The sequence below is a fragment of the Jaculus jaculus genome, chromosome 8 (genome assembly GCF_020740685.1).
Source record: "Jaculus jaculus isolate mJacJac1 chromosome 8, mJacJac1.mat.Y.cur, whole genome shotgun sequence".
NCBI classification, from domain to species: Eukaryota; Metazoa; Chordata; class Mammalia; order Rodentia; family Dipodidae; genus Jaculus; species Jaculus jaculus.
Genome location: NC_059109.1, coordinates 11,022,014 through 11,125,650, shown reverse-complemented (window position 1 = coordinate 11,125,650; position 103,637 = coordinate 11,022,014). Strand labels below are relative to the sequence as shown.

The window sequence follows — 103,637 nt, the reverse complement described above, 5'->3', positions numbered from 1 at the left end:
TAGGGGACAAGCCACACCAAGGACTCTTTTCCAGTTAGTACTGGTCTCCTACAAGCTCCAAATTGCTTCATTCTACACCCAGAGCCTCACTGGGGTACATAAACGCAGGGTCTGAAAATGTAATGGCAATGCTGTTGTTTTTTTTTTTAATGTTGTTGTTCCACAACCTCCATACACACACACAGTACCACAACCATCACACTCCACCACACTCATAAATGTTGTCGTCTTCTTTTTTTCAGGCAGGGTCTCACTCTAGCTCAGGCTGACCTGGAATTCACTATGTAGTCTCAGGCGGGCCTCGAACTCATGGCGAACTTCCTACCTCTGCCTCCCGAGTGCTGGGATTAAAGGCGTGCGCCACCACGCCTGGCTACATAGAATTTCAATGATGGTGCAAGAGAATTTTGAGGTGGGGATTATTTTTCCTTACCTGGAAGAGGCACCTCCCCTTCTTGTTTGTGAAGTAGGGTCTCACTCTAGCCCAGGCTGACCTGAAAGTCACTCTGTAATTCCAGGCTGGCCTCGAACTCATGATGATCCTTCTACCTCTGCCTCCCTAGTGCTCAGAGTAAAGGCATGTGCTACCACACCTGGCTAAGAGGCCCTTTTTTTTTTTTTTTTTTAAATCTTTATTTGTTTATTTGACGGAGAGGTAGAGGGAGAGGCCTCCAGCCACTGCGGACAAACTCCAGATGCTTGCGACACCTTGTGAATCTGGCTAACGTGCGTCCTGGGGAATCGAACCTGGGTCCTTTGGCTTTGCAGGCAAACGCCTTAACCGCTAAGCCATCCCTCCAGCCCCTTTTTTTTTGTTTTATGTCACACTCCTGTACCCTCAGTCATTTGTTCCAGCGTGAACCACGGCTGTTAGCATATCCCAGCAACCCCTCCATCCAAACAGTCCCTGGTAAGCCATTGCCCACGGCTTGAGAGAGCCCCCACTTGAGTGAGACTCCTGCAGAAGAGGAGTGACAACCAGACAAAAGCCCACCACTCACGGACCAGGCCTCACCTCCCAGTGGGCCTGGGGACATCAGCTCAGGTGGCCACGACAGTCCCAATGGACAGCACTATCTAGACCGGGCGAGGAGTCCTCTGGGAGCGTCGTCCTGTTTCTGCCCGACAGGCTGCAAAGCTCCATTTCGAGATGCTTCTGCATCCAAGAAGGTTCTTTTGAGACCCATCTTTCTGTGCCAGCACCCGTGGGAGACGTTTCCACTTTCTTTAGCAAACAGAAAGGCAAGCATCAAGCAGAAGCCCAGGTGGATGAGGCGTGGGGTGCCGCAGGGCTCGGCATAGTCAGCTAGCATTTCAGAGAGAACTATGTTCTGTTGGCTGGAGACCAAAGCAGGTGGTAGTCAGAGTAGACCGCGTGTAACTTACTTGTGCTTGAAGCAAGTGGTATTTAGGAATAGACTTGACTGTTTGGGCTTCCTGATATCCTTAAAACAAACAAACAAACAAAAAAAAAACAGCCGGGCGTGGTGGCGCACGCCTTTAGTCCCAGCACTCGGGAGGCAGAGGTAGGAGGATCACTGTGAGTTCAATGCTACCCCGAGACTCCATAGTGAATTCCAGGTCAGCCTGGGCTAGAGTGAGACCCTACCTCAAAAAACAAAACAAACAAACAAAAAAGACTGGTGCTGCCTGGGGTGTGTGTTTTGTGGATGGAATTCTCTTAGGCAGACGGATCAGAGGTGGTTTCAACACCCCAGCCAGCCGTCTGCTCCCCCAGCTGCCCGTCATCGGAGGGCCGAGAACCATCGTGAGAGCTATTGTAGGCCACGTGTAACTATGCTGTTAGCAGCTGTATATTAAAAACGACACTGTATGAAATCACTTGCTACATGACTATGTAATGTTAGTCCACTCAGCACATACGGAACGCCTTTAATCCCAGCACTTGGGTGGCAGAGGCAGGAGGATCGCCATGAGTTCAAGGTCACCGTGTGACTCCACAGTGAGTTCCAGGTTACCTTGGGCTAGAGTGAAACTGTACCTTGAAAAACCAAAAACAACAACAAAAAATCTGTCAGTTTAGTTCAGCTTTGGGGTGGGGTAACTGGCAAATTGACAAAACTGACAGGGCTTCAAGATTTTTTTCTTTCTTTCTTTTTTTTTTTTTTACATATTTGGGCTGGAGGTATGGCTTAGTGGTTAAGGCATTTGTCTGCCAAGCCAAAGGACCTCGGTTCCATTCCCCGGGACCCACGCTAGCCAGATGCACAAGGTGGCACATGTGTCTGGAGTTCATTTGCAGCAGCTGGAAGCCCTGGTGTGCCCATTCTCTCTCCTCTTTTCTCTGTCAAATAAATAAAATACTAAATTTTTTAAAAAATAAATATTAAAAAGGAGGCAGAGACAGAAAGAATGAATGGGTACACCAGCCACTGCAAACGAATTCCAGACACATGCACCACCTTGTACAATTGGCTTCATGTGGGTTACTAGGGAATCAAACCTGGGACCTTAGGTGTTGCAGGCAAGCCCCTTAACCGCTTTTACGGAGATGGGGATTGAACACAAGGTCTTGTGCACACTAGGTACGTGCTCTACCACTGAGTTATATCTTTGGCCAACTTTATTTTGTTTTCGAGGCAAGGTTTCATTCTAGCCCAGGCTGGCCTCAAACTCACAGTGATCCTCCTACCTCTGTCTCCTGAGTGCTGGGATTATAGTGAAGTACTTGGTGAATATTCTCAGCCAAAGAACCTTACAACTTCCTCCAACATGCTTCAGGTGCAAGGCTGAGCTACCAGTGGATAAGTACCGGGTAGCCTCAATATCAGTTAGTAAGATTAGCCGTCTGCTTCGCACGCTCCTGGCCCCCTCCTGGTCTGGGCACCTGTCATGCTTGACTAGCATGTCTGCAGCTTAGCTGGGACAGCGGTAGACCACGGCCATCAGGGCTTTCACGCCCACTGCTCGGTGGAAGAATGGCTCCCAGGGGAGTGTTGGCGACAGGATTTTGTCCGTGGAATGCTATGACATCCCTGGAGGTGGCATAGATGCTGTCCCAGTTCTTAGTCAGTCCACAGTAATGACTGGCAGGGAGGCGACATTAGTCTTTAATAAGTACCACATGCAGGCTGGGGTGTGGTGGCAGAGGTAGGAGGATCGCTGTGAGTTCAAACCCACCCTGAGACTACAGAGTGAATTCCAGGTCAGCCTGGGCCAGAGTGAGACCTGACCTCGAAAAACCAAAAAAAAAAAAAAAGTACCACATGCTAATCATAACCAATTGCATCATTGTAGCTCCATGGGTCTCTTCTTTCTTTATTATTTTTTTGAGGTAGGGTCTCACTCTAGCCCAGGCTGACCTGGAATTCACTATGGAGTCTCAGGGTGGCCTCGAACTGCAATCCTCCTCCCTCTGCCACCACCCCTGGCTATAAAATTTATTTAAAAAGAAAGAAAAGGCTGAGTGTGGTGGCGCATGCCTTTAATCCAGGCACTCGGGAGGCAGAGGGAGGAGGATTGCAGTTCGAGGCCACCCTGAGACTCCATAGTGAATTCCAGGTCAGCCTGGGCTAGAGTGAGATCCTACCTCAAAAAACCAAAAAAAAAAAAAAAAAAAAAAAAAAAAAAAAAAAAAGCAAGGAAGAGGCAGACAGAATGGGCACACCAGGGCCTCTAGCCACTGCAAACAAACTCCAGATGCATGCATCACCTTGCGCATCTGACTTACATGAATCCTGGGAAATTGAACCTGGGTCCTTAGGCTTTTTAGGGAAGTGCCTTAACTGCTAAGCCATATCTCCAGTCTATCTGTCTTTCTCTTTCCTCCCTTCCTTTTATTTATTTATTTCACAGAGAGAAAGAGAATGGGCACGCCAGGGCCTCCAGCCCCTAATCACACTCCAGATTCATGCGCCCCCTTGTACATCTGGCTAATGTGGGTCCTTTGGCTTTGCAGGCAAAATGCCTTAACCACTAAAATAACCTGGAACTCACTTTATAATCTCAGAAATCCTCCTACTTTTGCCTCCTGAGTGCTGGGATTAAAGACGTGTGCCACCGTGCTTGGCCAGTCTTTTAATTTCTGGTGACATTTTTATCCAGTTTTCCTCAAGATGAGCATTCACAGCAATCATGAGAACTCTGCTCTAAGGACTATGCAGACTGGGGAAAACATGAGAATAGACAATCCTAGCTATTTCCTCAAGGACAATGACACTGTAGGTCCGCGCACTGTCCCATATTTGAATGCCTGCAATGGCCATCACAAATGAATCCCCGATTGCACAAACAGCCACACAGCGGATCTGCCAAAGGAGTAATGTGGGGAAGGTTTGGTTTTTGAGGTAGGGTCTCACTGTAGCTCAGGCTGACTTGGAATTCACTCTGTAGTCTCAGGCTGTCTGGTTTTGAACTCATAGTAATCCTACTTCAGCCTCCCGAGTCCTGGGACTAAAGGCATGCCCCACACCAGGCTGTTTGACTGATTTAGTCTCACGTATCCCAGGTCTCATATGCAGCCAAGGATGACCTTGGACTCCTGTTCCTCCTGCCTCCGCCACTTTGAGGGCTGGGATCGCAGGTGGGCACCACCACACCGTTTTCTCAGCAATGCGGGGGATGGGAGTCAGGAACTTTGTGCGAGCGGACAAGCGCGCTACCAACTAAGTTACAACCTGTCCTTAAATGCGAGAAGGCAAGCCGGAAGGCAGGCACCCAGCGTGACTCCATGTGTAGTAGGCACAAAGGGAGCCAGGGTCTGGGGCGGGGAAAAGAAGCTGTTGCAGAGGGGCACGAGGGAACTTTGTGGGGTAAAGGAATTAGCCCTCCCCCACCGCCCCCAAGGAAGGATCTCTAGCCCAGATGGACCTGGAATTCACTATGGAGTCTCAGGGTGGCTTCGAACTCTCAGCAACCCTCCCACCTCTGCCTCCCAAGTGCTGGGATTAAAGGCATGTGTCATCACATCTGGCTTTCTTTCTTTAACCCCCTCCAGCCTCCTCAGTGCTGGGATTAAGGATGTGCACTACCATGCCTAACTTCGTTCTATCCCTCAATTGGGAAGATGTGAAAAAAAAAAAAAAAGACAACTATACTAAAAAGGGAAGGACAAGAGAAATCCTAATGTTTTTGAAGGCGTTCCCTTTCAGAGCATGCAGAACTCACATGGAGATGGACTCTACTATAAAATTGCTTCTTTCCTATCCATGTCTGTGAATCAGGGCATTGACTCATAGATAACCAGGGGAGGGTAATCAAGAAGAGTTGAGACCTGGGGACAGGTCTCCTAGAGCCTTGTTTCCCAGGGAGACGAAGTCTGGGATGGCCCAGAGAAGTTAGGAGCCCTCAGAGACACCGAATATGGAACTTAATCAGCTGAAATAATGACTAAGCTTTTCTGGGAAGGTCAACATGGCTTGGTTAGTGGCTATAATCGACACTAATAATTTAAGGCTCTTAAATTTCAAGCTAATGCTGATGGCCCACTTTCCCAGCAAGGTGACACGTGGAGCAATGCTGTGGCATTTACGTGGCGAAATGAGCAAAGAACACACAGGCCAGGCAGAGGAACATCAACACCTACAGCATTTATTTGGATATCTTTTAAACTTTTTACATATGATACATTCCAAATTTTACAAGGTGTCCACAGATATTAAAGTTATAGCTAATTTATTAAACATGTGACTTTCCCTGATACGGGAAGCATATGTCTTATATAAACATTTCTACAATGAACAGAGAACATGCAAAACAGGTACTCATGAAGGTAAGATGCTTTGTTAGGTAGGGAAGACCACCTTCCCTCAGGAAGTGGAGAGGGCGGTAGGTGCATGTAAATTGATCTCCCAGATTCTGACATTCTTAGGAAGACGACTGAAGACAGGGTCACCCCTGCTAACTCCAGTCAGGCCTGAAAGCAAAGCTGAAGTATTGCCATGATCGGTGACCAAGTTCATAATCCACTGAAGAGGGAGAAGTCTGCTCATGATTTTGATTTCTTTTTGGAGACAGGGTCACTTGTAGCCTGGGCTGGCATCAACTATGTAGCTGAGGAGGACTTTGAATTTGTGACCCTCCTGCCTCCACCTCCTAGGTGCTGGGGTCACAGGCACAGATCAGCATGCCCTGGTTTTTCATGATGTGTGCTGTGTGTAGTACCGCTGACAGAACCCAGGGCTTGATGCGTGTTCGGCAAGTGTTCTGCTGAGCCCCCAGCCCTGCTCTCATGATTTTAAATTTATGCATTGTGAACACAGAGGGAAAAGCACCCACAAAAAGCTCAACTTAAAAACTGAAGAAACTGCATGTGTCAGCTGGGTGTGGTGGCGCACGCCTTTAATCCCAGCACTCGGGAGGCAGAGGTAGGAGGATCGCCGTGAGTTCAAGGCCAGCCTGAGACTACACAGTGAATTCCAGGTCAGCCTGGGCTGAAGACAGACCCTCCCTCAAAAAACCAACCCCCCCCCAAAAAAAACCCAAGGCTTCATGTGTCAAAGCCGAAATAAACATTGGTGATGTTGTCCAGAGCCTCAACAGTTAGATGCAAGAGAAAGGACAGGAGAAAGGAGAGCCTGGTGCATTCTAACTTGGGCCTCCTCCCTGTGGGACATCCTCTTGGCTGCATGAACTGTCCCGAGAAAGGTTAGGTTTGTCCTTCCAGGAGGCTGCGGCTCCTGCACATAGGATTCCGGAGCGCTGCGGCTTGCGCACCACCACTGGCAGCCTCTGCTCTGGATTTCTGACCCTCCTCCTGGGGGGCTGGAGAGCGTGCAACTGAGTGGAGAGACTTTGTACACACAAACAAGACAGCTGAGTAAATGGGTCAGTGGCAGTGATCAGAAACTGCAAGAGCCCACCGATCATTTGCTCTCAGCCCCCTTTAGAAACGCAGGCAGGAGTCCTCCCTCTCCTGAATCTGCTCTCACTCTACACGTATCCAAGCTCTCGGCACAGCCTAGCAAACTTGAGAGCGGCTGTGCAGCTGTCAGGGCCTCGAGCCATTGCTCTGGGAAGGCACCTCTCAGTGAGAACCCGTCTAGAAAAGCCTGGCACGCAGGCGTCCGAGGAATGTGCTCAGTGAGCAGCAGAAAACCGAGCCCAGGCGACGCTGAACCCGATGGGCTCTCACTTTCATGTGTTTGAGTCGTGGAGTCATGTTGCCCAAGTTTAACTTGTCATACATACAAAGCTGGCCAGGACTCCTGATCCTCCTGCCTCAGCCTCTCAAAGTGCAGGCTTACAGGTGTGCATCACCATGCACAGCGGAGTTCTCAGGATGTTTGCTAGATCCAGGAGCAGCACATATACTTGTTTAGCCTCAGGAAAATCAGTGATGTCACTGTCTTAAAAATCAGGAGATCCATTAAGTTTTCAAAAAGCCCTTTTAAGTGAGTTTCTCTCTCTCTCAAAGCCCAATGACTTGACAAAAATAGAACAAATAACAAAAGTCAACCCTCTAGAGCAGTGTGAAGCCAGCCAGCTCCTCCCTAGGCGCTCCTTCCTGCCTCTCCGTGCGTGGGCAGAGGGGCTCCAGTCTTCAGTGGCTCTGCTCTAAGAGGTAGTGTGCGGGCAGCGGAGGTGAGCTGCCGCCAGCCTCAGTGCCAAAGCACTGAGGAGCAGGAAGAACAAGAGCGTTCCTGCCGGCCACGGCCTTGCTTCCTGCCTCGCGGAATCAGCGCCAGCCCCAAGGTCACTGGAACCAGCGCTGTGAAATGGCGCAGGCTGCTGGCAGTCAATGCTGGCAGATCCCAGGAGGGGCTAAGCTCCAGTCCAGCAAGGGAAGCCCCTCCCTGGATCTTGAGCCCAGATGACATGTGAGGGATACAGAATGGTACGAGAAAATCTGCTGATGGAAAATGATTTTCATCAGTCCTGGAGCCAGAGCTATAAAAATAAAACGGGAAAAACTTAAATAAACAGTTTATTTCAGAACAAATTCTGCCGAACTTCTTTCCTATTGGCTTTCTGGAAAAGCCAACTGGATTACAAAACTCTAAGTTCATGATGCTGGTAGCTGAGTGGTTATAAATGCTGCCAGTCAATGCCGACCAACGTCTGGTTGGCTTCTTGCGCATGCCCGATTTCTTCCGTGACGCTGTGCTGCTGCCAGAGCTTCTGGATCTTCTTGAACCGCTCTCTGCACAGGTGCAGGGGGTTCCCCCGCCTGCGAAGACACGGTGCTCAGGGCGCTGGGCTCACCATGGCCCCACAGCCCTGCCTGCCTTCCTGCGCTTAGACTGCAGCGTGCCTCCGTAGGGGACCGTGGCTGTTAACACAGGAGCTCTGCAGGTTAGCTAAGAGGAGATGGCAGGGACTAAGAGCAGAAGAGAACTCAACTCCACAAACCCAAGTGAGGTCAGGGAAGAGGGGCGTGGGAGCAGGAAGTCTGGGCATTGAGTTAGTCAAATACCCAGTGTCCATTTTGTGGGTAACATGTAAGAAGAACAGCAGGGTAGAGGAGAGGGCAAAAGAATTACAGGGTGAGGGAGGTGTGGCGGTGCAGTGCACACCTTTAATCCCAGCACTTGGGAGGCTGTGGTAGGGTCACTGATTTTGAGGCCAGCATGTGCTACAGAGTAAGTTCCAAGTCAGCCTGAGCTAGAGTGAGACTCTGCTTGGAAAAAAACCACACACACACACACACACACACACACACACACACACACACACACACGATCAAAACAACAACAAGAACTCTAGGACTAAAACTGTTCTTCAGAGCTGGGCATGGTGGCACACACCCTTAATCCCAGCACTAGGGAGGCATTAGGAGGAGGATTGCTGTGAGTTTGAGGCCATCCTGAGACTCCACAGTGAATTCCAGGTCAGCCTGAGCTAGAATGAGTGAGACCCTACCTTGAAAAACCATAAAGAGTTGGGTGTGGTGGCACATGCCTTTAATTTCAGCACTAAGGAGGCAGAGGTAGGAGTATCTCTGTGAGCTCAAGGCCACCCTGAGACTACACAGTGAATTCCAGGTCAGCCTGGGCTGGAGTGAGACCCTATCTCCAAAAACCAAACAAGTTCTTCAGAGTACTGTCTTGCAGCCTGGAGTCTGAGCACAGTAGCAAATGTGAATGACTGCTAGGTCTCATTTAACCCTGAGCAAAAGCTTTGGTGGGTCCTAGGTGGCCCCAGGGCCCTGAGCCAGGCCTGCTTCTCATGCAGAATGCGCCACTCCTCTCCCTGTGCACCTGCAGCCTTCATGCTAGGACTCACTCCTCAGGGCAGTGGGAGAAGTGGTCACCAGGTGGCACTGGTGCCTGTAGCAATGCCACCACTTACCTTACCCGGCTTCCCAGACCCTCACCCTTGGCAGTTCAAGCATTTCTGTTAGCATTATATCCTTTGGACAAAAGAGATGGTCTGAAAACAAAGTAACCGCACTCGGGCAAGTGCTAAGCACAGGCGACCGAGCCTCAAGTGCCGCCGCTGTGCCTCAGTGCTCCCCCTGTAGTAACAGGACACCGCTTAGCTCTCAGCTTCGCTGGCTCCTTACACGACCTGGGCAGAAAAGGGTTCTCCCCGCTACACAGCCACATAAGCCAGGGTGGGATGCTCCTGGGTGCTGATCTGGGCATGCCATGTGACAACTCAAGAGGCTCTCTGAGGATAAACGCAACTAGCTTGCAGTCTGTGCTGCTCTTCCCTTATCTATCCTGGTGTCCTCATGGCATTCTCAAGGCTGGCAAAGGAGCATGAAAGCAGGAGCCCCCTTTGAAAAGAGCACACAAGCAATGCAGCCACCTTCAGGCCGCACAGCCACCCTGCTCAGCACGCTCGGAAGGGAGAGGCAGCCGGTTCCCTGGCTCTTACCTGAGTCCCTGGTCAGTCTCTCCGTAGTCATCAAGGTAAGGAGGAGAATAGAAACAGCCTTTAGTTTTGCCGGCTAAAAACAGCACCTGACACTCCCGCACTCTGTAGAGAGACACCCACACGTTAGGCGCGCCCGCGGGACAGCGGAGGGGACTCTGCTCGGAGGGAGTGAGGTCTCACCGCCAGCACACCTGCACGGATGGCCGCGCACTGTGAGCACACGCAGGAGAGCCGTGGGTCCACGTGGCTCCCTCCGCGTGCTGCAGCTCCCGTCAGCCCTTCCCAGAGGCACACGCCGAGGCTGACAGGCGACCTGCCGGTCCTCACCTCAGGAAGATGCCGGCCCCAGAGCCGCAGGAGTAGGTGTGGGCCGTGCAGGCCCCGACGTCCTCCCCTTCCAGCTCGGTCTGGCAGCAGTAGCTCTGAGAGCACAGTAGACTTCCACACACAAGGCACAGAGTTGGGGCTCTGCTCTTATCACCACCTGACTTGGGGCACCTCCATGGACAAAAATAACATGTCATTGCTCTAAAAATCTTTAGCTAGAGCTGAGTGTGGGAGCACAGGCCTTTAATCCCAGCACCGGGGAGGCTGGGGGAGGGCGGCCATGGTGACTTCTAGACCGGCCTGAGCTAGAGTGACTCTACCTTGATGAAGCGCAACGGTACGCCTACAGAGCCGACGGGGGACAACAGCTGTGCAGTGTCAAGGCCCCATGTTAGGAAGCTCACAGACGACACCACACGGGAGCAACACTCAGGGCAGCACCACGGGAGCAGAGCTGGGAGAGGACGCGGGCGGAGTACAAGCGCGCTCCGGGGCAGCACTGCCGATCTCCACAGCGCAGCGACGCAGAAGCGACGCTCGGCACCGCCCCCCACGTGTGGCACCCAGAAATGCAGACGCACAACATATGCTGCCTATGCGACTACAGAAGGCCAACGCCCCACGTAGAGTAGTCTGAGGGGCGAGGAGACTCACAGAGAAGAGATGCCCAGGAAACAACAGCCCAGTAAATACCCAATTACTTCTTATGATAGATTTTTTTTTTTTTCAAGGTAGGGTCTCTTTCTAGCCCAGGCCGACCTGGAATTCACTGTAGTTTCAGGGTGGCCTCGAACTGACGGTGATCCTCCTACCTCTGCCTCCCGAGTACTGGGATTAAAGGTGTGTGCCACCACGCCCAGCTATTTGCATTTGTTTTATAGTGCTTGTATATCAAATACTTAGTAACAAATCTAAAAACTGCTAAGGGAACTTTTTATTTATTTGAAAGCAGAGAGACAGAGAAAGAATAGGTGCATTAGAGCCTCTAGCCACTAAAAATGAACTCTAGACACATGTGCCATTTTGTGTACCTGGCTATACATGGGTACTGGGGAACTGAACCTGAGTTGTTAGGCTTTGCAAGCAGGTGCCTTAGCTACTGAGCCATCCATCAAACTTGCCCTCTCCCACAATTCCCTGTCTTATCTGAAACATGGTAGGTAACGATGCTTGTACAAATTAGTCTTAATTTTTCTTATATAAACAAAACAAAAACCACCACCAATCCCTCACATCCTTAACATGAAGGTGACTATGTCAGTCAGTTGCAGGGCACACTCAAGGCTCTAGGATCAGAACTTACGAGAAATTGGATGCTTGATTAATGAGGCTGCTGTAATCTTCTGGAAGGTCTATTAACTTGTTAGCTCCTCTTGGATAGCTACAAATACAAACATCCAAAGAACTCAGTTAACATGAGTCACTGTCTAATGACAGGTTAACTCTTAGCTTAGTCACAATAAATCAAGGAAGACGAAAACTGAGGGATCCCACGCAACTACAACTGTCTAAACTGGAGTAAGACTCAAAGACCCGTTCACTGACGACACAGGTAGGTGCTACAGCAGGTTTGAATGCCATCACACAGGGACCCCCTCCTTGACGACCAGCAGGGTCTAGAACCAGCAAGTAAAACTGCAGGACTCTGATTACTGACCAAAGAACAGGAGGAGAGACTCTCTGACCCTGGGTGGAGGCACAGCATCCCAAGCTGAATGGTAGACCTGACAGACAGCTACCTAAGCCTCACAAGATTCTACCCTGTCCACCACTGAACCAGAGACCTTCTGGTAAAGAGCAAGGGCATTGCTTTATTTGGTTTTTCGAGGTAGGTCTCACTCTGGCCCAGGATGAGCTGGAATTCACTATGTAGTCTCAGGGTGGCCTCGAACTCAAGGCGATCCTTCTACCTGTACCTCCCAAGTGCTGGGATTAAAGGTGTGTGGGAAGATGCCCGGCTCCAGCAAGGGCATTTTATTGTTTCTTTTTCCCCAACTAATTCCAATGGGCCTGTCAATTACCTAGGCAGGAAAAGGACTTCGTAGGAAGCTGCTGTGGACTGTAAAACAGTACAGAGCCTGCATAAAATGCGGGTGAGCACAATGACCACTTTGATCACTGTCCACCTGCACCACTCCCTCTTACTCTGTAGTAAGTCCACCTCCCATGTTATGGTCTACTATGAATTTTATTTTATTTTTTTGGTTTTTCAGGGTAGGGTTTCACTCTAGCCCAGGCTGGCCTGAAATTCACTATGGAGTCCTATTAATTCTTTTGATGGAGATCACAGGACTGGAGAGCAGAGGGGAGTCTAGAGCAAGATCCTGGTGACACAGTTTCTTCAGGTGTGAGCACACACTTGTGTACATATATACTTGCACACACATTTAAACTGCTTAGTACCAGAGTGTATGAATAAGGTCAGAGAACCTCCAAGTGGCTGTGTCCCTCTTCCTCTCTCCAGCCCCTCTTCTTTTGTAGCTGTGTGTGGTGGCCAGAGGTTGACACTGAGTGTCTTCCTTGACCCCTCTCCATATCACTGACCAAGGCAGGGTTCTCACTGAACCCAGAGCTCGCTGATCCAGCTAGGAGTCAGCCAGCATGTCTCAGGGATGCTCTGTCTGCTTCCCGAGTGCTGAGATCTCTGGTGGGTCACCACATCCACCCAGCATTTATGTGAGTTCTGGGGATCCGAATTCTGTTCCTCATGTTTGTACAGAAAGCATTTAATCCATTGAGACATGCCCTCTCCAGACCCTAAAACTCGAGTTTCCTAAGGCTCAACAGAATAAAATTAGGGTGTTACCACTTCCATATTGTAAAAGCAAACCCATGATGTCCTCTAGTCTTCTGATTGTTAAAAAAAAATTTAAGAATATTTTATTAATTAATTTGTTTGCAAGTAGAGGGAGTCAGAGAGAAAAGAGGCAGTGGGGGAGGGGAGGGAGAATATGGGTGTGCCAGGGCCTCTGGCTGTTGTGAATGAACTCTAAATGCATGCACAGCCTTGTACATCTGGTGTTACATCGGTATTGGGAAATGGAACCAGAGTGGTTAGGCTTTGTAGCCAAGCACCCTAACCTGAGCAGTCTCTCCAAGATCACACTAGCAGATGAATCATACCTGATAGAACTAGAATGAGGAAAATGAAGAAAAATAAATTATTTAAAAAAATAACAGTCACGATTTGATGGTTTGTGAAGGTCAGCGCTGGCCTGACCTAAGCAGGGGAGCAGATTGCTGTATGGAGTCCTTGGGACCCACACGCCCACCGATGAAGGAACAAAGCACAGTGGTAGGGTAGGTCTGCGGTTGTGATAATAAGGCTGTGTTGACATTCCCTCAGAGTTCGAGAAGCAGGAGGGTCAGCAGACTGCCACGTCACTGGCCACCACTCCTTTCTGGCCCTGGTCTGCATGTGGGTTGGTTGGTGGGTGCCAGAGTACACAGGGGAGAGGGAGGGGAGAGAAGGGTGATGGGGGTGACACATCTCTCCTGAGCCCTCACCCGGTTGGGGCGGGATGTTTCAGTGACGCAGCTGTCCCTCACACATGCTCATGGAAAGAACCCCAATAAATGCACTGGTTCACCAAGCAGGACTTGGGTGGACTCGCTCCTTTGGTCTGTCAGTGCCAAATGTGGTGAAGAGGTGCCAAGTGTGTGAAGCCTCACTGCACCATTCTTTGTATTTCGGAGTAATAGTAACATTTCCATAGGGAAGGACACAAAAAACCAGCAAAGGAGGCAGTCACATGCCTTTAATCCCAGTGGTAGTAGGATCATTGTGAGTTTGAGACCAACCTGGGACCAAGTGAGTTCCAGGTTAGCCCAGACTAGAGTGAGACCCTGCCTTAAAAACACAAAAACCTAGACCTAGATGACAGCAAACATTCCAAAGTGCAGTCAATTTTATATTCTGCTTCCTTTACAAATAGTAATTCAGCATCTGACTTTCACAAACTCTCGTCGGTAGATCAAGAAGAAAGTCTGAGGGCCAGATGCCGTCTCCCAGAACCACCGCAGCGCGGGCCCTCCGCGCACACTGTGCAAAGCTCTCCTCCCTCCCTCCCTCCCTCCCGCCTGCCGCACTCGGGTTCTTTAAACTCACCTTATCGCATCTCTTTCCCCTCTCAGGTACCGTTTCACTTCACTGTCATGACACCAACTTTAAGATAAACAGGGAAACAAGGCAAAGTATTTTTATTAATTTTAATTTTTTGAGACAGGGTCTTATATAGCCCAGGCTGGCCTCGAAGTCTCCATCCCTCTGTTTCACCTCCTGAGGGCTGAGATTACAGGTAGGGGCCATAATACTTGGCTCTTCAACTTGTTTTGGAGACAGGATTTCTTGTAGTTTTGATTCATTACAGACATCCTCTATCATGCCTGTTCTTTAAAACATACTTTTGGGCTGGAGAGAGGGCCTAGCAGCTAAGGTGCTTGCCTGCAATGCTAAAGGACTTTGGTTCAATTTCCCAGTACCCAGTAAACCAGCTGCACAAGGAGGTGCATGCATCTGGAGTTCGTTTGCAGTGGCTAGAAGCCCTGGTGCACCCATTCTCTCTCTTTCTTTCTCTCAAATAAATAAATAAAATATATGAACAAAACAAAACAAAAAATCCAAAAAAACAAGGGCTGCAGAGAACGCTTAGTAGTTAAGGCGATTGCCTGCAAAGCCAAAGGATCCTGGTTTGACTCTCCAGGACCCACATAAGCCAGATGCACAAGGAGGCGTATGCATCTGGAGTTCGTTTGCAGTGGCTGGAGGCCCTGGTGTGCCCACTCTCTTTCTCACTCTCATTCATACATACATACATACATACATACATACATACATACATACATACATACACACACACACTTTTTATTGTGGTAACATAGATACAATTTATCTTTTTTTTTTTGAGGTAGGGTCTGACCGGGAATTAACTATGCAGTCTCAGGGTGGCCTCGAACTCACAGCGATCCTCCTATCTCTGCCTCCTGAGTGCTGGGATTAAAGGCCTGTGCCACCACGCTCGGTGCATTTTAACCACCTGTAAGTTTAACAGTTCTGAGAGCTTGGCCAGGTGTGGTGGCACACACTTTTAATCCCAGCACTCGGGAGGCAGAGGTAGGAGGAGTTAAGAGTTCGAGGCCACCCTAAGACTACATAGTGAATTCCAGGTCAGCCTGGTCTAGAGCGAGATCGTACCTCGAAAAACCAAAACCAAACAACAATGACACAAAAAGTTTCTGGCTATGGTGAATGGTGCTGCCATGAACCATGGGAAGACACGGAATGACCAGAGTCCCTGCTTTCCACCTGTTATCTCAAGTTTGAGGTCAGCATGGTCTCCACACACAGACCTTGTCCATACAACACAGCTATGGAGATAGAGTCCTACAAGGGAGTTCACATGAGGGAAATAAGCAATCTACCAACGCTTTCTTTCCAGGGAAATCTGCTTATATTGCTTACTGTCTTGGAAAAATGTCATCCCAAAGCCAAATCCTTAGCTCAAAGCCAACCTCCAACCTTGTTTATTTATTTATTTTTTTACTTTCCCCAACCTTGTTTTTGAGGTAGCGTCTCATTCTAGTCCAGGCTGACCTGGAATTCACTATGTAGTCTCGGGGTAGCCTCGAACTCTCAGTGATCCTCCTACTTCTGCCTCCCAAGTGCTGGGATTAAAGGCATGTGTCACCATGCCCTATTCCAGCTGTTGCAAACAAACTCCAGATGCATGCGCCCCCTTGTGCATCTGGTTTATGTGGGTCCTGGGGAATCAAACCTGATGTCCTTTGGCTTTGCAGGCAAACACCTTAACCATTAAGCCATGTCTCCAGTCCCAAAGCCCTAATTCTTGCAGCTTAAATTAATATGTATTAATTCTCACCATCTGAGAATCCTAGCATGTATTTGAAAAACTAATATTTCTTCTATATAACTTATTCAAATATAATACAGAAAAGCATATCAATGTTACCTTTCAATCAGTGAATTCATTATCTCACGATTTTCTTGAAAAAGGCCAAAGAGGTTGGTTGGTAGGGAAAGATAGTTACATAAATGTTCAAAATGGCTTGTTCCAGGAACTGCAAATGGAGATGAAAATAGAAGTGTGTAAAACAATGAAATGTACACGCTTTATGAAAGTCAGCAACAGCAAGGCTTCTTTTTATTGTGCAGATATCACGTGGAGGTCAGAGGACTTTAGAGGTTGGGCTTTCTCTTCCACCTGGCTCAGGCTGACCTGGAGCTCACTATGTAGTCTCATGGTGGCTTCAAGCTCTTGGTGATGTTCCTACCTCTCCCTCCCGAGTGCTGCTGGTTTTTTTAAAATGTGAGAGTGCGAGAGAGAGAGAATTGGTGTGCCAGGGCCTCAAGCCATTGTAATCAAACTCGAGGTGCATGCGCTTTCTCCCTGACAAGAGGTGGGAAGGACCAAACAGAAAGCCGTCCTCTATCCTCCCTAGCATGCCACGCGCAAGGACCCACGCACACCCCAGACATGCAATTATGGCACTCTGATTTTAATGCTATGTTTAAGTTTAAAAAATCACTTAAATTGTTTTCACTGTTTAAAATGTGAAGAACCCAGTTTATGAGTAATATATAAGCTGAATAATTTAATATCTGAACGTAAACTTAGAACTTTATGAAATCCAAGTGCCCTGCAGAAGCAAAAGCAATTATGTAGAAGTTTAACAGTGCATTTGCTGAGACTCAGATAAAAAGTAGACATAGTCCCAAATGTATATTATCATGCTATAACATTTCACCAATTGGCTATGCTCTAAATACTTAATTTTTTTTTTTTTTTTCCTGAATTAGGGATTGAACCTAGGGCCTGCCTCATGCATGCCAGGCAAACACTTTACCAATGAGTTATATCCCCTGCCACTTTTAAAATTTGCAAGTCATCTTTATTCTAAAGTGTTGAAGTAAAAGACTACAAACATATCCTACATTTTGAAAGCAATAGGAAGTTACCTTGAAGGTCTGGCGGGGATGGAACTCCGTTTAGATAATGGAAGAACAAAGCGGAACATTTGAGGAAAGGCATGATCCCAGCCTTGACGCTCCTCCACAGATGCCAGCCAGACGCTGTCGCTTTCAAGGCACTGTGCAGAAGAAAACGGTGTCAGGCAGCAGGAAGAAACATTCATTCCAGTTAAAGCACAGGATGGCCTTCGGAACAGGAGACTAAAGACAGTGGGGCCCTGACTTACAGGATGTCAGGTGTAGTAGTGCAGCCTCTAATACCATCATGAAAATCTACAAAATACAGCCCCATAAAGGGAAAACTGGGAGAAATTAGTTAAAGTTGACATATGTTGTTAAAAAGTGAAGGAAGCCGGGCGTGGTGGCGCACGCCTTTAATCCCAGCACTCGGGAGGCAGAGGTAGGAGGATCGCCGTGAGTTCGAGGCCACCCTGAGACTACAGAGTTAATTCCAGGTCAGCCTGGACCAGAGTGAGACCCTACCTCGAGAAAAAAAAAAAAAAAAAAAAAAGTGAAGGAAAAATACAAAAAAAAAAGGGCTGGAGAGATGGCTCAGCAGTTGAGTGTTTGCCTGTGAAGCCTAAGGATCCTGGTTCAAGGCTTGATTCCCCAGGACCCAAGTTACCCAGATGCACAAGGGGGCGCATGCATCTAGAGTTCGTTTGCAGTGGCTGGAGGTCCTGGCGCTCCCCTTCTTTCTCTCTATCTGCCTTTCTCTCTCTGTAGCTCTCAAACAATTAAATAAAAATAAACAAAAAATACAAAAAAATTAAATTAAAAAGGGTGGGGGGTATCACAATTAGAAGGCAATGATTATCAAATACCAAATACATGGTTAAGATAAACCTGGTTTAAAAGTATTAAAAAAAAATCTGATTAAAATGAGGTTCCTTTGCAGTAGCCGGAGGCCCTGGTGCACCCATTCTTTTCCTCTCCCTCTCTGCTTCCCTGTCCCTCTCAAAAAAAAAAAAAAAAAAAAAAAAGACTAAACTAAAAATCAAGTGAAGGAGCTGGGTCTGGTGACACATACCTTTAATCCCAGCACAGGTAGGAGGATCACTGTGAATTCTAGATCAGCTGGGGCTAGAGGGAGACCGTGCCTGGAAAAACAGCCCCCCTACACACATGGAAGAGAATCCAACATCTGGCATTCTATCAACTGCACTGTTTCTGTTGTTCCTGAATGTTATCTGACAAATACATTAGGCCAGCTTAATTTTCATCTTTAGATTACTAATGGCAAGGTACACTGTAGAAAAGCAACTCTCCCCGTGCATGTGCTCACTCACTGGTGCCAGAACCTGTGAGCAAAGCAAGGGCTCTCAGCAATGATCACAGGACGCTCTGTACTCTGTCACCCTTCTCTCAGTGACCGCCAACCCGGCAAGTGCACGAATGCGTGCGAGGCCCTCCCTGTACCTTCTGCTTGCTCTTCTTTCTTTCCAAGGTAGGGTGTCGCTGTAGCCCAGGCTGACCTGGAATTCACTGAAGTCTCAGAGTGGCCTTGAACTCATGGCGATCCTCCTTCCTCTGCCTCCCCAGTGCTGGGATAAAAGGTGTGCCACCATGCCCCAGCTTTATTTATTTTTTGTACCCTTTTTTTTTTCAAGGTAGGGTTTCGCTCAAGCCCAGGTGGACCTGGAATTCACTATATAGTCTCAGAGTGGCCTTGAACTCATGGTGATCCTCCTACCTTTGCCTCTTGGGATTAAAGGCGTGCACCACCAAACCCATCTCTGTACCTCCTTTTAAAAGAAAATTTTGAGAGAGGGAGAATTGGTGCACCAGGGCCTCAGCCACTGCAATTGAACTCCAGGAGCATGCGCTATATTGAGCACACGTGCAACCCTGTGCACTTGCATCACCTAGTGTGTCCAGTTTACACGATATCCAGCAAGTCAAACATGGGTCCTTAGCCTTTGCAAGCAAGTGCCAAGTTCGCCAGTCCTGTATCTCCTTTTCTTAAAAAGTATTTTATTTGTTATTTATTTATTTATTTATGAGAGCGAGAGAGGGAGGGAGGGAGGGAGGAAGGGAGACAGGGAGACACTGGGTGGCCAGGGCCTCCAGCCATTGCAAACCAACTGCAGATGCATTTGTCAACCTTGTGCAGGTCCTGGGAAATTGAACCTGGGTCCTTTGGCTTTGCAGGCAAACACCTTAACCGCTAAGCCATCTCTTCAGCCCATGTATCTTCTTTTTATTTATTTATTTTTTAATTTTTATTAACATTTTCCATGATTATAAAAAAATATCCCATAGTAATACCCCCCCCACACACACTTTCCCCTTTGAAATTCCATTCTCCAATGTATCTTCTTTTTAAAGACATGTTAACTCACAGGAATCTCTTTTAACAAGTCAATTCCTTTCTCATGCTGACCCCTACTAACACATGGGGCGTGCCCATCCATGGCAGACACAGATCTCACCTTCCAGTATACTGCTGAAGCATTCTGTACAAGGAGAGAACTGCTGACTCTTCTTCACTAGTGGGATTTCCTTGATCCATGCCATTCTCTTCTGAAAAACAAGGAAACAAGAGTACTCTTTTTTCCTTATGTATTGCTGACATTAGGGCAGAACAAAACTACATCCACAGAGCTCAGGAAAACATATCTACACACTTGCAGAGACGATGCACCATGCCTGTTAAGTATACATGACTTAACCTTTTCAAGTGTGAGCACAGGATGATCTCTGTGCAACCCCGGGGCCAGCTATCACACTGTGGGTGAATCTGCTAAATGTACGAACCCCCCTCCCACCCCTGAGGTAGGGTCTCACTAGCTCAGGCTGTCATGGAATTAACTATATAGTCTCAGGGTGGCCTTGAACTCATGGCAATCCTCCCACCTCTGCCTCCTGAGTGCTGGGATTAAAGATGTGTGCTACCATGACCAGCCTATTTTTTTTTTAAAGCGTTTTATTTTATTTTATTTATTTGAGAGTGGCAGAGACAGAGACAGAGGCAGAAAGAGAGAAAGAATTGGCCCACCAGGGCCTTCAGCCACTGCAAATGAACTCCAGATGCATGTGCCATCTTGTGCATCTGGCTTATGTGGGTCCTGGGGAATTGAACCTCGAACCTGTGTCCTTAGGCTTCATAGGCAAGCACTTAACCACTAAGCCATCTCTCCAGTCCTTATTTTTTTATTGACAACTTCTACACTTACAGACAATACACCATACTAATTCTCTCCCCTCCCCGACTTTCCCCTTCTCAACTCCACTTTCCATCATATCCCCTCCCTCTCTCTTATTCTGATAAACATACTATCTTGAATGTTAGAAAATGGGATGCTTGAATGCAAAAAAAAAAAGTTTAAAATGAACTCATTAAGGTATTAACAAATGTGTAAGATAAAATAGACATCCTAAAACATAAAATTCAATGAGATAAACTACTATTTAAATATTAATGAAAAACATTCACATCACTAGGGGATTTTTTAACAGGAGAAATACATTTAATTTAAAACATTTTATGGGCTGGAGGGATGGCTTAGTGGTTAAGGCACTTGCTTGCAAAGCCAGAGGACCCAGGTTTGATTCCCCAGGACCCATGTAGCCTGCATCTGGAGTTCATTTGCAGTGGCTACAGAACCTGGTGTGCCCATTCTTTCTCTCTCTCACAAATCAATAAAGTTCTATATAAAGATAAGCTGAAAAAGCAAGTAGCCTTATTATAATGTATTCATTATCCTCACCCAAGCATCTTATCCTTTAATAGTTATTTTAAACTGAGAAAATTCAATTTTTTTCCTTCAAGAAGCTGACAAAAGGGGAGAAGTGTAAGTTACCTGGACGTGAGGTAAATAAGATTTGTACGATGTGTGCCATAGTAACCAGGTGGAAAATGTGGAGGTCTCCAGTGCTAAGGCTGATCCCTGAAAAATCTTGACACTGCAGGGCAGGGAGAGCGAGCACCAAGCCCACCTAGACACCAAACACAGGGAGAGCGTGAGACGGGGCGGGCGCTCCTCCTCTCCCGGCCGAGCGCAAGGCCACCTCCTCGTCCCTGCTGAGCTCAGCGCTGCCCTGTAAGAAGCACTTGGGAGGTAGAGGGAGGAGGACCACCGTGAGCTTGAGGCCAGCCTGGGTCTCCAGAGTGAGTTCTAGGTCAGTCTGGGTAGAGTGAGACCCTGCCTCGAAAAACCAGAAACAAAACAAAGTAAATAAATAAATGGATGGAGAAAGAAAGTATGGTATACATTAACTATTATTTAGCAATTAAAAAGAATGAAATTAAGTCATCTGTAGAAAATGGATGGAACTAGAGATTATCAAGGAAAGCGAAATAAGCTAGTGTCAGACAAATACACAGTATGTTTTCCTCTCCTATCATCATCTAGGTTTTAAAATATTCTAAGGGGGCTGGGAAGATGTCTGGGTGGTTAAAGGCACTTGCTTACAAAGCATACTGGCCGAGGTTGGATTCCCTGGTACCCGTGTACCTTCAGATACACAAATCAGTGCACACATCTGGAGCTCATTTGCAATCCTGGTGTTCTTTCCTCCCTTCTCTCATAGGTAAATAAAAATTATTTTAAAAATTCAAGATATGAAAGTAGAAGGGAAGAGGAAGAGGATGGGGGAGAAAGGGACAATGTAGGGCAATGGAGAAGTGAATATGTTAAAGTACGTCATATATGTTTTATTCCATTTTTTGGTTTTTTTGGGTAGGGTCTTACTCTAGCCCAGGCTGACCTGGAATTCACTCTGTAGTCTCAGGGTGGCCTCAAACTCAAGAGATCTTCCTACCTCTGGCTCCCGAGTGCTGGGATTAACAGTGCGTGCCACTGCACCTGGTTCGTGATACATCCATATGACTGCAGCCACACTTACACTGGAGGTTCAGTTACTGAGCTCAGCTACAAAGACAAGTGAGAGGAAGGCAGCCTGCACTTCCAGATCAAGCCTCACAGTAGCTTCCTTTCAGTCTCCTCAGGACACAGTGGTGAGAACAATATCATGCTATGGCTCCTCTCATATGCCACTCACTCTAGCACTCACCAAACCCAAGGCAGAGGTAAGGAGCACAAAGAAGAGAGCGTAGGAGAAACCGTGAAACACCCACCAGTAAATGAAACATGTCGATATCTAATATGCACGGGAGGTCTTCATAGCTGTCGTTAGGCACCAATGCTACAGATGAAAGGGAAATATATTAGCACGTTTCACATGCCAACCTACGTTACTGACGCACATAACTGAGTTTTTGCTCATCGTTTTGCTAAGGCATGACTTTACCATCTAGATCTAGAACACAAACAGCACAGCAAGCACTGAATTCACAGTTAACTTCTATTGCTACAAACAGAATTTCCCATGATGGGAAATCACCGCATAGACCGTAACGTAGGAATACTCACCTGCAAAAAGTTTACAAAAGTGTCCCTGCACCACTGGGAGCGAGGCCACGGTCCAATGTGCTGCTGCAAATCTGGTTAGTGACCTAAGACAGTCATCCTGAAATAAAGACACCAACACAGTCATCGGAGAGCCAGCACACGAGGCGGCCCTCTTCTTCAGGAGCCCTGGGTGAGACACAGGTGCATGCACCACGAAGCCCCGCAAGATGGTTTGGAACTGGAATGACGGCATCCTTAGTGGCAAATGTCTAATAGACTACAGAAGGAATTCCAGGCCAGTCTGGGCTCACGTGAGACCCTACCTCGAAACAAACAAACAAACAAACAAACAAACAAACAAACAAACAAAACTGTTGGGAGCTATGAACCAAACCTCGGCCATGTTAACAGAAACTGCCATATAGCAAGTTAAGTTTCTACTTCCTCACCTAATACTCAACTACCAGAAACAAAGACTGCCATATAGCAAGTTAAGTTTCTACTTCCTCACCTAATATTCAACTACCAGAAACAATGGGATCGTATACCTGGCTAAACACTCCCCCATCCTGCCGGTAGCTGATGAAACAAAGGCATTGCGGTTTGACCAGTAACTCTGTGATCTTTGCCCTAACTACGTCCCCTTCCCCCTAAAACTCCTTGCCCTGACCACGTCCCCTTCCCCCTACAACCCTATATAAACCTACGTGGAAAAAAAAACTCTCGAGGCCTTAACAAACATCTAGCATGGTTTCCTTCTTGGGTCTGTTTGCCTTTTTCCACCCAGGTTAGCGTCTCCTCGAGTCCTTGTTCAACTCCCCGCTGGCCGGGGCATAAAACCTAGAAGCCTGGCGTGGTAGTGCATGCCTTTAATCCCAGCACTGTGGAGGTGGAAGTAGGAGGAATGCTGTAAATCCAAGGCCCCTGAGATTATATAGTGAATTTCAGGCCAGCCTGGGCTCGTGTGAGGCCCTACCTCAAAAAACAAGCAAGCAAGCAAGCAAGCAAGCAAACAAACAAAACAAAAACCCAACTAACTTTAATGAGGCCACCATGGCTTGGATATTAAAACTTTACAAGGGGCTGAGAAGATGACTCAATTGATAGTGCTTGTGTGTAAACGTGAGGACCTAAAATTGGATCCCCAGTACCCATAAAAAAGCTGGGCATGGTGCTGGGGAGGATCCCTGGAGCTTGCTGCCTGGCTTCTCTGGCAAAATCAGTAAGATCCAGGTTCAGTGAGACCTTGTCTCAAAAAATAAGGAGGAGGGGCTGGGGAGATGCCTTAGTGGTTAAGAGTGCTTGCCACTTGAGGAGAAGGGCCTCTTGGGCATGAGGCCACCAAGTTCAACTTCCCAGAACCCACATAACAAGCTGAGCAAGGCCAAGCAAATCCATAACCCCAATCTACAGAGGGTGGAGACCAGAAGATCACTGTTAAGTGACAGCAGGTCTAGGTGGAGAGAGAGGCCCTGTCTCAAGGAGAGAGGTATGCAGATGAGCAGTAAGAGAAGGATATTGGAGGGGCTGGAGGGGTGGCCTAGCAATTAAGACGTTTGCCTGCAAAACCAAAGGACCACGGTTCAATGCCCCAGGACCCATGTAAGCCAGATACACAAAGTGGCGCATGTGTCTGGAGTTTGTTTGTAGCGGCTACATACACAGGCAAAAAAATATTAAGAAATCACTCTTTCTGGCTTTTTTCCCTCATCTTTTCAATTGTTTAACCAAGAACTCTGGGCTAAAAAGAAGTATCATATTTAAAAAAAAATACTTTATTTTTATTTCTTTGAGAGAGAGATATGGAAATAGGTAGGTAGAGAGAGGGAGGCAGGTAAGAGGATGGGCATGTCAGGGCCCCCAGCCACTGCAAACAAACTCCAGATGTGTGTGCCCCTGTGCATCTGGCTTACATGGGTCCTGGGGAGTTGAACATGAGTCCTTTTGCTTGGCAGGCAAGTGCCTTAACCACTAAGCCATCTCTCTAGCCCCTGTAGTCATTTTTAGAAACCTTTTTTTGTGAAGCAGAGCTCATATTAATCCGGGATGACCTGGACTCTGCAGTCCAGGCTGGTCTCATCCTAAGTGCTGGGATTAAAGGCATACACACCACACCTGGCTGCTTCCCGAATTTTTTTTTTTTTTTTTTTTTTTTTTTTTCTAGGTAGGGGCTCACTCTGGTAGAGGCTGACCTGGAATTCACTATGTAGTGTCAGGGTGGCCTCAAACTCACGGCAATCCTCCTACCTTTGCATCCTGAATGCTGGGATTAAAGTACGCACCCCCACATCTGGACAGACATCTTTTAAAAAGAAAAAAGCTAAGGTAGAAAGATCATCATGAGTTCAAGGCCCACCTGGAGCTAGAGTGAGTTTCAATCTCAAAACAACAAGTAAAGGGCTGGAGAGATGGTTTAGCAGCTAAGGTGCTTGTCTATGAAGCCTAAAGACCCATGTTCGACTCTCCAGGTCCCACGGAAGGCAGTCGCACAGTGATGCAAGTGCACAAGGAGGCACCTGTATCTGGAGTTTGACTGCAGTGGCTGGAGACTGGCATGCCAATTTTCTCTTTCTCATAAAGAAAAACAAAAAACAAGTGAAGCTGGGCTGGAGTGAGACCCTACCCAAAAAACTAAAAATAGCTGGGCATGGTGGCATATGCCTTTAATCCCGGTACTCGGGAAGCAGAAGTAGGGGGACTGCTGTGAGTTCAAGGCCAGCCTGGGACTACAGAGTGAGTTCCAGGTCATCCTGGGCTAGAGTGAGACCCTACCTCGAAAAAAACAAACAAAAACACAAAACAAACTATTTGAAGTCTAGAAGTATTTCCATTTCATCTTTTGTAAGTGAATCAATAGAACTTACCAGTCTGCAAGGCAAAGGACCAAACAATGGCTTATCTTCATCACTCAAAATTCTTTCTGCAGATTAAAAATGGTTAAGACAGTCAAAAAAAAAAAAATGGTTAAGGGCTGGTGAAATGGCTTAGCAGTTAAGGCGTTTGCTTGCAAAGCCTAAGGACCCTGGTTTGATTCTCTAGGACCCATGTAAAACAGATGCACTAGGGAGCACATGTGTCTGGAGTTCTTTTGCAGTGGCTAAAAGCCTTGGCATACCCATTCTCTCTTTCTCTCTATCTGCCTCCCTCTCTCTCTCAAATACATGAATGAATAAATTAAAAAACCTAAAAAAATGGTTAAGAGTAAATTGTATGTTATGTCTATTATAATTACCTTAAAATAAGTTAAAAATTACTTTTGCAGAAGGAATTTCATAAGAATTTAAAAAAAATTTATTTATGAGAGAAAGAAAGATGCAGATAGAATGGGCATGCCAGGGCCTTCAGCCTCTACAAATGAATTCCAGAAGCATGTGCCACCTTGTGCCACTGGCTTATGTAGGTCCTTTGGCTGTGCAGGCTAGTGTTTTAAGTGCTGAGCCATCTCTCCAGCCTTCCTAAGATTTTTTTTTTTTGGTTTTTTGAGGTAGAGTCTCACTCTAGCTCAGGCTGACGTGGAATTCACTATGTAGTCTCAGGGTGGCCTTGAACTCATGGCGATCCTCCTACCTCTGCCTCCCGAGTGGTGGGATTAAAGGCGTGTGCCACCATGCCCAACTCTTCATAAGAATTTTTGATGAAAAGAAAACAACCAGACTCCCTCAAGTAACCGGAGCTTTAACTACCACCTACACATATGCTCAGATGCAATTAGTGTATAAACAGTTCTACTGCCATTCAAGTTTCATTCTTGTACTTTTAACTACTTAGGAAAAGTGGTCTGCAGTACCAGTTTGCTTCCTGATTTTATTTATTTATTTTTTTGTTTTGTTTTTCAAGGTAGGGTTTCGCTCTAGCCCAGGCTGACCTGGAATTTACTACGGAGTCTCAGGGTGGCTTCAAACTCACGGCAATCCTCCTACCTCTGCCTCCCGAGTGCTGGGATTAAAGGCGTGTGCCACAATGCCCGGCTGATTTTAAATTTTTTTTTTTTTATTTTCTTGTGGTAGAGTTTTACTCTAGCCCAGGGACCTGAAATTCACTATGTAGTCTCAAGGTGGCTTCAAACTCATGGTGATCTTCCTACCTCTGCCTCCAGAGTGCTGGGGATTAAAGGCGTGCAGCACCACACCCTGCTCCTGATTTTAAGTTCTCGTATTACTTCTGTATATCGTTGTCCACTTTGAACATTTGTTTGAACCCATGTTGCATGCACATTTATAATGAACACATGGCCGTGACCCAAAGATTCTCTTACCTATGCTCTGGATGGTGTATGCACAGCTCCCCCAACACATAATGGGCACACGGGGATCCTCCTCATTGGGATGAACTTTTAGTCCCACCTTATAGGTAGCAGTTCCAAATGTTGTTAGCATTTCTTTTATGCTGTCTGAATAGGGATTCCTGCACCAAGCATGTACAGAAAACTAGTTCAAAAAATCTGCCCATCAGTAACAGGTTCAGTTTTGCAGCAGCACGTTCCCATACTAAAATCACATCACTTAACATACAGCCAGCGATAGTTGTTTCCTAAGGGGTCATAAGAGATAGCCAACTGTGCCTGACCAAGGAATTATGATCTTTGAGTGAGCAGAGGAGACACGGGCTGAAATAAAGGTATTAAGTATGTCTACAGTCTGAATCGGGGTGTCCTTGTCCTGAGGTCATTAGCATTGTACACCTTTTGCCAGAAGAAATGAATGAAAGTAAAAACTGGAAGAGACAAACTAAATGACAGGATGACTGGACTGCGGGTGTGGAGTGAGAGGTGCAGGGGACCACTGCTTTCTAGTTGTGGACAGAGCACACAACAGATACTGACTCCAGATGCCTGCCTCTTCCTCCCCAGAAAACATGTGACTGACCCTCACTATACAGAAGAGGAAGTATATGGTACAGGAAGGTTAAGGAATGTGCTCAAAGTCACACAGCTAGTAAGTAAGAAGTGGTGCTGAGAACTTCATCTAGTCTAGCTTGGAAATCTGAGCCACATTGTGGAACTAACTGGCTACTGGGCAGAACAAGGCTGAAAATAATCTTGTTTTGATTCTGGTTACTAAGGGCTCAGAGGAGAGTCCAGACTAGCAAGGTGGAAGTTAGAAGGAAGCCCAGGACTTGTGGAAGCTGAATGTCCACATTAAGAGTCAGATACAGGCGGGAGCTGCTAGTCACACAGCTAGCAATGGAGGCTGCAGAGGGAAGCGTGCCCTGGCTCCCCCCCACCCCCCAATACCATGCTACAGCATCCAGGAGAGCCCGAGCTTCAGACTCGCCACCAGCACCTGGAGCACAGCTCCTGGGGGCAGTTCCGAACTAACTTTTATGAACTTCATTTCAAATGGGACAGGTTCAAAGGGTTAATGTCAGATACTCACTTAGGATGAAAATTAGGCTTGAATCCTTCAGGAAGCTCCAATTCATTCCTATTTTCTGAATTCTTTGAAGTGGCAGCATCTATGAAAACAGGATGCTATCATAATTTGACAGATTATAGTATTTTATATATTTCATTCATGTAGGCAAAAAAAGAAAACAAAAATAAAATTGAGCTAGGCATGGCAGCACAGGCCTTTAGTCCCAGCACTTGGGAAGTAGAGGTAGGAGGACTATGGGGGAGTCTGAGGACAGCCTGAGGCTACAGAATGAGTTCCAGTTCAGCCTGGGCCAGAGTGTGACCATACCTTAAAAGCTCCACCCCATTCAAAGGGAAAAGTGGGGGGAGGGAGGGAATTAACATGGGACATTGTTTACAAGTATGGAAGTTGTCAATAAAAAAACACCCCTCCCACTTTAAAACATACTAACTAAAAACATTAAAAAAAAAAAAAGGGCTGAGAGATGGCCTGTGTGTTTGCAGTATAAGCATGAAGGCCTGAGACCATCTGAGTTTTTACCCATGTAAGCAGCTGGGCAAAGTCACACTTGCCTTTATCTCCGTCCTATCTATGAAAAATGGAGACCATGGCTAGGCTAGATGGACCACTCTGTGGTTACACCACTTACTTAGAAATCCTGTTAGCCTGGGTTTGATCCCCAGTACCCATGTAAAGCTACATATACAAAGTGGTGCACCCATCCGGACTTATTTGCAGTCACAAGAGGCCCAGTACACCCATACTGTCTCTCACTTTCTCTTTACTCACAAATAAACAAATAAATATAATATGAAAAAGAAAGTGGAGACCAGTGAATTGCTGGGGCTTATTGGTCAGCCAATCTGACTAAAAATGGCAGCCCCAGGTTCAGTGAGACTTCATCTCAAAGATGAGTGATAGAAGCCAGGCATGGGAGCACACAGCTTTGATCCCAGCACTCAGGCCAAGGTAAGAGGAGCTCTGTGAGTTCAAGGCCATCCTGAGACTACATAGTGAATTTCACATCAGCTTGGGCTGAAGTGAGACACTGCCACTAAAAATAAATAAATAAAATGAAACAAAATGAGGGTCAGGGGGATGGCTCAGTGTAGTTACAGTGCTTACTTGCTAACCTCAATAACCTGGGTTCGATTCCCCAGTACTCAGGTAAAGCCACATACACATAATGGAACATGCATCCGGAGTTTGCAGTGGTAAGAGGCCCTGATGTACCTACTGTCTGTCTCCGCTTGCAAATAAATAATAAAAAACAATGAGTGAGGGGCTGGAGAGATGGCTTAGTGGTTAAGGCATTTGCCTGCAAAGCCAAAGGATCCCTTTTCTACTCTCCAGGACCCGTGGTAGGCAGATGAACAAGGGGGAACATGCATCTGAAATTTGTTTGCAGTGGCTGGAGGCCCTGGCATGCCCAGTCTCTTTCTCTTTCTCTCAAATAAATAAAATATATTAAAAATTAAACAAATAAACAAAAAAAATGAGTGGTAGTAGGATACCCAAAGTTGTCCTGTGGCTTCTGCAGATGTATATAGGGGCACACACATCTGAACACACACTTACATATACCATACAAAAAAACAAAAACAAAACACTCAACCTGAAAAATTTCTCAATGCCTGGCATGGTGGCGCATGCCTTTAATCCCAGCACTTGGATGGCAGAGATAGGAGGATTGACCCGAGTTCAAGGCCACCCAGAGATGACAGTGAGCGAGACCCCACTGTAAAAAATCAAAAAGAAAAAAAGTTCCCATTAATAGGGCTAGAGAGATGGCCCAGCAGTTAATGCGCTTGGCTGCAAATCCTAATGACCTGGGGCTGATTCTGCAGTACCAGTATTCAGCTAGATGCACAAAGTAGCGTGTGCATCTGGAGTTCGTTTGCAGAGGCTAGATTCCCTCCCTGGTGCACCCATTCTCTCCCTCTTTGGAAATAAATGATAAAATATTTTTTATAAAGTTTCTATTAATAAAAATTAGCACACTATTCATACTGCTCTGACTAATGAAGCACGTTCTTCACTTTCCTCACTGCATAACCGGTGAAGTCAAGAGGATATTTTGTTTATGTGTAATCCAATGACACAATCCTGTTCTTACTGCTTTCTCTCAAGGCCCTAAGTGCAGTGCAGGGTCCAAGAAACTTGGGGAGCTTTGGTGTTTCCCGCAGTCAAGTGAATCTGCCCTCCAGGAACCACCACGGCTCTTGCACGCTTGCCCCACCCCAGAAGTGAGCACTGTGAACTTCACACAGGCTCCAGCGCTTCCCGAAGTGAAGAGTGACTCAGTGAGAAGGGAAGTTTATGAAGACAAAGACATTTGAAAGAACCAGGTTACTTTAGTTCATTCTTTCTTTTTTTTAGACTAGGTCTTGCCACGTAGCTCAGGCTGGTCTTGTAACTCACAAGCCTTTTCTCTCAGTCTCCCCAGCACTGATGACATAGGTGTGAACTACCATGATTAGCTTAAATTAAATTTTTCTCTATCTTAAGAGTCTCACTACACAGCCCTGGATGGCCTAGAACTTAACAACTCCCTGCCTGTGCCTTCCAAGTTTTGCGATTACGGGTGTGAGCTACCACACGTAACTTTTTTTATTTGTTTTTTAAAGTTTCTTAAGCAACCCTTTGAGGTGTAAGGAGAACCACCAAAGTCCTTTTTTTTTTTTTGGGTTGTTTCAAGCCATGGTCTACTCTAGCCCAGGCTGACCTGGAATTCACTATGTAGCCTCAGGGTGGCCTTGAACTCAGGGTGATCCTCTTACCTCTGCCTCCCAAATGCTGAGATTAAAGACATGTGCCACCATGCCCGGCCTTTTTTTAAACATACATTTTATTTATTTATTTGAGGGGGTGGAGAGGGAGGGAGAGAATGGACGTGCCAGGGCCTCCAGCCACTGCAAATGAACTCCAGGCGCATATGCCATCATGTGCATCTGGCTTACATGGATCCTGGGAAATCGAACCAGGGTCCTTTGGCTTTGCAGGCAAATGCCTTAACTGCTAAGCCATCTCTCCAGCCCTTATTTACTTTTTATTTGAGGTAGAGTCTCACTCTAGCCCAGGCTGACCTGGAATTCACTATGTAGTCTCAGGATGGCCTTGAACTCAAGAGTGATCTTGCTACCTATGCCTCCCAAGTGCTGGGATACCACCATGCCTGACCCACACACAGACTTTAAAATTTATTTTTTTTTTAAAGAGCTATTTATTTATAAGCACAGAGAAATGAGAATATGGGCACGCCAAAGCCTTCAGCTACTGCAAACAAACTACAGATGCATGTGCCTCTTCATCTATCTGGTTTTATATCGGTACTGAGGAATCAAATCTGGGTCACTAGCCGTTGCAAGTGTCTTTACCACTGAGTCATCTCTCCAGCCCCACACACAGCTTTTTAAATGAAAAGTTTCATTTTTACTACTAAATTTCTTCTATAAATGCATTTTCTTATTTAAAGTTTTTTTAAAAAATTTTTATTTATTTGACCAATAAGGAGAGAGAGAAAGAGAATGGGCATGCCAGGGCCTCTAGCCACTGCAAACAAACTCCAGACGTGTCTGCCCCCCTTGTGTATCTGGCTAATGTAGGGCCTGGGGAATTGAACCTGGGTCCTTTGGCTTTGCAGGCAAATGCCTTAACTGCTAAGCCATCCCTCCAGACCTATAAATGCATTTTCTAATCACCTCAGGCTTTAGAGGAAAAAGAAAACAGGTAACCAGAACTTACTGGAAGAACTTTCTTCTTTCCTTAGAACCAGCAACGCTTTTATTTGCTGAGATATTGTTCTAATCCACTGAGCCAGACTTGGTTGGTCTGAAAAAATTAACCTCCTAGAAAAGATTAAAGACAGAATTTAATACTTTATTGTTGTTGCTTAGCTTACAATACAATAGATTTCTCAAATCATCTTGGGTAAGATTTCAGAGACACTTCAAATATTTGGGGAGAAAAAATGACTGGGAAAAATGTGTTGCATGAAAACTATGTTGGCTAGGGCTGGAAAGATGGTTTAGCGGTTAAGGTGCTTGCCTGCAAAGCCAAAGGAGCCAGGTTCCATTCCCCAGGACCCAATTAAGCCAGATGCGCATGTGACTGGAGTTTGTTTGCAGTGGCTGGAGGTCCTGACATGACCATTCTCTCAAATAAATAAAAATAAAAAAATATTTTATTTATTTATTTATTGGAGAGGGAGAGAATGGGTGAGCCAGGAACTCCCGCCACTGCAAACAAACTCCAGATACCTGCGCCCCCTTGTGCATCTGGCTTATGTGAGTCCTGGAGAATCAAACCAGGATCCTTTGGCTTTGCAGCCAAACGCCTTAACTGTTGAGCCATCTTTCCAGCCAGTAAAAAATATTTTTTAAGCCGGGCGTGGTAGCACATGCCTTTAATCTCAACACTAGGGAGGCAGTAGAGGTAGGAGGATCGCTGTGAGTTTGAGGCCACCCTGACACTACATAGTATTCCAGGTCAGCCTGGGCTAGAGCGAGACACTACCTTGAAAAAACAAAACAAAACAAGTAATTAAAAAACAAAATAAAACTATATTGGTCAATGGAAATAAAAGTATATAGTATAAATAGTGAGACTGAAAGTTTCATCTGTTTTTAGTATTAGAATCTGCTAGAATTTCTTTTTTTCAAGGTAGGATCTTGCTCCAGCCCAGGCTGACCTGGTATTCATTATGTAGTCTCTCAGGGTAGCCTTGAACTCATAGTGATCCTCTAAACTATGCTGCCCCAGTGCTGGGATTAAAGGTGTGTGTCACCATGCCTGGCTTAGAATTTTTTAAATATTACAATCATGGGGATGGAGAGATGGCTCGGTGGATAAAGGCAATTTCTTTCAAATGCTGCAGGTCTGGGTTCAATTTCCAAGCATCCATGTAAAAGCCAGTTGCATAAAGTGGCATATGCAGCTGGAGTTCATGTTACAGTGGCAGGAAGTCCTGAAGTGTATGTGTACATACACACAATCACATTGGCACTAGTATTTTTTTTAAGTGCTCATTATGTGACAAGCTCTTACAGTATTAGGTTTAATCATCTATGTGTTACTGTCCCCACTTTACAGATGAGAATTAGAGCTATGTAGTATGACTATGTTCATAAAGAAAGAAAATTCAGCTGTGTACAGCTCAGACACTGGGTTCTGAGAACTTTCATCAGGCACGAATATGGCACACCTGACTTAGGGGCAAGGGAACCAAGAACTTAACACAGGTCAAATCTGACAATGGTCATTTCTCCTGATTCGCAGTTAATCCTTAATCTAATAATGACACATTTCTTGGTTCAAATGCACAATAATATATATATATATATATATATATATATATATATATATATATATATATATTTTTTTTTTTTCCTAAGGTAGGGTCTCACTCTAGCTCAGGCTGACCTGGAATTTACTATGTAGTCTCAGGGTGGCCTCGAACTCATGGTGATCCTCCTACCTCTGCCTCCTGAGTGCTGGGATAAAAGGCATGTGCCATCACGGCCAGCACTTTTCAATTTCAAATACACTAAAAGATTTTTTTTTTTCTTCAGATTTTCATTTTTTTGTCCTGATCTCTACAGCTATCATTGGTCAGTAAATTGCAAAACAAAGCACTATAATTAACTGCTAATACTATTCAATAAAGCCAGCTTGAATTGCTCTATATGCCTCTATTACTAAGCATCTCTTTTGTGGAGGTAGAGTTTCATTCTAGTCCATGCTGACCTAGAATTCACAATATAGTCTCATGGTGATCCTCCTACCTCTGCCTCCCAGGTGCTGGGATTAAAGACATGTGCCACCATGCCCAGCTGACTAAGCATCTTTAAAAAGTATGACCTGAGTTTGATTCTCCAGTATCCATGTAAAGCCAGATGTACAAAGTGGCGCAAGCACCTGAAGTCTACAGTGGCAGGAGGCCCTGGTGTGCCCATTCTCTGTTTGCCCATCGTCTTCTCTCTTTCTGCTTGCAAATAAATGAATAAAAAAATATTTTCTAAGAATACTGAGTAACATCTCGATCACACCTTCCAAGGCTCAGGGTCTAATGCAGAAGAGGCGGCGGAAAGAATGTAAGAGCCAAAGGAAGGGTAGGACTTCTTACAATGTGCTCCTCCAGACATAAAATGGCCTGGATATCCATGACCTCACAGTGCCTGACACTACCTACACAAGACCATCATAATAGAAGGAAACGAGTATGACATCAAAATAAAAGATTGATTGAGATGGGGATATGATGGCAAATGGAATTTCAAAGGGGAGAGTGGGGGGAGGGAGGGTATTGCCATGGGATTTTTTCTATAATCATGGAAAATGTTAATAAAAATTGAGAAAAAATACCGAAGCAAAAATGCGTGCTCATTTTCTCTCTGCTTGTTGCTCTCAAATAAATAAAAATAAACAAAAAAATTTGAAAAAATAATAAGGGAAGCCAGGCGTCGTGGCACACGCCTTTAATTCCAGCATTTGGGAGCAGAGGTAGTTGGATTGGTGTGAGTTCAAGGTCACCCTGAGACTACAGTAAATTTCAGGTCAGCGCGGGGTAGAGTGAAACCCTACCTCAAAATTAAAATAAAATAAAAACTACAATGTATGAGGATGATACTTAAAGTACACTCTCTACAAATAAATAGAATACTTGGTTTCTTGGAATAAATTGGACTTTCCCATCTTCAACAGTACTTATGAGTCAATAAGAAATGGTTAAATTTTGGCCTATCCCTTTCTAAGATAACCAGAATCATGTTTCACAGATCTGTTAGAAGAAATAACTAAGTAGAAAGTTAGGAGACAGAGCCAGTTAAGTTAAAAAGGAGACATAAAGGGAAGAGAAAGGAAGGGAGGAAGGTACTTAATAGGTTGATATTGTATATATGTAAGTACAATGATTGTGATGGGGAGGTAATATAATGGAGAATGGAATTTCAAAGGAGAAAGTATGTGGGGGGGAATTAACATGGGATATTTTTTAATAATCATGGAAAATGCTAATAAAAATTAAAAAAAAAAAGTTAGGAGAGTATCTGCGCATCTGCACCTCTGGGTTATACTCTGGACATTCATCTTCACAGCAAGGAGATGTGGTTAGAAGGTCTTCTGAGCCACACGCACCTGTTAAAAATACTTCTTGGCGGAAGCAGCAGAGGAATCACAGTATTGCTCAGACATTCACACAGCGGGCAGAGGAACTCCCCACTCTCCACATCATAGCTCGTATGAAAGCGCAGTCGCTGCTGCCTTCTCTGTTCTTTAGCTTGAACGGAATCGAAATACCTTCAAAGGGGAGAACACAGGGTCAGAATCAGCATGCCTGAGCAGAGGTAACACTTTAAATCAGCTGTTTTCACAGAAATTCAAAACTGAAAATTCTTAAATGAACTGAATTGTTTTAAACACTGGCACTTTTTTTTTTTTTTTTTTTCCCTCAAGGTAGGGTCTTGCTCTAGCTCAGGCTCCCTTGTAATTCACTATGTTATTTCAGGCTGGCCTTGAACTCACTATGATCCTCCTATCTCAGCTTCCCAAAACTAAAGGCATGCGCCACCACGGCCATCGGGCACTATTAAGAGTGAGAGTTACAGACAGTCCTAGGTGCTGCTGTCGGCTACTTCCTCAGGTCTGCAGCCACGTTGGGCAGTTAGTCCACAGTGGCTTAGGACAGTGTAAGAGCAGCACAGAAGCAGCCAGGCAGAGCACGTGTCCAGTCCTCGTCGTGCAAGGCACGCAAAGCAGATGTTAACACTGTTGGACTCAACAGGTGTTCACACTGCATCTGAAGATAGAGAGCACTGCTTATCTATGGCTTAACCCATGCGAACACAACCTTTCTTTTTCCAGCTTATGTATTACCTAATAGCAATCCATTCCCCACTTTGGAGGGATAAAAAAGTCTGACACCAAGTCACATTAGAAATATGTTTTACTCACTCTCGAGTTTCTAATGACCCCTTACATTTATTACAAAACACATTACTTGTGTTTGTTAGACAAATAATACATCAAATGTGTTAACACCTTTGGCTCTTTTCTTACAGAATGAAATTTACTTTAAAATTCCATGTTTGAGTCAGATAGGCTTCTCTTGACTGATACAAGAATATAAGTTACCTTTGCCAACAGTGGGCATGCATAACATGCCCACAGCTACCAGTGTGTGTTCCGCAGGACAGATCAGGGTGCATGAATAATGGATCATATTTTTCTGCATTATAAACAAAAACATTACAACAAAAAACAAGCAAACATTTAATTTTCTTTGAACATTAAATTGCTGATATCCATAAGGACTTATAAACTCCTGTAATTAAAGAAAGACACTCAGGCTGAAGAGATGGCTTAATGGATAAGGCGCTTGGCTGTGAAGCCAGAGGACCCTGGTTCAATTCCCCAGTACCTATGTAAGCCAGATGCACAAGGGGGCACATGCACCATGGATCTGGAGTTCATCTGCAGTAACTACAGGTCCTGGTGTGCCTATTTTCTGTCTGTTTGCTGATTAAAAAAAAAAAAAGACAGACAGACCCTGGCTATTTAGAAAGCAGGACTGAATTTCATCACTCTGAGAAATGAAACATCACTGACTAACTGAAACCAAAACTCTGTATAAGTACTTGGCTCTCTGTATCCTTGAGTTCAAAATACCAAGGGAAACACTGTGTGCACAGAAACACACAGACAGCTTTCCTTGTCGGTATTTCCCACACAGTGTAGCCTAACAACTAGTATTCAGACTCAACATTGAATTAGGGTTATAAATAATCTTTGAGGGGCTGGAGATGGCTCAGTATTTAAAGGCGCTTGCTTGAAAAGCCTGATGGCCTAGGTTTGATTCCCTAGTACCCACGTAAAGCTAGATTTATAAAGTGATGCTTGCATCTTGAGTTCATTTGCAGAGACAAGTGACCCAGGCACATCCATTCTCTTTTGCTCTCAATCCTTACCAATAAATAAATAAATAAATAAAAATATTTAATTCTACACTGCTGGTGGGAATGCAATCTGGTCCAGCCATTGTGGAAAACAGTGTGGAGGTTCCTAAAACAGCTAAAGATTGATTTACCACATGACCCAGCTATAGCACTCCTAGGCATATATCCGAAGGACTCATCTCATTTCCTTAGAAGTACATGCTCAACCATGTTTATTGCTGCTCAATTTATAATAGCTGGGAAATGGAACCAGCCTAGATGTCCCTCAACAGATGAGTGGATAATGAAGATGTGGCACATTTATACAATGGAGTTCTACTCAGCGGTAAAGAAAATTGAAGTTATGAAATTTGCAGAAAAATGGATGGACCTGGAAAGTATTATACTAAGTGAGGTAACCCAGGCCCAGAAAGCCAAGCGCCACATGTTCTCTCATATGTGGATCCTAGCTACAGATGACTGGGTTTCTGCAAGAGAATGAAAATACTTAGTAGCAGAGGCCAGTAAGGTAAAAAGGAGACATAAAGGGTAGAGAAAGGAAGGGAGGAGGATACTTAATAGGTTGATATTGTATATATGTAATTACAATGATTGTAATGGGGAGGTATTATGATGGAGAATGGAATTTCAAATGGGAAAGTGTGGCGGTGGGAAGGGAGGGAATTGCCATGGGATATATTTTATAATCATGGAAAATGTTAATAAAAATTAAAAAAAATATTTAAAAAATAATCTTAGAGATGATTTGAATTATGAAGGAAAATGTGGGCAAAGATTACATGCCAGATACTATGGCATTTAGTACTGCACCCTGTGCTGAGGATATAACCCAGGGCCTCACTCCCACTAGGCAAGTGCTCTGCCATGGAGCTATTTTCCAAACACTGTGCCATCATTTTTAAAGTAATTTTTTATTGGGGGGGGAGGGGCTGAGCCACTGCATACAAACACCAGACGCTTGCACCACCTTGTGGATACATGAGATCTTGCGCTTGCCTCACCTCTGTACACCTGGCTTATGTGGGATCTGGAGATGGGTCTTTAGGCTTCGTGGGCAAGTGCCTTAACTGCTAAAGCCATCTCTTCATCCCCTGTGCCATCTTATATAAGAGATGTGAACATCTATAGGTTTGGGTACCTTTGGAGATACTGACTAATACCCTATGTGTAAGGCATTAAGAGATTCTAATTCCCTCCAGCATATCTCCATGCTATAAATTAAAGGTATAAAGGATAATTTATCTTTTTGAGAAGTGGGGGATTGAGGCATGGCCTCACACTGTAGCCTAGGCTGGCCTAGAACTCACCAAGTAGCCCAGACTGGCCCTGACTTCACAGCACTTCCTCCTGTCTCAGCCTCCACAATGCTGGGATTATAAGCATTAGTCACACATGGCATAGAGGCTACCTTAAACATGTTCAGAGTGATTTAGGGCCCAGTAAATACTGAAGTCTATCAATGTTTTTTATTTTCTTTTTATGCATATTTTATGGGCATGCCAGGGCCTCCAGCCATTGAAAACTCCAGATGCCAGTGTCACTATGTAGATGTGGCTTACATGGGGCCTGGAGAATCAAACCTGGGTCCTTAGGCTTCTCTTTAGCCCCTCTTTTGTCTTTTTTTTTTTTAAATATTTTTTGTCCATTATTTATTTATTTATTTATTTGAGAGTGACAGACACAGAGCGAAAGACAGAGGGGGAGAGAGAGAGAGAGAGAGAGAGAGAGAGAATGGGCGCGCCAGGGCTTCCTGGCCACTGCAAACTGCAAACGAACTCCAGACGCGTGCGCCCCCTTGTGCATCTGGCTAACGTGGGACCTGGGGAATTGAGCCTCGAACCGGGGTCCTTAGGCTTCACAGGCAAGCGCTTAACCGCTAAGCCATCTCTCCAGCCCTCTTTTGTCTTTTTTTGAGGTAGGGGTTTACTCTGGCCCAGGCTGGCCTCAAACTCAGTGATCCTCCTACCTCAGCTGGGATTAAAGGCATGTGCTGCCATCACCAAGCCTGGTCAATGCTGCATCACAAAGAAATCCCTTTTGGTGCATTCCTGCTATTTCTATCAGGTGTGAGACTCAGGGAAAACAACTGCTGTGATCGATTTGAGGAGCTTTCCACAGGAGGGAATTCCTGCCTGGTACTGAAGAATTAATCTACAGCTTATGCTAATAAAGTCAGTTGTGCGATTTAGGCATGATACTTAACTTTCTGGAGTTTCAGAGCTGAAGTTTTTGCACGTTACTTGCTCAAGATAATATCAAGCCTATGGAATTCTAATTAGATCAGTGAAATTTCCAAGAAACTGCCTAGCTAGCAGCCATTACTGACAGGAAGGAGGATCTATCTGGCTCTCACTCACCTGGATCCTGAATGAATTTAGTTCTGTTTTTGGAAAGAACAGTTGACCTTTGAATAAATGCTGCCAACACCATTGCTCTGCTTTCCTCAGTCACTTCTTGCTCCTCTTGACACAAGATGCAAGTAACAAATTGTCTTTGTTCAGGGACCTGAGTTTGTGCTGGGCCCAAAGCTGTAAGTGCTGTGTCTGAAACCATGGGGCTGCAATAAAACAGTTATGAATAAGCCTAAGAAGTTCCCACAGAAACAGAAAACAAAACTCTAGGTAGGTCCATGTTGAACATGTGGTTGGTGACATGAATCGGCAGCATCTTTCATGTGTGTTAAAACCATCTCTAGTCCAGACAACAAGGCTCATGAAACACAGACCCCAGATGTGCACCCTAGAGTACTCATGTTTTTATAAATGTTAAAGGTCTTTAGGGAAAAGCACGGCTATACACATGAATCATCTTGAGTCAGCAGTTTATAAGATGAAATCTGCTAACCAGAGGCCAGAAAATTTGTTCGTTGGCTCTGCTCAGTTATTTTAGTAGGTTTTTTTTTGCTTGTTTGTGTTTCTGGGGGGCAGGATCTCACTCTAGCCTAGGCTGACCTTTAATCTCAGGAGGCTGAGGTAGGAAGATAGTCATGAGTTGTTGTTTTTTTTTTTTAAGTTTCCAGACAGCTTATTCATGCCATCCATTTTTTATTAAATTTATCTTCTTTATTTATTTGAAAGAGAGAAAGAGGTAGAGAGAGAGTGAAAGGGAATGGGCACACCAGGGCCTCCAGCCACTGCATATGAACTCCAGATGCATGTGCCTCCTTGTGCATCTGGCTTACATGGGTCCTGGGGAATTGAACCGAGTCCTTTGGCTTTGCAGGCAAACACCTTAACCACTAAGCCATCTTCTCCAGCCCATAATCATGAGTTTGACGCCAGCCTGGAGCAACATAGTGAGTTCCAGGTCAGCCTTCACTGGAGTGAGACCCTACCTTGAAGAAAACAAAAGGAAAGCAATTTTTTTCTTCTTCTTCGAGGTAGGGTCTCACTCTAGCCTAGGCTGACCTGGGATTCACTATGTTGTCTCAGGGAGGCCTTGATCTCACAGTGATCCTCAAACCTCTGCCTCTTGAGTGCTGGGATTAAAGGCATGCACCACCACGACCAACAAGAAGGCAATTCTTTATGTCCTACTATTTCTTAAATATAATAATCTTACTTAAAAAAAATGGGCTAGATAGAGCTTAGAAGTTAAGGTGCTTGCCTATGAAGCCCAGGACCTATGTTTGACTCTCCAGACCCCATGTAAGCCAGACACACAAAGGTGAGGCAAACACAATGTCACACATGCCCACTAGGTGGCGCAAGTGTTTGGAGTTCAATTGTAGTGGTTGAGGCCCTGGTGTGAATTCTCTCTCTTAAAATTACAAATAAATAAATAAATAAATAAGAAGAAAAGAAAAAGAAAAAGTGTACCTCAAAGAAAAAGAAAAAAGCTGGGTGTTAAGTTTGAGGCCACCCAGAGACTACATAGTGAATTCCAGGTCAGTCTGAGCTAAAGGGAGGCTCTACCTTGAAAAACCAAAAAGCAGCCACACTACCCTTTGTTGAGAACCAATGGTGGAAAGATTAATTTCTTTACCTACTGTCCAAAACTGCGGAGGCTGAGGCATCCAGTTCTAATGTCTGCTGAAAGAGCTCTCTGTTCTCGTCAATGAAGTGCCGCTGCATCTCAGACATCTGGGCCATGATCTTTTCCCTGCGCAGCCTGGCAATCTCGGCCTTTCTCTTCCTTTCAGCTTTGTCTTTATCTCTTGTACTCTGAAATTATGCTTCACTCAATTAGGTTATTAGAGGTTACAAGCAGTGTTTCCTCCTAAAGCAAAAATATTCTCATCATAAATATCAACTGGGCGTGGTGGTACACACCTTTAATCCTAGCACTTGGGAGGCAGAGGTAGGAGGATCGTTAAGAGTTCGAGGCCACCCTGAGACTACATAGTGAATTCCAGGTCAGCCTGGGTTAGAGTGAGACCTTACCTTAAAAAAAAAAAAAAAAAAAAAAAGAAAGAAAGAAAGAAAAAGAAATCAACTAAATTGGGCTAGAGAGATGGCTCAGTGGTTTAAGATGCTTGCTTGAAAAGCCTACTGGCCTGAGTTCAATTCCCCAATATATAACCAGACACATAGAAGTGGCACATGAGCCTACAGTTAGCTCATTTGCAGTGACAAGAGACCCTGGTGCATCCATACCTCCCCCTTCTCTCTAGTAAGTAAACAAATAAATAGAGAAGCTTAGGGTTAAAAAATATCAGTTAAAGCACAACTGAAAACTCAAAATTTTGAATAATATCAACTACAAACTTATTGCAGGTACATTTAATTTTTTCAGGCTGCACTTGATACATTTCAGCCATTATAGTCTGTCTCATACCTCTTCCATTATGGTTCCTTCTGTCTCTACCACAGGACTGGTGGACGAACTCTCTCTTAACTTCTTAATCGTATTGAAAGTCTACAAAAAAAAAGGGGGGGGGGAGTGTTTTCAATTAATCTGAAGTTATGAAACATTGAGCACGTGATTCAAGTCACTTTTATTTAATACTTCTCACAGGAAGCAAAGCAGTGTAGGAAGTGTTACCTTTAATATCCATCTAATCATATCTTTGTGGACCTCCAGGGAGGGTGCATTCTGTAGCGTCTCCAGCATAGCTAGTATGCTCGGAGAGTTGTTTGGCGCTTCCCCAGGTTCTAGGGCAGAAAAACAAAAGCACAACGATGGCTAACAATTCATAATGCTGCTTTTAACAACTAACGCCCGTCATCTGATTCAGCTCTTACACTTCTGATCCTTCTTCAGGATGTGATGCGGCTGTACTTTTAACAACTAACGCCCGTCATCTGATTCAGCTCTTACACTTCTGATCCTTCTTCAGGATGTGATGCGGCTGTACTTTGCAATCATGTTGTCTTATTCAAATATGAATTTTTTGACTTTATTTTTTAAATAATTAAATGTTTTGGTTTTATTTTTATTTATTTGGTACACAGAGAGAAAGAGGCAGAGAGAGAGGGAGGGAGGGACAGAATGGGCACACCAGGGCCTCCAGCCACTGCAAGTGAGGTCCAAAGGCATGCACCATTTTGTGCATCATTGGGGAATTGAACCAAGGTCCTTTGGCTTTTCAGGCAAATGCCTTACCCGCTAAGCCATCTCTCCAGCCCTGAATTTTTTTTTTTCTTTTAAGTCTTACTCTAGCCAAGGTTGATCTGGATTACACTCTGCAAAATAGGCTAGCCTGGAAATCAAGATGATCCTTCCTCCTACCTCAGCCTCCCAAGTGCTCTCGCACGTAATTTTTTTGAGCAACATTGCTCACTGAATCGGGAGCTCACCAGTTCAGCTAGATAAGCTGGCTAGGAAGCCTTCCAGTCATCTGCCTCCTCAGTGGTGGGATGATGGGCTTGTTTCACCATGCCTGAAAAGTACTTCACTAATCGAGTCAGCAACCTAGACCCTCATCTTTTGATATTTTAAACTATAGAAGCTCAACAATAATTTAAAGGTGAAACCCTGATAACATACTGTTTTTAAAAGGCATGGCGGTGCATGCCTTTAATTCCAGCACTCGGGAGGCAGAGGTAGGAGGATCACTGTGAGTTCGAGGCCACCCGGACACTACATAGTGAATTTCAGGTCAGCCTGAGCTAGAGTGAAATCCTACCTTGAAAAACCAAAAACCAAAACAAATAAACAACAAAAAAATTTCTGGTTGCAAGGTCACTGAGAAACTGCTGGAGCTGAGCTGAAAACCTCCTCCATGTAGACCAGTGAAGATACTCAACAGTGGACACTGCAAGCCTTATATTTGGCCAGCCAGGCCAAATGAGTCAACTGGTGCAACAGTGGCACGTCTGTTATGGAGGAAACAACTGCCATCAAATTTGACTGGAGGCCTGCTCTATGGGAGGGATACATCCCTGACACTGAAAACCTACAACAGGGCCAGTCATGAACCTAGGGTGTAACGTCTGCTGCTGTCTCGCTAAAAGTATATAACATGCTCATCAAACTGCCCAGTAAGCACTTCTCTTAATGTTCATACCCATATATTAATGCTACTCTCACTTTTGGTTAGAGAACCTTCTCTTTTCAGATGGCAGTGACCTTGAGATGACACTGAACGCACCATATAGTGCTGGAAAGAAGTGACAGGAGTGCTCAGCACTGAAATATCTCGATCACACCTTCCAAGGCTCAGGGTCCATTGTGGAAGAGGGTGTGGAAAGAATCTAAGAGCCCAAGGAAGGGTAGGACTCCTTACAATATGCTCCTCCAGACACAAAATGGCCTGGATATCCATGACCTCACACCACACAGGACCATCATAATAGGAGGAAAAGATTATGACATCAAAATAACAGAGAGACTGATTGAGAGGGGGAGGGGATATGATGGAGAGTGGAGTTTCAAAGGGAAAGGTGGGGGGAGCGAGGGAATTACTATGGGGTATTGTTTATAATTATGGAAGTAATCAATACAAAAAAATACATAAAAATTTTCTGTATCTTAATTATATATAGGCCCTCAACATTTTATAATTAGGACCCATATGCTAGCTTCGATGTGCAATGTTTTCATATAGGCTACTCAAGTATCTTTGTACCAGATCTAAAACACTATCACTAATACACGGAGGAATACAGGTAGTTTCAAACATTTGAATTCAGTATTAGCTATTTAGAAAACTTATCAAATACAAGAGGTTATTTCACAGTACACAGATCTTGCTAGCACAGTAACAAGCACATACATACTTGATATCTTCTGGGTGAAGGTGAATGTCAGGACGTGCTCTTCCACAGCATTCTCTAGATGCTGCTTTTCTTCCTGCAGGGCCATCCCAATCAGATGCAACACCTCAAACAAAATGTTTTTAAAATGTTTAGTTAAAGAAAATCAAGTGAGTATTTTGTGAGAAATAAAAAAGAATTTACTATTGGAAAAAGATAATAAAAGGTTCATTGTAATAAAAATAATTCTAAATGGTTTATTAAACTTTTTCATATTCTAACAATTTTGGCAGAAGAAAATTTTCTCTTACAGTGAAGAGGAAATTTCAAGTGCAAATTCATAGGGTAAACTAAAATTACTAGCAGGTGTGACCAAGCAATTCATACAACACTTAATTTTCAGCTTTGGTACTAGAGCCTTGAAAAAGAAAATCTCCTTTTTTTTGGTTTTTTTCAAGGTAGGGTCTCACTCTAGCCCAGGCTGACCTGGAATTCACTATGGAGTCTCAGGGTGGCCTCGAACTCATGGTGATCCTCCTACCTCTGCCTCCCAAGTGCTGGGATTAAAGGCATGCGCCACCACGCCCAGCTAAAAAAAATCTCTTTACAATCAGTAGCCAAATCACAGAATTTAAGGCATCTAACATGTAATTATCTAGTCTGGTAACAACCAGTGCAATTTCTCTAAGGGCAAAATCAAAGTATCTCAAACAGACAGTTTTACCTTCAATGTCTCATAGTTTATTGCATATCTATAGTTCTTCAGTATATCTCACAACCAATTCCTTTGTAAGATAGCATGTAAGTACACTGAGCCTACTTGCATGGTCATTGCTATTATCTTGCTTCAAGATCTGAAGAAGTCAGGTGTGTGGTACCTCTATCCTCCCCTCCATGTGGGGCAACTTGTCAGAGACTTGGAAGAATGAGATTAGCCTCAGTGACATGACCTGTACATACAGTAAATACTGCTTGCTCAACCTTGCTCCATCATCCCCCACAGATTTTTTTCTCATATAATCCTGACAGTTTACACCACCACAGCTGCCTGCGTTTACATCTTAAATACATGTGTACAAAGGGGAGGGGGTGTAAGTATACACACACCTTACCCAATGAGATACTTAAGCCTGCTGAGACAATCCAAAGAATGGCAGCTGTAGAGGAAGGCTTGCCTTCATCTGAATCCTTGGCTTTACTGCTTTCAAGCTACATTCTTGCAGGGAAGCCCTTGAGACGATGCCATCATCGTTAACCTAGAAATAAACCGCTTCCCTCTAGAGTGCTGAGGTTACAAATCCCGTATGTAAAGTGCCTAGCATAGAGAAAGGCACAGAGTAGGCATTCCATTAAGTAAATAATTACTATATCGCTAGTTAAGGAACATGAGAAATTAAATGATCTCACTGAAACCTGGCATCCTCATGTAGAGAAAGGACAAAGCAGTATCTAGTCAGAGTGCTGTGTGATTTCCATGAGGCAACTGAAGAATGACTGACATTAAAGCTATAAAGTAACATTCCAGCGAAGTTCTAAGCTTGCCACTTCTCAGTTACAGAAATCTAACTGTCCAAGTCTCAATTTCATCAACTGTAAAATATGGATAACAGTGAACTTACATTTTGTTGAGGGCATTAAATGAGAAACATGTAAAAGCTAACGAATTATGCCACTATCACAGTAGTGCATATACAAAGGCAAGGAGGACCTGCGAGTGCGACACCAACTGGCTGAGGGACACGACCTCTGAGGTCATCGAAACCACATGGCGTAAAACATCCACCAGGTGCACATTCCCAGTGCCAGATACAAAAGGAATAGCAGCATGCCTTAGTGCAAATTTTATTACTGGTGCACATTATGGTCCCATTTTTTTCCCTTAAATCAAGAATGACAAAGAGCCTCTTTTAAAAAAATTACAAAACACTTAAATATAAAATATAAATGTACCTACCCTTTGCAGCATAGACTCTGACCAGGCATATCCGTGACGCTCTACAGCCCACCGCAGTATTGTCCCCATGATGTATAACATCACATCTGACTGCAAAATGTTAACCAGACTTGCAAACAAAGGGCAGAATGGAGGCAAAACTGGAGGTGGAAGGGCTAGAAACAAAGTTATCATAAGCAAGTTTCAAGAAACTATCCCCTTCTTAGGTAATATGACAGTCTTCATTCAAAGAACTTATTAACTGGGCTGGAGAGATGGCTTAGTGGTTAAGGCACTTGTCTGTGAAGCCTAAGGACCCAGGTTCGATTCCCCAGAACCTATGTAAGCCAGATACACATGTGTCTGGAGTTCATTTACAGTGGATGGAGGCTCTGTGTACCCACCCTCTCTCCCTCATAAATAAATAAATGAAAAAAAAAAGAACTCATTAACATACATATACACACATACATGTCTCTCTACCTTCTCAAGGTCAAATACACAGAAACAGCTGCATGAAAACCAGCAGTACTACAGAAAGCCTTTCTTTTCCCTAGAAATGCCTCAAGAACTAAGCATAAAATCATCACCATTATCATTAGCACAGATTATTTTTAAAACAATTATGAGCAAACATGTGCTATGGCACTCCTGTGTCAGAAGACATCCTAGGGGTGCTGGCCCTCTCCTTCTACCTTGGCTTCTCTTGTCTGGCTGCTGGGAAGGCCGCACCAGCTGTCCCACAAGAGTAGGCATTCTCTTGACTCTGTTTCTCATTGGTGCTGTAGGTGCCTTTGGGATTGATTACAGACGCACACACCACTGCACATCTGGCATCACCTGAGTAATGAGACTGCAAGCCTCAGTTGGCAGGCTTGTAGATTAAGTGCCCTGAACCACTAAATCATCTACCGAGCCCTCAGACTCTCTTAACATGAATATACTTAATATTCTTTTGAATAGGAGGATGTCCTCTTGGAAAGCTTGGATTTACAAATTCCATTTCAAGGACAAGCATCATAGCTAAGAGAAAACAGTATTTAGCAAGCAAAATAGACAAAATGAGACTTCTGAAAAGAAGTTATATACCTGAGTCTTCCCTATGTTGTCTTTTCAATTTCCGCTGAGCTTCTTCTGCCTATTAAAAAGAAGTATGCATGAGGGTTATACTACTTTTAAGCACTACTTAGTGACAGAAACCAATCTTTGCCCTATTATTCCATTATTTTCTAGTTTTAAAAATATCTTCTTAATGTTATTTATTTATTTGCGTGCACACACACAAGTGTGTATGGATGCAGTAGGGCCTCTTGGCACTATTAAACACATGCCAGGTTCTTGTATGACTTAAATGGGCAGTTTGGGAATTGAGCCCAGATGACAAGCTTTGCAAACAAGCACTTTAACCATAAAGCCACCTTCCCAGACTTTAGGTGCTTTTTGTTTTGTTTTCTTTTATGGGGCTGAGAGTTGAGGAACATACAGGTCCCTTGTAGACCAGTTTAAGCTGGCCTGGAACTTCTGATCCTCCTGCCTCTATCTCCCAAGTATTGGAATTACAGGCATGTGCCAACATGTCTAGCCTGAATTTAGATTTGTTATCTCCTTAATTTTATAGTCCTTTCTCCACCATTGATATATTACAGTTAAAATTTTATGCACTAAAAGAATCCCAAATGAATTCTTTATTGCTTTAAAACGCAAGGGAAACATGTAAAAACTTAAACCAAAAAAACTTATTTAGTTTTAAACTCTATGAAATGCAAGAAAACGAAGTTGAAAATTTGTCTTCAAAAGCCAATAAAAACAAGTCAGGAATGCAGCTCAGTGGTAGGGTTCTTGCCTAGCAGGTATAAGGTACTTGGTTACACCAGTACATAAGTCACAGACAGTTATATGTATATAGGTGATCCTATATACTGCACATCTATACACTAAACCTGCTGTGAGGGTGGAATCTAAAATGTTAGTTGTTTTTCTAGCTACTGGTATTTTCTTCTGAAATTCTTTTTCAATCTAAAAAGTAGCATTTAATTTTTTTAAGGAAAAAAAAAACATTTAATTTCCCAATTACCTTGGACTGCTCTGCCCTTGAGAAGTGATAGAAATACAAGTTGAACTCTTTGGCACATTCTGGTTTTAGCTCATACATGCCTCGTCCTGTTAATCCAGGTTTCCTGAGGAAAAAAAGGCCCTTAGAATATCATCACCAGAACCATGTACTGCTTTCTGCCGTTGTAGACATTAGAACAAGAAAAAGAGCACTGTGTTTACTGACAGGGGCTGTTCAGCTGAAGCTATTCTCCCCATACGTCAGGTGACACTGGGCACCTACAGCTTTTTGCACCCACTTTAGCCAGTACCCCCATCCTGAATTTATCCCAGTGGGTGAGTGAATGGAACGGACATGTAGCTGCAACAAAAGTCTAACATAGAACCGGTTACACAAACTACATTATCTCCAGGCAATTGAATGCTATGAAAAATGATGTTAGGGCTGGAGAGATTGCCCAGTAGTTAAGGTGCTTGCCTGCAAAGCCTAATGACCCAAGTTTAGTTCCCCAGTACCCATGTAAAGCCAGATGCACAAAGAGGCACATGTGTCTGAGTTCATTTGCAGTGGCTGGAGGCTCTGGTATGTCCATTCTATCTCTCTCTCCCCCTGTTCTCTTCTCTCTTTTTCTGCTTGCAAATAAATAAATATAATTTTTTTTTTTAAAAAAAATGATGTTAAAGTTGGGTGTGGTGGTGCACACTTTTAATCCAGCACTTGGAAGGCAGAGGTAGGAGGATTGCTGTCAGTCCAAGTCAGTCCAAGGCCAGCCTGAGACTAACTACATAGTGAATTCCAGGTCAGCATGGGCTACAGCAAGACCCTACCTTGGACTTCCCACCCCCCCCCCCAAAGAGATTTTAAAAAGACATGTGTTTACAGTGTGTTTCACGTGGCAGGAGTGGGTGACCTGCGAGACTCACAAGCCCATGGACAACAGGACGAGGACAGCGAACTGTGAAGAGCATGCCTGAGTGGGCTGGGTCAGCAGATACATGAAAAGATCTTGCCTTCACATGTACACATATGCACCCAGATGCACACACCAAGGACGAGCATGCACGCACATGTGTGCACACACACACTTCACAAAAAGGAAAAAAACAAACAAAAAACCACCCCCTAAAAACCTCACTGAATAATGTAAACTCACCTGAAATGGGCAACTGCTTCAATTACACTCTCCATGCCAGTCTCCTTGTTCTCCTGAGGAGCAGAAAGCAGTGTGTGCAATGTCAGTGACAGTGACTGCTAGCACTTGGGCGCTGTGCTTTACTCCTACGGTGCTTTGCTACCCAGTTTTAAAGTTTTTGAGGATTCTGCAGTAAGTATGGGATCAGTATGGAAAGGCCATGATGAGAGACCAAAAAGGAAATGGGCTTTTTCTTAACACCACTCTGGTCCAGGAAGCATCCCCAATAACAGCATTAAAGAAAAAACTTCTTCCCAGTGAAAACCACCAGTTGACAGGATGATGTGACCAGCAAAGCCAAACAAATTAACCAGGCCTGGGAACCACTGAGCTGAACCCCCAGCAAGTGCTACAATCAAACACTGACCAATCAGGATTGTCCTCATTTGCATGACAGGAGGTTCAAGGTTGGAATCTAAATCAAAAAGAGGGTAACTTCCAAATATACTACACAACCACACCCAACATAAACTTCCTTTTTCTACTTTGGTCTGACTTGGATAAATTCTTTCACTGTGTATCATCCTCCACTATAATACATGGTAAGGGAAATTTATTTGGTAAGCTGACATTCATTGAAATCAGTACTTTAAAAAAGTCACTAACAAATGGAATCAAGGTAAAAGCTTCTAGAAGCAATGAAACAGGGTTGGAGATATGACTCAGGCAGCAGTTAAAGGCACTTGTTTGTTAAGCCTAAAGGCCCAGGTTCAATTCCCAAGTACCCACATAAAGCCAGATGCACAGAGGTATAAGCATCCGGAGTTCATTTGCAGTGGCTAGAGGCCCTGGTGTGCCCATTCTCTTTGTCTCTTTCTGTTGGTCTGAAGTTCACCATGTAGTTTCAGGCTGGCCTCAAACGCATAATGATCCTCCTACCTCTGCCTCCAGAGTGCTGGGATTAAAGGTGTGTGCCACTACACTCAGCTAGCTAGGCCTTTTATAAAGCCCTAACGTTGGGGGCTAGGAAGATGGCTAGGTGGTTAAAGGTGCTTGTTTTCAAACCCTGTTGGCCTGGGGTTCAATTTCCTCCAACGATGTAAGCCACACGCAGCTGCAGCGAGTCTGGCAATCCTGTGGCAGCACGAGTGCCACTCCCCCAATGCAAGTAAAAAATTAAAGCCTTCACTTCTTCTAGATCAGCTCTCATCCCTGACACTACTACTATTTAGATAAGATAATACTTTGTTTTTTAAATTTATTTTTACTTATTTATGAGAGAGAGAATGAATGAGAATGGGCATGCCAGGGTCTCCAGCCACTGCCAACAAATTCCAGATGCATGCCCCACAATGTGCATCTGGCTTATGTGGGACCTGGAGACTTGAACCTGGGTCCTTAGGCTTTGCAGGCAAGTGCCCTAACCACTAAGCTATCTCTCCAGCCCTAGAAGAGGTAATTCTTGGTGGTGGTCTGTTCTGGGCACTGCAGGGCATCAGGTAGCAACTTGCCGACCAGCAACCCTCCATGACCAGCACTAAGCAGTGATCCTATCTGGTGTTCCATAGGGGGCAAAACTGTCCCTACCTGAGAACCACTATTTTAGATACAGAGCTACTTATGGATGAAATGATACAGCTAGAGTTCTCTACAAAATATGTCCTTAAGGGGCTAGAGAGATGGCTTAGCGGTTAAGTGCTTGCCTGTGAAGCCTAAGGACCCTGGTTCGAGGCTCGGTTCCCCAGGTCCCATGTTAGCCAGATGCACAAGGGGGCGCACGCGTCTGGAGTTCGTTTGCAGAGGCTGGAAGCCCTGGTGCGCCCATTCTCTCTCTCTCCCTCTATCTGTCTTTCTCTCTCTGTCTGTCGCTCTCAAATAAATAAATAAATAATTAAAAAAAACGTCCTTAAGAACGGGGTTAATGACTAGGCTAAAGTATGAGTGGTCAACTGTCAAAGCTGGTGGTGGGTTTGTTATACTGCTTTCAATGTTTGAAGATGTTTTGAGATTTGTCCTCATATAAAATTTAAGAGAAGTATTACTGTGTAAAAAATATACAGTATGTCAAAATCTCAATGAATGTTAAGGTTGGAAGTTTTGATGTTTTCAAATTGGGCAATGTATTTTGAAATGTCAACGAAAAAGTCCTTTCTTAGCTGTAGAAACTTAGTTTCCAAAAAGCCCTATGGCTAAAAATTAGGTGGCTGAGAAATTTATGGCCCTGGTAGGAAAAACAGTTGTAATTCAACCTGTGAATGTCTCTGTGAATTTTAGTTCTCACTAAAATCAACTAATGGCTCATTATTAAGGAGGTTCTTGAGAAAAAAGAACTGGAACACTTTTAGTCTATTCAACTTAACAAACATTTTACTCTTTGCTGACAGGTATTTGCTTATAAAGTATTCTGTTTATCCACAGAAACTATAAAGATACCCTGAAATAATATCTCTAGTGGCACAATTTCAGTTCTAAGGGTTTCTTTTTCCCCCTTCAGTGTCCTTCTTATGCCTTTCAAGGCTTTATTTTATAAAAAATTCTATTTCTGTTCTGCTCCTGGTTCCCACTGTCCTCCTTTTCTGATCAAATTCCATGGTTAACTAACTGTTAGAGTTGTAAATTTTACAACTGTGGCAGAGTGCACAGAGGTCAGTCTCTACTTTCCAGGTGACACACAGAGACATGTGAATACTTACGTCTTCAGGTAAAGACTTGACCAACTCGCTATGAGCCATGGGCTTGATGCTCAATTGATGGATGATCTCTCGTTTAATTTCATCCATAGCACTGACCTGCCCAACTCCAGGACTGTATCTTTCTCCTGTTAAAAATAACAAGATGTGGGCTGGAGAGATGGCTCATGGTTAAGGTGCTTGCCTGCAAAGCCAGAGACCCCTGGTTCAATTCCCCAGTACCCACATAAAGCTGTTGAACCTGGGTCCTTAAGCTTTTCAGGCAACCACCTTAACCACTAAGCCATCTCTCCAGCCCTACATTTTCCTAAAAAATTTAAAAAGAAAAGGCATATACACACATTTTCCCAAATCACATGCTTCTATTAACATATACAGAAATTCACAGAACATAATATATTCCTTTGTTTAGGTCACTTTGCTGTGGGAAAAAGCTGGCTTGGCCTGCCTATACTTTGGAGTTTCAGACACAGCAGAGGAGGGTTGGCTTGAGGTAGGAGAGTCAGGCTACTACTGTGGAAGGCTCAGAGGGCAGGAATAATTAGATGCAGTAGAGGAAAGGCTTTCACTGTATGCCCTGTGGCAGCAAGGAGTGAGAGCGCTGTCCTTTCCCTTTCTGTTTAGTAGTCAGCCAGATATTACCTTGAGACCCCTTCAAACCTCCAGTAAGTAGTAAGATTCACTGCTCTGGGGCTACAGAAGGCCTAAACAACAGGACAAGTCACACAGCACAAGGGATTCAAAAACGGAGAAAGACAGGGGCAGAGGGAGCACTGAGAGTATGGGTTCTGAGAAGCCCGTATCTCTCCACAATGAAGAATCACTGCGTCGCGAGTCAAGAGGCTACTGTGGGGTTGGAGAGAGAGATTAGCGGTGAAGTGCTTGCTTGTGAAGCCTAAGGACCCCGGCTCGAGGCTCGACTTCCCAGTACCCACGTAAGCCAGATGCACAAGGTGGTGCATGTAGCTAGAGTTCGGTTGCAGTGACTGGAGGCCCTGGTCCATCCATTCTTTCTCTATATCTACATCTTTCTCTCTCATAAATAAATAATATTTAAAAAAGAAAAAACAAAAGGATACTTGTGGACCAAGAACCACACAGAAACGCACTAACAGTAACTCATTCTTAAACAGTATTCCTTGCTACTAAATTCTCCTGTCTCCCTTCCTCCCCAGAATAGTCTGGTATTTAGGTCACTCTGTGTCAGTGGTTGCACCTGTCCTTTTTCCAAAAGAGCTGTCACCCAATATGACAATAACCAGAGAGGAGCAAAAGTGGGGTTGCTCCAATTCTCTTCACCTAAAAGGGAGGCCATACTATCTCACGACCAAAGAACCCCAGTTTGGGAGTCCTGAGTGCTTGGTACCTCCCATGGGACTTACCGACGAGCATGATGATGAGGTAGAGCATCTCTTCGATTAGCGTGTTGTTCTGCTGAACAACATCCTGCAAGTGGGGTAAAGTTCAGAGGTGAGAATGCATGTCCTGCAGCCTCTCTGCTGATGACCACATCCTGAGAAAAGCTTCCTTAGTGACACGTTTTCTCAAGGGCATGCTCGTACCTTATGGGTGATCTCAGCACTCAGTCTTTTCCCATAGTCTGGTGAACTGAAAATCTGATAAAGTTCAAAGCGGCTGAGCATGATCATCAGGAAGTGATTTGGGTCCATCATGGAGACACCTGTCTTTTTGTTTGTGTAAAATAAGAAAGAAGAGGATGATCAGAAGGGGCATTAAACAGCTGAAAGATATTTTGGTTTGTACAAGTGAAAGCAGCTGATCTGTTTGCTATCCTGATAAAAGACAGAATCCCATTTAGCTGCAGTATCTACTTGGGAGTGAAATCTAAGATGATAAAGTGCAGACAAGTTCCTCCACAACCTGAATCTACACTTGGGAAGCTTTACTCCAACACTTTTCCCTTTCAATGCCTTCAAATGTACTTCTAAAAATTTGGTTCCAGGACTGGAGAGATGGTTCACTGGTTAAGGAAGGCTCTTGCCTGTGAAGCCTAAGAACCCATGTTCAATTCTTCAGGACCCACATAAGCCAGATGCACAAGGTGACACAAGTGTCTGGAGTTCACTTGCAGTGGTCGGAGACCCTGGCTTGTCCATTCTCTATCTGCCTCTTTCTCTCTCAAGTGAGTAAGTAAAATAAAATTAAAAATTTGGTTCCAAAGTTTAATACTAGGACTCCCTGCTTGTAAGGAGTCGGGAAGAAATGTCAATTGAGCTTCTAATATTTAAAAACATGTGTTATTATAAAGATCTTGGTTTTTTGCGGCTCCAGACTGGCCTAGAACTCACAACAAAACTCCTACCTCAGCCTCCCAAGTGCTGGGACTTAAGCAGTGCACCGCCATGCGTAACTGATAGCTTTTAAATCATAGTTTCAATTCTTTGTTGTTTGTTTGTTTGTTTTGAGATAGAATCTCACTCTAGCTCAGGCTGACCTGAAATTCACTATCTAATTCCAGGCTGTCCTCAAACTCACAACAATCCTTGTACTCTGGCCTCCCAAGTACTGGGATTAAAGGTGTGCACCACCACACATGGCTAGTTTCAATGCTTTTTCATTTCAACTGTAAAAATTTAAAAAACTGGATTTACTTCAAACCATTCTTTTAAAATTTAAGTTCTTAACTATTTTTTAAATAATTACTAAATCTGTTCAGTAATAAAACAAAACAGTGTGACAAGATGTAAGCTAGGCAAGTAGGACAAAAAGAAGAGCCGAGACAGAGCTGCCAGTCTGAGGGTGTGGAGTTGCTCACAGTGTGCGGGAGCTCTGGCGGAGAAGAGTGCCATGTTGCACGTGGGGCCTCACAAAGGGACGCTTAACCAAGTCCTAGTAAGTCACAGGATTTGTGAACAAAGTGACACTAGACACTGAGACCCCACTGGAAAACAATTCAGCTAGATGAATGAAAAGGGGTAAGGGAGGAACTTGAGGAACAAAAGAAATGCATGTATAGACTTTAAGAGAGACAGAACATGGCAAATTCAGTGGACTTGGAAAATTAATTCGGGGAGTTTAAACGAAGGAACAATAGACAGTCCTCAGGTTTCTGACTAACCACCATACAGATTCACCAAAGGAGGGGCTCAGGACAGGCAGAAAGCTATGGAGGAAATAAGCCAAGTTATTGGAAACATGCTGAATACGGTTTGTGTTTAGGAAATTGCGGAAGAAATGTTCTACAGCCACCGTCACAAGTGGGGGCTTCAGTTGCCAGGGCTAGCTAGGTAGGAGTCAGAGCTGGGAGTGAACATAAGTGACTGGATCACTGGAAATTAAGTGAAAACTCACATAACCTGCAAGTTAAGGCTTTGAATTCATTACCTGAAGCATTACTATATCCTTGTCAAACATCTCACGTCTGCATTTCACATTGTGGTAGTAATAAATCTAAAAAAAAAGTATTCAATAAATAGGTTTTAGTTGGCATAGCAGAGTTCCCAATTCTCCCCCTGACCCCCCCAAAGCTCAGATTGTGTAAGAAATGTTGTCAGTGTAGGCAATGTCGCTTTTGAGAGAGTTAACACTACTTAGTACAGACGAGTTAACCAGAAATTTCCACTAATGGTTCCTGGTTTATACCTGTTTTAGTCAATTTTCTGGGTCTCAGAACAACATTAGACTGTTACTTCAGGAAAGTATAGAACTTCCAAAACTGGGGATATTCATTCACCGCCTTGGTGAGTTTTTTAAAAAATGAACACCTCATGATGAAGAGGTGGCTCAGCAGTTACATGTGCTTCCTGTGCAAGCATGAAGGCCTGAGGCCTCCAGAGTTCAAATCTCCACAACTCATCTGGACAACTGGCTGTGGCCATGCATGCCTGTGACCCCAGTCCAGTAGAGACCACAGACCCTGGCATCTCTAAGTTTGTGAAGAAACAGCAAGTTCTGGAATCAACAAGAGACGTGAGGGCTGGAGAGATGGTTCAGTGGTTAAGGCACTTGCCTGCAAAACCTAACAACCCAGGTTTGATTCCCCAGTACCCACTTAAAGCCAACGTGCACAAAATGGGTGCATTTATCTGTACGTTTGCAGCAGCTAGAAACCCTGGCACTCTCTCTTCACTTGCAAGTATACAAATTATTTTTGTTTTTCAAGGTAGTGTCTTGCTCTAGCCTAGGCTGACCTGGAATTTGCTATGTAGTCTCAGACTGGCATGCTAGGATTACAGGTATGAGCTGTCATTGCTGACTTTTAATCTAATTTAAATAAATGGAACTATTTTTTACTGTCCAATATTGTTCTAAAAGTTACTTCAGGCTAGGCGTGGTGGTGCACACCTTTAATTCCAGCACTCGGGAGGCAGAGGTAGGAGGATCACTGTGCGTTCAAGGCCACCCTGAGAATACAGTGGGATCCAGTTCAGCCTGGGCTAGAGTGAGACCCTACCTCAAAAACCAAATAAATAAATAAAATAAATTATTTCAAGTAAAAGATCACTGTCATTCATTGCCATTTTAAGTTCATATCACTCCTTGAGAAACCATGAATGTTTTAAGACAGTTTTATCTTTTCAAAACACTTTAAAAATATTTTATTCATTTATTTGCAAGCAAGATAAAGAGAGAGAGAGAGAGAGAATATGAATATGATTAGGCATGTCTTTCAGCTGCTGCAAGCAAACTTCCACATGCATGTGCCACTGGCGAGTTTTAATAGACACCAAATTTTCAGTCGACTGTAGTTCTGCAGACGTTAGTGAATGGAATCAAAACCACTTACCTGGTTTACCAGAGAGAACCCATTTCTTCTCCACATCCCAGCATGTACTTGGGCACATAAAACAAGACATCTAAGAGGGTGCTCTATCAACATGGGTGGGCTGAGTTCACTCTGTATATAAATATATATACATATTAAAAAAATGAACTCCATAAAGAAAATTTATTCACAGAAAACTTTTCTATAACACATTAAATTTATTGTAAGATATGTTTGTGTGGCAGTTAATTGAGTGCCAACTTAACAAGGTAATGGCAGCTAGTTTATGGTCAACCCTATCTAGAAAGGGCTTTCTTCTTCTTTTTCTTGTTTTGTTTTACGAGGTAAGGTTTCACTCTAGTCCAGGCAGTGGACCTCTTAAGTCACCTGGAGGCCTTCAGAGAAAAAAAAGTAGGTTCCCAACTTGCAAGCCCCTTAACTACAGGAGACAATTCCTGAAACTAACTCTTTATCTGTTTGTCTGGGGAACCTAGACTAGTAGTTTATTTCCATTTGATTTCAAATACAAAGATCAGAACTGGGCTGGAGAGGTATCCCAGTGGTTCAGGATGCTTGCTTGTTTCAAGCCTCCCAGGCTGGGTTTGATTCCCCAGAAGCCATATAATGCCAGATGCAGCAAGAGGCTGGTGAGCCCATACTTTCTCTGTCAAATAAATAAAAATATTTAAAAAAAGAGAAAAAGATCAGAATAAATATTCACTTTTACATCTCAAAATCACTTACTAGAGGTAGGAGTTCTGGAAATTTATATGCCACTTCACTTTTGCTTAATAACACATGCAAACCTGCATGGAAAACAAGCCATTACAAAACAAGTAAGTGAAAGTAACTCTCAACTTTACCATTAAGATATTTCTTTAAACTCTTTGGGAATATATCAGTTTACGAATCAAGACATAAAATCAACATATCAGAAATGAAGCTTTTACTGGCTGTCCTCACAAATCCGCTAGCACTTGTCTTCCTCACCCCCCCTACACTGAGGACATTGTAGAGTAGGGTTAGACGTACACAAGCAGAACAGCAGATGCAGCTGTACGCCCACCAAAGCAGGATTCATATTGTGGTGATTTTGAGCTATGAGGTTAATTCCCATGTAAAGTTTAAAATTCTTGAAAATGGTAGTGAGAGATTCTTTTGTCAAGTGGACAGAGAAATGGGCCTTGGCTTCACTGTCTGCAGTCAGCCTGCCCTCAGAAGTTAAGTTCCCTACAACTTTCAGCTTAGGATCAAAGCCAGTTCAGTTCCTAACTAACCTTCAGGGCTCTTTTATTAGCCTCAGTTCACTCTGCTGTGTCCCGTTAAATCAGTGTGCCTTACAACCTCATCTGTTGGGAAGCCGCTCAAGCCTGGTAAGAACTTTCTGGCCACAGTTACTCTTCAAGTAAGCTCGGGGTGGGGGTTGATGCAGGGGTCCCCCATAAACTCAGGTGTTATGAATGTGGTTCTCGGCTGATGGAGATTTGGGAACTAACCCTTCCTGGAGGCAGTGTATTATTGGGGGTGGGCTTATAGGTGTCCCCTTGCCAGTGTTTGGCACACTCTCCTGTTGCTATTGACCACCTTATGTTGGGGGAGGGTGATGTCCACCCTCTGCTTATGCCATCACTTTTCCTGCCATAGTGGAGCTTCTCCTGGAGTCTGTAAGCCAAAATAAACCTCTTTTTTCCCCCAAAGCTGCTCTTGGTCTGGCAATTTCTGCCAGCAACACTCGGCCAGCACAGCTCCACGCAGTTCATGACCACTTTGTGTATATTTACTCAGCTCTCCATCTAACTACAAACATTCAGGCCAGGGTTCAGCTAAGATAGCGAGAGGAAAACCCCAAAACATTCAGTACACAGATGGTAGGGAGGGAAGACAGGCAGACTGATCTTTTTAGAGTATTAACGATTTTCTTTGTGGATCATTTTTAGCTTAGCTTCTGCCTAGACAACTAGATTTTTGAACAATGAAGAGATTGCTGGCTGAGCTGGGCAAGGGACTCATTTTCTTGCTTCTTGTCCAATAGTTTTTTGAGTCACCTGGCTGCCAGCTATGTATGTTGACTACCAATAATTTTCCGTTGCTGAAAACACAACCACCAGCCTAAGACAAACAAGCTAAAGTAGGAGAGATATTTTCTTAGGACCACAACTTCATGCTAGATAACTGTCTCATATCATTTTATCTATTTTGGGGGAAGGATGTGTACGTGTCAAGGCCTCACTCTACAATGTAGGGGGGCCTACAACTCATCATAATCTTCCTACTTCAGCCTCCTGCGTGCTGGGGTTACTTGTGTCAGCCACCATGCACGGCTGCCCTATTCCAATATTCTTACATTTACAAGTAAATGTTTCATAAACCTCAGTGTAAATAGTCTTCAATCACACACCGAGAAGCTGGTGGGAGGCGAAGGTTCACCAGCAAGAGAACACGATGATGGGAAAAAGCCTTCGGAATGAAAGGCTCATAACCACTTGACCTCACTATGCTAAAAGGATAATGAAGAAATGCTGTCAATGACTCTGGACTCATAAATTTGATCACTTAGATGAAATGGGTCAAATCCTTGGAAGACACAAACTATCAAGACTCACACAAGGAGAACTAGATAGCCTGAACAAAGCCCTATCTAATTAAGGAAGCTGAACCACTAATGAATAAGCGCTTCACAACTAAAGCAGATGGCAATGGTAGGTGTTCTCACTACCAAAGAATGCTCCGCCACATCAAGTTACTAAGCCACTAACATGAATTACATATTCGGCAACTGCTAACAATAATCCTCTCAAGAACATTGTCCTACTCTCTGAGTTACAACGAACAACTGTGAGTGAGTCAGGTAAGAACACCTAGTGTCGAGAACTACAAACCATGCTTAGAGGAGGCTGCAAGGATGGCTAAGTGCATGTTCCAAGTGTCTGGCTGCTACAAGGTGGCAGCTTCAGGTATTCTAAAATCCCGCCCATGCATCCTGGCCTCACTTGTGACCTTCTGATTAAAAAGTCACCAATAAATGAATCAGCGTGGGGGTGAAAACCTCCAGGGACTTCCGTGTTTGGACCACATGCGTAGCTATCTCGTGACATGTGCAGCCTGGGCTGCAGGGTGACACAACTGGAACTTCAGTGGCACGTTAGTTTGACTTGTAGCAACACAGATTTTGAAGCTGTGCTGAATAGAGCATGGCATCTGTTGTTCAGCCTGAAGCAGTGCCAAAATACAATGCTTGTAAACATGACACCCAAGGCCAAAATGCCTCCCAATGTCAGCTGATTCTTTCTTGCTCTATGATGCTGTGTTGTGGTTCCTCAGTCTTGCCCTCTGTGAAGAAAATTAACAACAGCACCTACCTCATGGCTCACATGATGAGTTCTCAGAATTATGCCTAGCACAGAAATACTCATATTTACCACCAACAGTAGTCTAAGGTAATTTTAGGGTTCTTTTTTAGGGGAAATGCTTTACCTGCAAGTAAGCGAGAAATTGGGAGGTGAATGCTAACTTTTTCTTGGGAAACACAGTATCTGATAGTTTCCACTGAATGTCCACAAATACTCAGTGTAACTGGTTGTTCACCATCAGTAAAGCCACCATGACACTGCGTCAACACAGCGAGGCATTTCTTGTAAGCTTCAATTAACACTTTTTCCTAAAAAAGAGGGTTTGAGTAAGTTCTCAAAAGACTGGGCTGCAACATTGAATAAGTACCTCAAATTCGATGACTCAGAACCTCAAACAGTACAGGAAGAACTGAATACAGTCCTCCATCCCAAATGCGGTCCCTCTTCCATAAACTGGTCCTAGTGAGTAACATCACTTACCAATAAAGTCAGGGAAGTCTAAAAGGTATTCAATAATCTCCTTTACCTCACTTCATTGTTTGTATGACCAAGCTAGTAACTTCCTCTTTTAAATTTCTCTTGTAGCTAGCCATTTTACTCTTTCTTCAGTAACCCAACACATTGGCAACCATCTATTAAATCCTTGCTTCAACTCTTGCCCCATCCATTATTCACCGAGGGTCATTTTTAGAAACACTCAATTGGAGCATGTCGCTCTCCTGCTAGGCAGTCTCTCATGCCTCCCGCTTCAATGACAATACAGTCCAATGGCCTTCCAGGCCTTGCACTTCATGCAGCCTCCCCAGCTCATGGCCATCAGCCTCTGGGCCCCAAGCACAGTGCCTTTTCCTCTCCCATCAGAGCGTAAGGAAGCAGTCCTCTGAATCACACAGTCTTCCCTTCCTGCTGCATGGACGTCTCCTCTAATCCCCTCATACAGGTTCTCACTGATGAAGGCCAAAATTATTTTAAGTCACAGTACAAATGTACCAATAGTAAAATCCTATTTTATATATATTTAACAATTTTTTTATTTTTTTGTTTTTTTGAGGTAGGTTCTCACTCTAGCCCAGGCTGACCTGGAGCTCACTATGTACTCTCAGGGTGGCCTTGAACTCACAACGATCCTCCTACCTCTGCCTCTCGAGTGCTGGGATTAAAGGCGTGTGCCACCACACCTGGCTTTAACAACTTTTTAATAGGTTAAATAATATCTAGAGAAGATTATGGAAAAATAAATATCTAGGTAAATGAATGTACCACATCTCCTCCTTATTTCTTCAAGTTTTTCACCCTAGGGTTTTATAATTATAAATTTAAAATCTTTATTGAATTCATTGTTGGAAGGGGAAAATATGCTGTTTAAGAGCTAACTTATATATCGGCTTTCCCCATATTGTCTTTACATTTTACTTAATAAAATAGTACAAAACCTTTTTTTTAAAGGCTGGAGAGATGGCTTAGTGGTTAAGGCACTTGCCTGCAAAACCAAAGGACCCAGATTCAACTCCCCGGGACCCATGTAAGCTAGATGCACAAGGTCGTGCATACACGTCTGGAGTTGGCAGTGTACCTATTCTCTCTCTCTTAAAAAAAAAATTTTTTTTTAAGTGCCAATTCCCCCTTTTTGCTGTGGGCACATCCACACCCTACTGCTTGGAGAAACTCACATCCAGAGCGCACCAGTCCTGCATCATTGAAATGACGTGTGTTAATTTCATCTGCAGTGTGAAGGCTGCTTCCCATTCCGGCTCCATCTCGATATGTTGTCCTACTTGACGTGTAATGGGATCCATTCCCTTAGAGAAAGTGACAAGATTTTATAAGAATGACACAGGGAAGTGGTGGTGCATGCCTTTAATCCCAGCAGGACTGGGGAGGCAGAGGTAGGAGGATCGCTATGAGTTCGAGGCCACCCTGAGACTACATAGTGAATTCTAGGTCAGCCTGTGCCAGAGTGAGACCCTACCTGGAAAAACCAAAAAGAAAAACAAACAAACAAACAAACAAAAAGAATGACACAGGGTCTGGAGAGATGGCTCAGAAGTTATAAAGAAAGGCACTTGATTGCAAAGCCAAAGGACTGAGGTTTGATTCCCCAGGACCCATGTAAGCCAGATGCACAAGGTGGCATATGTGTCTGGAGTTCATTTGCAGTGGCTAAAAGCCCTGGTGCACCCATTCTCTTTGTTCTCTATCTGCCTCTTTTTCTCTCTCAAATAGATAGTATTTAAAAATTGTAAAGAAAGAAAAAATACAAGGAGTAATTGTACACTGATTATAAAGACATGATAAAGATTTAAGCAGGAAGCACAAGATTATCAAAACTATTAACTGAAAGAGAATATAAAAATACTTCAAGGATTCAAAATGACCAAAATAGTTATTTTTTCCTCCCCAAAGTAGGGTTTTGGTCTACCCCAGGTTGACCTGGAATTCACTATGTAGTCTCATGGTGGCCTCCAACTCACTGAGATCCTCCTACCTCTGCCTCTGTTCTGGGATTAAAGGTAGGTGGTCCCACACTTAGCATAGCTATTGTTTTTTTATAGATAATAGATACATGAAAATAACACAGTACTAACATAATCATAAATGAAGCACCTATGAACCACCACTTATTTAGGAATTACATGTTTTCAAAAATCAAGGGCCAGAACCGGGCACAGTGGTCCCACAGCTGGGAAGCTTAAGCAGCCGGATCACTGGGAGTTCAAGGCCAGTGGGGTCTACATAGTGAGTTCAGGACAGCTTGGACTACGGAATGAGACCCTCTCTCAAAAAAAACCAAAACACAACAACAACAAAAAAAACAAGCCAGGCGGGCGTGGTGGTGCAAGCCTTTGATCCCAGCACTTAGGAGGCAGAGATAAGAGGACAGCTGTAAAGTTTAAGTCCAGCCTACATGCGAATCAGAATCTATGTAGAAACAGATCGGTCTATTTAACCAGTTTATAGATATATAGGTATGTTTGAGAAAAAGAATTAAACCAAGAAAGTTCAACACTGTATTATGTAAGTATCACACAAAAGGAAAAAGAATGTGGAAATATTAAAACACAAACAGGGGTCGTGGGTTTAGCTCAGTGGTAAAGTACCTGCCTGCTGTGTTCAAGACCCTCTGTGGGTTTGAACTCTGGCCCCAGAAAATGATAATTAGAGTTTTCAAATAATCACCATGGCCGGGCGTGGTGGCGCATGCCTTTAATCCCAGCACTCGGGAGGCAGAGGTAGGAGGATCGCCGTGAGTTCGAGGCCACCCTGAGACTCCATAGTGAATTCCAGGTCAGCCTGGGCTAGAGTGAGACCTTACCTTGAAAAAGAAAAAAACAACAACAAAAAAAAAAACCAAAAACAAATAATCAACATGACTACGACTTCCAAATAAGCATATTAAAAAGAAAATAAGGGCTGGAGAGATGGTTCAGTGGTTAAAGTTCTTGCTTGCAAAACCTAACCACCTGGGTTTGCTTCCCCAGAAGCCAGATGCTCAAAGTGGCACATATGCATCTGGAGTTGGTTTGCAGCGACTGGAGGCCCTAGCATGCCCATGCTCTCTTTTTTTCTCTCCCTCTGCTTGCAAATAAACAAATAAAATATTTCTAAAAACACCCACTGGCCATGGTGGTACATGCCTTTAATGCTAGCACTCAGGAGGCAGAGGTAGGAGAATCACCTTGAGTTTGAGGCCACCCTGAGACTAGTGAATTCCAGGTCAGCCTAGGCTAGAGCAAAACCCTACCCTGAAAAACTAACCAGCTAGCCAACAAACAAAAAACACCAAAGAAAAAAAAGACTTGCAACCTCTTAGGAAGCAACATTGGATACAGTCAAAATAACCTTGGCTGGACTTTCCTTTGCTCTACATCTAAGAGCCTCTAATTAATACAGACATTTCTTAATCCAAACTGTTCTTTAGAAACGTACCCAAACTAGGGAGAAGGGAAAAAGAAATACCCAGAGAAATGTATACAATAACAAAGAGAAAGTTAAGGGGCTGGGAAGATGACATAGTGGTTAAAAAGTCCCATACTTGCAAAGTCTGATGGCCAGTGTTTGATTCCCCAGTACCCATGTAAAGCCAGACTCACAACAGGGTGCATGTGTCTGGAGTTTGTTTACACTGGCAAGAGGCCCTGGTGCACCCATATATTCTCACTCATTCGAGTCTCTCTCTTTCATAAATAAATAAATAATTTAAAAATAAAACAAAGTTTTTTTGTTTTTTTTTTTAAAGAAAGAAAGAGCCAGGCCTGGTAGCACAAGCCTTTAATCCCAGCAATCACCAAGAGTTCAAGGCCACCCTGAAACTACATAATGAATTCCAGGTCAGCCTGAACTAGAGCGAGATCCTACCTTGAAAAACCAAAAAAGTCAATGTATAACATACCTGCATGCATTTCAGTAATTCCAAAAAGGCATCAAAGCCTTCTAAGAACTTCTGTCTCAGCTCGTCTGACCATTCAGTTGGTTTGCTAATCAACACATACCTACACAAAAGGATAACACAAGCAATGAGAACAGAAACACTGACACTTTGCAACTTGGAGTTGATTTAATCATTGAACAGAAACTTACTTGAGATCTAAAATAAGGCTCTGAACTCTCCTAAACTTGAAAGCCTGTAAAGCAGTATAGCGTTCAAATTGGAATCTGCCTTGGGCATCTCGCTGCTTCAGATGGTCCATGAATGTCTTAATGATAGTGGTCATCAGGTTTTCTTCTGTGATGAGCATTCGAGCCTAAAACAAAGTATATCAAAGTGCCTGGTAATCAAAACGAATTTACTAAGAAACAAAACTATGCAACATTTGTCTTTTTTTTCTTCTGTGGGGGTGGTCAAGGAGGGTCTCACTCTAGCCGAGGCTGACCGGGAATTCACTATGTAGTCTCAGGGTGGCCTGGAAGACACAGCGATCCTCCTGCCTCTGCCTCCCGAGGGCTGGGATTAAAGGTGTGCCCACCACACGTGCACTAGCATTTGCAGCTTGAAACCTCTTTTATTACATATTATGTTTAGCACATAACATATATTATAGATCCTTCATTGAATATTTCTCTGTTACTCCAACTGCCATGCATATGACCCAATAATTCTATCAGCTCCTAGGAAAGATGCCAGTGATAGAAAACAGATCCAGGGCTCATTCTTCAAAGTCCCCAACAGGGTAGAGGATCTGAACCAGTGGCAAATTTTCTTATAGTTATATGCCTTCTATGGTATAGCATAATTATTCTGGGATCTAGAAATTTATGTCATACTTTCTAGAATTCAGTATGAAGCTATATTTCCTCTTAATTTTCCAAAGGGAATTTATTTTTGCCTTTTCTCTCTCTTTTTTTTTTTTGAATAAACAAATACATGTAAATGATTCTAACTATGGAAGGTAAAGAGTCTCATGGCTTCTAATTCTCATATCTAAATACAAACCCTGTGTGGTAATTTAAATGGATGGCCCCCAATATATTCAGGTTGATTATTTATTTGAAAGAATGGGCAAACCAGGGCCTCTAAGCCACTGCAAATGAACTCCAGACACATGCATCACCATGTGGATGGCTTATGTGGATTCTAGGGAGTTGAACCTGGGTCCTTAGGGTTTGCATGCAAGTGCCTTAACTGCTAAGCCGTCTTTCCAGCCCATATTTAGGATTTTTGGTTTTTTTAATAATTTTTGTTTATTTGAGAATGACAGACACAGAGAGAAGGAGGCAGAGAGAGAAAGAGAAAATGAGCACACTTGGGCCTCCAGCTACTGCAAACGAACTCCAGATGCATATGCTACCTTGTGCATCTGGCTTATGTGGGGGAATGGAGCCTCGAACCAGGGTCCTTAGGGTTTGCATGCAAGTGCTTAACCGCTAAGCCATCTTTCCAACCCCCATATTCAGGATTTTATTAACGTCTGTAATTTAGATCTGTAGCCATCTGTCTGGAGGTATCCCTGCGTGGATCTTAGGGTTCAGCCCTAAGGTGTGCTGGTGGGTTTGGAATTCCAGTCTAAAGATATGCAAAGTGCTTGAGTTCTGCCTGAAGTTTCTGAAGTGTGCTTGCTAGCTTTTTGGTGGTGGCTGTTTTGTTGGGGCTCCTCTCTCTCTCAGCTTGGCCAGGTTCTGCCATTATGGAACGTCTCCTCTATCTTCAAATGTAAATGATATGTTTGGATCATGTTCACTATTACCTTCTCTTATTCTTCTCCCCTTCCGGCTGAAACTCTTTGTCCCAACTAGCCCCTCCTGATTTCTTGCCTTTTGCTGGCTGTCTGTGACCCAATGAATTTGGTCAAGAGTTGCTCGAACGAGCACTGGTGGAGGCTTATTTATTAGAGCATTTTCCAGGGGGCTACACCACCTTCCCAAGCAACCATCAACTGCCAATAGCTCCTGAGGAAGGGGTGGGGCCTCATGAGCCCCCTTCCCATCCATGATGGAATGTTGAAGAACTCAGTTTTATCCATACTTTTTTTTTTTTTTGGTGGGGGGAGATGTCTCGAGGCAGGGTCTCACTCTAGACCAGGCTGGCCTTGAAGGCACAACAATCCTACCTCAGCCTCTTGAGTGCTGGGACTAAAAGCATGTACTCCACATACCAGGATTATCCACATAATTCTTACTGTCATTTAAGTTAACTAGTTACGGAGAGATGGCTTAGTGGTTAAGGCATTTGCCAGCAAAGCCAAAGGACCTTGGTTTGATTCCCCAGGACCCATTTAAGTCAGATGCACAAGGTGGTGCATGTGTCTGGAGTTTGCAGTGGCTGGAGGCCCTGGCACACCCATTCTCTTGCTCTCCTTTCTCTCTCTTGCTCCCTCAAATAAATTGATACAAAAATAAGCAAAATTTAAATTAACTACTTATGCAAGCCACATCTGTTTCTGTTAACCACTGCATTTTAAAAAGGCAGGATTATGCCTAATCCTAATAAATAGGTTCTTAATAAATCTGTTGAATGAAATCAGCCAATGACTCACTGCCTTATACACATGTTCCTTATGGGGTGGGGTAAGAATGAAGATTTCTCAAACTAAGATGGTATGCAGTATGTTGTCTGGTTATAATGTCAAGAACATACTTCATAAACCAATCAGCTAAATGTTAATGTCAAGAATATACTTCAGGGCTGGAGAGTTGGATTAGTGGTTAAGGCACTTGCTTGCAAAGCCAGAGGATCTCGGTTCAATTCCCCAGAACCCACATAAGCCAGATGTACAAGGGGGCATGTGCATCTGGAGTTTGTTTGTAGTGGCTGGAGGCCCTGAAGCTTTTTTTTTCTCTCTCTCTCAAATAAATAAATAAAAATAAAACTATACAAAAGTTAAAAAGATGAATATACATAAACCAATCAGCTAAATTCAAAACCACTAGGACTTATTAGGAAAAAGTAAGGATTACTTTGTTCAAGGTTATATTCTAGTGTGGCTGAAGGCTATCTGACGTCTGAGTACCTATTAAGTCAAGTATTGCCCTATTCAGGAACATCTAACCTTACTTGTTTGTTATGTTAAGGCTTTACTTCTGTTAATGGAAAACAAGAGAGCTCTTAAGTCTTTCAGTACTTACAAGTGAAGGAACTGTGAATATCTGAACCGAGAGGTCTGCGACCGAAAACTCTCTGTCGTGGTCATCTGTCACATAATCACTCTGCAAACGCTCATAGTTCTATTAAGAAGGCAAAAAGAGGCAAGGAGTGCCAGCTATGAGTTCCAGAGGGAAGATGAGCACTACTCACCAGAGTAGGTGCAGTGAAGAACTGGACAGACAGAGCAGTCACCGACACTGCTCGCTCGTGATCATCTTCCATAAAATCTCTCTGCAACTGCTGGTAATTCTAGACAACAAGGGAAATCCACCTCTAGTCCAGTAACCAAATGCTCAAGGTTAGCATGACAATTCAGTGCTGGGCAAGTCTGAGAGCTAGTACTGGAACGAGAACGGTAACTGGATGACCTCTACCAGTTAAATGCCGTGTGAATACTGAGTCATGCTGGAATCCAGAGTCCTGCAGAAGTCCTGATTCTTCTGAAGCACGATGGTTATTGAGCAGCCCAAACTGGGGGCAACAGGAAGCAAAATACTAAGACCCTGGGATGCCACTGCACAAAGGTGGGTAAAACACAGCAACTACATGCACACAGCCTGCTGCTGCCATGCAACGGGATTCCAGGACTTCTGGACGCACAGCAGACTCATCTGAGGTCTCCCAGGGTACGCAGGTTCAGACCCCACTCTGGTGAAGCTTCAACACAGGTGTTTTGAAGGCGCTCTCCCAGTTATTTCTTACCTGCTCACTGGCTAAGGACTAATTTGGGAGCTCCATAAGGTGAGTAGTGAGCTGTCATATGCGGGGACGGGGAGAAGGCTCTACCGCTCCATCAGCCACCTAAGTGCTGTCCATTCAGGCGTGCTGTTGCACGGCCTGGATCATTTCCTACCTGAACTTCAGGGGGATCAGTGCCCCAATTCACAATGGCATAGGGTTAACTCTTCTCGTATCATTTAGACCATGAACTGCCGCATAGATGGGCATTTACGTCATCTTGGGAGTGATGCACAGGAATTATTAAGCAATTCCATAGGTGCTATTTTGTTATTCTTCATAGCAGAATTAAAAAAAAAAAAACAACTTACTTTTGCAAATCGAACAGCAAACAGTTTCTTGTATTTCAAATCCATAAGGAGGCTGCTCATGAATAGCTGGTGATACACACTCCTCGCCCCTGCAGAGAAGGGCAGCGTGAGGAGAAGCACTAACCACCAAAGTGACGTTCAGTGCTTCTGTAACCGTAGTTTAAAACCTCAAGGACAAAGCTCTACATGCTTTGTTCAGAACATTTACAATGGTTTAAAAACATTGTATTTGCAAATAAATTTTCTCTCTCTCCATCTTGGTTCTTTTACCTCTCTTGCAGGGTCTTATGAAGCCCAAGCTACCTTACAGCCATGGTTGGCTGGCTGTGACCTCCCAATTCTACATCAGCTCTGGAGTGCTAAGAATATAGGCATGTAATAGTACAGTTCTAAATGTAGTTTTCTAACAAAATATAACTGCAGTGCTAAATTGTGTGTGCACACACACATGCAAATGCGTCTGTTTGTTGGGGGTTGCAATGGTAACTTTAAGAGGCATATTATTTATTAAAAATCTTTCCAAGCCAGGAGGGGTGGTGCATGTCTTTAATCCTAGCACTTGGAAGGCAGAGGTAGGAGGATCGCCATTAGTTGGAGGCCATGCTGAGAATACATAGTAAATTCCAGGTCAGCCTGAACTAAGCTAAAGTGAGACCATGCCTCAAAAAAGAAAAAAAAAAAAAAACCTTCCCAAAACTCAGGCTGGAGAGATGACTTAGCAGTTAAGGTGCTTGCCTGCAAAGCCAAAAGACCCAGGTTCAATTCACCAAGACCTATGCACAAGCCAGATGCACAAGGTGGTGCACACATCTGGAGTTCGTTTGCAGTGGCTAGAGGCCCTGGCATGCCCATTCTCTCTTTTTCTGTCTCCTTTCTCCTTCTCTCTCAAATAAATAAATTAAAACAAACAAAAAAAGAACAAGTAATACATTTAAAAAAAAACACAGAAACAAAAACAAAACTTTCCAGAAGTCAGTCATGTTTCCTAGTTCAGCACTCTTCTGGACAAGGATCTGAGAGTCACCTTTCCACAGTTTGGAGTCAGTGCGCATCAATCTGTCCACCAGAGAAGAATTTTCACCATCTGGCCCTTCTTGTAATCCAACTTGACACAAAATCCGGCGGAGGCCATCTTTAAACAGGAGGGAGAGTAGTCAGAGAGAAGTGGCATTTAAGCCAACGTACAACTGAACCTGAGTTTTACATGTTCTAGTAAAGATTAAATTTATTCATAAAGAGTAGGCCTATTAACTATTTTATTAAGCTTCCACAAGATGAAAAATCCACATCTCAAATCACACACAAGTCTTATCCAGAATGGTCAAAAAGGCAACAGACATATGTGATTTGAGAATTTTTTTATACTTTATAATTTTAAAATTGCTGTTTTTACTTTTCAAGCATGTAAGATCATCATAAAAATGGAGTAACTTTTAAACTTTTAAAAGTTGGTAGATAGATTTTAAACGGCTGAACAGAAAACATTTCATAAGCATTACATATGAGTTCTTAAATTATTGGTGGTGAGTATCTCAACGGGAATTTTCGTCAGAAATTACTTTCATGAGGGCTGGAGAAACGGCTTAGTGGTTAAGGAATTTGCCTGTGAAGGTTAAGAAATGACTTTCATGATACAACTCATTAATACTGCTGCATGCTACTCCACATATAGATATCCAACGAAGAAAACTGAAAGGAAGGGAAGAGGCTAAGTAACTGGAAAGAGACTGAGAGGCAAGCACACGTGCTCCCAGGCTTCCACACCACCTTACGTGTTGGCTCACAGGGTGTCTTTCCTAATGTCTGCAATCAATCTTTCAGGAATTAGCTTCCCAGTAACACTGGGATGTTTTGCTCAAAGAACTGCATAGTAGGTAGCACAAATCTATCCCTAATTTACCCATTAGTGCTAGAATTACTTGCATTTTGCTGCTGTTGTTTCCAAAACTTTGTTGTTTCTAGCCCAGAATGACCTGCATCTCTCTCCACAGCCCTAGGCTGGCCTCAAACTCAAGGTAGTGATTCTACCTTAGCCTCCCAAGTGCTAGGATTAAACGACTATACACAGCTTTCAATTTGTTATTTTACACTCTGAACATGAGGGTTCATAATTATGTTACTAAATTACAAATCATCTCATTTTTAAACTGTGGAAAAGCAAAAATAACAAAAACCCAGAAAAGCCAAGCAACACAAATCAGTCATATTCAATGGGAAACCTTTCAGAATTGCAAACTACTGGTCACCAGAAGTTACAGGAGTCAGAACAGATACTTGACAGTCACTTCAACTGCTAACCATTAGGTTTAACTAATGGCTATCTCTTCCAGCTCACTGTGTTGGTGAAAAGCTCCACAGGACAAGCCACTGAAAAGTTTCTTTCATCAAGCTACCCAGATCCACATTCCATTGGTATCTTACAGTTGTGTATAACTGCTTAGCCAAGTGGCCCCTACCATTATTTGTATAAAGAATCTTCTGGGTGCACATTAAAAGCTGTATAGAACAATGCTAGGTAGGCACAGAAATACAGGTTTTCTGTGCACAAAGATCTTCTGAGATGGCATATTAAAATGTGGAATGAAAGCAAACAATTTTTCTACTTAGTATTTTTTCCCAAATAGCACATTGTAAAGGCATATGAGCTCATTGTTAACAATCAGTTACTGTAAGCTTTTATGAACCTACCTGAATATCCAATAATACTCCCCAGCCAAGACAAAAGTTTCAAACCAAAATTCTGATGTGCAACAATAGACGAATGCATAACTTGAACTTTGAGTGGCTTTGTCTGTCTACTGGTATTTCTCTTAAAAAGAAATGGCAAGATGAAAAAACTATCTTAAAAATTTGAGTGTCAGAAAAAGTTAACATTTTCATACAACCACACCACCATCATCATAGAATTTTTCATGTTATGTGTAATAAGAGTACTACTCGATTCAGGTTTTCATTTTCTAGAAGGAACCTTAGGATCCATACAGAATAGTAAAGATCAGCTACGAGTCACCTGAATCTTTGGTCATACTTGAAAATCTGCCATGCCAAATACAAGCAGTTTAAATGCTCTAGTTGCTTTGTGACTTTATACTAATTTAATACAATAACACACTAATTTAAATAACTTTAGTTCATTGTACAGCCATAATTATCAGTACTTTTAAAGAACTATGGTAAATACATATAATAAGATTTATCATCTTAACCCTTTTCCCTTACACAGATAAGGATTGTTTAGTGAGTATACTCACAGTGCTATAAAACCAATCTTCAGAATTCATCTTGGAAACTGAAACTTTATACCCATTGAAAAAGTCAGCACACCTTCCTTTCTTGGCAATCACCAAGAATCACGCTATATTTATTTCACGTAGCTTAATGTCCCCGAAGAGTTACCAACAGCGTAGCATACACAATGTATGCATGCACTACAGTTTCTCTATTCATCTGTCAACAGACACTGATGTGGGTTGTACAAATTTCTCTTTGAGCCTGTTTTTAATTTATTAATTTTTTTTTTTTTTGATTTTTCAAGGTAGGGTCTTGTTCTAATCTAGGTCGATCTAGAATTCACTATGTAGTCTCAGGCTGGCCTCAAACTCACAGCAATCTTCCTACCTTTCCCTCCCAAGAGCTGGGATCAAAGGCATGTGCCACTATACATGGTTAGAAATACTTGTAAAAAATATGATTTATCCTCTCTCTGTAACTTACATTGACATGTATCTCTGTGTACACATATCATATATGTATACTGTATTTTTGAAGATTTTTACCTTGTTAGCTTGATTTACAAAACCAGGATACCATGCATACTCATATATACATAACATCCACCACACAACACACATACACATGCAAACTAAAACAAAAATACCAAAACCAAAAAACTAGAGCGATGTTATTTCAAGAAACTTTTTTTTTTGGTTTTACGAGGTAGGGTCTCACTCTGGCCCAGGCTGACCTAAAATTCACTATGTAGTCTCAGGGTGGCCTCGAACTCATGGTGATCCTCCTACCTCTGCTCCCAAATGCTGGGATTAAAGGCACGTGTCACCATGCCCAGTTCAAGAAACATTTTTATATATGATTTAATTGATAATTGGTCTTATATTCTTTTCTGGGGTGGGGCTTACACTTTTTTTTTTTTTTTTTTTTTTGGTTTTTCAAGGTAGGGTCTTGCTTTAGCCCAAGCTGACCTAAAATTCATTATGGAGTCTCAGAATGGCCTCAAACTCAAGGCGATCCTCCTGCCTCTGCCTCCTGAGCGCTGGGATTATAGGGGTGTGCCACCACGCCAGGGTAGGGGGCTTACATTCTTGAAAGCACAAAAAATATGTTCATAAATGCTAAAATATATAGTCTTAGCCTAATTACAATATAACAGTATAGGTATATTTTAAAATTACTTACCACAATTACTGATTTTGCTTGGTCACAATACTGGAAGTCTCCATATCGAACAGACCTACGACCCTATAGATAAAGACATATTTAATTTATTTTTTATTTATTTGCAAGCGATAGAGTGCGCGCATGCATCAGGGCCTCCAGTCACTGCAAACGAACTACAGACACATGCGTCTGGAGAATCTGGGGAATCAAGCCTCAAACCGGGGTTCTCAGGCTTCATAGGCAAGCACTTACTGCTAAGCCATCTCCCTATCCCTAGATAAAGATACCTTTTAAATCAACTTTAAAAAATAATGTTCAGGGCTGGAAGGATGGCTTAGCAGTTAAGGCACTTGCCTCAAAGTCAAAGGACCCAGGTTCAATTCCCTATGACCCACGTTAGCCAGATGCACAAGGGGACACACGTGTCTGGAGTTCATGTGCAGTGGCTAGAGGCCCTGGCACACCCAGTCAGTCTCTCTCTCTCTCTGACTCTAATAAAAATAATAATAAATAAAAAGTTAAAAAAGGGCTGGAGAGATGGCTTAGTGGTTAAGCGCTTGCCTGGGAAGCCTAAGGACCCCGGTTCAAGGCTCAGTTCCCCAGGTCCCACATTAGCCAGATGCACAAGGGGGCGCATGCATCTGGAGTTCATTTGCAGAGGCTGGAAGCCCTGGCGTGCCCATTCTCTCTCTCTCCCTCTATCTGTCTTTCTCTCTGTGTCTGTCGCTCTCAAATAAATAAATTAATTAATTAAAAAAAAAATAATGTTCAGACAGCTGGGTGTGGTGGCACACACCTTTAATACCAGCTCTCAGGACACAAAGGTAGGAGGATAACTGTGACTACACAGTGAGTTCCAGGTCAGCCTGAGCTACAGTTAGACCCTAACTTGAATAAACAAAAAAAAAAAAAAAAAAAAAAAAAAGAGCAAAAGAATTTTTTTGTTTCCTTCAGTGCTATCCTAACTTCTCAAGCCATTAGTAAATGTATAGTTCCTTAGCAACAGAACGTTTATTCTACTAGGCTTCTGAAACTGTCACTATCAAAGTTGGATATTAGAACTGGGTAACTGGCCGGGCGTGGTGGCGCACGCCTTTAATCCCAGCACTAGGGAGGCAGAGGTAGGAGGATTGCCGAGAGTTCGAGGCCACCCTGAGACTACATAGTGAATTCCAGGTCAGCCTGGGCTAGAGTGAGACTCTACCTCAAAAAACCATAAAAAAAAAAACAAACAAAAAACAAAAAACAAAATAGAATCGGGTAACTGCATTTTACTTTTAAACTTTCTATATGACAGCTGCTTAGTTTTAACAATATATATTTAGTCTAATATTTTAGTGAAATTTAAAAAATGGCCTAGAGGGCTTAAGAAAAGGCTCGGCAGGTGAATTCACTTGCTGAGCAAGCACAAGGCCCCAGCCTGAGCCCTAGCACCCACACAGAAAGCTACATGAGGCCCTGTGTGCCTGTAGCCCAGGGCTGAGGGGTGGACACGGGGGAATCGCTGGAGCTCACTCATGGCCCAGCTACTATCTAGCAAACAGCAGCTTCAGGTTCACTGAGAGATTCTTGTGTGCAGAAAATACAACAGAAGAGTGACACAGGGCACTGACATTCTCCTCTGTCTCAGCGTGTGTGCAAAGCATAACACATGTGCATAACACAAAACACATGCACACAAGCACCGCATCCACATAATCTAGACATACATACATTTAACTCAATTTTCTAGAACTTATCTGACATCAGTATGAAATTACTTACGTCTCGATCGACTGTAGTTGCAAAACCAATGGCTTCCTTCTGTGTGCAGTTAACAGCTTTCTGAAGAGTATAAATAACCTGCTCATAGGTGTGAACCTCGTCATTGAACAGCATGCAGTAGTAGGTGTCACTTTTCTCTCTGTGGGGAAAGCATCAGTCGAGCACTGATTTGCACACTATCTTCTTCCAGGCTGACTTATGTCAGGGAATGAGCTCAGGAATGGCCACCTCTCGTCAGCAAAGATGTCACCTGCGGTTCCTACGCTTTATGACATTACCGTTACTATCTGCTGGGAAACATCTGAACATACATAACTTCATGTGGACTGGATTTTCTCAAGAATGGCAGGACGCCAGGGCAGGATGTGATAGACAGAGTTCAAGAAGTGCTAGGCAACCAATCCAAGACCTGTCGTCATGTTGGCCACTACTGATTCTCACTGAGTGGCAGTTCCCCTGTACCTTCTGCAGTGACCACTTGGCAACATTTTTTTTTTGTTTTGAGACAGGGTGTCATGTAGCCCAATACAGCCTTGAATTAGTTATGTAGCCAAGGCGGGTCATGGGTTCCTGACCTTACTGTGAGATTGCAAGAGCTGGGATTACAGGCATGCACCGTGATCGCACCCTATTCATTTGGTCAGGTTTGCAAACACTTTTGGTTGTCATGGCTGGGCAGGGACACCAGGGATACTAGATATCCTGTCATCTATCCAACAGTTCCCATGACAAAACTATTGGCCTGGCCCCAAATGCCAGGAGTATCAAAGTTGAGAAAACCTAGGCTAACTGGGCATAGGGGCACACTTCTATAGTCTGAGCACTAGGGAGGCTGAAGCAGGAAGACTGCAAGTTTGGGGCTAGCCTCACTCCATAGTAAAACCTGGCTTAAAACAAAAGAAAATGAAAATGAGTAAGCAAAAGACCCTGGACCAGAGGATGGTTAAAGCAAAGGCTCTAAGGGTCAAAAGTAAAGTATGGGAGCCATGGTGATGGCTCAGTAGCTAAAGATACTTGCTTACAAAGCCTTCTGGCCAAGTTCAATTCCCCTGTAAGCACATAAAGCCAAATGCACCGTCTTACAGTCTGTTTGCAGTGGCAATATGACTTGGGCAGAATCCAACTTTCTGCTCACAATTTTACCATCTCAATAGTCTAAGGAAACATGGTAGAAGTGCAGGAGAAGAATCTAGTGTTGGATAAATATGATAATTAGAATCAAAATGATTAAAATTGAATACGAATACTTAATAAATGACCCAAGTTTATTTATATCAAAGAGTTCAATCCTTAAAACTAGTTTTGTCATGTAACTCAAATAGGAAGAACTATGAAACCACTTAGTCTTTGTAAGTTTCAATACGGCTACAGGCAAGATATGCCTACTGGTGCGATTGTGGCATGAATGCTGTAGGAGTAATCAACTGCTCTCTGATTGGAGTTGAGGGAGGCATTTCATGCCTGGTACAATAAACCAGATTAAAAGTATACAACTATACCAGGTGTGGTGGCACATGCCTTTAATCTCAGCACTTAGGAGGCAGAGGCAGAGGCAGAGGCAGAGGCAGAGGCTGAAGGGTCTGTGAGTTTGAGGCCAGCCTAGAACTACAGAGTAAATTCCAGGTCAGCCTGGGCTAGAGTGAGACCCTACCACCCCCCCCCCAAAAAAAATCAGGAATATTGAAATGAATGTGTAAATGAAGAAAATTCTTGGGAGTTTGGAGAGATGGCCCAGCAGTTAAAGGCGCTTACTTGCAAAGCCTTACGACCTGGATTTGAATCCTCAGTACCCATGTAAAACGAGATACACAATGTGGCACACGCATCTGGAGTTTGTTTGCAATGGCAGGAGGCCCTGTCACGCCCATTCTTTCTCTATCCCCATGCAAATAAATTAAGAAAAAAAATTCAAAGGGGAGCCAAAAAATAAACTTAAAAATTTTTTAAAAAGGAGAGTCATCAATTGCTCGTTCCACAGGAAAAAACCTTCAACCCATTATCACACAAGCAATCCTACTTTAATTCAATGGTTAAGAAAACAAACAAACAAACAAATAAACATGAGGGCTGAGGGCTGGAGAGATGGCTTGGTGGATAAAGTACTTGCTTACAAAGTCTAAGGACCTAGGTTTGATTCCCCAGAACCCACGTAAGCTAAATATACAGAGTGATGCATGCATGAAAGTGCACAAGGTGGTGCATGTGTCTGGAGTTCAACTAGCCACTAGAGGCCCTGGAGAATTCTCTCTCTCATAAAATAAAAAAAGAAAGAAAAGAAAAATGCATTAAAAAAAAAGATGGAGATTAATGAGGAAGGTGTTAATAGGAAGGGAGGAGGGACGACGAAGGGTAACAGAAGGGAGTAAGATAAAAATAAAATGTTAAAAATATAAAATTACTATAGCGGCATTTCTTTTTTTTAATATTGTATTTACTTGAGAGAGAAAGAGAAGCAGAGAGAAATAGAGAATGGGCATGCCAGGGCTTCTAGCCCTGCAGACGAACTCCAGACACATGCACCCCCTTGTACACCTGGCTTTCGTGGGAATAGAACCTGGGTCCTTTGGCTTTGAAGGCAAGTGACTTAACAGCTAAACTGTCTCTTCAGCCCGAAAAAAAATTTCTTAAATGCCTCAAGCCAATCAAGGAAAAGTTTCTAATGGAGCACACATATTTTAAAACTTTTTATATTAAAGTTATTACTCTGCCAAAAATGATTATTTAAAAAAAAACAGGTCCTATCTTAGCTGTATAAAATTTAAAATTCAGCCATCATACATATACAAAGAATGGGTTATACTTACATCATCTCTAAATCTGCAGGCAATTCACTTTCTTTTTCCCAGGTTAATATCTCCACTGCATATTGAAATATAATAGCAAAGATGTTGTAAGCTCTTGCTATCACATCTTCTGATAAATGCACTAGAGGATCCTGAACGAGAGATGAAAAAAATGCTAGTGTTAAATGCCCACCAAATCTCTTCTCTCTCATCCTGTCTCTACCTTTCAAAATTATAAAGCTTACAGGTTGTCTAGTTTCAATTTCTCAATGAATTGAATCCTGCGTGTTACAAAAATTTAAATCAAACTTCCTAAAATGCTTTGCTTGGGATAATGTCCGTTTTAAACCAACTGAATCAAAATATTCAATGGCGCTTCAATGCCTAATGAATAAATCTAAACACCGGGAATGGCACCCTGATGACCAACAGTAATTGGCACCTTTCCTGGGTTGTCAGTCATGTGCTTGTTTCTTGAAGCAACGTCTATTCAAGACCTTTGGTCCTTTTTACCTTGGACTGTTTATCTTTTTATTGTTACTATAATGAAAGTTGTTCCAGTAGAGGTAAAAACACCTGGCACCTTGATCACTCTCTGCTGAAGCAAACCTGAGAACATGTGAATGAAACAGATAAAAACAAATGCAAGCGGGGCATGGTGGTGCACGCCTTTAATCCCAGCACTCGGGAGGCAGAGGTAGGAGGATCACTGTGAGTTCAATGCTACCCTGAGACTCCATAGTGAATTCCAGGTCAGCCTGGGCTAGAGTGAGACCCTACCTTGAAAAACCAAAAAAGCTTTCCATGGCAATGAAACATTTTGAGCCAGTTGGGATCTGAGCAAAACACTGTTATACTGTTTGAAAGACACTATTCTGACACCAAAAGTCTTGTTCATTCCAATGAAATCTGGAACTGGGGAGATAGCCAGTTAGTAAAGGACTTGTCCTACAAGCAAGGCAACCTAAGTTTGAACCTCAGAACTCATGTAAATGCTGGAGGTGGGGAAAGGTGGTAGCATATTGTAATCTCAGTGCTGGGGGAAGGCCAGGAATAGGAGGGTCCCTGGGGTTTGCTGCAGAGCCAGCATAGCCTATGGTGAGTTCCAGGGCAATGAGAGTCCCTGCCTCAAAAAGAGATGGCTGGCATACCTGAGGATGACACCTGAAGTAGTCCCAGTCTGGCCTCCCCCCACCCCAGACACACACACACACACACACACACACACACACACACACACACACATGTGCAACTGCCCAACATATGCATACACATGTTCATTTCCACAACACAAATAGAAAAAATAAAATCTGAATAAAGATCTTGAATTAAACACCAATGTATCATCATAAAAAGCAAAGACTTTAGCACTTATTTAATGAGAACAAGCTATTCATTTAGAGAAAAACAGCACAGAGTCAACAATCAAAAAACAATACATAGGGGCTGGAGAGATGGCGTAGCGGTTAAGCGCTTGCCTGTGAAGCCTAAGGACCCCGGTTCGAGGCTCGGTTCCCCAGGTCCCACGTTAGCCAGATGCACAAGGGGGCGCACACGTCTGGAGTTCGTTTGCAGAGGCTGGAAGCCCTGGCGCGCACATTCTCTCTCTCTCTCCCTCTACCTGTCTTTCTCTCTGTGTCTGTCACTCTCAAATAAATAAATAAAAAAAAAACTAAAAAAAAAAACAAAAACAATACATAGGACTGAAGAGATGGCTTAGAGATTAAGGCACTTGCCTGAGAAGCTTAAGGACCCAGGTTCAATTGCCCAGTACATGCACATGGTAGCACATGCACCTGGAGTTTGTGTGCAATGGCTACAGGCCCTGGCCCACCCATTCACTATCTGCCTCTTCTCTCTCAAATAAATAAGTAATAAATAAAAAAGGTGGGCATGGTGGTGCACACCTTTAATTCCAGTACTCAGGAGGCAGAGGTAGTAGGATCGCAGTGAGTTCGAGGCCATCCTGAGACTACAGAGTGAATTCCAGGTCAGCCTGAGCTAGAGTGAGACCCTACCTTGAAAAACAAAAATAACAACAACAACAACAACAAAAACCCATGATGTTCACTAGGTGATCAACTCTGCCTTTGGTCCCACCATAGAGCCAATGATACCAGTTGCTAGGAGGCTTGTTTAGCCATCATATAGTTTAATAAAAAAGACAGCTACCTGGTCTAGAATTCATTATTTTCAACACAAAGACAAACTTAGTTTTTTAAATCTTTTTCTTTATTTATTTGAGAGACAGACAAAGAGAAAACTCCAGATTGCATGCGCCACCTTGTGCATCTGGCTTACGTGGGTACTGGGGAATACAGCCTCGAACCAGAGTCTTTAGGCTTCATTGGCAAGTGCTTATCCACTTAGCCATCTCTCCAGCCCCAACAATCTTAGTTAAGTGGTCCTCATATATGCCTAAAACAAAACCTCAACGAAATAACTGAACAAAATAAAATTTCCAGAATTTCAAATGCGTAGCACTAACAATGGGATTGCACCACAAACTGCTTAGAACGCTGACAGTATATTCAGTTATCACCAATAGAAGAGAACTGTTTTTATTGCATTGCAACTTCATTTTTGTTTCTGAAAATATTGAAAACTCTGTCTATCTTTAAAGACAACTTTGTAAAATGTTTTTTTACCTCTTCTACCTCCATCCCAGCGCTGTTGAGTTCATGTTTCTGACAGAATGGCCCCTCTTTCCAAGCCTCAGTATCCCCACAGTCACAGAACCCTCCACCTCCTGATGTGGTCATCTGCAATAAAAAATTGCCAGGTTGCCTGTCAGTAAGTATTTGCTGAGAGTTATCAAATAATAAATATGCATACATCACATGCTGAGGACATAGCATCACTTGTTTCATTTCATTGGTGGGATAACATTAAGTGAAACACAAACCTTTCAATGTTTTCAAGTTTGAACAGCATATGGACTTAACTGAATCCAAAATAAAGGGCCATGTGGTGGCACACGCCTTTAACTCTAGCACTGAAGAGGAGGAGGTAGGAGGACCTCTGTGAGTTTGAGGCCAGCCTGGGACTACAGAGTAGTGAGACCCTACCTTGAAAAAAATACAATGTAATGCTAAATTAAGTAAATTAAGTATTTGAGGTATGTCTGCCAGTATGGCTTCCTTAATTAGGGAACAATGATGACTGCAAGAGTTTTCCTGCTTGGTTTGGTAAATTTGGTGTATGCTATGAAGATGTCTTGCTATAATAAAATAGGTTTCTGGTGGGTTGAATCAGATATCCCCATAAACTCATATGCTTTGAATGCCTAGTCCCCCAGCTGGTGGCAGTTTGGGAGGGGAAGTGTGTTGTTGGGGGCAGGCTTTGGTATGTTTTAGCCAGCTCCCCCTTGTCAGAGCTCAGCTCACTCTCCTGCTGCTATTGTCCACCTGCTGTGGCAGAGGGGATGTCCAGCCTCTGCCCATGCCACGCCTTCCCTGCCCTCATGGAGCTTCCCTCCTACTATAAGCCAAAACACCTCCCCTCCCGCCGCCCCATCAGCTGCTTTTGCTTGGGTGTTTTTGTCACAGCAATGAAAGGTAACTGCAACAAGGTTCAAGGAACAGTTCTTTATTCTTCTATAACACATACTCTTTTTTTGAGGTAGGGTCTCACTCTAGCTCAGGCTGATCTGGAATTTACTATGTAATCTCAGGGTGGCCTTGAACACACAGTGATCCTCCTACCTCTGCCTCCCAAGTGCTAGGCGCCACCATGCCCGGCTTAACACTCTACTCTTTGAAAGGCTAGGTGCATAGGCTATGACAACTTCACCACCTGCAGGGTTCAAGAACTACCCACACTTCTTAAAGATATGTCACTGAATCAAGAAATCTGACAGGGGCTGGAAAGATGGCTTAGCGGTTAAGCGCTTGTCTGTGAAGGTTTGAGGCTCGATTCCCCAGGACCCACACTAGCTAGGTGCAAAAGGGGGCGCACATGTATGGAGTTTGTTTCCAGTGGCTGAAGGCCCTGGAGCACCTATTCTCTTTCTTTCTCTGCCTCTTTCTCTCTCTGTCGCTCTCAAATAAACATAAAAATAATTAATTAAAAAAGAAACATGGCACATGGAGCCTATAGGTTATTAATTGGTACACCAGAAATTCTGCTTTTAAAAAATGAGGATACATGCAAAAAAAAAACCATGAAGATGAATTTAAGAATGGGTATCAGATACATTATACTTTAGAATAAATGTGATTATATTCTGCCCAAAATAAGTATTTACGTGTTATGTGTCACAGTATCACTAATGTAATCCCCCAAATTTTAGTTATTTCCAGGGATGCAGATGTGCGTCCAGAAATATGTGTAGGCAGCCACCTGAGAAGTGGCAACTGCCCTGCCCCACCACGTGTCTATGCTGTCAGCAAACAGGTGGGATAGCTCATAGGAAACCCGTATTCTCTGACTGACCTGTGAGAACACAGGGACACTCCCCTACAAGGAGTGCCAGTACTTGGGTACTGAATGAAAACAAACAGGAGGAAAGCCGTAAGCCAGCAGGGCTCCTGAATTATGAACAAGACTGAAATAGTCCTTCTCTGCCACCTGATTTAATGATTAGAGAAAAAATTTCCATTTAGTAACTTTCCCCTAACTTTTGAACCTTGATGATCATGAACAGGACCCAAGGAGGTTTTGGCTTAGAATAACACCAGGGAGCTCCGGTAGGGCCTGCCTGACACTACAGACAAGCCTCTTCCACAACAGAACACCAACAAGGGTAGGGAGATGGCTTAGCTGTTAGGGTGCTTGTCTGCAAAGCCAAAGCATCTCGTTTGGTTCCCCAGGACCCATGTAAGCCAGATGCACAAGGTGGCATATGCATTTGGAATTTGTTTACAGGCCTTGGCATGCCCATTCTCTCTATAATAAATAAATAAAATCAAGAAGGTACTTGAAAATACAAAAAAAGCAGATTCCTGTGCCATCTTCATGCATGTGTTCCAAGAAGCACAGATTAGTAATTCCTTTCTCTAATGCCATCCTACATTTAACGAACACTGGATACTTTTTCCCTACAGTGCTGGGGAGCCATCACACCTGACTACAGCACGTTTTGTTACTTTTGTGTTAAATCTTTGGAAGTAAGTATTTTCAACCATGGGGCCATTGGTCCAGTTCCAAATCTTTGGGTTTTAAAAAGAAAGAAAATGTACCAAGTATAAAATCCAATACTGTGTATGGTTGTTATTTGGACATTACTAACCCTATATCGATGGTCTTTGTGAATACTTCCCAAAAAGCACTCCATGCATAAAACACAAGTTGGATCAACTGCACAGTCTCTGTAAAGTCAAAGAAAACATGAATAAATCAGAATGTCATACAATTTCATTATTTCACAGAGGGTTTATTGCCTATAATTATGAAAGTTGTGAATAACAAAGAAATGTACAGCTAGTAGAAATACAAAAACAAGTTGGGTGTGGTGGTGCACGCCTTCAATCTCAGCACTTGGGAGAGACAGCAGGAGGGTCTCCCTTAGTTCGAGGCCACCCTGAGTCTACATAGTGAATTCCAAGTCAGGCTAGGCTACAGCGAGACCCTGCCTCAAAAAGGTAAAATAAGTAAATAAATAAATAAATGTGTGTGTGTGTACATATACATTTATTTATTTACATGTGCGTGTGTGTGTGTGTGTGTGTGTGTGTGTGTGTGTGTGTATGCAATCTGTGGGCTGGAGAGATGGCTTAGTGGTTAAGGTGCTTGCCTGCAAAGCCAAAGGACCTCTGTTTGATTCCCCAGGACCCACGAAAGCCAGATGCACAAGGTGGCACATGCATCTGGAGTTCATCTGCAGGGGCTGGAAGCCCTGGCACACCCATTCTCTCTCTCTCTCTCTCCCTATGTCTGACTCTTTCCCTCTCTCACTCTCTCAAATAAGTTTTTTTTAACAAAAATAATTTATAAGTAGGAATAGTAAAGTAACATCTTTAAAGCTACCCCCAGTCCTTAAGAGCAATATAACAGGTATGTGCCTGTCTGCTGAGCACCGAATAGGACTGAAGTCCTAGATACGTACTCCACACATGAAACTGGGCAACGGTAGCTCACAAACAATCCAAGTAGGATTATGGAAGAGAATTCTGGCCAGTCCATGGTTAAGAGTCACCAACTCTTTCTATAATCCGAAATGATTTTTTTTTCCCCCAGGTAGGTTCTGTAATCCCAGGCTGGTCTTGAACACACAGTGATCCTTCTACCTCAGCCTCCAGAGTGCTGAGATTAAAGGCAAAGGCCACCATGCTAGCTCAAAATGTTTCTTGTTGTTGTTGTTGCTATTTTTTTAAATATTTTTATTTATTTATTTATTTGAGGAGAGGGACGGGGAGAGAGAGAAAAAGGCAGAGAGAGAATGGGCACATCAGGGCCTCCAGCTGCTGCAAACGAACTCTAGAAGCATGTACCACCCTGTATATCTGGCTTACATTGGTTCTGGGTCCTCTGGCTTTGCAGGCAAATGCCTTAACTGCTAAGCCATTTCTCCAGCCCTCCCCCTCCCCACCTTTTTTTTTTTTTTTTTTGAGGTAGGGTCTCACTCTAACCCATGCTGACCTGGAATTCATGATGCAGTCTCAGGATGGCCTCAAATTCACAGTGATCCTTCTACCTCTGACTTCTTATTGCTGGAATTAAAGGCTTGCGCCACCATATGCCTGGCTTCAAAATGATTTTTATGCAACATTCTTTGTACTTTGTGACGCACTGGTGTGTGGGCTATACAACATGGTCTGCTTAGGAGTAAGAGTGACAATGAAGTGGCACACACTGGCCTAAGGAAATCAGAGGCTAAAAGCCAATGCAACCATAGCGCTGTCTTTACAGGACAACATGTGACACTGGAGCAGAAAGCAGTCCCCACCCGAGAACACACCATCTGAGAGGACTGCTGTCCTCGCTTCATTACGAAGGTCCTCCCCATCATCAGCCTTGCAAAACTCACTGTTCCCACCATGCATCGGCTGCGACAACCCTGTGCAAGGACAGAGATCTATTCTAGAAGCACATCCTGACACTCCTGGAATTCCTCTCCTTAGCCTCATGAATAATCCTCCCTTCCATTAATGTTTGCCTGTAAGAAGAGCTCTGTAAAGTCCCAGATGCACATGCTGCCTACTTTTGCTTTGTAAGAAAACCTCACAAAATTCATTATTTTGCAACACCTCACAATGTTTTCTCTCCCCAGCCTTCACCACAGACACCAGTACTGGGTAGCAGTTCCTAGACTTCTGAGTTTCACTAACCACAGAAAAGCAAAGAAAAATCTATTTGTTTTTTTAAACCAAGAACATTGAAAAACAAACATATGGGCTGGAGAGATGGCTTAGCGGTTAAGCGCTTGCCTGTGAAGCCTAAGAACCCCGGTTCGGGGCTCGGTTCCCCAGGTCCCACGTTAGCCAGATGCACAAGGGGGCGCACGCGTCTGGAGTTCGTTTGCAGAGGCTGGAAGCCCTGGCGCGCCCATTCTCTCTCTCTCCCTCTATCTGTCTTTCTCTCTCTGTCTGTCGCTCTCAAATAAATAAATAAAAAATTTAAAAAAAAAAGAAAAACAAACATATGAAAAAACAAACGCCCAAGCATATCAAATCATTATGTAATTATTTATGTAATATATATAATATAACATATAATATATATTTTAGTTTTTACAAGGTAGGGTCTCACTGTAGCCCAAGCTGTACTGAAGCTCACATTTCTGCCTCCCAATCCTCTAACCTCTGCTTCCCAAGTGCTGTTATTAAAAATGTGTGTGCCACCACACCCAGCTTTTTTCTCTTTTCTAAGCCAGGTCACATATGAAAAATGCAATTTAATCATCCCTAGCCTTTCTGCCTTGGAGATAGGCATAAAGAAATTTTCTGGGGGCTTAGGAGATGGCTCAGTGGTAAACAGCACTGGTTTATATAAAGCCTGCTAGATTCCCCATCATCCAAAAAAAAAAAAGTGTTGCAAAGAGGGCTGGAGCAATGGCTTAATGGTTAAAGTGCTTGCCTGCAAAGTCTTAAGACCCAAGTTTGATTTCCAAGGACCCACGTAAGCAGCCCAAGGTGATGCCTGCATCTGGAGTTCTTTTTCAGGGGGTGGGGGCAGGGGCCTCGGCATACCTATTCTATCTGTATCTTTCTCTGTCTCTCAAATAAATGTGTGCTCCAGGGACTCTAGCCACTGCAAACAATCTCCAGATGCATGCACTGACCTTGTGCATCTGGCTTTATGTGGGTACTGGAGAATCAAACCTAGGTCGTTAGGCTGTGCAAGCAAGCACCTTAACCACTGAGCCCTCTCTCCAACCCTGGTATTCAGTTTTAGGACTGCGGGTAAGCTACTCAATCACCTTCAGTTGCCTCAGGATAAAAACTAAGATCCTGGAAGGATTAAATATTATTATATACAAATGGATTGGCTTCAACTTGGTTTCTAGAAGGCAGCTCAAAAGCATGAGCAACCTCCACTGGGTAAAATACAGCTAGGACTTCTGGCTCTGGCACTGAACATCCACTACCACTGCCACTGGGAGCCATCAGAAAAGTGAGAAGCATACAAGGACATGGACAACTCTGTAGGCATCAGATACAGGCAGCACAAGCATGCAGTAACTGTAAGGAAAACTCACGACACAAACCCAGGACAACCCTGACCTATGGGTGTGTTTGCAGGTAGGGGATTTGCCACCTGCACCAGTGATGCAAACAGCTGAAGTCTGAGCATAGCAGGAGAGTCCTGCTGAGCCAAGACTGGGGTCAGACCACAGGGTAGGTAAAGCACTGCACTCAGGGTCAGCGAACCAGAGATGGATGAATGTGGGGCGGGAAGAGGTAGGGAGGGCTATGTGATGTATGGTGGTCAGTATTCAAGTCAACTTGACTGGATTTAGAGTCTTCCAGAAAGGCTTAACTGTGGCGGGAAGAACCAGCCCAGACCAAGTAACAGAAAAAGACAGCCAGGCACCAGAATTCACCTCTCTGCTCCCTGACTATAGCAGTGACCTGGAGCCCCATGTTCCTGCCTGCCTTTGCCTCTGGTCCGTGTGTCTATCCTGGCGGCTGCTGCCATCCTCCAGTAACATCAGACTCCAGCTTCTTTGGCCTTCCAATGTGAATGGAACACCTCACTCTCCTGGAATCTTCCAGGTTTCAGAATCAGACTGGGTCTGTTGAAGCTTTCAGTTTCATGGTGAGCAGCTGCCAGGTTCGTTTTCTGCCTCATCAGCTTGCAGGCAGCCATTGCTAGACTACCACTGCCTACTGCGTAAGCTGCCCTAGTAAGTGAGCCCTCGCTATTAGGCACATCCACGTGTTCTATGGGCTCCGTTCCAGAGAATCATGTCTGGCATGAGTCGGTAGACCATGCTGAGTCAACTGTGAGTCAGTCCTTGGCTGAGGATCAGGCTACTCTCACCAGGCTTCCTGCAGAGTGCCCACTATGGAACTGAGAGTGCTGTGAAGACATCTAAGTCTAGCAATGCTGCTGGAATTCGAGGACACACCAGAAGGGCTAGGTGGCAGAGTGTGAACTATGCACCCAGGGAAGACTCACTTTTACACCCTAACGAGAGCAGAGGAAGGGCCTACACAGCCCAGCACAGGGCGTAGAGCCCAAAGGGATAAAGAGATGCACAGATATTGCAGTGGCAGAAGCCACAAAGAGGCAACAGAGTCATGACGACCACCATTTCTTCCTGTAGGAAAGAAGGCACTTCTAGGATCAGGGGAACAGAAAGAGCCCTGTGGAGTTGGACTGGAGTGACAGAAGTCACTGTGAGAGGCTTTAGGATCGGCCTCTGCACTTACATAGATATAAAGCGAATACGGACCCACGAGAGGGTCTGGAAGTCACGACAGCCCAACAGCAGGAAGCACACCTGCCATGCATCCGGCACGGCGCTCTGAATGCCGTTCTCTTGTAAAAGGAACGCGGCTTCTTGGCAAAACGGCTGATTTCGCAGTGAAGACAGGCAGAAATCCAAGACGTGCCTGACAACTTGTGCCAGAAAGAACGAAGTGCTCCAAGAATGCCAACGGTGGAAAAGGGGCAAAGGCCTCTTCAGGGGCTCCTGCTCGACAAAGCTAGGGCAGCATGAGCAAGATGACAATGGACTACATGTAGAAATGCTGAGAAGAAAACTGGAGGTTCAATCTCAGCACAGCAAAAATAAACAAACAAAATTACACTAACAAGCCAAAAGTTGAAACAAGAAAAGGAGAGCTCCAAGCACGGTAGCACATGCTCATAATCCCAGCACTTGAGAGGCTGAGGTCAGAAGATCACTGGGAGTTCGAGGCCAGCTTGGGCTATAGTGAGTTCCAGGTCAGCCTGGAACTCTGCCCCTACCCTGACCCAAAAAGGAACTAATGGTAAAACAGCACTTCCATACAAAAGTCAATGACTACATAGGGAAGAAGGGTAACTTCACAGATGAGAAGACTTGTAGACATCCCTTTAATCAAATGACCAACATCACCACTTATAGAATGGAACTATATGCCTTGTGATAGGATTAGAACAGATGACTCCTGTGGTGATCCAGTCAAAGATACAATGGGAATCTAATTACACATACCAGACAAACCCAACTGGAGGGACATTTCCAAAATAATTAGTCTCAGGCTGGAGGAATGGCTTAGCAGTTAAGGTGCTTGCTTGCAAAGCCAAAGGACCCAGGTTCAATTCCCCAGGACCCACATAGGCCAGATGCACAAGGTGGTGTATGCATCTGGAGTTTGTTTGGAGTGGCTGGAAGCCCTGGCGCACCCATTTTCTCCCTGTCTACCCCAATCTCTCTCTAAGTAAATAAAATAAATAATAATAATAATAAACTTAGCTGGGCAACATGGCACACACCTTTAATCCCAGCACTCAGAAGACAGAGGTAGGAGGATCACCATGAGTTTGAGGCCACCCTGAGACTACACAGTGAATTCCAGGTCAGCCTGGGCTACAGACCCTACCTCGAAAAACCAAAAAAAAGGTTATTTTTCATAATTTTGAAATAAAAAATTTTAATGTGGGCTGCAGAGATGGCTTAGTGGTTAAGGTGTTTGCTTGCCTGTGAAGCCTAAGGACTCATGTTCTACTACTCCAGGTCCCACGTAAGCTACATGCAAGTGTGCAAGGTCACACATGTGCACAAGGGGGTGCACATGTCTGGAATTTGACTGCAGTGGCTGGAGGCCCTAGTGTGCCAATTCATTCTCCCCCCCCTCCTCTCTCTCACATTAAAAAAAAAAAAAAAAAAAAAAAAAAAAAAAGCCAGTCTGTTGGGCTCAGCTCAAAAAAGAAAAAAAATCAGAGAAAAAAAAGCACAGGTCAAATAAAAAATTTTCAAGAAAATCGTAACATTTTACCTGCAAGAATATGTAGGTTCTCCCACTTTAAATACACGGCCACAAAGATGAGAAGGTTTGTTTGCTTGTTCAAGCTTTGGAAATCCCAGAGCAGGATCTTCACCACAAAGGTACCATTCCATTGGTCCCAATAGAACATGCTGCGCCAACATATCTTCTTTCTGTGGAAAAGGGTTGGGACCCCTGCAGTAGATTTTAGGTACATAGTGGGCTAAATGCTGGTATACTTCTTTCGTGAGGTCAGTTGCTTGTAGCCATTTCTTTAGAAAAGGAAAAAAAAATTTAAACAATATCAGTTCACCATAATTTGGACAATTACAATCCACTTTTTTAGATTAAAAAGTCATATTTTGCTTCACCATTGTGTAACAGAAAGTTAATCTATTAAAATACCAAATATTTCACACATGCCTTTAATCCAAGCACCTGGGAGGCAGAGGTAGGAGGATCACTGTGAGTTCCAGGCCACCCTGAGACTACATAGTGAATTTCAGGTCAGCCTGGGCTAGAGTGAGACCCTACCTCAAAAAAAAAGAGCTAGAGAAATTGCTAAGTGGTTAAAAGCACTTGCTTGCAAAGCCTGATGGCCTGGGTTCAATTCCCCAGTACCCACTTAAGGCCAGATGCACAAAGTGGCACATGTATATGGAGTTTGCCTGCAGTGGCAGGAAGCCCATTCTGTCCTCTACCCCAAATAAATAAATATTTTTAAAGTTGATTAAGAGAGAGAGAGAGGAAAAAAAGAAGTCAGGCGTAGTGGTGCATGCCTTTAATCCCAGCACTAGGGAGGCAGAGGTAGGAGGATCGCTATAGTGTGCACTACCATGTCTGGCTCAAATGACATTCTAATTGTGGCAGGGATTCTCCTGTCAGTTTGCCTCTAAGAAGAGAATGCAACCCACTCAAGTAGCCAATAAACTAACTGTACTCCTATCAATTAATATTCAAGTGCGTGTCTATATCTAGTCAGAGTTGGGCATACCAAGTAAGCCTTCTTTTCCTGACCAGCCCCTGTGTAAGCTCTTTTCTTGTCTCCCCATGAAAACAATCAACATACTGCCCTTCTTTGGCCCCAGACCCCTGCTTCCAGATACGTGAACACTGCACATCTCAAAGAACCAAACTAAACTGAACTGATCCTCTCACCCTCACTGAAGTCTGCCGATCATTCCGTTCTGCTACTCTGGCATGTATACAGGTGTCCAAACAGGATACCCTGAACCTCTTCCTCCCCCTGCAACAGCCGGTCAGCACGTCTTCATTAACCTGTTGAAATCTCGAGTCCATCCATTTCTTTCCTTCTGGCTGCCACTTCCACTATCCTGGCCCACACTCGCCCCCATCATCAGGGGTAGAGTCACAGTGTGCCCAGCTGTGGCGCCTGTAATCACTTTCTACCCTGATTGTGTCGTTCAGTTTCCCATTCCACTGGATATCAAGTTGCTAGCCTGGCTTACAAAGCCCTTTGTTTTCATGGGGTTCCCATTCTCCCAGGGTCCTGTCATTCTCCTCTCTCTTCTTTTGAGCTACTGTCTCCAGTGTTTGTGGTCATGCGTGAGTGCAAAGGAGCATGCATGCCACAGCATGTGCGCAGAGGTCAGAGGACAACTTGTGGGAGTGGACCCCTGCCTTCTACCTTATTTTGAGGCAGGGTTTCCTTTTATTTTTTTTTTATTAAAAATTATTTATTTATTTACTTGCTTGAGAGCGACACACAGACCAAGAGGCAGGTAGACAGAGAAAGAATGGGCACGCCAGGGCCTCCAGCCACTGCAAATGAACTCCAGATGCATATGCTGCTACCTTGTGCATGTTGCTTACATGGGTCCTGGAAATTGAGCCTCAATCTGGGATCCTTAGTCTTCACAGGCAGGCATTAACCGCTAGCCATCTCTCCAGCCTCTTGAGGCAGGGTTTCTTGCCTTAGCCCAAGCTTCCATCTTGCCTGAGGAGTTCTATGTCTCTGCACTGGGCTTTATGTGGATTGCGGGGATCTGAACTCAGGTCTTCACACTAGCATAGCAAGAGCTTTACAATGAAGCTACCAACCCATCTCTCACTGCTACCTTCCTGTTCATTCTTCAGACCTTAACTATTCCACCTCCGCTTACATGTCTCCCACTTTCCCACGCCACTTCTCCATTCTACCAGATTTAAGCCCGAACTTCAACTGGACTGTGGAGAAAATGACTAGGAGCATGTCCACAGCTCTTGCCACCACTGGCAGTGACATTCGCGCTATGCTGCACAAGGCTTTGGTGCAAGCAGAGAGGGAAGAGCGGCGTGGCTCAGGTAACAATCTCTTAAAAACTAACCCAGTGAGTCACGGTGCCCTTCAAACCGCTCCCCCGCCTTTCCCTCTGTGTCCCTTCTCCCCTTCACTCTGTCACTGACCCTTGTCTCCCCACAGCTGTGCGTATGTGCTCACTGACTAGCCATTCTCAGCCTTCTTGGTTCTAGCCAAGAAAAAAAATGTGAACCAAACAAAAAAATTGTAATGACCTATTTTAAAAATGCATTTCACAGGCTGGAGAGATGGCTTAGTGGTTAAGGCACATGCCTGTGAAGCCTAAAGACCCCAGTTTGATTCTCCAGGTCCCATGCAACCCAGACACACATGGTGGCGTATGCATCTGGAGTTCATTTGCAGTGGCTAGAGACCCTGGCGTGTCCATTCTCTCCCTCTCTCTCCCTACTCTCTTTCTCTCCTCCCCCTCTCTTTGTCTCTAATAAACAAAAATTTAAAAAATCTTTAAAAAATGCATTTCACTAAACTGCTAACATTACTCATAAATCCAGTGTTTTATCTATGGATTACCTAAATTCCAATTATTCTTGTTGAAGAACTAAATTTGAGCTGGAGAGATGTCTCAGCAGTTAATGGTGCTTATTTGCAAAGATTGATGGCTTGGGTGTGAATCCCCAATACCCACATAAAGCCAGATGCAAAGTGGCGCATGCATCCGGAACTCACTTGCAATAGAAGGAAGCCCTCTGTGGTGGTTTGAATAGAATAGATGCCCCCCAACATATTCACTTGTTTGTAGTTTGCATTCTGCAGCCACCTGGCTGGAGGCAATGTCACTGGTGGATCTTTAGGTGTGGTGGTGGGTTTTAGATTTCAATCTAGCGATATGCAAAGTGTACCTAGCTAGAGTTCCTGAAGTGTGCTGTGCTGTGTGGCTTTTGGCTTTTTGGCTTGTGCTTCTCTCTCTGTCTGCTTGGTCCTGTGAAGGCAGGCCAGCTTCTCCTGCCATTATGGAACTTCTCCTGGATCTGTAAGCTTCAATAAATCCCTTCCTCCATAACTGTGCCTTGTCTGAAAGTTCATCTCAGTGAACCTGAAGCTGTCTGCTACACCCTTCCTGCCACACCCATACAAAGTGGCTCATGCACCTGGAGCTCGGTTGCACTGGCTGGAGGCCATAGCATGCCCATTCTCTCTCTCTCACTCTGCCTCTTTCCCTCTCTCAAATAAATAAATAATAAAATATTAAAAAACAAAACCTAGGGCTGGAGAGATGGCTTAGCGGTTAAGCGCTTGCCTGTGAAGCCTAAGGACCCCGGTTCGAGGCTCAGTTCCCGAGGTCCCACATTAGCCAGATGCACAAGGGGGTGCACGCGTCTGGAGTTCGTTTGTAGAGGCTGGAAGCCCTGGCGCACCCATTCTCTCTCTCTCCCTCTATCTGTCTTTCTCTCTGTGTCTGTCGCTCTCAAATAAATAAATAAATAAATAAATTAAAAAAAAAAACTAAATTCCAGCTGGAGGCAGGAGGATAAGGAGTTCAAGGCCAGCCTGGGACAAGACTGTCTCAAAGACAACAAAAGGACCTAGTTCAAGCACTGTATAGCACCTGAACAAGGCAACAGAAGGTCTTCACTTAGCTATTACCTGCACATTCTTTCAGCCCACTTCCTTCCTTCTAAAAATAATGTATTTTAAATATTCATGAGGTGGCATATATTAACTTTTTAGCCAATTTCACATTTTAGAGAACTTTTGCTAAAAGTCTGAAAACTCACCAGATCTGATGATGGCTTTTAATCCTAGGACTCAAAAGGCTGTAGTAGGGATCACTATGAGTTCCAGTCCAGCCTGGGCTACACAGTCCCAGTTTAGTATGGGCTAGTGTGAGACCTAACTTCAAAACCAAAAGCAAACAAACAAACAGAGGCTGGTGATACGGCTCAGCAGTTAAAGGCACTTGCTTACAAAGTCTGCTGGTTGGGGTTCAACTCCCTAGTACCCACATAAAGCCAGACAGATGAAGTGGCATGTCCACCTTTTGAGCTCATCTGCAGTGGCCAAGTAAGTGATCCTGGTGTACCCATTTATTCTTTCATTGATAGGTAGATAAAACATTTTAATAGAATTATATTCATAAGGTAAGGGACTGAAAAAAAGCTGCTAAATGAAAACAGTGAGTTTCACTCCTAAGGCAAAATCGTATTTTCCAAACATTCATTACTTTTGTGTTTGCTTTAAGTAAGATAGACTCAATTATGCTAAAAACAAAAACAAAACAAAAAAGCAGCATTTATGGGAAACAATCCCAACATTTTAAGGGGTCACTCCTTAGAGAATGACTACAAATCAAAATTGTGTGCACACAGCACAAACACTTCATGCTCTTTAACTGTAAACAGGACAAAGTTAAAAAAAAAAAAAAAAGCAGGGCTGGAGAGATTGCCTAGTGGTTAAGGTGCTTGCCTGTAAAGCCTAAGGACACAGATTCAATTCCCTAGTACTCATGTAAGCCATCAGATGCACAAGGTAGCACATGCATCTGGAGTTTGTTTGCAGTGGCTGGAGGCCTTGTCACACTGATTCTCTCCCTCCCTCTCTAATAAATAAAAATAGGGCTGGAGAGACGGCTTAGCGGTTAAGCGCTTGCCTGTGAAACCTAAGGACCCAAGTTCAAGGTTCGATTCCCCAGGACCCACGTTAGCCAGATGCACAAGGGGGTGCACGCGTCTGGAGTTCGTTTGCAGTGGCTGGAAGCCCTGGCACGCCCATTCTTTCTCTCTCTGCCTCTTTCTCTCTCTGTGTCTGTTGCTCTCAAATAAATAATAAATAAAAAATTTTAAAAATAATAATAAATAAAAATAAATATCTAAGAATTTATTTATTTATTTATTTGGGAGAGAAGGGGCAAATCAGAACCACTAGCCTCTGCAAATGAACTCCAGATGCATGCCCCCCTACCTTGCGCATCTGGCTTATGTGGGTACTAGGGAATCAAACCCAGGTCACTAGGCATTATAGGCGAGTGCCTTAATGATGAGCCATCTCCACTTTATTTTGTGAGAAAGTTAATGTGGAATTAATTCCTTGATTCCCCTCAACAAAGTAGCCAGAAAAAGATCCAGGGGTTCTTTGCCTCTGCCCCCAGCTCCTGTAACAGCTCCACAGCCAGCATCTGCCTGGGGGCTGGGGGTTTGGGCATCGCTCTCAGGCTTGCTTAGCAAGCGCTTCCCGCGCAGTTGTCTCCCAGCTAGAACAGACTCTTACTCCCTGAGCAACGGACACTCTACTCGCATTGGCCACATCCAAGTAAAACTGACTCTACCCACTGTCATGCAAGCCAAAACATGAATAAAGGGAATCAAGTTATCCTATACAACTCGTTCATTGTATGTTAAGAAGAAAGCAATGAGTCTGAAAGACTTAACTTACAATAAGGACAAGTTTTATTTAGTGTAAATTTTCAGTGGAAGGCAGGAATAAATAAGAACAAAATATGGCACAATGAAACCCATAACCTTGTATGCTAACTTAAAAATAAATTAACAGGGGCTGGATAGATGGCCTAGTGGTTAAGATGTTTGCCTGCAAAGCCAAAGGACCCAGGTTTGATTCCCCAGGACCCACGTTAGCCAGATGAACAAGGTGGTGTATGTGCCTGGAGTTCATTTCCAGTGGCTGGAGGACCTCTCTCTCTCTCTCAAATAAATAAATTAAATATTTTAAAAAAATAAAAAAATTTCAAAGCCAGGCATGGTGGTGCACGCCTTTAATGCCAGCACTTGGGAGGCAGAGGTAGGAGGATCGCCATGAGTTCGAGGCCACCCTGAGACTACAGAGTGAATTCCAGGTCAGCCTGGGCTACAGCAAGACCTTACCTTGAAAACCCAAAAATAAATAAATAAATAAATTCAAATGAGAGAGAAAAGCCAAATGTGGTGGCTAAGCCATCTGTCCAGCCATACACACACACACACACACACACACACACACACACACACCCACGCCTAGGTAGGGTCTTACTGGTCTCAAGCTCACAGCTATCCTCTTCCCTCTACTTCTCTAGTGCTAGGGTTAAAGGCGTCCACCACTACTCCAGGCAAAAGAAAAAAAAAAAGTATTTTTCGAGGTAGGGTCTCACTAGCTCAGGCTGACCTGGAATTCAGTATGTGGTCTCAGGGTGGCCTCGAACTCACAGTGATCCTCCTACTGATGCCTCTTGAGTGCTGGGATTAAAGGCGTGCACCACCACACTGAGCTGACATATTTGCCATCTCTAAAACTTGTATTACTTATGCTGGGTAGTAGTAGAGAATACTCTGAGAAACTGGCTATGATCCCCAGCAATGCCCCTCCCCAAAAGAGGGTTACTATCATTATGTGAAAACAGACCAATGGATTTGGGCTTTATTACCCTTATCTTACATACTTCATATATAGAGAAGAAAAACTTATGACTGCCTCTGAGAATAATGGCTCACACATTTTTCAACAGTAAAATCCACTACTTTTCATATTAATTTTCACTAATATGTTCTAGTTACAATTGACTCCACATGAAAAATTAACGAGATTTCTGACTTGTTTGCATTTTAATTTGCTCTTATTTCAAACACCTGTAGCAAAGTGAGCCAGAGCAGCAGCTTTATTATCTTATAAAACCCAGGAAGGGAAGTAAAGAAACTGTCAACTCATCCCACTAAAGTAAACATGTTATGACAATGTTTCCAGCTTTCCTTTTATTGATGCTAAATTTAAGCCTTGGGATTGAGAGCATGTAAAATAAACACAAAAATGTGACCCCCTAGAGGGTAGCTTTTTATTACTACATCTAATTATGATGATATAGCCAATTAAAATTGTATCCGTTAAGCATATCTGGTTTGCTTTCAAATAAGGCCAAGTAGCATGTGAGCTAATTATAAACAGTCACTGGTGCTCAAATGGAGTTTGGGGGAGTACATGAAGAAAAATTTTGACAAATTAAGAGCTGTTAGCTGGGAGTGGTGGCACACGCCTTTAATCTCAGCACTTGGGAGGCAGAGGTAGGAGGATCACCAAGAGTTCGAGGCCACCCTGAGACTACAGAGCGAATTTCAGGTCAACCTGGGCTAGAGCTGTTTACATGAAGGAGATTGCTTACAACAAAAATGCTTAATATGGAAACAATAAAAGACAAAAAAAAAAAAGCTTCACTGAAAAATGGGCAAAAAGACACACAAATGGGCAATTAGCTGGAGTTCAGAGGTGAATGCACTTCAAAATCATGAGAAAGCAAACACTTCATGCTCAATGCAAGGCACTCACCTAAAACCCAGACAAGTGCTGGCAAGAACCAAGAAATTGGACCTCATGCTCTGCTGATGGGAATATAAAATGATGCACACTTTGGAAAACAGTCTGGCAGTTCCTCAAAAGTTATTAACATATGACCTACCAACCATTTCTAGGCATACAGTCAAGAGAAACAAATGTGTGCACGCAAAAATCTACACAAATATTCATAGCAGTGTGTTTCATATATCCATCCAAAAGGCACCAACAACCCAACTACCTATCAATAAGTAGACAAAATGTGGTTTATCCACACAAGGTGCTATCATTTGGAAATAAAAAGGAGGAAAGCTGGGAGATGGCTCGGATCTTGGAGGCACACGCTTGCAAGCCTGCCAACCCGAGCTTATCCTCTCAGTACCCGTGAAAAGCTGGAAGCAATATGTAGATCCTAGCTATAGATGGTTGGGCTTCTGTGTGAGAAGGAAAAAACTCAGTAGCAGAGGCCAATAAGCTAGAAAAGAGATATAAAGGGAAGAGAAAAGGGAGGGGGTACTTAATAGGATGGAATTGTATATATGTAAGCAGAATAGATTAATGGGAGGGGGTGAAAAGGCCCAAAGTGAGGTCAGGGGAAGAGATCAAGTAAAGGAAAGGTGGAGGGAGGGCTATTCAAAATCTAAGAGGATATAAATAAATCATATGGATTCTTACTGTTTTGGACAATGGAACACTTAGGAGCCATAGATTGTTGCTAGAAAATTTTCAGTGCCAGGGATGGAATACCTTCCAGTGAGTTGTTGGCCAGGGAGGTCCCTAATGCCCCTAAAACATTATAGGCCATTGTGGAGGCCTTTGGTTTCCCACCAGGAATAGATGGTAAGAACCTATTGCTGAAGACTCCACATACTTGGGCTGCAAGGACACTGAGAAATCCTGCTGGAACTGAGCTGATAACTCCTCCCTGCAGACCAGCTGACAGGAAGCTGGAAGAAGCTATTCTGCATGCAGTTCAATGGGAGAAAGAGAAATCACTAGTGAAGATACTCAACCGTGGACACTGCAAGCCAGGCCAAATGAGCCAACAGGTGCAATAGTGACACATCTGTCATGGTGGAAACCAACTGCCCTCTAATTGGAATGGAAGCCTGCTCCATGGGAGGGAATACATCCCTAATATTGAAAACTTTAAACAGGGGTAGTCATGAGCCCTAGGGGTGTAATGTCTGCTGCTGCTGCCTGGCTAAATGTATATACTGTGCTTATCAAACTGCCCAGTAAGCACTTCTATTAATGTTCACACCCTTATACTAATGCTACTCTCACTTTTGGTAGAGAATCTTCTCTTTTCAGATGGCAGTGACCTTGGAATGACTCAGAAGGCATCATGGTGCTGGAAAGAAGTGACTGGAGTGCTCAGTACTACAATATCTCTATCAAACCTTTCAAGGCTCAGGGTCTAATGCAGAAGAGGTGGCAGAAAGAATGTAAGAGCCAAAGGAAGGGTAGGACTCCTTACAACATGCTCCCTCCAGACACAAAATGGCCTGGATATTCATGACCTCACAGTGCCTGACACTGCCTACACAAGACTATCATAATAGGAGGAAAAGATCATGACATGAAAATAAAAGAGACTGAGATGGGGAGGGGATATGATGGAGAATGGAGTTTCAAAGGGGAAAGTGGGAGGAGGGAGGATATTACCATGGGATATTTTTTATAATCATGGAAGTTGTTAATAAAAATTTGAAAAAAAAGCTGGAAGTGAAGGAAAGTGACATCTGTGATCCCAATGCACCCACAGCCACAGGAGGCGGAGCCACAAGGTCCGGCTAGTCTGGCAACGCAGCAGGAAACAAGAGACCCTGTCTCAGAGAGGGCAGAGAAGACAGACACCTTGAGGTTGTCCTCGGACTTCCACACTTTATCCTACCATGCATGCACCCATACACATACACACACATGAATTCTTGAAAATTTAAAAAAAATGAAAAGGGCTGGGCATGGTGGCGCACTCAGGAGGTAGAGGCAGGAGGATCGCTATGAGTTCGAGGCCACCCTGAGACTACATAGTCTATTCCAGGTCAGCCTGAGCTAGAGTGAGACCCTACCTCAAAAAAGAAAAAACAAACAAAAAAGGAATCGAAGATTAATACATCCTACAACTGTGAGGAACATGAAGATTCTGCTAAACCACGAAGGCTAATATATGAGTCCTGGGGCCAGAGAGTCGGCTCTTGCTTGCAGCACCCACATAAAGATGGACAAAGTGGTACATGTGTCTAGAGTTCATCTGCAGTAGCAAGAGGCCCTGGAGCATCCATGCATTCTCTCTCTCAAATAGAAAGAACATACGACTCTGTTTACATAAAGTGTCCAGATAAGACGCTTCTTTGGGGACAGAAAACAGAATAGGTTGTTTAGAGTTTGGAAATTTAGGGGAAAATGGAGAGTGACACATCCCGTTTCTTAATTTTTAGTTTTTACTTATTTATTAGAGACAGAGAGGGAGGGGGGAGAGAGACAGCAAGCGAGCACATGAGCACACCAGGGCTCGAGCCACTGCAAACTCCAGGTGCGTGCGCCACCATATGTATCTGACTTCCATGGTACCTGGAGATCTGAAATTGACATCCCCTTTCTTTTGGGGAAAAAAATAACATAAACTTCAGTAACAGTTATACAATTCTATAAATGTAGCAAAATAAAAATCACCCCAAAATAAAAACCTCTGAAATGTATAGTATATCTCTTAAGACTGTTCAAAAATTTAAAGCTGAAATTAACTAAACCAGACATAAAACTACATAAAATATCAATAACAAATCTTTTTATTTATTTTTTACTTTTTAGATTTTTTGAGATAGGGTTTCACTTCAGCCCAGGCTGACCTGGAATTCACTATGTAGTCTCAAGGTGGCCTTGAACTCACGGTGATCCTCTTCCCTCTGCCTTCCAAGTGCTGGGATAAAAGACGTATGCCACCATGCTTAGCACAATAATGAAACTTTTTAAAAATTGTGTTTTGAAAACAGGATTTTATAATGTAGCCCAGGCAGCAATGGAACTCCTAATTAACTGATTCTTCTGCCTTAGCCTCTTTAGTACTAGGGTACCACCATCACTTGCTTGGATTTCTTTTACATTTGGGGAAGAATCAACACGCCATTTGCACTCCTTCGATGATAATCACCCCTGGAACACACTATCATCAGTATGTGTCATAAGATGTCGATCCAGTCAAGGAGTATTGGAAAAGTCAAACAAACCAATTCTGCCAAAAAGAGAGGGCCACAGTGACACTCTAAACTTAAACTTACAATTAGTTAAGTCAGCTTTTAAAATGGGTAGGAGAGCAGCTTTCTTCCTCCTAAGAAGTGTGTTAATAAAGTATATGCAAGACATCAGTCCTCACAGGCTGGGTATGGTGGCACATGCCAGTAATCCCAGCACTAAGAAGGCTGACGCTGCAGGACCATGAATTTGAGGCCAGGCTGGGACATACAGCAAGTCCTGGTTTCAAACTAACAACACACACGGGCATTCGTTAAGTAATAATGGAAGGTGAGGGCCGGGGAGATGGCTTAGTCTTAAAGTGCTTATGGGGCACGTTAAGCAGGGGTAGGGGTGGTAACTGCACCTCTCCACTAGGAAGGCAGACACAGGAGGGTATCTGGGACTCTGTTGCCTAGCTGTCTGTCTTAGAAAATGAAAGTGAGCCTGGCGTGGTGATGCGCACCTTTAATCCCAGCACTCAGGAGGCAGAGGTAGGAGTTTGATGAGCGCGAGACACTACCTCAAAAACAAACCAAGAAAGTAAACAAAAGTGGACTCTGGCTGGCACATGCACACACACATGTACCCACACACACATGAACACACAAAAAATGGACATGGTCCAAGCTAATTACCAATCTGGAAGTAACTTCTCAACAGTTACTGATTTTGTTGCTGTTGCTTTTTCCAAGGTGGGTCTCACTCTGGTCCAGGCTAACCTGGAATTCACTATGTAGTCTCAAGGTGGCCTCAAACTCACAGTGATACTCCTATCTCTGCCTTCCAAGTGCTGGGATTAAAGGCGTGTGCCACCACGCCCAGCTCTTCTTTTTTTTAGTATTTACTTATTTATGAGAGGGAAAGAAAGAGAGAGAGAGAGAGAGAGAGAGAGAGAGAGAAAAGAAAGAGAGAGGGAGGGAGGGAGAGGGAGAGAGAGAATGGGCAAGCCAGGCCCTCCTGCCACTACAAATGAACTCCAAATGCATGGGCCACTTTTATGTATCTGGCTTTATGTGGGTACTGAGGAATCAAACCGTCAGGCTTTACAAGCAAGCATCTTTAACCACTAATCCATCTCACCAGCCTCTAAAATTCAATTTAACATAAGAGAAAGATTTAATTTTCATTTGTGTCAAAGGCCATGCCAGAGCCCAACCTGAAAGAACAGTGTAAGGTAAACCCTTCACAAGGTAATGCCAAGTTTATGTTAATAGCTGGAATTATGACATCAATATTAGTTTGCAGCTTCTTTCTTTATATATAATTTTTTTTTTTTAATTTGAGGGGGGCAAAAGGGGGGGGGATGGACATGTCAGGGCCTCCAGCTGCTGGGTTACCTTGTGTATCTAGCTTATGTAGGTCCTGAAGAGTCAAACTTGGGTCCTTTGGCTTTACAGACATGTAACTTAACCACTAAACCATCTCTCCAGCATATCTTTATTTTTAAAAATATTTTATTTATTATGAAAGAGGCGGGGAGAGGGAGAGAGGATGGGCATGCCAGGGCCTCTAGCCACCTGCAAATGAACTCCAGATGTATATTCCACCTTCTGCATCTTTACATGGGTACTGGGAAAATAAACCTGGGTCTTTAAGCTTTGCATGCAAGTGCCTTAACCCCTAAGGTATCTCTCCAGCCCCATCTTCTTTATTTAAAGGAATTCTATTGGCCTTCATACCACACTCCTTAAAATATAATTTTAAGGCTGGGTGATGGCATATGCCTTTAATCTCAGCACTTGAGAAGCTGAAGTAGGATGGCCATGAATTTGAGGCCAGCCTAGGCTACAAAGTTACAGGTCAGTCAGTCTGGACTAGAGTGAGACCCTGCTTCAAAAAAAAAAAAAAAAATCCTACCAATAAACGAAAATTCATATATATATATATGTGTGTGTGTGTGTGTGTGTGTGTGTGTGTATAATTTTATAAACATTTGTGAGAAAGCTACCTAAAAGTAAATAGCAAGAAAAAAAAGTAAACAGTATAAAAAGTAAAATGAGGGCTGAAGAGATTGCTTAGCTGTTAAGGCACGCAAGGGCTTGCCTGCAAAACCAAAGGACCAAGGTTTGATTCCCCAGGACCCAGGAAAACCAGAAGCACAAGATGGCACACGCGTATGGAATTCGCAGTGGTTGGATGCCCTGCCCTGGTACACCCATTCTCTCTCTCTCTCTCTCAAATAAATAAAAATAAAATATTGCTTAATAAAGCAACAGGAAAGCCGGGCATGGTAGTAGACACCTTTAAACCCAGCAGTCGGGAGGCAGAGGCAAGAGGATCACGAGTTCGAATCCAGCCTGAGCTAGAGTGAGACCCTACCTCGAAAAACCAAAAATAAAATTAGCTCAAGTTCTATTCATCACAAGCTCAAGTAAAATCCAAATTAGTAAGATTTTTGTCCTGCTGGCCTTACTGTCCTCCACTCCCATTGCTTGAAAATTTCACAGCCCAACAGCTAGGAGGGATGACCTCGGCCACTATTTCCTAAGTGGTTTCCTCAAGAACCTCAAGTAATTACTTGATGTCCTAATTACTTGAGGCCTGCCCTTCCAGGATAATGGAAGATGCAGCTGGTTATCACTGGGTCCACACACCCAAAATTCCGTGTTAGAACACCACAAAACCAAAGAAAATACTACTACATTGAAGTTAAGAAGAGACATGGGGTAGCAAGTAGCTGTTATTATTTTTCTGTTTGGTTGTAAAATTTTTGTTTTCCCAATTTTTAAAAATAAATTCTGAAAAGGCAGACAGATGGGGACTGAAACTCAAGTTGTGTGATGTTAAGCAGAACAAACAAACAAACAAAACAGACTGAACTAGTTGGTCTTAAAAATAACCACTTACCAACAGCAACATACCCCAGATTTTGTTCCTTACATTCGAATTACTTGTCCTAGAAGCTTTGCAAATTGAGCCTCTGATGAGTGACCCCCACATCCTTATGGGGTAAAGAGGACACCGAGTTTGTCCAAGTAATCATTTCACAACCCTGCTACTTACAGGCATATTACATTACACTTCTAGTACTCACTGAACGTGAATGCTTTTTAAGTTTGGGGCCTGCAAACTTCTGCTATGTTGTGACCAATTCTCCCACTATCCATCTTGTATTTGTTGCCCAAAAGCTTCTCCTCTAAAAAGTTACATAACCTTTCCTCCTCTGTCCAACTTTCCCCAACTCCTAGGAAAATTGCAGATCGATTTTTCACATCTCCACTACTACTTCCTCTTGCTCAGTAACCACTACTTTCCACGCGTCCACCAACACTGTCAGCTAATTGCATATGTGGAAAGGGAAAGGGGGGGATTTAAAAGGCACTAGACGAGCAAAGGAAGGGACCGCGCTGGTCGGGAGCGTCGGGAGCGGGGCAGATCCCAACAGCGAGGATGGAGCTCGGGTTAAGGGGCGCGCAAGCCTGGGAGTGGAGGAAAAGTGGCCTTTGCCCCCCTCCGTCCGTCTTCCAAGAGCCACGGGGACTTGATGGAGTGCGCCGGGTGACACGGGATAATGGGGGGGGGGGGATGAGATGGAGAGAACGCCGGGCACAGCAGAACGCCGAGGACAGACGACTGAAGGACGGAAGGCGACGGAGGGACGGGCTCGGCGGGCCTCGGGCCGTCCTGTCCCTTCCCCCGCGCCGCCCGGGACCCGAAGTCGGCGAGCCGAGCGGCTCCGGGATTTCCCGAAGTCTGTGGCTTGCTCCCGGCCGGGGCGCGGCCTGCGAGGACCGGACATCAACCTGCGGGGGGCTCCAAGCACTCACCGCCGCCGTCTCCTCGGCAGAACATTCCAGCAAAGTGCGCTCGGTGGCCTGCACCTCAGGCTCCAGCTCCGACGCCATCTTCTCTCCTCCTTCTCGGCACAGTGACCGTCGCTGTCGCCTCCCCCCCTGCCGCGGGCCGCGGTCTCGGCTCTCGGGTTCTTTGCAGCCGCGCGACGGTCACCCCCCCTCCCCCTTCGGCTTCCCTCGCCCCCCTCTCCAGCCGCTCCCGGGGGAACCAAGTCAGTCAATCGTCAGTCCGTCCCCGGGGCCGTCCGGGTACGAAGCGGAAACGAGCAGCGGACGGAGCAAAGGGAACCGCGAACCCGACAGCCGTGGGGGAGGCACGGGCCGCCGCGCCC

General features: G+C 43.9%; 1 protein-coding gene across 4 annotated transcripts; it reads right to left on the bottom strand.

Moving 5' to 3' along the window:
* Positions 1-5,529: 5,529 nt before the first annotated feature.
* Ubr2 (ubiquitin protein ligase E3 component n-recognin 2) lies at positions 5,530-103,419 on the bottom strand. Of its 4 annotated transcripts, none has more exons than XM_045155795.1 (47): positions 103,279-103,419; positions 88,714-88,973; positions 82,575-82,653; positions 79,993-80,106; positions 77,366-77,496; positions 74,562-74,700; positions 72,816-72,878; positions 71,091-71,211; positions 69,427-69,534; positions 68,403-68,491; positions 67,504-67,602; positions 64,353-64,516; positions 64,165-64,264; positions 61,445-61,573; positions 59,899-60,082; positions 57,169-57,230; positions 56,446-56,556; positions 55,044-55,109; positions 53,261-53,383; positions 53,081-53,144; positions 51,702-51,826; positions 49,030-49,082; positions 47,898-48,000; positions 46,913-46,961; positions 45,845-45,999; positions 43,915-44,017; positions 41,738-41,847; positions 41,531-41,611; positions 40,739-40,917; positions 39,112-39,311; positions 35,934-36,027; positions 34,938-35,099; positions 31,548-31,651; positions 27,825-27,903; positions 26,705-26,853; positions 25,314-25,369; positions 22,471-22,567; positions 22,176-22,243; positions 20,899-21,034; positions 19,528-19,618; positions 17,084-17,214; positions 16,077-16,185; positions 14,216-14,272; positions 11,411-11,488; positions 10,108-10,278; positions 9,781-9,882; positions 5,530-8,128 (listed from the first exon to the last, which is right to left on the bottom strand). In XM_045155795.1, exons 1-47 carry the CDS (start codon positions 103,354-103,356, stop codon positions 7,987-7,989), a joined length of 5,268 nt encoding a protein of 1,755 aa, XP_045011730.1. In that variant the 5' UTR covers positions 103,357-103,419; the 3' UTR covers positions 5,530-7,986. The 4 variants fall into 4 exon arrangements, 3 of the variants coding, with proteins under 3 accessions (XP_045011730.1, XP_045011729.1, XP_045011731.1); XM_045155794.1 differs by lacking the exon at positions 67,504-67,602 and adding an exon at positions 67,335-67,433; XM_045155796.1 differs by lacking the exons at positions 10,108-10,278; positions 67,504-67,602 and adding an exon at positions 67,335-67,433.
* Between the last annotated feature and the right edge of the window lie 218 nt (positions 103,420-103,637).

Bases quoted from the DNA above. Each gene is read 5' to 3' on its own strand.
- Ubr2 (XM_045155795.1), bottom strand. From the start codon at position 103,356: ATGGCGTCGGAGCTGGAGCCTGAGGTGCAGGCCACCGAGCGCACTTTG. The intron at 17,215-19,527 runs GTGAGATCTGTG...TCTTCTGCACAG, and splicing joins CTTCAGCAGTATACTGGAAG to TGCCTTGAAAGCGACAGCGT. The intron at 16,186-17,083 runs GTAACTTCCTAT...CTCCATTTGCAG, and splicing joins ATCCCCGCCAGACCTTCAAG to TTCCTGGAACAAGCCATTTT.